The following is a 144,179-nucleotide window of genomic DNA, read 5'->3' as shown; positions in this document are numbered from 1 at the left end:
CAGGCTCTAAGTGGCACACTACAAAGGACACAAGTCTCACCATTTAGGCAGAGACCTTTCTGGCTTTCACAGTAGTGAATTAACTGGTGGTGGCTCTCTGACTCAGAGTTGAAATATTAGAAGTTTTGCCGGTTTCGTTGTCTAGGTGCTGGGATATGTAGTTGCCACATTACAGGCCAAATACTGCAGACTCTACAGTATATGATAAGAGTACACACATGAATCGAATGGTCGAAGGTTTCTGTCACTCGGCAAATGCGAATTATGAATGTAACATTTAAATTTATGAATGAAAAATTGCAAGTAAATAAAATCTGCAGGTACTATCTTAACGACTTTAAATGATGAGTATGATAGTAGAAGTACTTTCGAGAATGAGGCATATTTCTGCCAAACACTTATTGGTGTCGATGGTCCAGCTATTAAATAAAATATAAGTTAAATAACAGGGAAACAATAGATTCCTACATCACGTAATTAGTTATGAACAACAACATAGCTCACAAGATATTCACTTCGAAACACGTACTACGTCTTCATTGTAGAAACCATGAAAATCTCACAAGTTCACTAGTTGGCACTCCGAAGAATTTCTACCACTGACGATCACGCGCAAACCGCTCCGCTCTCCAAGTCCGTCCGCCGATTCCGCCTCCGTCGCGTCGTCGCCTCCAGCACTTCCCGCATCACGTAACGTGCTGTTCCGGACTCCTGCACTGCTCATAACTACCTTGTGTCCTCCCTGGAGACAATCGCTGTGTTACTGGAGTTACATTTAAACAACTTTCTTTTTGAGGTATCATGGATTCATATGGCTACCATTAATTAGTATACGAACTGTGAAATGTCTGACATTAAGGTTTCACAAAGTCCGCCATCTTTGGCACTCCCGGCATGTCTCCTTCATCAACATGGCGTCACCATGGAATTCCTAGCCACGTGCTCGATGGACCACGCATTGGGCTACTCCTCTCGTCTGGCTAACGTTCGGCACCATGTGTTTAGTGCCGCGCCCCGGCTGGCCGATCGGTCTGTGTGGCCACTGCTTCCTCCGAACTTAGAATATTTTCATGGTGCGACGACTCGCCCGTTACCTCACAACCTGCAGTTCTTTACTAGCGAAGCGCCAGTAAAAGAGTGTTCCCCTCTCTTTCTCTCAGCTTTCCTCGCCAGCTCGATAGCAAAGCACCTTTACATCTTACACTATTCCCATTTTAGCACAAGCCAACTACGAGCTGGAGCACCGCATTTGACGGTGGGAAACTGCTCCTTCCTCTACACACACAGATTTGACCAATTAGAGACATTAAAGTTAATTAGGAGAAAAGGAAAAAAAGATTGAGCTTTGCGGGCTATTTCCCATGCGTTTATGCCATGTCTTTTGCTAACGATAAAACCAGGATAGAACCACAGCCCTCCACATAAAGATTTTGACCTCCCCTGTTGTGTCCATTTCGAAGTTTCCAAAGAACGGCCATTAACTCGCTAAAAGCCTCATGCCTTCACAAATATCTTTTCGTAACGGAGTCTGGGCATTTGGGCCCCAGTGACCGGTCCCACGGACATTGGCAGAAGGCTCACAGTAGTCTCGTCGTCTTCCTGCCTAACAAGGGCCTATCCCCTGCTTTATTGCTGGACTACAATGCGCTACCTATTGCAAAATGGCTCTAAGCAGTATAGGACTTTACATCTGAGGTCGTCAGTCCCCTAGACTTAGAACTACTTAAACCTAACGACATCACACACATCCATGCCCGAAGCAGGATTCGAACCTGCAACTCTAGCAGCAGAGCGGTTCCAGACTGAAGTGTGAGAACCGCTCGGCCACAACGGCCGGTCTACCTATTGCAGCGGCGACTTCTCAGCGCTAGTCAGTCTATCTGGACGCAGCTGCCGACCGAATGGCACCAACCAACATGTCTGTACAAAGAGACTACGGAACTCGGCAGTCTGGAAATATTTTCACCCAGGTTCTGCAGAAAAAACGCGCTGGCTTTGGCCCTCAGTCACCGTACGCTTTTACTGCAGTCGTTTAAATTGGCACCCTATTCCTTTGAATGAAGGCAAAGTTTACCGCTATTCCTTCACTAGAGCACACATGCTAGAGCGTTAACTGCTGCCCAACATTTCATCATGATGTATGAGGTCAGATCGTAATAAAGATCATCTTCCCTAAGAACATTAAGCGGCATGACACCGAATAAGAAGTGAGAGGGCCCTGCAACCTCTCATACTCATAACACATCCTTTGTTCTACCACCGTCAAGAAAAGTGCCACAGCCGTACGACTCGGTGCCTGAAAAGGACGACGCATAAACATGCGTCTAGAAATTTCCACCTGTATATTAAATGTGGCTTTCTGCTACACAGCACTGGGCTATAAACGAAGGATTTAGTGTGTAACGGAACTGAAATGATGGTGGGCTGACAGTAATTTGGAGCCCGCGCGTCGGAAACGGGCGCGCTGGTGTGAGACTGCCAGGGAGTGCACCCTGATGCCATCTATTGGCGAAACTGGGAATTAGCGCTGTCTCGGACAATGCACAGAACTCTCGGAGTCAAATGTATTCTTTTTGATGGTAATTATAAGTTATTACTGTATGGTTTAATGTTATAAGGCGCTAGTAGTAAATTATTATGACTGGTATGAACTCCAGGGTAATAAATATAAATATTCTTAAATACTGAATGATTTCGGTGAAAAGGTGGTAGGGGAACGCCCCCACTCTTGGTGATACGAGCGTAGCTAGAGGTAGCTGGAGACACAGGGACTGAACAATGGAATGGCCTGGGGAGTGTTGACGTGAGCGGACGTGCATAACTGTGCTCACGCAAAAGTGACTGTGCAACCGCGAAGAGGCGAATACCGTCGCCGTTTGTGGAGTGGAACGCGACGAATGGTTGTCGAAGCCGTCTCTATGCCACTGGGGCTGATTGTGAGAGTTCCTGCGCCCAGATTTTATGGCGGACGCGCAGTAGCTTATACGAGTGCTACAGCTCGTAGTTCCAGCCGCCATTAAGGGCACGAGGCGTGAAGAGGAAGAGCTGCGTTAGCCACCTGCACCTCAACACCAGCACCGACACGTCTACCCAAGGCAAGACTGCTTGAAATTGTTAAGTCGAACTTTGTATACATGTAAAAGGAGAATACCAGTATTCTTTTGTGCAAGTGCAGAAGACTGAATATAGTAATGAGTAAAATTACGACGCATGTGGTTCATTGTAAAGTGTAGTAACCTGAAACATAGTGTAGTGAAATCAGACTGAGGCCACCATCGCCTCTTTCATTTACAATTCTTTTGGTTGTAGAATACTTTAGCGTTTAAGAATCTTGAAAAGAGCAATGGTCACACCAGAATGAGTCGCCTATTTATAGTTGCTTAAATTTTTCTGAATAACCTTTCAAGTAAAGTCACTTAACTAATTCTATAGCAATTGTCCAAGAGTAATATCCCAAAATCATTAAATAAGTTGAAGGGTAGAAGTTTGTTAACCTAAGTTGCTTAAATTGTCTTGGTGGTAATTACCAAGCCAACTCACAGAAATTGAGAGAGTATTTGCTTTGTAGAATCACCTAGAATGATCAGAAATAGTAATATTCAGAATTAAGTTTAAAATTCAACTGAAGCCGTTTCACTTTGAAACGAGCCAAAAAATTGATTTATTCTTTTGCTCCTTCAGAGCTGGCGACCGTAGTTATAAGTATTTTCAGGAGGATTCGACGGTAAGTCTGCTGCTCTCGTCGTGCTGATAGGATTATCTACTGCTGCTAGCAGTGGTGATTGGATACATAAGCTCACTACCAAGTTAAGTGGGTCAGGTAGGCAGTGTTACCGTGTGAACTGTAGGGCACTGTAGGCCGTGGATCGAACCCGTTCAATCATCACAGCTCTTTGGGAAATAGTCCGGTTAGGAGTGTACTAATCCAATAGGTAAATACTGGCGAGTAACGGTCAGGAATGTATACGCAAGTGAATTTAGCAAGGTCTATGTAGCACCTAGTTAAGGTGGTGTAATGGCGAGGGTAGGAGTGTAGTAAAAGTGAGCTGAGCTTGTGGCAGCTGTGCTGTCTTCAAAGATTAATAACGCCAGAATTCACTACTAACTCTTACCATTAGGGCTGAGCTATTTACGGTTAAAATACGTAGCAGTAAGCGCAAAGGCGTGACAGCTACAAGTCCGTATTGGCTTTATACATACGGAAGTAGGAAGCGGGTCATTCTGTCAGTGGAGGGGTTAAAACAACGGAGTCACTTGAGAACATACCCCATTTACTGATGGAAAGATTCGGCGGTTCGGTCGCAAGTGTCTCTGTAATAATTAATTAAATCTAATTGGCATAAATCAAATTTGAGAGTGAGTGCTATCACCTGGGTAGTGTATAGATTTTCAAGGTGGTTTACTTGTCTGTCACGCTGGCCGTGGTGGCCGAGCGGTTCTAGGCGCTTCAGTCCAGAACTGCGTGACTGCTACAGTCGCAGGTTTGAATCCTGCCTCGGGTATGCATACGCGTGATGTCCTTAGGTTAGTTAGGTTTAAGTAGTTCTAAGTTCTAGGGGACTGATGATCTCATATGTTAAGTCCTATAGTGCTCAGAGCCATTTGAACTATTTGTCTGTCACGAAAGACAGTACTGTGAAGCATGCAACAAAGTCGGTTCTCTTCTGCAGGATGTTTCAGAACAGCTGTGCTGTCTTCAAAGATTAATAACGCCAGAATTCACTACTAACTCTTACCATTAGGGCTGAGCTATTTACGGTTAAAATACGTAGCAGTAAGCGCAAAGGCGTGACAGCTACAAGTCCGTATTGGCTTTATACATACGGAAGTAGGAAGCGGGTCATTCTGTCAGTGGAGGGGTTAAAACAACGGAGTCACTTGAGAACATACCCCATTTACTGATGGAAAGATTCGGCGGTTCGGTCGCAAGTGTCTCTGTAATAATTAATTAAATCTAATTGGCATAAATCAAATTTGAGAGTGAGTGCTATCACCTGGGTAGTGTATAGATTTTCAAGGTGGTTTACTTGTCTGTCACGCTGGCCGTGGTGGCCGAGCGGTTCTAGGCGCTTCAGTCCAGAACTGCGTGACTGCTACAGTCGCAGGTTTGAATCCTGCCTCGGGTATGCATACGCGTGATGTCCTTAGGTTAGTTAGGTTTAAGTAGTTCTAAGTTCTAGGGGACTGATGATCTCATATGTTAAGTCCTATAGTGCTCAGAGCCATTTGAACTATTTGTCTGTCACGAAAGACAGTACTGTGAAGCATGCAACAAAGTCGGTTCTCTTCTGCAGGATGTTTCAGATAAGAATTTTTCTCTCTATATTTTACAGAATAATGAGTGAAAGGAATATTTATGTAGATAGGTAAATGTAAGAATCGCTGCTCTTTCTGTAGAGTTATGAAAATAGATTATTTGTAATCTTAATTAACGGAACTGCAGGTTCTTTGTGGAACATTGTATGCTGTATACACTAAACGAAACACTTTTTTGGCTTTATTCACAAAAATTTAATTTTGTACGACCTACGTTTTAGGTTGTAAGTCTTAAACCCTTACATCTACGTTTTTTGTTGTAAGGTACAGATGTTTTGAAGAAAAAGGTCTGTTTTGAGTTCTTTCATACAAACAATAAATTCTCCCACTAAACAATTTCTTTTCTTGCTGATAGCGTATTATTTTTTCCAGAGTCTCACATCTGATTAAAATTTATTAGTAAGTACGTCTGATATCTCAGTTTGTAAGTCCTGTTCGCAATAAATGGACAGAAAATCTTGGAACAAATCCCTGCCTCTCGTTTGTAACGTGATAGCCTTTCACGTTAGAGCTCCATGCACAGGGTGATCATAAAATCTCGACCTATTTCTACTAAATAATGGATGCATTTAAATAATACACATGTATGTTTATTGCAAATCTATGTACACATTTTCATCACACTTCAGCATGGCCTCTGCCCATTTGGAAGCATTGCTCCTATTGTCGAAGGGCAGACCTGAAAACATTTTTACGCACAACTTGTGAAATAGACGACGCTCCACCCCAGATTCGAGCTCTTTGAGTCTGGAGATCCATTATCTATGTTTTATAAAGCCTCGCCTTTTTCTACCCCCAGCACAGAAATCCGAGGGTGTCGAATCAGGCGAGCGCAATCGCCGCATCTTGTTGAGCGAATTTTCGATGTAGGTGCTCCTTTCATATAATAATTGAATGCTCCATTCACTTGGAACACAACTGTGTCCACAATGGCTTCTAGCTGAAACTGTGCTGAAGCTGTGGTTCCAGGAAATGCTCCAGCATATCACGGTATATCCTGTAATTGACTCTTCTGCAATAATGAAGGGTCTGTAAACAATAGTCGTTGTAAATCTTAGCCACACTTTCCGTGTGTCTCATTGCCATTCAGTGGTAGCATTTGGTGGCCCGTTACCTCATATGCAGCAGTTATGTTTCTTAGCTTTTGGGTGTATACGGAAGGTTGCTTCAGTATACAAAATGTGATCCATAAGGTGTTCATTATGCGCAGCTTCTATCAAATCGTAACACATAGCTGCTAGTTGCGTAATCTTTCTGGTCTAATTTGTGAAGCACCTCATTGCGTTGAGTTTGAAATTTTTAGTGTCGTTGATTTGGGTACGTTTAACTCATTGATGAAAACGACAAGTTGATGCGCTCTAACTTCTTGCTATTCTCCTCTATTTCGCTGAACAATCTCATATGGTACAAGACGTCTCCCGAACTCGTTGACAAGTAACCGAATGTTTGCCATTTTTTGCTGCTGGCTTGTAAAATTTTCGAGTGAACTTCTGTTGCACCTCCAGATAAGATAAACCACGCATCACCGGGATGGATTATAATTCGTATTATACAGACGCAGTCATTATTTCTTAGAAATGGGTCGAGACGTTTTGAGTAACCTGTGCTATGGACAGCGATCGTGAACTAAGCCCTTGGTGCGAAGATCAGAGTTATTTTCCTTAACAGAAGCTCATTGTGGAATTCTTTGATTAGTTTTACTTGCTAAATTTTATAGAGTGTTCAAAACGTTATCAGTAAGGACTTGGCTAGCGGAATAAACCAGAGGCTACGAATTATAGACGAAGAAGTGGGCACAAACCACTAGTAGCGAAGGTAGTGGTGCGGCCGTGGCTAGCCAATGAGGCCGAGCCACAGATGGTAGCGCCGAAGCCGGTACGTAGTTCCGAACTCCACTCGATGCTGCCATAGATTGAAGGATGCAGCACGTTTCAGGATGTAGGCGACAGTGGTACAGAAAGGAAGTTTCAGATTAGGTGTTCTTATCTCTAACTCACAAAATAATAAGCGAATGCAATATTTATTTAGATAGATAATTGTAAGGAAATTTACTCAATCTGTAAAGTTTGACACACAGTGTATTCAGTTATTTCCCAGAAAGTTACAGCGAGGAGTTACAGTTTTTTATTTAGAACATAATTTTTTCTATTATGTAGCTCATGTATATAAATTAACTGCACAAATAATAACTTAAATCAAATTTCTATCAATTTTTGTTAGAGAGCTAAGAACGGTCAGTGTTTTAAGGATGGATGCAACATGTTGCCCATCATTGAATGGCTAGCAGTAGTACAGGGTACCCTCCGCCACGCACCGTGCCGTGGCTTGTGCAGTATGTATGCAGATGTCTTGAGATGCATATTCAGGTAGCGCGACGTTCATTTAAGTCAATTGCCTAAACGAGTGACCATGTTCCTGAATTCACAATGTAATGCACCTTCTATACCACTTGCGATGAGAAGTAAAGTTTCTGGTGTGACGGAGCGCCTCACGGGCCCGCCCATGCCCCCACAGCCGTTGCCCACCCACCACTCACCTGTCATGAGGGCATCTAGCAAATCCTCGGGTAGCTGTTTAAATTTATCTTTTTTTTTCTTTTCGTACTTCTGTAACTGTGCCCATCTCGGCTATCACACTACGTTTCTGAGAGCAGAATTGCTAACAAAAGCATCAGAAATGAAAAACTACAGTCCGCCGATGCCTTGAGAGACAATTGTATTAATGAGGTCAGTTCATGTAGGAGATCACAAATCGAGCGGGATTTAAGCAGAAGCGACTTCATTCTTGAAGGGCTCTAAACAGGTATTATTTTCAGCTGCGTAGTGGGCTGCCTAGATACCATTCTTAAGGAGCAGACGTAGCGAACACCACAGGGCGACATCAGTACCGCAGGCACTACGCGCGACACTATGTGTGCCCATCCATCCCATCGAAACAGAGCTCCACCCTAAGAACTCACAACGATAAATTTGTTTCTCTCTTTTATTAGAACCTTCTTTAAAACCAGCGACCTAGCTGAGCGATTCTGTACCTTCCAACAAGTCACAGTTGCCGCCCATTCCATTTAAATTCAACATTTAAATTCCACCACCATGTACTCGCAGAACCACTCTCATATCTTACTCTTGCGTAGATACCGTAGTGTAATTCCACTCTCACTAAACAATGTGTAGCATATTCCATCGTACAGCATCCAAACCCCATCATGAGCCCAGCACCACCCTGTTGGGTTACGACAGTCCTCGTAAATGCTTGCCCTAATGTAACCCATACCGCTACAGTCAGCTCTTCTCACACCCAAATTACACTACTTTGTCTCATTCTCATTCCACACACTTATTTTATACAGAGCTGGCTAACCAACAGCAATACCAGTGTCAACATTGACAACTACATCAACAACATGAACATCGCGACGGTCACAAATGAAATCCTCGTCACTGCAATATGATTATGAGGTCATAACTAAGCAAGCCATATTTTATCATATTTTAATGTACTGACACTCGTTTTTTAATTAAAGTAAAGCTTATCCACCAAATAGTCTAGTGATATAAAAATAAAAAGCACACAATTTTTCACAAAACTTCGTTTTCAAGAGGATTTCGGAAAATGAGCACGGCCAAGAACCACGTGCATACACCCACACGTACGCACACCCACACACATATATACATGTGACTGACAGAAGGTTTATAAAAAGAAAAATAATGAGTTGATATGCAATTCAAAAATAACTAAAAATCGGGCAAATTCCATATTAGGTAACCCTAACCAATAGGCTAGTAGTCGAGTCGCCACGCGGGATTAGCCGAGCGGTCTATGACGCTCCAGTCGTGAACTGTGCGGCTGGTCCCGGCGGAGGTTCGAGTCCTCCCTCGGGCATGGGTGTGCGTGTTTATCCTTAGGATAATTTAGGTTAAGTAGTGTGTAAGCTTAGGGACTGATGACCTTAGCAGTTAAGTCCCATAAGATATCACACATATTTGAACTTTTTTTTTTTTGAGTAGTCGAGTCGACTGTCTTTCCTGAAAGAATACTGTAAACAGGGGCCGCGAGGAGTGGCCGCGCAGTTATAGGCGCCATGTCACGGAATGCCTGACCGCTCGCGCCGGAGGATCGAGTCCTCCCTCGGACAAGGGTGTGTGTGTTGTTCTTAGGATAGGTTATTTTAAGTAGTGCGTATGACCTCAGCATTTTGGTCCCTTAGGAATTCGCATACATTTGAACATTTGAACATTTTGTAAACAGGGTGTCGACAAAAATAGTGAAACACAACAAGAAATGCACGCTTGAACATAAATACAGATCTTAGCCAATCCTGCGGTTCGCACAGTTGCATTCGAGCACGAACGCCACCTTTGCCTTTCCTCAATACGTTGAAAGTGTCCGTCATTGTAACAACAATGTTCGGTGTAGCTGTGAGTGCATTATGTCGGAGCTAAGTGAATTCGAACGTAGGAAAATTGTTGGTGCTCGTATAGTGGGGGTGTCTGTAGCCGGCAAAATCGAAGTGTTTGGGGTTCCAAGATTTAAACCGCATACAGGGAAAACGGGAAAACGTCATTGCTAAATCACAATTCGGACAAAAGTATGTGCTGAATGATTCTGACAGACGATCATTGAAGAGGATATTGACATAAAATAAAGGGACAACAGCTGCGCAAATCACTGCAGAACTGAACGTTGCACGCGCAAAACCTGTCAACACCAAAACAACACGAAGGGAGCTTCATGAGCAGAGAACTGCAGGCCGAGCTACAATTCCAAAACCACCCGATAATGATACAAATTCCCGTAACAGGCAAACGTGGTGCCGAAGCTATAAAATTTGGACTATGCAGCAGTGAAGGAAAGTCATTTGGTCGAATGAGTTTTGTTTCACATTGTTTCCAGCTTCTGGCCGAGTTTACGTCTGGCGTATACAGTCCGAAGATGAGGATACAGATTGCTTGCTGTCAAGAGTGAAACATAACGGGGATACGGTGGTGATTTCTTCAGCGATATCGTGGTATTCGACGGACCCCATGGCTAATCTGTAACGCAGCATTACTCCCAATTATTATGTGACCATTTTTGCTGATTCGGTCCAATTTGTGGTACAATGTTTGTTCCCCAGTGGTGATGCTGTGTTCCGAGAAGACAGGGCCTCTGTTCACACAGCTCGCGTCGTCCAGGACAGGTTTTGTGAGCACGACGATGAAAAGTCGCTTCTCCACTGGCCACCACAGTTATCAGATCTCAGTATTATTCAGGCTTTGTGGTCTACTTTGGAGGGAAGTGTGTATAGCCTCTATCAGCCTCCACCATCGTTACCTGAACTTGTCATTATTTTGCAAGAAGAATCGTATAAGATTCCCTTTAAGAACGTACTGGACCTGTATTGAATGTCAATGGCGTTCTTACACTGTATTACGCATGCTAATGTGGTGTGTTTTATGTGCATCCGCATTTGTGGCCAATCATGTATCTTTAAATGCAGCCCTCTGCATTAGCAGCCAAGACACATTAATACAAAAGGTGCAGAACACCAGTTCCATTGCATGTTGAACAGGAAGCAGCGATATCCGTTATCTGTCTTTTGTTATTCAATTATGCGACAAATCAGATGGAAAAATTGTCAGTACCATTGTTACGGAAGTTTCATAAACCAGAGAAGACTTAAGTTCCGTGTATGACTACATAATATTGTAAGAATTTTAAATATTAATTGACTTTAAGCCATATTTCTCTCAGCACTCCTCGTTAGAAGGAGAAGTTAAAGGCGAAGCAAGGGAAGTTTTTTATTATTTTACCAGAGGTGGACTAAGCCCCTTGGAAGCCCGGAGCGCCGAAGCTAAAAGACAGCCCTGGCCTGCTTTGAGACCGATGTATATTTACATTTTTAAAAAAATGAACAACACAGATCTAATGACTGACAAAAAGATCGAATATTTAAAATGTATGTACTCTACACTGAAGTAATTGTAACTCACACAGCCTGAAAAAATACAACACCCACAAGGGCTGTGTTCAGTTGTCCCGGAGAATGTGCATACTGAGGGGTTGTACTGTCAGTGATCCATTTGCACATTGTCATCGGCGATGAGATGGCGCTCAGATGGTTAGTCTGTGCATCCTGTGCCCGTTCTTCGCAGGCAGTAACTGTGCTGAATCAGAGGTGAAGAGTTTTTGCAACATTCATTCATGGATGCAACCAGGCCGAATCGACGAGTACGTACTTCTGCTGAACGGTTGCAGCCATTTGAACCGGGTCGCTTTGTGGGCCAGCCAGAAGCTGAATGGGAGTACCGACACATTGTAGCACTCGTTAGGTACATGTATCGGCGGCGTGTTGCTGCTTTCAGCAGAGGTATGTGGAACACTCTCACAACTATAGAAAAGGTTCTGGACGTCCGCGTAGTATAGACACACGTCGGTATCGACGGATTGTGCGAGAAGTGGTGGCCGACCGAACGTCATAAACAGATGAAATCTGGGCATATGTTGAAGCTGGTGCATGACAAGGGATCATTGGTAACTACCCACTTGCTGCAGGATTAACACTGTTGTGCAGTGGCCCACGGCAGTGGACGGTCTTTAAAGTCCCTTCTTTCGCGTTTTTAATCGGCCTGGTGGCTACAGTTGCACTCAGTCCACTCGAGCGTATACTACCTACTGCTGCGGCGATTAACGTGCATTTGAAACCTTCATACTGCTCAAATCCGTCAAAGAAGCAACATTATCAACAGTCCAATGCAATGGACAACTGCACCACAAGGCTAACATCACGTGTACCTCTGGCCAGACTACCACTGACACCACGACACCGCCAAGTATGGCTACTCTGGTTGACTGTGGAATGGTGCTGTGTTGTCTTCAGTGATGACAGTAGGTTCTCTCTGTATGCAAGTGGTAGACGTACAAGTGTGTTGCTGTATGGCGTAGACCTGTTGAGCTGCCTATTCCAGAGCGCATTTGCTCACGACACCCAAGTCCCATTCTCGGCTTCATGATGTTGGAGGTCAAAACTTACAACTCTCGGTCATACTTGGCGTTCCTGCAAGCTAAAGCAACCAGTACCCGATAAATTGCCGAGGTAGTATTCCCCGTGCTCCTGCCAGCTGTAGGACAGAAAGATGATGTGCTTTTCAGTAGGACAACGCACATCCACATACGGGAACAGCTACGCAACGCGGTCTTCATGTTGTACAACTGTTGTTCTGGCCAGCACCATCACCAGTTCTCTCGCCCATTGAACACGTAGGGACATGATGAAGTGGGAACTTAATCGCTTTCCACAGCCTGCAAGAACCATTTCCGAATTGCAATAAAAGGCGCAAGATACTTGGGACAATATATCGCTGGATGCCATTTGGCATCTAGATGATGTTTTGCATGCAAGAATACATGCCTGCGTTTTCGCCATAGGGGTGTTCACTGTGCATTGATGCGACTGTCTGAGCACCCTTTAATGTAACATGTGTGTTTCATTTCGCCTGAATTTGTTATCATTTAGTCGTACAATGATGAGCTATATGTCACCTCACTTGCGCATAAAATCAACTTGTCCTTGACAGTCTAGCACTTTTTTCGGCAGTGTAAATACTTAAATATGTAGGTAAGGAACGTAGAATACGTATCAGCATTAAGCACAGTAGCCATCAAGAAGCGTGAAAATAATATTACAGAAGAGAAAAAGATAATTACCTTCTATTCTGTATGTCTGGAAACAGACTCTGTACAACAATCAGTTTCGTAGCCTTAGTACGAGGTAGTAGTTATTGATATTACACTCTAAGACAATAAAAAACCACGTACCATGAAGGAATTATCTGAATGGGATGGAATTCAGTAGTGTGGTGTATCCGATCAGACAAACAATTAATTACAGTTTCAGAGAAATTGGATGATTTATTAGAGAGAAAGAGATTCACAAATGAAGCAAGTCAGTAAATCGTTGGTCCATCTCTAGCCCTTATGCAAGCAGTTATTCGGCTTGGCATTGATTGCTTCTATCCAAATGACGTGTTATAGCGTCAATTTCCAGAACTGGTTGGTGGGCCCTATCTGTAATGCTCCAAACGCTCTCAATTGGACAAAGATCCTGCGAACTTGCTGGCCAAGGTACGGTTTGGCAAGCATGAAGAAAAAACAGTACCAACTCTCTTCCTGTGCGGGCGGGCATTATCTTGCTGGAACGTAAGCCCAGGATGGCTTGCCATGAAGGGCGACAGAACGGGGTCTAAAATATCATCGACGTCATGATATTTTGCTAGGATGCCGCAGATGACAAACAAAATGGTCCTGCTATGAAATGAAATGACACCAAAGACCATAACTCCTGGTTATCTTGCCATATGGCGGGCAACAGACAGGATTGTACCCACCGCAGGCCGGGCATCTCGAGACACGTTTTCGCTGGTCATTGGGACTCAGTTCGAAGCGAAACTCAGCAGTGAGGACAATCCTACTTCAGTGAGTGAGATTCCAGGCCGAAGTGCCCGACTCCACTGCAAACGGGCTTGTTGACGTACAGAGGCCAATGACAGTCGACGAATGAGCCCCCTTTCTGTAAGACACCTACTAATGGTCCTTGTGATTACTGAGGCACCAACTGCACGTCGGATCCATGATAATGATGAATCCGGGTCCTCTATGACAATTGCTCAGTCCTCAAATTATGCCGTCTCTACAGGTCGACCGCTTCCCTCTTGGCGCTATGTTCGGCCTTAGTTCACCCATTCCTAACAACATCGTCGAGTACTGGCATCGCACCTAATCAAATGTCGAGCGATTCGCCAATTACTCCAACTGTCTTTTCCGTGCTGCACTATACGTCCTCTCTCAAATGCTGATATCTGGGTATATTGTTCACGCACCTGTCTGCGTGGCATAGTTACTGTCCAGATTAGTACACAGAATGAAATTTGCTGAAAGTTTATGTCCTGGTATCGACATGTCCCCTGTTAACTGTTCTTGCCAGTGGCGCGGTGAAGTTGCGCTGTAGCGTCATACATTCATCTATAGGCAGCAAAGGTTTACAATTTTGCATTTTTCGTCGATAGCTATATGAATATCAGTTTGTAACCAACTTAAATAACTCGCTCGTGGTGCGTCCTTCTTTTTGTCTTGGAGTGGATTATAGAACATGTTTTCGTGCCTTTATTGTACTTAATAATGTCCCCGAAATCTACTTGATTTTGGAACTTTTCTTTCATTTGAATGAACAGGATGGGTTGTCTGTCTTGAGTGACTGTAGGGTGAAGATAATTTTTTATTAGTTTCAGTTTAAAGAAACTTCTCTTGCACGGTGTAACTGAGACACAAATGGCCAAGAAGTACTGCATTATACGTGAAGTATAGGGCAATGATTCAGTGAAGTCCCATTTAACTATAAACTGAAGAATTCCTTGGGCTATCCATCTAGCAACAACGACCACGCTTGTATCGGTTGCACTCAGGTACCTAAGATGCCTTTTTATTTCTTGCAGCAAATGCTCCTTATCAAACCCCTTCAAAATTTCTATCAGATTCCCCAGTACTACAGCCAGAGTACCATCAGAAGCTTCAAGCGTAAATTTTCTTTCAACAATCTGGAAAATTTTGTGATTTCTTCTATGTCCGTGTATCGTTATGACGCTCATTGGAGACATTCTTCTTGATTCGATAACGTAGCCTCATGAGCTGGTTCAGCCAGTACATCGAAGCATTTCTTTTGGTGCCAAAAGTAACAGCAATTTCTATACAACTGGGTCCACTACGCCGTAAATGTCATATAATGACGTTATATATTGTACTGTGAGTCTAAGAAACTGCTGTGTTCAATCATATTTTCATTACTTTTTCGGCATGATTTCCGTCTTCAGGTTATATGAGGAGATCTTGATATCCATATGATATCGCAAACGCAAAACTGTCTCTTCGTTACTAACCATACTTCAGTCTTGTTAGGAATTTGATAAAAAATTGTTTGGTTCTCATGGGGCCTCCAAAATCGAGGCCCTAGAGATGTGGAGTGCCCCCCCTCCCACCACCCCTTCAGGATCAGTGGCCGAGGGCAGGCCGCCCTCTCCCTCTTAGTTCATCACTGGGTTTTACTTCCTTTCTTTCAACGTTAGTCATACCATGTCATTATTCGAAGTTTTATTGGTTTCTGACGTCGTACCAGAGCAATTAATAAGTGCCTCTCTCGCAAGACGTCATTCTGTGTGAAAGCATAGCTACTTCCAAAGGTCACTGTGTTTGATCGCGTGGAGATAGCAGGAATTTCACGGCAGCCAAACGACGCAGTGACAGAGCAGAGAGCGGGAATAGCGGAAGCCACACATTTCACAGTATGAATCATTCTGCCGCCGTCTCGGCCCAAGCTACCACCGCCCCGGCGGTAATACACAGCTGCTGAAAAGCTCAGCTGTGAATCATCGAAGCTTTAGAACCACTGATGTCGTTATGTCACTGTACGTCACATTCCAAAGAATTCGCTGAGTGCCCGTCATTTCCCAGTTTTACTAGTAAATGATGCAAGACATCTTAACCACGCTTGTGAGCTGACGAGTTTGTTGTTGCAGTCGGTGTAACTAACTGTGTTACGATGCAATTATAAGACGACTGAAACTAATGTTACTTTATTCTGCTGGATAAAAGTGTCAGTAGGAAATGTTCATAGAACATGTCATTCAATATCCTGAACATATATCTACATCGGTACTCCGCAAGCCACCTGATGGTGTGTGGCGGAGGGTACCTTGAGTACCCCTATCGATTCTCCCTTTTAATCCAGTCTTGTATTGTTCGTGGAGAGAAGGATTGTCGGTATGCTTCTGTGTGGGCTCTAATCTCTCTGATATTATCCTCATGCTCTCTTCGCGAGATATACGTAGGACGGAGCAATATACTGCTTGACTCTTCGATGAAGGTATGTTCTCGAAACTTTAACAAAAGCCCGTACCGAGCTACTAAGCGTCTCTCCTGCAGAGTCTTCCACTGGAGTTTATCTATCATCTCCGTAACGCTTTCGCGATTACTAAATGATCCTGTAACGAAGCGTGCTGATCTCCGTTGGATCTTCTCTATCTTTTCTGTCAACACTATCTGGTACGGATCCCACACTGCTGAGCAGTATTCAAGCAGTGGGCGAACAAGCGTACTGTAACCTACTTCCTTTGTTTTCGGATTGCATTTCCTTAGGATTCTTCGAATGAATCTCAGTCTGGCATCTGCTTTACCGACGATGAACTTCATATGGTCATTCCATTTTAAATCACTCCTAATGCGTACTCCCGGATAATTTATGGAATTAACTGCTTCCAGTTGCTGACCTGCTATTTTGTAGCTAAATCATAAGGAATCTACCAGATATGAGTCTTCACATATAGACAATATATTTACTTCCGTTTATTTCAGTGGATTACATTCACATAATAAAATTTACGCGTTCAAAAGCAGTACTAAAAGTAACACAAGAATTTTGTAAGGTGAAAGACGCTCAACTAGAGATTTAAGGCATGATCTTGTGCGTAGCAGCCTTCATTTTTTGTGGAAACCTTCTGAAACTGAATGTTGTAGAGAACTGAACACGTTTTTGTTCAATACTTTAGGAAATGCTCGCATCATAAAGGTAATTTCCGTATATGAAATTCTGGGAATGCATGTTGCTGTTTCTTTGAAACAAATTCACGTTTTCAGTAACGTATTATAGTGTCTTATTTTGTTACTTATGGGAGAATTTGTGTTGTAGGTGTGTTTGGCAAATAGCGGTCCAAGTTTCGTCTATATTGCTTTATTTAGTTCTTTATCTAGACCACTGACTTCTTCGTCTAAGTATAAAAAATTATCAATTTTACATTTTTTATTGCTCGCAACTTAGGTCAGATTCTTATGCTGTTGTTGAATTTGGTTTTCTCACCAGATATTTGACTGTTGTGTAACTTTTTCTGGAGTTTACTCGTTCAAGTTCTGTAACAAAATTAGCTGAAAACGGCTTTTAATGTCGTCAGTAAAGTTCTAGTAATATTTTACCTCTCCCTTGAATACAGACAATAGTTGTCGTTCCAAGTCATAATGCTTTTCCTCTGGTTTTTCTACACTCTTATTAATTTCTACACAACATAGTTAACAAAAAGCCGACGATTTCAGTTTCTGACAGTTGTCCTTATACAGAATTTTCCATTGATCTCTCCTATGATTTCACTCCAGATTTTGCAACTGTGAGTGTCTCTTGATTAACTTCAATGCCCCATATCATGTTGACTTAACACATTTATTTCTGCTGAGTTTTTCAAAGATAAATGTTATCGCGCGGTTTTTATTTCACATAACTCTGTATTATGGTATTGATTATAAAGTCCAAATCTGTTATAGACAAGATCTTCCTTTTTCGGATCCTTATTAACTTTCTCCCTTTCGTTAATCTACTATGCGAATTATAATGTCTGTCGATCTTGAGAAGAACTGCTATTCTTTCGGCCAAGAACTATGCACTCAGACGAACAGCATTATTTATCACTGGTGGAGAGAGTTTTTTTGTTTGATACGTTAAATATACTGCATGATTAATTCTCCTAAAATAAATCTACATCACATGAATCCAAGCAATGAAATTGGGCTGTTTGTGCAGACCATGTGCTAACACGAGCTAAGTTTCTCTAAATAAAACTAGTAAATATACTAAATGAGATATTACACGTGTAGACCACTACCCGACCATTGTACTACATCCCACTCCAACGTCTTTAGATGCACTTGGGTATCAGGCTCAATGCTGATACAGCTGGACAGGTATATGGGAACAATGGACTTAAGATTGCCTTTGTGGTCACTACACTCAAAGTTTTCCGTGGTACCCTAAATCTAGGCGAATAATGAAACGATTCCTTCTGCAATGTAGTTACCCATCGCCTCTCTTCACGTCCCTGACTCAGATGTTGTTCTGTTTTGAACGGCCTCGATGTCACTGTATTACTAAACGCCATCCTTCGTTCCGGAAAATGTGTAGGAGGAAAGCAGCTCATCGCCCATGGACATCAGTTTTCAGTCAGTGTGTTGGCCATTGCAGTTATTGCACACAAGACTCTAGAGGTGCGCAGTGTGTGTACACATCTACTGAACTGGTTATAATACTTTGTACCTGGACATTATGAGTGGTATTTTATTTATGTTCTGGATGACACTTCAGCCTTTGGTTCTGATGTTCAGGTCTTGGCATCAGAATTGGATGATGACATTTTCGACAGGACATAACACTCCAAGATGGCGTTGGCAGGAAATTTAAAAATCCAAGATGGCGAAGGTGGGAGATTTACAAAAAAGGGGAACCACTGTCGGAGAATCTAGGAGATTTTTATAGCATTCATTGAAGTGAAACCCCAGCACTGTATTTTAAAAATTGACATTAAAATGAAACCACCAATTACTATGTAACTACCATGTTCAAAAGTATCCAATTAATTATCAAAAATATTCAAAATATTATAGTATTTCCAAACTCTCATTGTGTAAATTTCCACCATGTTCTGCATTATCCAAACTAAATTATTTGTATTAAAAGTTACATAAGAGCATTCTCTCTCTCTCTTTCTTTCTCTTTCCCCTCCCCCTCACTCCCTCTCTCCCTCCTCCCCTCCCTCTCTGTTTTCATACCATTGAATTCAATCTCACATAATATGATCACAAAGAATCAAAAAGTCACATACAGTATTTCCATATCTGCCTCATTAGTAAATATCATCTCTTTTTCTTTTTATACACTCACGAAAAAATACTTCAGTACTGTGTCAGGAAATTCGATCTCTCGCGCTTTAATATATTGTCACAAAAGAAGCTGAGTAGCACCGTGGTGTAGTGGTTATGATACTAAACTGTTGCAGGGAGGGTCGTGAGTAGAATAATGTCACGTAGAAGAAAGTGTAGTTAGATGAATGACGAGCATTAACTACGGTTAACGAAGGTTTATTCAGCACCTGCACGTACAAGAGCGCGGAGCGAACTGCCTCCGGCCATAACACATACAGTAAATATAAAACTACACAAAATTCCAGTATAATGATTCTTGCCATTTGTGGATACTTCTAGAATGTACTCGAACCGAATATAGAAATTAAAAGCGTGCTCTTCTGGTGAGTTTCGAACTCACGACCCTCCATGCAACAGCTTAGTACCATATCCACTATACCACGGTGTTACTGCCACAATATCATTGATGAATAGTGAATTAGCAATACCTTACTGAAAAGATTCCTACCTAAGCCTGTTTGTAACTAATTCATAACCCTACTTCTTCTTCTTCATATCACTCTAAGTAGATCTGAAACTTCTATATCAGTTTTAGTCTTTTAGAGTGGCAGCTAATACATATTTGGAGTGCACAAAAATTATATGCTGATTACAGGAATAAAATAAATTACAGATGTGACGGAAAAATATACAAAACAAACAAAAGATATTTCAGTTACAAATTTATTACATAAACGTTGTATTACTTCATTTGTTCATCACACAACGAAACGTAGTTATTCACCTTCAATACTTATTAAAAATCATGTATTGAAAACATTAGGTCGTTCCAATTCAAAAAACTGTGTGAAACATTTCCAGCAGCTAACCAGGTTTAACAGTTGTAGCTGACTTAATAAAATCAAACTGACACTGAGCTGAGTTTTGTGGGCAAACAGTATACAATATGAATGTTATTACTTTTACGTAACTATATATCAGTTTGTTGTACTGAGTTCGAAACAATCCATTATAATAAATACTTTCATATTTATCACACAATTCCAGTGTAACAGAGTCTCCATAACCTCTATTGTACTATATCTTGACCCACTATCTAATTTACAAACTTACTTCCTAAATGGCGTTTGGATCATAGGCTAAACTAACAACGCTGTTTGTGCCGCAACAGTCATTATTTAGAGATTGAACATTAATTTTCCTTACGGTTTTACCTCTTGCTACTTTATGAAGAGGAACTGTCATTTTATATACACAGTTAACACTACGCACCGAGCGGTCCAAGGCGCTGCAGTCATGGACTGTGCGGCTTGTCCCAGCGGAGGTTCGAGTCCTCCCTCGAGCATGGGTGTGTGTGTTTCTCCTTAGGATAATTTAGGTTAAGTAGTGTGTAAGCTTAGGGACTGATGACCTTAGCAGTTAAGTCCCATAAGATTTCACACACAGTACCACGCACATACGAAAAAAAAATGCTTTAGTTCATACAGGTATCTTTGAAAGCAACTGTTTGCATGCTATTCCCTCTGCCAGAAGTCGGGTGTATTCGGAAATACAACCGGCAACTTACTACGAACCTCCGTCGGTGGCTAAATAAATTCAGTTGTCAGTACTAACATCACAAATCAGAAAGTGGCGCATATCCACATGGAATACTGATTATTAACATAACTGTGGTGCTTACAGTACACACTAATCTAAATCCTGAATTAATCATTTAAGTGTTTATGGCTGGAAGACGTTGGCAGTTTAATTATAACAATGATGTAAATCTTGGATCATCGAGTTTCATATTCCAATAACATATATTTATTGGTCCATGAGTAACACATGAAAATTATATATTTAGACACTGAGTTAATAACACAAGTCAACGAACGAATTATTTTAAAAAACAGACTACTGTCGCCAGAAACGCATTTGTGGGTAATATTAGTTGAATAAATGCTTAATTACTGTTAGAGGCAGCAGTTTAATTCGACTGTTGTATCTTCAAAACATTCAAGTAAAAACAGAAATGGCTCTGAGCACTATGGGACTTAACTTCTGAGGTCATCAGTCCCCTAGAACTTCCAACTACTTAAACCTAACTAACCGAAGGACATCACACACACCCATGCCCGAGGCAGGATTTGAACCTGCAACCGTAGCGGTCGCGCGGTTCCAGACTGTAGCGCCTAGAACCGCTCGGCCACCCCTGCCGGCCAAAAACAGGAATGAGAACTCAGTACACAGCCTTTCTATGGACATAAGAAGAAGGAAGTCACCATATCAGCATGAGTCTGACAGAAATTATTAGTCATTTTAAAGGCGATGGTGATGGTTAGTTATAGTATATCCCTGCATTTAACATGACAGAAAAAGAAATAAGTATGCAGTCCGCTGTGTGAAGCGCATATTACGGAAAGAGATAAACGATAGCTAAAACAGTCGAAAATCCTGTCATCGATCGACTGCGTTACTCTGCGGGCTTATGACGGCTGCAATTATTCTGCGTCATGTCGCCGCGCTTTGTGTTGGTGCAAGCGCTAGTACTGACTGGCATGGAGCAGGCACTTGTAGCTGCATAGTCCCAAAACAACGCTCTCTACATATTCTGAGATTTCTTGTGAATTTAGGTATTTTCCAGACTGTTCTTCCTACGGAAAACGGAAGTGCAAATTTTCTCAGGTGCTGCTGTGGTAATATATCAGAATCTGGAAGGCTGTCCAGTAACACCACAAAACGGTAGTTTCAGCAAGTGGTGGCCCGAACTCTCTGTGGTAGTTTAGTAATTCATAGGCTTTGCCTCTCCATTTCCTAAGGTTTCCATCCCTTATTGTCTGAACTGGACGCTCGGTCCACCTGCCCAGTGGAAAGCTTTCGTCCTGCTCGAGTGCCGGATTAAGCTGGCATGGCCCACGCGTGTTTACTCCTTCCGTTGCAGTGAACTCTCTTTCTGAGCTGCCTTTAGCGTTCTTGGCCCATGGGAGAGGCTTGTTCTTCTTCGAAGTAGGAAGGTTCCCGGGAACCGAATGCAACAAGGTTAAGAGGGGCGGTGAACCCTCTTTCTGAGTCGCTTTTAGCGTTCTTGGTCCGTGGGTAAGGCTTCGTCTTCTTCGAAGTGGGAAGGTTCCCGTGAACCGAAAGCAACAAAACGCAGAAGGGCTTTTATGAGGTTAATTTCTGAAACACTCTTCCGGAAGGTTCTTTAGAAACGCTTCTTCGGTATGCTGTCAGTGTTATTCATGCGTTACTGTTTTGTCTCTTGGATAGGTATGGTGCTGTGATCTGGAAAAATGGGACTTCGGAGTAAACTTTGCCCATTGCTCCCTGCGAAATTAGGTTATTTAGCCGCAGTTAGAACACTACCTCCCGTAAAGGTCCCTGACTCTTCATTAATGTTTGGTGTCTCAACAGTCTCTGGTGCCGACGCATCTAAAAATCGTCCTCAGATTTATGATCCTGGCGTACTTTGACGCGAGAAATCTCCTTCAAATACCACAAATTGTGCGGTCGATGTTATTTACAACGCGGTCACACGTACATGGAAATCAAAACCTCCTTACTAAACACATGTTAAAACCGCCGCCTCTTTTCTGTACTGCGCTCTTACCTCAGTTGTTTATTTACCCCCTTGAACAGCTTTTCATCAGAGTGCGATCACTAAACCTTTCATATGCTTCGCTGAAATGCAGTGCCACCATTATTCGTGCTGTTTTCATCTATGTGGGCGTATGCCTGAGCACACTCCCGCCAAAACACTGTACTCCGCGTACTTGACTCTAATTGAAAATGTGCGCATCAAATCGCCAATAACCCTCTTTCCCTCAATATTCATCAAACATTCATAACTTTATTTTGAAGCGTCGCGTTGATTACATGCCGAACATAAACTTGATGTAATCACCCCACAGTTGTTTCTTAAAAGAAGACGTCAAGAAGATACCTAAAATTCATAATTACACTCAAAAGAGATGTATCACCACAATCCACCATCAACATTGTGATCAAAACAAAGACTTGATCAGCACAGACAAAGTTAAAACTTCTAAAAATCCAAACATAAAAAACATTATTTAATAGAACCTCAACATAGTTCCCGCCACCCAACGTTTGCACATCTGTTTGTGATTTTATATATGACACTGACGGGTATCGTGAGTTCGTGGCTCTTCGGACCTGTGATTTAGGGCCCTGATTCCATTTTTTGCGAACCCTACTTATCCTGGTTGCAACTACGTGGCATCTCGTCTCTGCAGTCGAAATTGTTCCTATGGCCATTACTGTTACTCCAATTATTCTGGTTCGGCTGGTTAATGTACGAAGACGGAGTCTGTCGTGTTCTCTCTCATTATAGTTTCGTTGTGGTCTCGTTGGAGGTTGATCGTTGCTGTAATGAGCTGCGCTGTTCCCACTCTCATTAATATTCTCCAATCCTAGCAGTAGTGATCTAAAGTCGTCCTCAGTTTTCCCACGGCGACCTACCGAACATACACTATGTGATCAAAAGTATCCGGACACCTGGCTTAAAATGACTAACAAATTCGTGGCGCCCTCCATCGGTAACGATGGAATTCAGTATGGTGTTGGCCCACCCTTAGCCTTGATGACAGCTTCCACTCTCGCAGGCATACGTTCAGTTAGGTGCTGGAAGATTTCTTGGGGAATGGCAGCGCATTCTTCACGGAGTGCTGCACTGAAGAGAGGTATCGATCGATGTCGATCGATGAGGCGGCACGAATTCGTCGTTCTAAAACATCCCAAAGGTGTTCTGTAGGATTCAGGTCAGGACTCCGTGCTGGCCAGTCCATTACAGGGATGTTATTTTCGTGTAGCCACTCCGCCACAGGCCATGGATTATGAACAGGTGCTCGATCGTGTTGAAAGATGCAATCGCCATCCCCTAATTGCTCTTCAACAGTGGGAAGCAAGAAGAAGCTTAAAACATCAGTATAGACCCGTTCTGGTAAGTTGCCACGCAAAATAACAAAGGATGCAAGCTCTCTCCATGAGAATCACGACCATACCGTAACATCACAGACTCCGAATTTTACTGTTGGTACTACTCACAGTGGCAGATAACGTTCCCCGTGTATTCGCCATAGTCACAACCTACATCGGATGGCCACTTTGTGTACCGTGATCCTTCACTCCACACAACGTTTTTCCACTGTCCAATCATCCAATGTTTATGCCCTGTACACGAAGCGAGGCATCGTTTAGCATTTACCGGCGTGATGTGTGGCTTACGAGCAGCCGCTCGACCATGATATCCAAGTTTTTTTACCTCCCGCCCAACTGTCATACTACTTACAGGGGATCCTGATGCAGTTTGGAATTCCTGTGTGATGGTCTGGACAGACTATTACTTATAACGATCCTCTTCAACTGTTGGCGCTCTCTGTCAGTCAACAGACTGTACGCTTTTGAGTTGTACGTGCCCCATCACGTTTCCAATTGACTATCACACCGGAAACAGTGGACCTATGGATGTTGAGGAGTGTGGAAATCTCGCGTACAGACGTATGACACAAGTGAAACACAATCAAAAATGGTTCAAATGGCTCTAAGCACGATGGGACTTAACATCTGAGGTCATCAGCCCCCAATACTTTAAAAAAAAAATTTCTTTATTCAAATTATTTCATACATTGTAACCCACCACCTAATACATTAGTGGGTCTTAGATCTACATTACATTTTATTGATATTAGCAGCATTATTAACTTCTATTTCTAGTGTTAGTGAACTTACTTGCTACAGGAAATGAGGAGTTAGCTTCTTATTGGGTAAGATCTAGTTCTACTCTTAGCTAACTAATCTATGGGCTACTTCCTGCAGCGTTATAGGCGTGCCAGTTGTTAAATATAAACCTACTGTGTGGCCGTGCCCACTGAGCTAACCCCAGTGAGCATGCCCCTGGCACTGGGCTGGCCTTAAAGAAAATCGCTGCAGGTTCTGTTAGGGGTCTTCTATCTCCAATCTACTAAGTGGTTAAATTAATACTAGGTCATAATCGGTGCGCAGTTGTCAAATTCGGGTGTTGGCGCTCTCTCCCCCTTGTTCCAGGGCGTGGCGGATTCCTACCGTCACGGCGATTGGCCAGTCCACGCCCTGGCGGAATGGGATGGGTCGCCTTCAGTTATGTCATGTCTAGTGGTTCATATATTTTCCCTGAGGTATTCTTGCAGGACCTTTGCTGACACCTCGCTGGCTAGGCGGTTTAATATGGTGAATGTGGTAGAGTCCCTGATTAACTGGTACGTGTTGTTGTGAGGCAGCTGGTTTCTTAAGTCACCGGCTACGTCATCAAAGACAGAGCACTCATAGATCACGTGATCCGGAGTGCCCCATTCTGCTCCGCAGTCACACGAGGGGGTAGCCCTTTTCCCGAATCGGCATAGATATGCCGGATACGGCCCCTGTGAGGAAGTGCACCAGTCCCTTGCTTGGTTGAAAATGCGAGAGTTGGAGGCGTTCTTTGATGTTTGGGAGCAGCTGGTAAGTCCTTCGGTCTGTTATCTCTGCGTCCCAGAGTTCTTGCCATAGCTCTTCTCCTCTCCTCTTAATTGCAAACTTGTCCCCCACCCGCACTCCCAAGATGCTCTCGGTCTTTTCTACCTCTCCCCTTTTCACCCAGTACCGGGCTGCCTGTTCCCGGATTTTGATGTCCAGGAACACACCTCCATAAGTGTTAGTAGTGCCCCTCCTGGAGATGTTCTGTACGCTCCGATGGAGCGCAGAAGCATGTTACGTTGCACCCTCCTCACAGACATAGTGGACACGACCCTCGTGAGCCTGTGTGCCCACACTCCGGATCCGTAACCTACGATGGAAACGAGAATGGTGTTGTGGTACAATTTTATGAGTTCTGGTGGAAGATGAAATCTGCTGTGTCCTATCATGATCAAATTGTTTAGAGCTTCTAGTGATCATTGTGTAACTGTTTCGATGTGTTTGGTGAAGTTCCACCTTTCATCAATTGTTACCCCTAGGTACCGGGCCTCGCGACGCCGAATCACCGGTGAGCCCTCGATTCTTACCGTTGGATTCCTGGCCAATTGGCCTTTCAATAACAGGTATGTTGACTTGCTAGGCGCAATAGTCATTCTCGTGTTTCGGCACCACTGTGTAAGAATTGCTAGTGTCCTATTGATCCTAGGTTCGAGGTCTTCGCGACTTCGGCCGCCAACCAGCAGAAGGAGGTCGTCAGCGTAAGCTATCGCCTCTAGCACATCCACACTATTTTCCAAGCACTCCAGGAGAGGCTCCATATTTATATCCCAAAAGAGTGGCCCCAGGACAGAGCCCTGTGGACACCCCTTCGTGATTTTCTTGCCAATTCGCTCGCTAGGGGACGATAGCCAGACCTCTCTTTCCATACAATAGCTCCTAAGACAGCCGTATAGCGGACCTTGACACTCCTTCTCCCGCAAGTAGGAGAAGAGCGAAGGCCACCACAGGTTATCAAAGGCGCCACTGATGTCCACCATGATGCCAACTATGTACTTGTGCGGAGACGACCACAGACCTCGGATGCGAGGGCAATTGCGTCACATGCAGATCGCCCCTGCCGAAAACCGAATTGTCTGTCGCTCATCCCGACATTGGCCTGTTTCCAGATTTTGGGGAATGTTCTGAGGCGCAGGGCCTCGTTGTAAATTCTTGCTAAAGGTGTCACCAGTTGAGGAGCGAGGTATTGCACCACCTCCGCGATGATGCCGTCTGGTCCTGGGGCCTTTCCTTTCTTTAGTAATTTTATGTGGGCTGCCACTTCCTCTTCTGAGAAAGGGTACACCATGGTGTTATTCTCGTACTCTGCCTGTATAGCTTGCCTAATTAGGCATTGTTCTTCTGTGTCCTCTTCCTCTTTATCATCAGGGAGGAGGGAGTGGAGGAGGACCTCAGCAGTTTCCTGCCAAGATCCAGTCATCCGGTTCCCATCCCTGATAGTGGAGAGCGCCATTGGCGACCTGATTTTCTCTCTTACTATTTTGTATGGAGTGCCCCAGGGATCCATAGCCAATTGGCTGTGCACATATTTCTTCCAGCATTCCAGCCTGACAGTTCGCAGTTCCTTCTGTAACTGCTCTTTAGCTTCCCTGTATGTTCGTAGCCATCTTTGTTTTTCTTCCCAGACGACACTTCGCTGGTAATACCTCCTCGCCCTCCTGACAGACTGACGCATCTGCCCCAGTTCCGCAGACCATGGTGATGGAGAAGCCACAACGGCTCTCCTCCTGGTTGGTACAGCAGCCTTGGCTGCCCTGGTAAGAGCGCCCACCAGATCTTCGGCGTGTTTGTCGATATTTTCGTCATCATCTGACCATGTCGGAGGGTCAAACTCTCTTTCAAGGCGCTCCCAATTGGTCTTGTTATAGTATAATTGTACTTCCCACCCTATGTCCCAGTGACACTCCCGATCTGAAATTGTAAATGTGATCAAGTTGTGATCGCTGGTTGTTTCTCCATCAGTAACTATCCAGTTTTGTATATTGGCAGCGATGTTGGTGGTCATCATCGTGATGTCGATATTAGTTCCATCTCCTCCCCCTCCTGTCTAGGTGGGGGGGTTTCCTGGTCTATTGGCAATGAGGAGTTGTAGAGACATGATAGTCTCTTCCAGCTTGCCTCCTCTTTCATCTCGAGTGCCACTGTGCCACAGGGGGGATTTGGCGTTCACATCCGCCACCACAACTGCCTTTCTACCCCTCAGCACCGTTGCCACCTGCGTGAGTTGGTCAAGGTAAACGTCAATGTCTGTACCGTATTGAAAGTACATGTTTATTAAGTATATTACGCCAATTGGTGACTGAAGTTCGATGACATTGCAGTGATCCTCCGAGAGACGTGAGAGCACCGTTACCCGCAGTGCCTTGTTGGTTATTATGATGGTGGCTTTCGGGTCGTCTCCGAAGCTTACCACTTGCCAGCTCATGGCAGCAAAGGCTACATTCCCCGCAAGAGAGTATGGCTCCTGCAAACAGAGCACATCAAGGCTCCTCTCCTCCACCACTCTTCGAAGCTCCTGCATGACCAGCCTACTATTATGTACGTTTAGCTGCCCTATCTGTATATCTGTAATTATGGGAAATATGTGTGTACATATGATGCTGGGAAGGTTTTCGTCCAGTCGTAGGCTATTCTCCCATTGGATAGGACAGACTGATTATATATTTCATCTAAGTTGTAGGTTTCGTTTCTTCTCTCAAACACCTTCTTTACTAGATCACGCAGGGCGCCAAAGTCGGTGGGGAGATTCATAATCTTTAGTTGTACCCTGTCAACAGCCTCCATGACCGAGAAGGTGACCTTACGACCGTACCTATGTCCTACTCGCACTAGATGTCGCAGTGCAGTGGTCAAGACAGCCGGCTCCTCCAGGCGGGATAATTGTAAAGAATGTTCGAGATTAGGGTATATTCTGATCGGATCAACCGCTGTTCTCACAGCTGTTGGTTGTCTCGAGTCAGTACTAGTGTTATTTGTTGTATGTGTATTTGAACTTGTAATTGTGTTGACCTGCACCGGCAATTCCAGTACAGGACTCCCTTGAACGAATGCTGGTCGGCCCACCGCTACAGGACGCCTGTCTTGAGTTGCCTGATTTCCTGGCGTTCGTGATCCCCAGCAGTACGGAGAGGGAGCTGCCGCTTGTTCTTGTGGGTCCGTTTGGACACACGCATCCTTCATTCTCTTCCTGCCATCACTTCCTTCTGCGAGTGTTGCAAGAAACTGTTTGAACTGGGCTGCTCTTGCCGCGTCCCTTCTCCTCTTGCATGGGGATTTTCTTTTAGGCATCCTGGGTGCCGTAGTTAACTCAGCCAGAGTCGGTTCTTGATATTAGCCTCTGCTCCAGCATCCTGTACGTTGGGCAGTTGCGACCAGAGGCATTACACGTCTTTTTTCCTCTTCTCATGCAGGGGACGCATATTGCAGATTTTGTGCAGTTTTTTCTAATGTGACTTTCTTCTCCACACTTGGAGCAAGCCGACTTCCTTTCACAATATTTATGCACATGGTCAAGATCGCCGCAATTATGGCAGCGAGGTACCACCAAAAAGTCCCGCACGTTGATGGCGTGAAAGTCAATGTAGATCCTACCCATTGAGGTTAGTCTCTTCCACATCTGGCCAGAGACTTCCGCTACATGATGTACAACGTCTTTGTCTCTTGGCCCCGTTTTAAATTTAAGTTAGAATTCATTTTTAAAGTCATCAGTACTTATATCATCAAAATTCTGATTTCGGATTGTTTCCTGGAGTTCATCATTGTCAAATGTGACTCGTATGTCATACATAATAACAAGAGGATTTCTCTTTCTTGGGGGTTCACATTTTACTGCTTTACACAGTTTGTGATTGTTAAGTATTTTGTTCCGGTCATCTTCCGTTGCCACATCGACTATTACTACATTCTTTGCAGCTTTCACTTTATTTATTTTGATTTTGTCTTTTGCAGGATTAATAGTTGTTGTAAAAATTTCCTGTACTTTCTTAGTGTCTTGACCGGGCAGTGGCCTCAAAAAGACAGCAGTGTCCGGTCTTTGTGACACTTTTACAATGGTATCTCTTGTAGTCTGGCTCTTAGGTGCCGTTTGAGCGACTACATTAGCCCATGATTTTGTTGGCTGCTTGCGCAACCTTTCATTTTCCTTCTGCAGTTCTTCAACTCGCCCCTCGAGCTTCGCATGCACGATAGCCCAGGAGGCGAGTTCATTTTTTAAGGTCAAGATCGCAGCCTGGCTTATCTTTCCATTTTTTACATTGGCTTCCAGGTATTGTGTAATCCTGGCGTGCTTCTCACTAATGCTTTCCTCGATCTGCCCTGTGCCCTCTGACGGGGAGGGAACAGTAAGCAAAGAAGACCTCGAAGGCGCGCACGAGTCGCTTGTCTCTGTCTCTGCCATATTGTTGACAAGTGGAAAAAGGATTGGGAGCCCGTCTCTTGCCCTGGACCGGCTCCTCTGGCATGGGGGGGGAGGGGGGACTGTTGCAGCTCGCCCACCGGCCTCGCCCTAAGGCCAAGGGCACTCTTCGAACTGCGGGGTTCAGCGCGCCGTTGCCAGCGCACTGGTCCCCTCCGGTGGCTCCGTTATCGTCGATTTCACCCGCCGCTTCTCGGCAAGTGCACCCCGCACTCCGGAGAGGCGGATGCACCTCTCGCCCTTCGCCGCTTACTAGCCCGAGCTTCCACCTGCCGGCCAAGGACCCAGTCCTACTCAGGTGGTGGGTCGGTCACCCAGTCGTTCAGCGGTCTGGACCCATCTAACCTAGCCCAGGCGATGTCACCACCTCCTGGGTTTGGAAGAACACGCCCCCGTTACCCAGGGGCGCGGCGAAGCACCCTTGCCGAGTTGCGCCGCGATCCCACGCCGACAAACGAGGTCTCCGGCATGCAGAGCACCTGATGGTCTGTACCCTGCGAACAGAATGGGACTGATGTTCGGTCCCTCGACACAGCTCCCCCTGTGCCACGCACCCTTCGCTTTCGCATCGGGTTGGGTCGCAGCTCTCCCTTTTGTCGCAAGGCAGAATGCCGAGCTTAACATCTGGCACCACGGGAAGGCGGAAAGAGCCACTTGGGAAGGAGAGGCTATAAGAGACGCTTCACTTCCCCTGTGAGGACTGCCGCGGCAAACCCGACTGGGAAGCGATACGCCCCAGTGCGAGCCTCCGTGCCTTACGGCGCTCCGGCAACGGGCGGGCCCGTGCCGAAATGCGCCGTCAAGCGACTGACCTACTTAGAACTACTTAAACCTAACTAACCTAAGGACATTACACACATCCATGTCCGAGGCAGGATTCGAACCTGCGACCGTAGCGGTCGCGCGGTTCCAGACTGAAGCGCCTAGAACCGCGCGGCCACACCCGCCAGCTAGCTGATACAACTACAGCATTTGACGTAGCACATGCGAATCAAGTCCGTCACTGCAAGCTTCTGATCTAGGAACTGTTTTTTATTTCACCATTATCTAGAAAGGCTGGACGGGATTCCACATTCCCGATTTAGCAAAGCTCTTTCCTAAAATCATCTCTTCAGTCACAGGAGCCTGCGCTCCGTTTGACCAGTAGGCCGCTAGGGATTTGTATCTGAATTATCTGTAGGAACCACAGGTTTGCACTGCTGTCTTTATTGTGGACTGCCCCGTAGATAAAATCTAGCCCATACTGCACAGGCGACGTGGAAGACACGGAATAATCCAACTGTTCTACCTAAACTCTCGGGCAAAGATTTCTATTATGTTCACGGTAAAGTAGAGTTTTCCGCAGTTAAGTGATGGTCATATACTCGTTTTTCTGTTGACTTCTAAGTCTCATTGGAAGTCCAGCGCGGCACAAAGTATTCTCCACTCAGACCTTAGCGGAACACCACTACTGCCCTTCAGAAACTGATCAGGGCTATTGCTGCCAAGTGTGGATGGTAAACGATTAGCTATCGCGCTGGCGTCTCCTTGCGCGTCTTACGCCTGTGATATTTTTACGCGTAAGCTACTCAATTCCCGAGACAACGTGTGTTCGCTCTGATTTCATACTTTATTTCACTTTTCCTGAGTCTCTTTGAATCTGATGAGTTCCTGTATCTCCTCCGAGGCAGCTGCCAGCGCAGATGAGGCCTTATTCTAACTAATGTCCACATTAGACACTGCTTTTGCAAGTCGATTTTTTATTTCTGTAGGAATTCCCACCATTACTTCCTGTATCTATTTTACACGCGAGTCGTGGCTAAGCAACGGCGCCAAATCTTGTTTATTTGTTTCCAAAACATCTCGTTATTTTATTTGAGTGCCTGAATCTCATTCGTATTCTGCTCAACTACTGTTACGAGTGCCGCTACTGTGGCCCTGTATTTCTGCTCTATTTTCTTCGACAGTTTCTCCCGGTATATCTTAAACGCCTTTTCTCTCAGTTCCTTCTCTCTCTCTCTCTTTCTCTTCTTACAGCTGCATCCTTGAGTTATCGGAGCATACGCATTGTGTTCTCTAATCCTTATGTTGTATCTGCCGCGGGAGTGAGTATCCTCGCTGGCTGATGCAATTGAGCTGTCGCACTGTGTGCGGTCTGTTCCACCTTATCAATCATTTCCTGCTGACTGACGTCTACCGTGGCTAATTGCTCTGCTCCAGTACCCAGTAGGGACTCTTTTATGGACTCATTCTCTTCCTCCTGAAACTGTTCATTTCCAGCACGCATTCCGTTTTCCTCAACGGCCCGTTCTGCCTCTGCTTTCACCAACGCTACCGTTTCCTTTTTTTCCCCTCTATCTAGCTTGGCCCCTAGTTCTCATTACCAGACGTTATACCTTCCTAACCATAAGACGACCCATGTACTGAATACACCCATGCCCCGTTTACTAGCAACCCCGAAAATCGCGTAAACAAAAATTAATTTACATGTGGATAGGAACCACAGGTTGCAAAGAAATGCAAAATCCGCAAAGCACGCACTATAGTTAATCAGCTGTGTGCTTCAGTTCATTATTCCATGGATAAGAGATCCTGCCTGCCGATCAAAAGAAAACAAATTCGCATCCCATACCTTGATGGAAAAGGACTGGCAAGGTTGCCAAGTATGCCAGAGGAGCCGTATTCGGAAATACTAGTGGCAATTTGCTACGAACCTCCGTGGATAAGTAAATTAATCCAGTTGCCAGTACTATCGTCGCAGATCAGTAAGTGGCAGCATATCCGTTTGGAACAGTAAGAGTGATTATAACTGCAGCGCTTCCAGGAAATTTTATTTAAATCCTGAATTCATCAGTGGGCCTCAGTTAAGTTTTTATCGTTGGATAGCGTTGGCAATTTAATTATAAAGGTGAGGTAAATCTTGAATAATAGAGTTTGATCTTCCAATAATATACATTTATTCATCCATGAATAACACACAACAGTTACATTTTTTAGATATTGACTTAATAACACAAATCAAGGACGGAATTCTGTAGAAAAGTAGACTAGTGTCTCCACCAGCGCATTTGTGGAATATACTGGCTCAATTAATGACTACGTCTCAACGAACATAGGGAGCCGGCCGTGGTGGCCAAGCGGTTAAAGGCACTACAGTCTGGAACCGTGCGACCGCTACGGTCACAGGTTCGAGTCCTGTCTCGGGCATGGATGTGTGTGATGTCCTTAGGTTAGTTAGGTTTAAGTAGTTCTAAGTTCTAGGGGACTGATGATCTTAGAAGTTAAGTCTCATAGTGCTCAGAGCCATTTTTTTGAACATAGGGAGAAGGAAGTCACCATATCAGCATGAACTCAGAGAAATTATTAATAATTTTAAAGGCGATACATGAGTAGTGGTTAGTTACAGTTTTCCCCTGAATTTAATACGACAAGAAAAGAAAAGAAATGCAATCAGCTGCATGAAGCGCATGTTACGGTAAGAGGCTGGCGGTTGGTGGGAGACAGCAGGTTCGATGCCATTCCTTCCTTGGTGGGACAGTTAGACCAATTCGGTGATTGACCGAATGAAGTGTGCCAAGCGGAGATACCGTGGTCTGAAGTGAACTGAGGGGTTTTGCTGGAGGAAGACTCAGGGAGATGGATGGAGAGTCCGCGCTGGACGCTACTAGCGGGACCGCAGCGACTTCGATAATCAGATTTGGACTTTGCCTTATGCCAAGTCTTCAGAGTTTGATTTATAAGTTCTCGAGGCCTAGATATGTTTCTAGCAATTGTGTCTAGGATTGTGGGTACACCCCGCAGCTGCAACAGCGTGCTTAACGTCAGTCAGTATCAGCGCTTGCAGCAACACAACGTACTGCGACATCGCGCAGTTTCATTGCAGACATCGTAAACCAGCATAACAATCCAATCGATCGATTACAGGAATTTCAGCTGATCGACGAGAGAGGTGAATGGCACAATGTATGCAAATCACTATATAAATTGGAATAATGTGAGAAGACAGCCTGACACAGCCCAACGTTTCACAACTGTACCATGGTAAATCATGTACCCAGCGCTGCTGATGAAGAAGTCAAATTCTCCTGTCAATAATAGCTGAAGTTCTTTAAACAAACCAGCACTGCTGCTCCAAATTTCGCAGTGATTCATCTGTTGGGTATGTTCCGCAGGTTGCACTTCCGCTGTCATCCAGATGCTTCAAATACTGTAACATAAAAGAAGAGGAATCGCTGTTTTCTTGAATTATACAAATTTGATAACTGATAAGCAAAACTCAAATTTTGTTAGTAGTACTAGTAGCGAGCATTAGACTTCCATTTCTGTATTTCTATGATGCAACACACAGGACAGCAGCAACCGCAATGAGTACCGTAGAACCATCTGGAATGGACCTGGAGGTCTAGATTCCATCACTATGTGCACTTTCTAAATTCGCGTGTTACGCCTACTTAATTAATTACTAGCCCCCGTTGCTGACTTCTAGCTGACTGATAAGATCTTCCATTTGACCTCGCAAGGCAGCGTGGAACATACGTGTCCCTGATGATTTATAATTCTTTATCACCAACAGCAAAAAAGCAAGAAAAGTACTATGTCTTACATTGATCTGTTCAGCCCTTTTAAGCTGTACTGGAATACAAAACAATCGTATTTATATAATATAATTTTCAGTTCAACAAAATATTACAACTTAAATATGTTTTACATGCTACTGAAACTTGTCACAAGCTGAAATAGTATTCCAGTATAGAGACCACCAGGCATCTCACAAGCCACAACACCTGAACTGGCTACGGCATGATTTTGTTCTTGCGCGAAATCCATTGTTATCTTGCCGAGATTTTTATACCTTAATTGTTCGTCTTCTCTTTAATGTAGCAGGTAATAGACATGTCTTCTAAATATCAAGACTTTGCTAAAGCACCTAAAGATATAAAGTGAAATGGGTTATTGATAAGCAATACTGAAGAGAAGTATGGAATTCCATGAACTACCTTGTCAGACCATGTAATGGGAAGTCCTGTAGGAAAGCATGGAAAAGAAATTGTTTCATGTAGAGGAAGAAACAATTATTGCAGATTATCTGGTTGCTGTTTCAGAGTGGGGCTTTTCATTTTCGAAATTTAACGTTCGGTTATAAGCAAAACATTATCCTGACAACAACGGACGAAATGAAAAGGTGTTCAAAAACAATATCCCCGGAGTGCGTGAGTGGACGGTTTCATTCGTTGACATGCCATGCTGTCAATGAGAAATTCAAGAAATATCCCTGCTATGAGAGCAAAGGTACCGTAGTTTTAAATAGTTAGTGGTACTATTGATTTTATGTAGTTTTCTGTTTTACAAAAAGCACTCCGTCTTCAGGCCACGAGTGGCCTACCGGGACCATCCGACCGCCGTGTCATCCTCGGTGGAGGATGCGGATAGGAGGGGCGTGGGTTCAGCACACCGCTCTCCCGGTCGTAAGATGGTATTCTTGACCGAAGCCGCTACTATTCGGTCGAGTAGCTCCTGAATTGGCATCACGAGGCTGAGTGCACCCCGAAAAATGGCAGCAGCGCAAGGCGGCCTCTATAGCCACCAATCCAAGTGCCGTCCACGCCCGACAGCGCTTAACTTCGGTGATCTTGATGTGTCGACAGAAGTGCCGACACAGTGTGATTTGAGGGGACCGCAATGCACGCTATAAACACACGAAGGATGGCGTGAGGTCTGAAACAGGATACGTAATGAATGCTATAAAGAAAAGTACGTAGCTTTTGGAATACTTAACTTTAATCCATCCTTGTTGTATTCATCGTTTTTGATGAGACATGCTTTATACGATAAGTATCAATTGCTATGTAAGGCTAATGGCGCCTTGCTAGGTCGTAGCCATGGACTTAGCTGAAGGCTATTCTATCTGCTCGGCAAAGGAGCGAGGCTTCGTCAGTGTAGTCGCTAGCAAAGTCGTCCATACAACTGGGGCGAGTTCTAGTCCGTCTCTCGAGACCTGCCGTGTGCTGGCGCTCGGTCTGCGATCACTGACAGTGGCGACACGCGGGTCCGACATGTACTAATGGACCGCGGCCGATTTAAAGCTACCACCTAGCAAGTGTGGTGTCTGGCGGTGACACCACATTCCTCCCCCGCAATTCGGCGGACGGTCGTGTTATAAGGCATCCGCCCGCCGTCGGGAGGACCCCATGTTGACGTATGCGACGAGGTGGGGAGCCTAACAACAGGCGAGGCTGTGCCACCCGCACCCGGCCATTCGGTCCGAGGGGAGCTAGGAAACGCCTGAAAACCTAGTCCAGGGTGCACGTCAACATGCGGTGTATGCGCCTGTAGAGAGACAGGAGGGGCCGAAGGGTCGACCTCCAATGCGTCGGGGTACCCGACGCGCAAAGACGCCATGTGGTCCGGAGCGGGCAAGAGTTCCATGGCGGAGGACGGCTGGTCACGGGAAGCGATCGGCGGCGCGTGACCCAGGGAGGCGCCCGGCGGCTGCAGCGAAGCGTCTACTGCGGGCGTCGCCGGCGGGAGAACAGGCGGCGGCGGCGGCGCGTCGCCATGGGGCAAAATGGAAGGCAGCGGCGGTAACACCTGGGGATGAGGCGAGCCAGTAGATGGGTCCCCAAGGCGCTGACCGGACGGCACCGTCGCTGAAAGCTGAAAGGGAGCGGCAGAACCCGTGCGACGACAGAGGCGCAGATGATTGAGATGCCGACGCACCTCACCAGAGGCCCCCAAAAGCAAATACATCGCGCGGCCGAGGCAGCGAAGAATGCGCCCTGCGAGCCAACGCCGTGAACCGCGAAAGTTGCGATAGAATACAACGTCGCCTGGAGCAAAAGCAGGAGTCTGCCGCTGCACAGGAACCTGATGCGGCGCATGCAGCAAAGACATCAAGGTTCGATGAGGACAACCGTGGAGCAACTCAGCCGGCGAGCGACCATCTCGGGGCTGAGAGCGATACGAAGACAAAAAGAGCAACAACGCGTCCTCCTGAGAATGCCACTCTTTTAACTTCAACATCTGTGACTTGAAAGTCCGGACCAATCGTTCAGCGGCACTGTTCGACTAAGGCGAAAACGGCGCGGATGTCAGATGTTGAATACCGTTGGCCTTGCAGAATGACTGAAATTCTGCAGACATGAATTGTGGGCCATTGTCGGAAACAATAGTCTGCGGAAGACCTTCAATACAAAAGATAGCAGACAACGCTTGGATGGTGGCAGATGACGTTGTGGAAGACATCCGGACAACAAAAGGAAAATTACTGAAGGCATCTACCACAACCAACCATCTAGCATTCCAGAATGGACCAGCAAAATCGATGTGCAAGCGTTGCCAAGGAGAAGTGGCTTTTGGCCATGCAAAGAATTTCCGCAGCGGTGCGGATTGTTGTTCGGCACACGCCCTGCAAGAAGAGCACATATTCGTAATCGCAGCATCGATTCCGAACCAAGTACAGTGCTGACGAGAAAGTTGTTTCATTCGCACTATACCCCAATGTCCTTGGTGAAGAAGCCGTAAGACAGAGGACTGTAACGAACGTGGGACCACGACTGTGGACTGATCATTATCAGAACGCAACAACAAAACACCACGTCGAACAAAAAGTCTCTCCTTGTGAGCAAAAAATCAGCGAACCAACGGATCCTCGATCCGAGACTTTGACAAGGGCCATTGCGTAGCAACAAAACGCGAAACCGTAGCAAGGACAGGGTCAGCAGCTGTGGCTGTAGCTACACGACGAAAATCAATCGGAAACGATTCGACCACGTCATCGGTTTCCGCATCAATGAACATGCAAGCAAGTTCGGAAGAATCGAATGCTCTATCCTCAGCAACAGGCAAACGGGACAACGCATCGGCGTTTCCGTGCTGAGCAGTGGACCGATACAAGATATTGTAGCGGTACAGCGAGAGGAAAATAGACCAGCGAATGAATTTCTGCGCTGTACGTGGAGGTACAGGCTTGTTCGGATGAAAAAGTGATGTCAAAGGTTTGTGGTCTGTGATGATGGCAAAGTGACGACCATACAAGAAATCATGAAACTTAGTAACACCAAATACGAGAGCCAAAGCTTCTTTCTCTATTTGTGAATTATTTCTTTGCGCAGATGAGAGCAATTTGGACGCAAAGGCAATAGGGCGATCATGCGATCCAACTTTGTCCGCAAGCACAGCACCGATCCCGAAATCCGATGCATCTACCATCAACAAAAGGGGTTTCTGGGGATCGAAAGGCGTAAGGCAAGTATTTGAAAGCAACGCCGATTTCAACAGGCGAAAAGCGCGTTCGCATTCCGTCGTCCAGACGAACGGAACACCTTTACAGCGTAAGCGATGAAGCGGAGTCGAAATGGAAGAGGCATGGGGAACAAAGTTATGATAATAGTTAAGTTTTCCCAGCACACTCTGTAGCTGCTTCAAATTCTGCGGCGAAGGCAAGTCTTGTATGGCACGGAGGTGCTCTGGACTCGGATGTATGCCTTGGGCATTAATTACATATATGGTAAGTCACGAGCAAAAAACACACATTTGTCCCTCTGCAAGCGAAGACCATTTTGCCGCAATACCTGAAATAATGTCCGGAGGTTTGCTAAATGTTCTTCTGCTGTCTTTCCGGAGATCACAATATCGTCCAGATAGTTCGCAGCAGTAGGGACCGATGCACAAACAGTTTGTAAATATTGCTGAAACAATGCAGGGGCCGATGCACACCCGAATGGCAGTCTTTTGAATCGGTACAAACCAAGAGGCGTGTTAACCACCAAGACGCGCTGGGATTCCTCGTCCACTGGTATTTGCAAGTACGCATCAGCTAGGTCCTACTTAGAAAAATATGTACCCGGGCACAGTTTGTCAAAAAGATCTTCCGGGCGGGTAAAGGAAAAGTGGCAAGCACTAGTTGTGGATTCACTGTGGCCTTGAAGTCCACACAAAGTCGTAGTTTTCCGGAAGGTTTTGGCAAAATCACTAAGGGTGATGCCCAGAGAGAAGCTTGCACACGTTCAATCACACCTTGTGATTCTAAATCGTGTAATGTTCTTGCGACCTCCTCACGCACTGCGTGGGGAACAGTGCGTGCTCTGAAAAATTTCGGTTGCGCGTTTACTGTCAGTTCCAAATGTGCTTTATAGTTCTTAGCGCAACCAAGGCCCGGTGCAAAAATATCTGCAAATTCTTCACATAGACGAGAAACACTGGCGGAAGGCACAGTCTGGTTCACTGATAGGACCTGATTGACTATTGACAAGTTAAACAACTGAAATAAATCTAAACCAAACAAGTGCACTGCAGAAGAAGAACGAAGGACATAAAATGACACAAGTTTTGTTTGTCCCTTGTATGTTGCAAGAAGGCTGCACTGTCCTAACACAGGGATAGTCTGACCGGAATAGCTAGTTAATTGAACATTTGTGGCACGCAAAGGAGGTTTGCCCAGCTGTTTGTACGTGTCATGATTGATCAATGAAACTGCAGCGCCGGTATCGAGCTGGAATGGTATCACGTGGCCATGAATGTCCAAATCTACAAAAAGTTTATTGTCCTGCTGACGACAAGAGCGACTGTCTCGTGCAATAGGAACTGATACTGGTACAGAAGAACTCGCGACTTGACGGGATTTCCGGCGACGTCGACGCACACTAGTTGTGGGACGAACACAGGCACTGTTAGAGAAAGTGGCACTGGACGGAGTGGAATTAACTACATGAATGTCCATGGGCGAAGGTTCACGAGCCTGAGTATCCTGGGTTCGATTCTGGCGCGAAGCAAAGGGCCTGGAATCGTTGTGAGTGTTCGATCTGAGCTTTTTCTGGCAAACACTTTGAACATGTCCTTTCTTATTACAGTAAAAACAAATAGCTTGGCGTGACGGGCAGTTGTCACGCGAAAGTCTAGTTGCACACCGCGGGCATGATTTCACTGCATTTGTATGCTTGCGCGGCACACGTGGAGAGCTAGGCGGCAGCTGCGCGGACGAGCGCGAGGGCTGTTTATCGTTCCGTGCAGTGCGCCCGGCGGGCCGGTTAATGTGACACATGGCTGGCGAAGTTTCAAATGATTCCTGTGCAAAGTCAAGTGTGTCTTGTCTATCTAATATGTCTATCACTTGTTGAAGGGAGGGATTAACTAGTTTCAAAATCTGTTCCCGTATACGAACATCAGAAACGTTCTGTGCAATTGCATCACGTACCATTGTATCTGAATAAGGGAGTCCACATTCACACTCAAAAGCACAATCCCTTGTAAGGCCTTGCAATGTTGCAACCCACTCCCTATTAGTCTGACTGGCCATACGTTTCGTACAAAAGAAAGTATACCTCTTTGCAACTACATTGACTGTTTCTTTGAAATAGGCATCTAACGCCAACAAAACTTCTTCATAGGACAGAGTTGCTACGTCGCGTCGGGGAAATAATTTCACTATCACATGGTACGTGTGCATGCCGACACAAGACAATAAGTGAGGCTGCCGCTCGTTACCTTGAATTCTGTAGGCGGCGAGATGAAATCCAAATTGGCGTGACCACTCCGTCCAGCTTTCCATAGCTGGGTTAAATGGCCGGAACGGGGGTGCAACAGCATGTTGCGCCTGCGGTAGCGGTGAAGCGGCGGCCGCCGTATCGTTTTGCATTGCACGTTGACCCTGGACGAGCTATCCAAGGGCATCCAATAACGCCTGCGTCTGCTGATTCTGCAAGCGATAAAATTCGGACAGTACATCTGGAGAAGCTATGACACAAGTAAATGTAAGCAAGTAGAAAGAACAAGACCCTTTTTTTGACTCGTCGCCATATTATGTGTCGACAGAAGTGCCGACACAGTGTGATTTGAGGGGACCGCAATGCACGCTATAAACACACGAAGGATGGCGTGAGGTCTGAAATAGGATACGTAATGAATGCTATAAAGAAAAGTACGTAGCTTTTGGAATACTTAACTTTAATCCATCCTTGTTGTATACATCGTTCTTGATGAGACATGCTTTATACGATAAGTATCAATTGCTATGTAAGGCCAATGGCGCCTTGCTAGGTCGTAGCCATGGACTTAGCTGAAGGCTATTCTAACTATCTGCTCTGCAAAGGAGCGAGGCTTCGTCAGTGTAGTCGCTAGCAAAGTCGTCCGTACAACTGGGGCGAGTGCTAATCTGTCTCTCGAGACCTGCCGTGTGCTGGCACTCGGTCTGCGATCACTGACAGTGGCGACACGCGGGTCCGACATGTACTAATGGACCGCGGCCGATTTAAAGCTACCACCTAGCAAGTGTGGTGTCTGGCGGTGACACCACAGATCTCACGGGAACTGGTGTATTCACTGCGGCAAGGCCATTGCCACATTCTGTTTTATAATGGAATTTTTATTTTCTCAGTTCGATATTGTTACTTTCTGCTATCCCTCTTTCAGATAGATATTGATACAGTTAAGGACTATTTTGTAATTCTTGAAATGACTCTACAAGGTATCAGCCCTTCTGACATCCAAAATTACGATGAAGACAATTTAGCTAATGAACCTGGTCGAAAGGAGTGTATTTACAAACGCGGAACCAAGTATCACGAGCTAATAATGAACTCTTCTAAATCTGCCACCACTGTAATGTTTGGTGGTACAGCCAACAGCAGACTGCTGCCTGGAATATCGATGTAAATCTGAGCGTATGTGGGATATTTGGATACAGGAGAGCTCCCGGAAACCAGGCATAACAGGTCGAAGTCAAGGTTGTTCAGTGAAATCACGTTCAAAGAATGGTTCCAGGCTATTGTAATACCTTGGGCCAGAAAACAAGAAGGAATGAAGGCAGTGCTGGGTGACAATCTGTCACACCATTTTTCATCAGAGGTGCTAAAAATGTGTAAGGAGCACTAAATTAAATTCATTTATTGCCCTCTGAATGCCACGCGTGTGTTACAACCTCAAGACAAGGCATTTTACATACCGCTTAAAATGGCAAGGATATCAGATCTGATAAAATATCGCCACAAAACAGAGAGAGGACTGATTTCAGTTCCAAGGAAAATTTTCTCTGCTCTTCGTAATGAGCTGATGGAGGTAATCAATCCTAATGCAGCTTCCAACCTAAAGTCTGGATTCCAGGCCTGGGAAAGTCTTCATTTGAGTCACATACAGTCTTCAGTAAACCACCGTTATCACAATCTGGTGCTGCAGAGTCTCCGAAATCTCAGTCCACATTGGCAGTCGTGGGAGAAACACTCATAAAAGTACCCCAGGGCATGAAATAAGAAAAATCACGAGCTGCAAAGAGGAAAACAGAATTAGAAACTGAGTCATATAAAATTGTTGTCAGTACCAGTGCTTAAGGCAGATCATCTCATACAAATGAAAATATCTCTCATTCTGTGTCAGCTGAGAAACGAAGAAAAAGAGAAGACACGATAATGAACACGAAAAGAAAACAGTTAGCGTCTCACGACTCATGTGACAGAGATGAAGACACAACCAATTTCATTAAAGTTTCGTCGAGTGAATGGGTTGAAGAGGAAGAAAACAACGATGACAATGTCAATGTCAATGACCCTAACCGAGGGGATTGACTTTTAGTGAAGTTTACAATTAAAATACCACTAGATTGTATGTTAGTTCCAATGAGGAAATAGTTCCTGGAGAAGGCTTAAAGTACGTCTCATCAGAAAAAAAATCTAAGTGCTTCTGTTTCCAAGGAGAAACGGGGAGTTCTAAAATTTGCTGTAAATATCCAGAGCTATGACATTAATTAGGCACTTACAAAGATGTGAAACATATTTACTACATTTGTCAGAGTCATTGTATTAGTTAGTTCATTAATAGTTGTGATAATGTTGAGTGTAGGTTGACGTAAGTTTGTTTCTGGGAATTAATTAAATATTTTCCATTAAAATGATGGGCATGAACCTGTATAATAGAAGTAATTGACAAAATCTGTTAAAGTCCACAATTTTCGATCCTAAAATTCGTTTTAAAAATTAAAATATAAATAAATAACAAAATAATGCATTAGGACATCTGATATGAAACTGAATGGGTGCGAAGGTTCATTTGGGTATACACTCAGTATGGTGGTCTATTTATCAACAAGTATTGGGTATTAGAGTCGACTGGCGCTTAAAATGTGTTTTCCTCAGAGACCGTGGACGTTAATAGCAGAAAAATAACAGGAAACGACTCCTTACTTGATAGTCCTCTCAGTGAAAATGCGAATCGCTTTGTCTGTGAAGTAGTGACAAAATACGATAAAAAGCAGGTTGGCGGTAACTTCTTCTAATATTTACCACGTTTTTATACCTGTTTTCCTGCTGAGACTGTAATTGTTGACGTGTTCCGAAGAATTGCGAATTACGGCGAGAAGTAGAAAGTTGTTACCTTAACCTCGTGGGATCTTGTTAACTCCACGACCATTTGGTCTATAACGGAACTAGCCACAAATACTTTTGAAATGCTTTATGTCGATACCATAACAGGTTTTGGGCTGATTTGCTTATCTTCGGACGATTAACATTTCCTGTCACGTTGATATTTTGGCCAGCAGCCTGTCGTCTGCTCCTGCACTTCAAAAGGACATTTGAATATTTAGAGCCGCTTTGTATGTTGTTTCATTACTGAAATATACTAATGTGCCTCCAGTTATTTAGATATAAAGTGAAACAGTTGTATAAAATTACATATTTTTTAGAGTATGGCCATTTATTTTGTTGTGGTCCTTACAGTTTTCCAGGACGATGTATATGCTGATTTATTGCAAACATCACCCATTTTCCTTATCAAATCACTGTGGCACACTTCATAGCATTCTTAACGTCAGTTTGAGCTTCTAACATACGCTTAAACCCCACTTTTGGTTCACAACACAGAGAGTATTCATTAAGCAAATATGTGAAGATATGATTCATCCCTGTTGATGTAAACTAAGCAAAGAACGTTATGGGATGTGCAGCATGACAGTAACAGAAAAATGCTTCAAATGGCTCTAAGCACTATGTGACTTAACATTCGAGGTCATCAGTCCCCTAGACATAGAACTACTTAAACCTAACCAACCCAAAGACATCACACACATCCATGCTCGAGGCAGGATTCGAACCTGCGACCTTAGCAGCAGCGCGGTTCCGGACTGAAGCGCCTAGAACTGCTCGGCCACAGAGACCGGCGAAAAAAATTCTTTTGTTTTAAGAATGAACTAATTAACAAAGAACTACAGCACAAGTGGTTTTCAGCAAGTTTTATTTTTGTCTGGCGTGAGGCCGGTCGCTTAACGCGCCTTCGGCGCGGGCCCGCCCGTTGCAGGCGCGCCGTAAGGCACGGAGGCTCGCACTGGGCCGCATCGCTTCCAGTCGGGCGTGCCGCGGCAGTCCTCACAGGGGGAGCGATACGTCTCTTATAGCCTCTCCTTCCCAAGTGGCTCTTTCCGCCTTCCCGTGGTGCCAGATGATAAGCTCGGTTTCTTCTTTGCGACAAAAGGGAGAGCTGCGACCCAACCCGATGCGAAAGCGAAGGGTGCGTGGCACAGGGGGAGCTGTGTCGAGGGACCGAACACCAGTCCCTTTCTGTTCGCAGGGCACAGACCAGCAGGTGCTCTGCATGCCGGCGACCTCGTTTGTCAGCGTGCGATCGCGGCGCGAGTCGGCAAGGGTGCTTCGCCGCGCCCTTGGGTAACCGGGGCGTGTTCTTCCCAACCCAGGAGGTGGTGACATCGCCTGGGCCTGGTTAGATGGGTCCAGATCGCCGAACGTCTGGGGGACCGGCCCGCCACCTGAGTAGGAGTGGGTCCTTGGCCGAGTGGTGGAAACTCGGGCAAGTAGGCGGCGAAGGGCGAGAGGTGCATCCGCCTCTCCAGAGTGTGGGGTGCAGTTGCCAAGGAGCGTCCAGCACCGAGGGGGACCAGTGCACTGGCGACTGTGCGCTGAACCCAGCAGTTCGGAAGTGCCCTTGACCTAGGGGCGAGGTCGGTGGACGAGCTGCAGAGGTCACCCCCCCCCCCCCCCCCCCCATGCCAGAGGAGCCGGTCTTGGGTAAGAGACGGGCTCCCACCTCCTTTTTATCACTCGTGCAAAATGGCGACAACAGAGACGAGTGATACTAGTGCGCTTTCGAGAACTTCTCTTGCGCCTGATCCCTCTCCACAGGACGACGTGGGACAGGCAGAGGAGGATTATTCAGTGATGAAGAGACACGCAAAAATTACGCTGCTCCTGGAGCAAAGTATAAAAAATGGGAAAATAAGCCAGGCAGCAATCTCGCAAATAAAAAATGAATTGGCTGCATGGGCAATTGCCCACGCAAAATTGGAAGGACGTGCAGAGGAGCTGGAGAAAGAGAATACCCGACTGAGACAACAGCAACAACAACCGAGCAAGACCTGGGCGGCGGTGGCTGCACAAGCCCCCACCAGACACAACAACACGAAAGAGACAATAGACAGGGTGACTAAGAAACAAGAGATGGCAGTCTTTCTTAGGACCTTGCCTGGACAAGACATGAGTGTCAAAAGGATCCAGGAACTTTTAACCACCACAATTGACCCTGTGAAAGAAATTGAACGCAGTTGTAAGGTGCGAACCGCCAAAAAAGAGGAAACCCCTTGGTCATACTGTACGATGTTCCTACAGTAATGATAAAAGAGGAACTATGTGAGGCAATCAGGAAGCAAAACTTTGAGGGCATTAACGAAAATGATTTCCAAAACAGCTTCAAATTGAGATTTAAGACGGGTCCTCGGGACCGTGTTGTCGTACATCATGTTGCCGAGGTATCCGCAACAATGTGGAGACAAATAACAACAATGGGCAGACTATACGTGGGATTCCACGCAATAAACACTAGAGACTACATTGTGGTACCTCGTTGTCACAACTGTGGCGACCTGGACCACATTCTGAGGCACTGCACCAGGGTGTCGGCCTGCTCCAAATGCGGTGATAGCGGTCACACCCGAAAACATTGCAAGGCCACAGGCGTCTGCATCCCTTGCAAGAGTCGTGGCAAAAAGTCTTGTGGAGCCACAGGACGGAACTGCCCTACCTACAGGATGCTTGAACAAAGATTAATATCGCGAGTTGATTATGGCTGAAAACGGCATACCAAGCAGGATGCCAAAGCGTAAACCCCCGAGCAAAAGGAGGAGGGATGCTATGAGAGCAAGTAGATTCAGGAATTTCCTGAAGTCGCTCACCAGCGTCGACGTACCAACAGTCGGCAAATCAATACAAACAGAGTCCCCCACTAGGGACATTGGCATTCAAACTGAGCTCCCCTCAGGGGTCAGAGCACCCTCCTCCCAATGCCGGGACACGCTGCCGACTAAAAATCCAAAATGGCAAGAGCATCCTGTGGTAGAGACAGATAAAGCTGCAAAACCTGTCCAAGAAAACACGATAACAAGCTCCACCGCCAACTCCATCACAAAAGACAGCCTGGTGGTCGGGTTGCCACCCATGGACCCGGTGAGGGTGTACCCAAATCTCGAGTACACCATGCAATTAGCTAGGCTGGAGCAGCCGACTACCCTGACCACTGCCTTAAGACATGTGGTCCGAGTAGGACATGAGTGCGGACGGAGGGTAACCTTCTCGGTGATGGAGGCTGTGGACAGAATACAATTAAAGTCATTGAACCTCCCCACTGACTTTGGAGCACTGGGCGACCTACTCAAAAAAGTGTTTGAAAGGCGAGGAGAAAAATTTGACCTAGATGAAATCTACCATCAATCAGTGATGGCAAACGGACGACTAGCATATGACTGGAACAAAACCTGGCCACATGACCACATACACACTTACTTTCCATGACGACCAAAATAAAAATAGGACAACTCAATACTCATAACAGTCGACTAGTAATGCAGGAGCTCCGTAAGGAAGTGGTGGAAAAGAGACTGGACGTATTCTGTTTACAGGAGCCGTACTCTCTAGCTGGAAAAGTTGCGTTCACTGCCGCAACATGGCAAACCGTTAGCAGTGGGGACACCCCCAAAGCAGCCATCCTGGTGACAAACACTGCTCTGTGTGCAACACCTCTGTCACAGTACTCCAATAGTCACTGCAACGTCGTGGAGATACAATCTCATGCTGGAACTGTAATCATCATTAACATGTACTTCCAGTATGGAGACAGAATTGAACAGCACATAGACCATCTAGTGAGTGTGGCCACGGCGTTGCGGCGACGCAAAATCATTAAAACTGCTGACATAAACGCCAAATCCCCCCTATGGTACAGTGGCACAAGGGATGAAAATGGTGCTAAAGCAGAGGAAATGATTATGGCTCTTCAACTAGTGGTGGAAAACAGACCAGGCAATCCCCCCACCTACGTGGCCGGAGGGGGCAGGGTACCAACATTGACGTGACGTCGGCAACGCCAAACGCAGTAAATACGCTCCAAGAATGGAGAGTGGTAGACAATGCCACCACTAGTGATCACAATCTAATTACCTTCATTGTAGGAGATAGAGAGTGCCGCTGGGCCATGGGGTGGGAGGTGCAAAGAAATTTTAGGAAAACAGACTGGGAACGCCTAGCCAAAGAGTGCGACATTCCTTCATTACCAGAAGGGGACGCACGACATGACTTTAACGTGGACAACAGAGCCGAGGGGCTGGTACGCGCAATAACAAGGGCGATTAAGGCGGCCGTACCAACCAGGAGGAGGGCCATGGTGGCCACACCGTCACCATTGTCAGCCGAGCTACAAGATCTGCGTCAGCCTGTCAGGAGACTGAGAAAGCACTACCAGCGCAGTGTCGTCTGGTGGGAAAAGCAAAGATGGCTGCAGTTATACTGGGAGGCAAAAGATAACTTTCAAAAAGAGCTACAGAAGACCAGAATAAAAAGTTGGGAAAATTTTTGTAACCAACCAGCTGGCCCTTGACCCCTGGGGTGTGCCATATAGATTGGTGAGGGAGAAGATCCGCTCCCCAACGATGATATCAACGCTCAGGCACGGGGACGGGATGACGGAATCCTGGCAGGAAACTGCTGAGGTCCTCCTCCAGTCCCTGTTGCCTGACGATGACAGGAATGACGACACCAAAGAGCAGCGTCAGTTAAGGAATGAAGACCATGCTAGGTATGTAAAAGACGAAGCGGTCCTCCCGTTTTCTGAGGAGGAGGTTGCTGCTCTCATCAAGTCCCTAGAGAAAGGAAAAGCCCCCGGGCCAGACGGCATTGTGGCGGAGGTGGTGCAGTTCTTAGCCCCACAGCTAGTTGCGCCACTCACACAACTCTTTAACGAATGCCTCAGGCCGGGCAAATTTCAAAAAATATGGAAAACTGCAAATGTGGCAATCATTAAGAAAGGCCCTGAGAAAGACCCTGCTGAGGTCAAATCCTACAGGCCCATCTGCCTGCTGGATGGCTTTGGCAAACTTCTCGAAAAGTTATTAGCTGACAGACTGACTGCTCACCGCATGCTGCAGGGAATGAGAGCAGGCAATTCGGTTTCAGGCCGGGGCGATCGGCATCTGATGCAATCGCGCTGGCGGCCAAGGTCTGCGGCTCATCCCCGTGTAAGTATGTTGTTGGCATCATGGTGGATATCAGTGGCGCCTTTGACAACCTGTGGTGGCCTTCGCTCTTCTCCTGCCTTCGGGAGAGGAAGTGCCCAGGGCTACTATATGGCTGTTTGAGGAGCTATTGTGAAGATCGGGAGGTACGGCTATCATCCCCTAGCGGGAAAGTCCGGAAAACTATCGCCAAGGGTTGCCCCCAGGGCTCCGTGTGGGGTCCCCTTTTCTGGGACATTCACATGGAGCCTCCTATGGACAGCCTGCAAAAGAGCGAAGGGATGCTAGAGGTGATAGCCTACCCTGATGGCCTCCTCCTGCTGGTCGGCGGCCGAATTCGCGAGGACATAGAACCGAAAATAGAGAGAGCAATTGACAAACTACAACTATGGTGCCACAACACCAAGATGACTGTCTCACCAACCAAGTCGACTTACCTACTACTCAAAGGACAGTTCATGAGAAACCCGACCGTGAGAATTGACGGTACGCCGGTTCTTCGGAGACATGAAACGCGCTACTTGGGAATCATCATCGATGAAAGGTGGAACTTTGCAAGGCACATTGAAACCGTAACCCAGAAACCACTACAACTACTAAATAACCTGATTTCCATAGGACATAAGAGATTCCACCTTCCACCTCATATAATTAAGCTCTATCATAATAGTATACTGACATCAGTAGTGGGTTACGGCTCGGGAGTCTGGGCTCACAGGCTCACGAGGGTGGTGCCTGCCGTGACGGTGAGAAGAGTACAAAGGAACATGATACTAAGGTCCGTGGGAGCATATAGAACATCTCCGGGAGGTGCCCTGTTAATTATAATGGGGCTCTGTCCCCTGGACATAAAGATAAGGGAACAGGCTGCATGGTACTGGGCCAAAAAAGATAATATCACCAAAGTAGAGGAAATTATGGGGGCACCAGTCAGGGACAAGGGGAGATACGGGGAAGGGGTGAAGATCTATGGCAGGAGATATGGGACTCAGATGAAACTGGTAGAAGAACCTTTCAGCTCCTACCAGATGTTAAGGAAAGATTGAAAATGAAATACTTCGAGCCGACTCGAAGATTGTTCCACTTTCTACATCTACATCTACATCCATACTCCACAAGCCACCTGACGGTGTGTGGCGGAGGGTACCCTGAGTACCTCTATCGGTTCTCCCTTCTATTCCAGTCTCGTATTGTTCGTGGAAAGAAGGATTGTATGTATGCTTCTGTGTGGGCTCTAATCTCTCTGATTTTATCTCATGGCCTCTTCGCGAGATATACGCAGGACGGAGCAATATACTGCTGGACTCCTCGGTGAAGGTATGTTCTCGAAACTTTAACAAAAGCCCGTACCGAGCTACTAAGCGTCTCTCCTGCAGAGTCTTCCACTGGAGTTTATCTATCATCTCCGTGACGCTTTCGCGATTACTAAATGATCCTGTAACGAAGCGCGCTTCTCTCTGTTGGATCTTCTCTATCTCTTCTATCAACCCTATCTGGTATGGATCCCACACCGCTGAGTAGTATTCAAGCAGTGGGCGAACAAGCGTACTGTAACCGACTTCCTTTGTTTTCGGATTGCATTTCCTTAGGATTCTTCCAATGAATCTCAGTCTGGCATCTGCTTTACCAACGATCAACTTTATATGGTCATTTCATTTTAAATCACTCCTAATGCGTACTCCCAGATAATTTATGGTATTAACTGCTTCCAGTTGCTGACCTGCTATTTTATAGCTAAATGATAAGGGATCTATCTTTCTATGTATTCGCAACACATTACACTTGTCTACATTGAGATTCAATTGCCATTCCCTGCACCATGCGTCAATTCGCTGCAGATCCTCCTGCATTTCAGTACAATTTTCCATTGTTACAACCTCTCGATACACCACAGCATCATCTGCAAAAAGCCTCAGTGAACTTCTGATGTCATCCACCAGGTCATTTATGTATATTGTGTACAGCAACGGTCCCATGACACTCGCCTGTGGCACACCTGAAATCACTCTTAGTTCGGAGAACTTCTCTCCATTGATAATGACATGCTGCGTTCTGTTATCTAGGAACTCCTCAATCCAATCACACAATTGGTCTGATAGTCCATATGCTCTTACTTTGTTCATTAAACGACTGTGGGGAACTGTATCGAACGCTTTGCGGAAGTAAAGAAACACGGAATCTACCTGTGAACCCGTGTCTATGGCCCTCTGAGTCTCGTGGACGAATAGCACGAGCTGGGTTTCATACGACCGTCTTTTTCGAAACCCATGCTGATTCCTACAGAGTAGGTTTCTAGTCTCCAGGAAAGTCATTATACTCGAACATAATACGTGTTCCAAAATTCTCATTGGTCACGGCCACTATCCGACTTATCTATGTCGGTTTGGGAAAAGGGCGACGCCTGCGTGCGACTGTGGCGCACCGGAGGGTACTCGTGACCATGTGGTTTACGAGTGCCCCCTTTTCGATGATGTAGCCGAAACACTGAGACGACAGCTACCAAGTACAAACATCTATGACCTTCTAAGACAAGAGGAGACCTTTCAGAAACTGAACACGCTAGCCAACGAGGTATCACAAAAGGTATTAAAAACCTTTTTGAGAGACCTTCATAACTAGATAAATAAAAATCACCGATTGTGACCACTGCCCCAATCCCGTACCGCCTGCTCGTGGATAGGTCGACTTAACAGTTGGAATCCGCCACGTGCGGGACCAGGGGGACTGGGGTGATCCTAAACTGAGACAACGCACCGATTATGACGTAGAATAGGAAGTAGATTTAGTCAATTAGAATAGGATAGTAAGTAAGGAACCTGCAGCGATAAATAACTTTTGCCTGCTCTGTGCCAGGGGCATGCTCATAGGGATTAGCTCTATGAGCAAGGCATCCAAGTAGGTTTATATTATTAACACTGGCACAACTGTAACGCTGCAGGCAGTTAATACTAACCTTTCGTAGAAGCTAGAAATAATGCTAACACTAGTAAAATTAGAAGTAGTCTGCCTAGTAATAAATATAGTACTGTCTGTAGTCAAGTAGAATGTAGAAGCTGCAAATATAAAACTAGAAACATAGGACCCACTAATCATTAAGGTGGTGGGTCATTTTGTATGATTATCATGTTATGAAATAAAGATTTTTTCTTAAAGTTTTATTTTTCCAACAACTAGCAGTGGAAATTTTAAGGTAATATTAAAAAGCCATCAGTTTTTCTACCATAAATTAAACACATATGCACACACATTGATATATACTGAACTTTTGAAGATCATTACTGTTCATACGTTAGTTGAAATCAATGAAAAATTATAAAGGTGAAGGGTGAGACGAGAGCAACACGTTCGTTCAGCATTAGAGGGTGGCTTAACATTGATATCACAAACAAATGATTTCAGAAATAAATAAATAGCGGCAAGGTACATTGTATTATTGGAACATACCAGGTCAAGTCTGCATATTGGGACTCTGTTTGAGAGCATTGTTTAAGTTGCACGCACAGCGAGTGCTGGCAGAATTGTTGCCACCAGCTGGCTGGCGGTTGAGCGGTGGCCGGGCGACGCTGGCAGTGCTCGCCTCCGCTGCGGCCAGGGCGACTCGTCCGTGGGTTTCTCACGGGCTGGTCGTGACGTCAGCATGCGGTAGCCGTCAAAACTTTCAAATTACATTTTACTTATTTGCGCATATGCAGCGCGAACTGTGTTGAACACAGGGCCGCACGAGGTGTCACATGAAATATAAATGAATTATAAATTCAATGATTTACAGATATGATCTGGAAGCGACATGTGGAAGGAGATACGGAGACAAATATATATATAAGCAAAACTAATGCACTAAGTAATTTATGATTTTTAAAGTATTTACCTCACCAAATAGATCGAGCACTCAGTTTGCAGGTCTGAGTAAGACACACCGAAGAATCTACTTACACCATCATTAACTTTAATTACTAAGCTGTGAGACACATTTTAATTGGAAAATTAAATGGAATCAACCTGTCTTGCGAATGAAAACAGATACACTGACTACATGGCATTATCTGTTGGCAGCGGGTAATATTCACCAAACGCATCATTAAGATTTAATATTTTATTCGCCATTCTCATTGTTTTATGCTAAATTTGCATTGTTTTGCCCAAAATTTAAACCTCATTAATAATACACGAACCCTAATGACAGCAAAGAGGAGACAGAATTCTAAAAAAAAAAATATTGTGGTATTCGTATTTGTATCATAAATTGTAAAGGTACCACGAGAATGAACAATTCTCACCATTGCAAGTACAAATTGTAAATATTTAAACTTCGATTGGAGTGGAAAATTACAGCACCCGCAAATTATTAAACTCATATGTTTATAGTGTGCAGTGGTGATGCACTGCTAATTGCACAAACATAATTTTGATCAAAGTTTTGTATAAAAAGTTGTATCAAAGGACTGGTGATCACAAGAAATCCTTATGTGGTGTCAGTGGGCGAACTTTTCTCGGATAGAGGTGCGGGGAGTTGGACAAGGGCGACATTCCTGTGGAGGGAATGAACGAGCTTTTATAAGTTCGATGTCCAAGTTCCTCTGGGTGTTTGTCAACAGTCAGGCAGTTGATCGGTCTTTCGTTCGTGATTCAGTATAAATATACACTAATCAGCCAGAACATTACGACTACCTACGTAATAGCCGGTATGCCCATCAACTGTCATCGGGAAACATGCTTGCTATGAAGGGGTGTACGTGGTCTGCAACCAATGTACGATACTCCTTGGCCGTCATGGTGCCTTGCACGAGCTCCACTGGACCAATGTATGCTCACGTTAATATTCCTGAGAGCACCACGGAGGCGCCGCGTGCTTGTCTCCGTCTCTCAGTACAGGTGTCAAGGAGCTAGTCCTCTGGAAGACTTCGGATTCGCGCCCTCCCATCGGCATGATGAAGGAGGAATGGGAAATCATCAACAATGCAACGCTCTATCACTGCTCCAATGCCTTGTGCCGATGGTCACGTACCCATTTCAGTCGTAGTCGCCGAAGTGGTGTTAACATTGGCACAAGCTTGGGTCATCCACTGCGGAGGCCCATCGTTAGGAGTGTTCGGTGCACCGTGTGCTCAGACACACTCGTACTCCGCCCAGCATTAAAGTCTGATGTTAGTTCCGCAACAGTTCGCCGCCTGTCCTGTTCTACCAGACTGCCCAGCCAACGACATCCGACATATGTGACGAGGAGTGGTCGCCCATCCCTACGACGACTGGACGTGGTTTCACCTTTATCTCGCTACGTGTTGAAGACACTCGCTACAGCATTCCTCGAACACCCGACATGTAGTGCAGTTTCCGAAATGCTCGGGCCGAGCTTCTAGGTCATCAAAATCTGCCCTTGCTCAAACTCATATAGAGGGTGATCATAGTTAAAGTTAAACTTTCAAACAGTTGCAGAAATAACACCCCTGGTCAGAATGACGTCAAATTGCAACGGAATATTATCGGAAAGTGGGAAAATGTATGGCAGAAGAAAATAAATAGTTACAAAATGCAGCAATAGATGGCGCTGTAAGCATCATAATTTAATAGTGGTCAACTAGAAATGACAAATGAATAAAACAAGAGTGTCTAAGTTGTACGTTTGACGTTAAACAAACAGTTCTTACTCACTGTGCATGTGTGTACAGGTGTGATATTGTTAGTTACGTAAGCGCATCCACCATGGCAAGGTCATATTACATCGGGTGGGATAAAACGGTTTTTAATTGGCCTGAGGCCAAAAACCGCAAAAGAAGCATAAATCACATCGGTTTTTAATTGTCCTGAGGCCAAGAACCGAATAAAAAGGATCATTAAAAATCAAATCGGTTTATTAATTTCCGTGTGACTGGCGCAAAACATGTTCACTATGCTGTCCAGCGTTTTCTACAAGCTCAAACCGAGAAACAGCATGACCACAACTGATCGAAGTTTTTCCGGGGTCACGTTGTGAATGTGTTGCGCAATGCGTGCCTTCAATGCAGCTAAGTTTGCAACGGAACGCTGAACACAATATTTTCCACACAGCCCCACAGCCAAAAGTCACACGATTTAAGATCAGGTGATCGGGACGGTCAAGCTGAAGGGAAATGGTGGCTAATAATTATAGCATTTCCGAAATGACGCTTGAGCAACTGCTTAACTGGATTTTCAATATGCGGAGGTGAGCCATCTTGCATAAAACTGATCCCATCCACACATCCACGATGTTGCAGAGCTAGAATGACGTTGCTGCGCAGAAGACACCCATAGCGCTTACCAGTGACGGTATAGGTAACAGGACCGTAAACACCTGTCTCTTCGATAAAATATGGTCCTATGGTATATGATGTTGGAAACCTGCACCACACAGTCACCTTTTCAGAACGAAGTGGTGCTGATTGATTTGCGTGTGTTTTTCTCGTTCCCCATATTCGACAATTCTGTGCATTAACATATCCTGTCAGATGGAAGTGGGATTCGTCTGTCCACGAAATCATCCACGATCAATCATTGTCCACTTCCATGCGAGCAAGAAATTCTAAAGCAAAGGTCTCTCTCTTGCTTGCAGGTCAACAGGAAGCAACTCGTGCACACAAGAAATTTTGAATGGATAGCAAAGAAGGATGTTTCGTAGGATTTTACGCACCGTGCTCACGGGTATGTTCAGTGTTCGGGCAATTCTCCGTGCACTACAGGTTTTCACACCACCACTCGTCTCCTTTGCATTGCTGTGGTCACTGCTTCCACTGACGTCGAATCAATTCGTTTCCTCCCTCTACCAGGCTGCACACAAAAAGAACCCGTCTTTTCGAGTTTCCGAATCATTTTCTCCAGACGTACGGCAGTCATCGGACCAACGCCTTTTTCAAACCTTCCAGTGCCCACAATTTCTGCAGAGCGATGTGTGCAGAGTCATTATTCTTATAATACAGCTTTACAAACACCGCGCGATCCTGCATTGACACAGCCACTGCGAAAGTCGCAGACGCCGAAGGAGAAAAAGCCGCGTACCTTGCGTGTTTATAGCAACTTCAGTGAGTCGTGCGCATGACAGGTGTTTTCATTTACGTATTCTGACACACACAGCGCCATCTATTGATCAATTTTCACACTATTTTTTTTCTGACATACGTTTTTCCCTTCTCCGATAATATTCCGTTGCAATTTGACGTCATTCTGACCAGTGGTGTTATTTCTAAAGCGTTTTGAAAGTTTAATCATAATCACCCAACAGATCGTGCGCCTTCCCCATTCTAAACACAGACTCCACGCTCACTAACACTAGCTGTACCGTGCGTCTGTCTAGCAGTCATTCCTAGCCAGGTGATCCTGCTATCCCCTGGACGTGTTTATATTGATAGTACGTCGGTGATCATAATGTTCTTGCTGTTCAGTGTAATTGGTAAGAACTGTACGAGCGGTGGTCCAGCAGTTATGTGTTTGAAATGTTTCGCATTCCGTGGTACTCAGAAATATTCCGGTACTGTTGGCTCTGATTAATTTGGCACAGTGTTCGACTTAGTCTCAAATAGGTAGTGGGACTTGGAAATATTCTGGCACAGTTTGGACTGTGGTTATTTGGCACTGTGTGTCACTGACAGGGTTGTGGGGACTTCAGTTAAATTTCTTAACTGATAGGCATAGGACTGTGAGTGTCTGTGTCGTTTAGCCATTTGGTGTGGGCATGTCACTGAATTTACGACATTGAATACGATCTGGTGCTTTCCAGCCAATTTCTTGTTTTATCTAATTTATGATGTGATGTTATCCACCATTAGAGGCTCGAGTCATTTTATTAATTTAACATAATAACTTGTGTCATAAGGTTAGTGGATAATTAATTAGACACTAAACTGTATGTCAGAACTTAGACCATTTTTAGTTGGATATGTGATTTATAACAGCACCTACATTCAGCCTAGCAGATCTTGGAGTTCCGACTAGTCGACAGTAAATATTTTACAGCTCTATTCAAGTTTAGAGCGTCGCAATTTAGGAAGAAGAAGCCTGCCTGTCGACTAACGTAGAGAGAGAGAGAGAGAGAGAGAGAGAGAGGGAGGGAGAGAGCAACCGTTTTTGCTAATCTGTTATTAAATTTAAAAGAATTACGTCGCTCCATAAGGGAACAATTGACAAGAATGAGGGAAGGAAATACAGTTGAAGATGAATGGGTAGCTCTGAGGGATGAAGTAGTGAAGGCAGCAGAGGATCAAGTAGGTAAGCCCGCATCTCGTGGTCGTGCGGTAGCGTTCTCGCTTTCCACGCCCGGGTTCCCGGGTTCGATTCCCAGGCGGGGTCAGGGATTTTCTCTGCCTCGTGATGGCTGGGTGTTGTGTGCTGTCCTTAGGTTAGTTAGGTTTAAGTAGTTCTAAGTTCTATGGGACTTATGACCACAGCAGTTGAGTCCCATAGTGCTCAGAGCCATTTGAACCAAGTAGGTAAAAAGGCGAGGGCTAGTAGAAATCCTTGGGTAACAGAAGAAATATTGAATTTAATTCATGAAAGTAGAAAATATAAAAATGCAGTAAATGAAGCAGGAAAAAGGAATACAAACGTCTCAAAAACGAGATCGACAGGAAGTGCAAAATGACTAAGCAGGGCTGGCTAGAGGACAAATGTAAGGATGTAGAGGCGCATATCACTAGGGGTAAAATAGATACTGCCTACAGGAAAATTAGAGATCTTTGGAGAAAAGAGAAGCACTTGTATGAACATCAAGAGCTCAGATGGAAACCCAGTTCTAAGCAAAGAAGGGAAAGCAGAAAGGTAGAAGGAGTATATAGAGGGTTTATACAAGGGCGATGTACTTGAGGACAATATTATGGAAATGGAAGAGAATGTAGATGAAGATGAAATGGGAGATACGATACTGTGTGAAGAGTTTGACATAGCACTGGAAGGCCTGAGTCGAAACAAGGTCCCAGGAGTAGACAACATTCCATTAGAACTACTGACGGCCTTGGGAGAGTCAGTCCTGACAAAACTCTACCAACTGGTGAGTAAGATGTATGAGACAGGCGAAATACCCTCAGACTTCAAGAAGAATATAATAATTCCAATCCCAAAGAAAGCAGGTGTTGACAAATGTGAAAATTACAGAACTATCAGTTCAGTAAGTCACAGCTGCAAAATACTAACCCGAATTCTTTACAGACGAATGAAAAAACTGGTAGAAGCCGACCTCAGGGAAGATCAGTTTGGATTCCGTAGAAATATTGGAACACGTGACCCTACGACTTATCTTAGAAGAAAGATTAAGGAAAGGCAAACCTACGTTTCTAGAATTTGTAGTCTTAGAGAAAGCTTTTGACAATGTTGACTGGAATACTCTCTTTCAAATTCTAAAGGTGGCAGGGATAAAATGCAGGGAGCTAAAGGCTATTTACAATTTGTACAGAAATTAGGTGGCAGAGTCGAGGCGCATGAAAGGGGAGCAGTGGTTGGGAAGGGAGCGAGACAAGGTTGTAGCCTCTCCCCGATGTTATTCAATCTGTATATTGAGCAAGCAGTAAAAGAAACAACAGAAAAATACGGAGTAGGTATTAAAATCCATGGGGATGAAATAAAAATTTTGAGGTTCGCCGATGACATTGTAATTATATCAGACACAGCAAAGGACTTGGAAGAACAGTTGAACGGAATGGACAGTGTCTTGAAAGGAGGATATAAGATGAACATCAACAAAAGCAAAACGAGGAGTTTTGCTATTTGGGGAGCAAAATAACTGATGATGGTCGTAGTAGAGAGGATATAATATGTAGACTGGCAATGGTAAGGAAAGCATTTCTGAAGAAGAGAAATTTGTTAACATCGAGTATAGATATAAGTGTCAGGAAGTCGTTTCTGAAAGTATTTGTATGGAGTGTAGCCATGTATGGAAATGAAACATGGACTATAAATAGTTTGGACAAGAAGAGAATAGAAGCTTTCGAAATGTGGTGCTACAGAAGAATGCTGAACATTAGATGGGTAGATCACATAACTAATGAGGAGGTATTGAATAGAATTGGGAAGAAGAGGAGTTTGTGGCACAACTTGACAAGAAGCTGGGACCGATTGGTAGGACATCTTCTGAGGCATCAAGGGATCACAAATTTAGCATTGGAGGGCAGCGTGGAGGGTAAAAATCGTAGAGGGAGACCAAGAGATGAATACACTAAGCAAATTCAGACGGATGTACGTTGCAGTAAGTACTGAGAGATGAAGAAGCTTACACAGGATAGAGTAGCATATAGAGCTGCATCGAACCAGTCTCAGGGCTGAAGACCACAACAATAACAACAACGTCGCTCCATGCTTTAGTAAGTGTTAAAATTAAACGACCTGTTATTAGCCTACCATGTGCTGATTCAGGTGTCTGTCGTTAAGATGTTATCTACTGCAGGAGCTTTTCGATTGCACTGGGTATGTTGTAATACAAATCTCTGGCTGCTGGGGGTCAACGTTGTGTTTATTAGGCAGAAATTGTCTGTTATCTAACAAACAAACAGGTATTACCCCATCACCTACAAACAATTTCTCTAGAATTCCGTTGGGTTGTTCACACAAATTAGACACAACGTAGACCCCCAACAGTCAGAAATCTTTGCGAGAATATCCTCACTGCAATAGGAAAACACCCGCACTAATTACCATCCTAAAGACTGGTATAGCAGAAAACTATCAGACACGAAAATCGACTCTTTGAGAGTAGGCTAATACCAAATCTTTTAACTTCCAACCCTACCTAAAACGTGCTAAAATGTAACTTCCGATGATTTACTTTTGAAATAACCTGTTTAAGATGTCAGTATAAAGCTACGTAAATCTAAACAAACGATGAGCAAATAAGTTGTCTTCGTTCCACCCTTTACCTTTTTAATTTTTGTATTGTCCTCAAATATCTTATGAATTTTAAGGACCGCCATAAGTTCTGTATATTTAAATGTGTGTACGTACAGGACGTGGACAATACGGAAAAACCATAAACACAACACATTAAAATACCTAATACGGTGTCTGAAATCTGTTGGCATTCAAAACAGCTTCCAGGCGTCTATGGAATGGATAAATACAGGTCCTGTTTGGTTTTCAAGGAAGTCGTATATCATTCTTCCTGAAAATTGGTGGCAAGATAATGATAGGGGTGGACAGGGATCACACATCCTTCTCTCCAAAGCAGTCCACTAGGGTTACCTGATATGGAGATCTGGTGACTTTGGTGAATAGGAGAGACGCGGTACTTCATCCTCGAGCTTTGTGAACAGGGGGCCTGCCGTCTTGGAAGACCGTAACACCACCGGGGAACAAACATTCGAAACATGGGATGGAACTGATCAACCAAATTGGTCACACAACCCTTGGCAGTAATGGGACCTTACATAGATACCATGGAGTCCGTTCAACACCATGATATGGTTGCATGTCTGATCACCGAAACACCGCCATGTTTAAGTTTTGAGACGTAAACTCGGCGAGAAGTTGGAAATAGTGTGAATCAAGTCTCATCCTACCAAATTACTTTCTTCCACTGCTCCACAGTCCAAGAATTAGGGTTTCGGAACCACGTCTTCCTGTTGTGGGTATTTGCAACACTGATTTGTGGTTTTGGAATTCAAGCTCCCCTGCAGTCCCTTGCTTCTGGTGGCCTTTCGTGTTATTTTGGTGCTGACAGAGGCTGCTAGTGGGAGATACAGCTCTGGAGTGACTTTTGCAGATGCTGTCCTCTTATTTTTCGTTACAATTATTTTCAACGACCGTCTGTCTCGATGATTCAACACTCAGTTCCCGTAGCGTTGTCAGCGGATGAAGTGTTTCTGCTTTCCCTGTATGCCGTATAAATTTTCGATTACTTTCTGATTCACTGAGCTCCAATATAATACACTCTCAAACCCACAGAACACATTTGTGGCCACGACTGACACTTGCAACGTTTTGAGGACTGCGCAGGTGCCGTTAGTGGTCAGTTACAGCAACGTAACACGCAGGCTTCGCTAGTATCTGCATTTATGTCCAAGAATCCATTTCTCGAGGTGTTTCTATATCATTGTCGACCCCTTGTATATGTCTAATTTATAGTAGGGAATTTTGATAGCTTTATAATATATCCTTAAAATTACACAGGCAGTTGTTGAAAAAAAAAGTCCTGCTGAGAATTAAGTTGTTCTGTAGTCTTTTAATAATAAGTTCACACATAGAGTACAAACATTTTTCTGTGCTGACATGCTGTACATCTCATACATCTTCTTGGTTTAGTTTACATTTTTGCCGAATATAAAATGAATGATGTCTTTAAATTTTCTTTAATGGATGCTCTCTGCATTGTAAATTAAAAGTGATATTCAAGCGTATTTGTGACGTTCAAATGACATTAACAGTGTTTTGAAGTATACCAAAATGAATTATTTATGTTACGTGTTGTGTTTGTAATACAATATTCTCGTGCATTACAAGACAAGGAGACATGCTGGTGACCGAAACGTGAATGTAATAGGCAATATTAGCCATCTGAAGATGGGCATGGTAGCCCGGAACCGGTTATGGTAGTGAAAGAAAGCATATTAGAGGTAGTTGTTTCTGGTTACGTTACTCGTCAACAGAGCTCAAACTTTTTCCAACAAGTAAAAATGAAAAGTTATCAACTAAATACTTTGGAAATTTCCAAGCATGTCATATTTCGCCGACTCGACAAAAAACGTGCACTCTCACTGACTAGCGAGGACTCGGCATGCGTGTCATACGTCGCTCACTTGAATCAGATGCATTCGCGACAAGCGTGAGTTGCGTAAGAAATGTCCCGAATATGGTCTGCAGCAACATTCAGAACTATTTGGTCAAGCATGAGTCATATCATTAAACTCCGTCCACAAAACATGTAGTATGATTGTTGATCATGACAAATAATGTGTCGTTATTAAAACGTCCAATGGCAACAATCTTAACTGTTAACGAATATGTTCCACTGCCAAAACGATTGCAGTGTCTCGAATCGATGTAATTGCAGTTCGTCAGGCATCAGTCACTCGCATACCATAAAATGTACATTTCTACACAGTTGTTGCTGATTTTATCTGAGGTACTGCTCGCAAGCTTCTCTGTAGGCAAATGTCTTTTCGGCACTACGGGTCACCTGGGTTGTGCTTTATCTAGAGTTGCGCCTTACCAAAACCACGTTTCGGTAGTTTTGGTACAGTATATAAGTGACATAGTAAATGGAAGGATTACCGGTAGTGTTGGTAGCTTTGGTAGGGGGAAAGACCCATAAATGAATGTGTGAGAGAGAAAAATAAATGAATGTGTGAGAGAGAAAATGGAAATATATAAGTAATAAAAATTAGTTGATCACTTACCTTTTATGTAACCAAATCAATTACTAATGATGCAAATACTGTTTACATACACAAACATTAAAGAACGCATATAATTATTGTGCTTATCTTGTATTCAAGAGAACATTCTTCATCATGATCAAAGGCAAGAGTTTGCTGTTGTTATTGGTAAGTGCGAAAGTTGTTTATGAATAACCAAAACGCGTTTTACATAATCTCGACGAACTATTGAAGCGATATTTGATATGCTTTCCTTTCGCGCATATTTTTTATTTTCCTTTTTTGAGAAGACTGGGTTTTCCAGCGCCAGACGATAAATCTGTATATTATTTTTAATTTTTACTCCAACATCCCTCAGCTGCAAGTGGCAAACCAACAATTTTCGAATAGAACGAGAACCAAACACTGACAGTATCAATTTTTCTATAAAAACGGTTTATTTTTAAGTAACCGAACGGAAGATAACTACGTAGAAAAAAAATGCTCCATAAGTTACGAGGGCCTTTATACACTGACGGATAAAAATGGTATCACCAAAGAATAATTTATGCGGAGTAATGAAACTTGGGGAATTCATTTGTCTGGGTAACATATTTAACTGATTAAAATCGCAAGATCACAAGGTAACGTAAGAGCGAAAATGCAAATGAGAGATGTTCGTGCATTAATAACCCGTGCAACCGACAGAATGTTCAGTGAAAGCATAAAACGTGCATGAGTTGTGATGAACAGGCGCTAAATGTCAGTTTGTGGGGTGGAGTTCCATTGTTGTTGCACTTGGTCGGACAATACAGGGACGGTTAAAGCTGGTTTTAGATGACGCTGTAATTGTCATGCGATTATGTCCCAAATGTATTCTATTGGAGATGGATCTGGTGATCGAGCAGGTCAAAGCAAACTGTAGACATTCTGTAGAGAATGTTGGGTTTCAACAGGGGTATATTGGCGAGAATTATCCTGTTGGAAAACACCCTTTGGAATGGTCTTCATGTATGGCAGCACAACAGGTCGAATCACCAGACCGACGTACAAATGTGCAATCGGGGTTTGTGCCATAATCACGAGAGGCCTTCCCCTGCTATACGAAATTGCATCCCAGACCATTACTCCTGGTGGAGGTCCAGTGAGTCTAGCACACAAACATACTGGTTGAAGCTCCTAACCGGCATCCTTATGAACAACACACTGCCATAACTGACACCGAGGCAGAATCAGATTTCACCACAAAACACCACAGACATCCACATTGCCCTCCAATGAGCTTACGTTTGAAACCACCAAATTTACAAATGGCGGTGATTTAGAATGAAGGCTACAGAGCATTTGGCTTGGAGCTTTTCTTGAAGTAACTGAAACCTAGCAGGTCGTTGTGTCGCTGTAAAGCCAACTGCTGCTCAAATTGCTGCTGCAGATGCAGTGCGATGAGACAAAGCCATACACTGAACCAAATGTTATTCCCTATTAGTAGTTCCAAGTGGCCGTCTGGAGCCAGGTCTTTTTGCGACCACACATTCCTTTGATCAGCGCTGCCAGCAGTGACGTACAGTGGCTACATTCCTGCCAATATTCTCTGCAATATCGCATAGAACTCCTCACAGCGTATTACACGACTTTGTTCAACCTCAGTGAGGTGTTGATAATGGCATCTGTGACGCCTTAAAGGCATTCTTGACTAACATCAACTCATCACGTCCAGTCTGAAAGGTATCTAACGCTCACCACCGTTAAAACGCGTATTTAAAGCAAACCAGATTTACATCCTCATAGTGGCGCTACTAGCACCACTCTCAAGCGAATGGTGCGAAATTTGAATAGACATCATTCTAACCACTTTCTTTAATGTCACACAACTCTTTCTTGTCGTTGTGATTTCTTACTTTTAGGGGAAACTAGCAAGAGACTGATCACATACGCTAACAAAGCAATAGTAATGAAGTAACGCCTGGTAAGTAATCAACATGCCTAACTTGTAGGTAATACGGTTGCGATCGTAACAGTGCAAGCTACTAGGAAACGTACCGTAGTCTACGTTAACCTTTGATAGACTACAGTAAGCTACGGTAGTTCGCAGCCCTGGCTTTATCACTCGCCTGTCGGTCCTGTTTGTAGCACTTTGGCGTAAGTGGCGGCTCTTCGCCAAGCATTGACAGACATCCCCCAAAATAGTTGTTTGTAGGACCATGGTCGCTTGAGCGCTCTTGATTTTGCGAAACGCATATCTGGTGCTTGTGTCTGCAAATAAGCAAAGAAATAAGGAAAATAGGTAACATTTCTCTGATGTTCTGCAACTATTATCTAGCTGAAAAGGTGAGAATCTCCGTGAGGGTTTTCGTGGACAAATCTGCTATTTATAGGAACCGAAACTCCAGAAAACTTAGCAAAATGCAGGAAGTACTGAGGATCAGTAGTAATTGGCGCAGGAACTGGCAGTTGACCATGAACGTAAATAAATTTAGCTTACTGGACACAAATCTTGGAGTATATACATTGCCTTATACACACACATATTGTATTGCCACCAAAGTAAAACTGCTGTGAGTAAACCTATTAGCCAAAGATAATCCTGTAGGGTTCTAATAGATCCGTCTATAATAGTGTATATTATTATCACGAACAATATAGTATACATGGAAAGCATGAAAACTCCACTAGTCATCCTTCCTATATCTAGATTTTTGAGTAGTATTCAATACTGTGAACATGAAACAAATAGTATTTGATATAAATTGTACATTCGATGTCAGTAGCAATCTATGCAGCTACACTAGAATAGTCGCTACATAAATTTGCTGCAACATACCTAACACTCGCGTGAGGAGAACTGAATGCAGTATCTTCATCCAACACGAATGGCTTAGAAATTTTATAGTCAGTCCAAACGACACCGCCGCTATTTAATCAGTTCTATAATTATTTTAAGGGAGAGTGTTGTACCTAGAGGAGAGTGTACCCAGGAACAAATGATATTAGCGTGTCAGTGTTTCAGTGTTAGTGGGCAATTTTAGAAACTCGCTAGGAAATGCACACTAGAGACGGCCTTACGCAGTTTCCGGCGTTTTCTACAGATTTTGTTGTTGTAATGCAAGAGGTTGCGTTTTGCTTAACGTTTTTAAATACGCAAGTTCTACCTGGTGTATTATACGTTAAAGCTCTTTCGGAAATGGTATTAATTTTTCAGTTATAGAAGTTTATGGTGAGTAGAATTCCATATACACTGATGGGAACAAATTGCAACACCAAAAAATAATTAATGCAGAGTAACGAATTACAAATGTGAAATGTCTCCAGAACGTTGAATGCAAGGATGCAAACGTGCATGCAGTGTGTTGTACAGGTGCTGGATGTCAGTTTGTGGGATGGCGTTCCTTGCTTGTTGAACTTGGTCAGTCAATACAGGGACGGTTAATGCTGGTTGTGGATGATGCTGGAGTTGTTGTCCGATGATGCCCCATGTGTGCTCGGTTGGAGAGAGATCTGGTGATCTATCAGGCCAAGGCAAGATGCCGACACTCTGCAGAGCATGTTGGCTTACGACATTGGTATGTGGGCGAGAGTTATCCTATTGGAAAACATGCCCTGGAATGCTGTTCATGAATGAGAGCACAACAGGTCGCATCACTAGACTGACGCGCAATTTTGCTGTCAGGGGTCTGGGATAATAACGAGGGTTGTCCTGGTGTCATAATAAATCGCACCTCAGTTGTAGGTGCTGACGCAAACAGGCTGGTTGCAGGCCGTCGGTAGGCCTCCTTCTAACCAACACACAGTCATCACTGGCACCGTGGCAGGACCAGCTTTCATCAGAAAAACCTCCACCCTGCCCACCAATGAACTCTCGCCTAACACCACTGACATCGCAAATGGCGGTGGTTTGGGGTCAGTTGAATGCTCGCTACAGGGCGTCTCGCTCCGAGCTGTCCTTGAAGTAACCGATATATTTGTAACTGTTCGTTGTGTCACTGTGGAGTGACTCCTGCTCAAATTGCTGCTGCAGATGTAGTACGAAGCGATAAAGCCATACGCCTGACACGATGGTCTTCCCTCTCCATACTGCCTCGTAGTCGTCCGGAGTTTAGTCTTCTTGTGGCCGTACAGTACCGTGACCGACGCTGCCAGTGCACAGTAGCTACATTCCTGCCAAGGTCTTCTGTAGGACCGCAGAAGGAGCATACAGCTTCTCGTAGCCCTATTACATGACCTCGTTCAAACGCACTAAGGTGTGAATAATGGCGTCTTTGTTGCCTTAAAGGCATCATTTACTAACATCAACTCACCACGTCCAGTCTCGAAGGTAACTAGCGCTCACGACTGTTACAGCATGTATTTAAAGCATCCCTGTTTTGCATCCTCATAATGGGCCAGCTAGAACCACTCTTACGCGACTTGAATAGACATAATCTTTCAGAGGTAGAAATATACTTACCAACTTTCATTTAAGTCGCACAACTCCCTCTTGGTGTCGTGATTTCTTTCCTTCCGTATATTTCTAAAAGTAAATGTATAATGTGTGGATGTTTAACCCATATTTCACTGATCGTGCAATATTTTGTGTCTTGAAACGGAACAACGTCTTCTACAATGGAACATATGATATTTTCAAATCAATTTAGTTTCTTTAATGTCTCAACAATTTCTTCTGCCTTGAAAGTGGAGAACTGTGCTAGTTTCCAGTAGCATCTATTTAGGAACGAATTAGCTTGGGATTTTTTATAGTATTTTTATTCAATTTTGTTAACCTACTGAAATTACTTATGTGTACCTGTTAATATTGTAACAGATAAGCTATTCAGTTCAGTGTTGACAAGGTTTCATCGACTGTAACGCTTTAAAATATCTGTTCGTAAGTACATGAAGACTGGAATATTTTTTTCACATTTAGAAATACCTCAGTTGTCCAAAGTTTTGGTAATTTCAGAAATAATCTGCAGCACACAAGAAGTGATTGTTAGTATTTAAATTGGAGTAAGAAAATATATGCTACGTATTGCACATAAATCGGAAGGTCAACCACATTAGTTAATTCACACAAATATTATACTGTCACCTAACTAAAAGTGCGCAACCCACGTTTTGGCAATGTTGTTTCGGTACACCGCAGAAGTTTCGATGGGAAGCTTTCACACATCCTCCATACAGTCAAGATATCTCCTGAAGCGATTTTCGTACTTGGGAGCCCCGAAGAAAGATATTTTTGGCCATAGATTTGCTTCAGACAAAGAGGTGCATGCCTGGGTACGGTCATGGTTAAGAAGGCAACTGCAAACATTTTTCGGTTAAGACAATGACCATTTTGTCTCACAATGGGGTAATGTATTAACAGTTATTACGACTTCTTTTCATTTAATAAGCAGCTGACTCTTGCTTTTGCATCTGTTTCGGTTTCACTTGACGGTCAGTTCCACACAGTCTAGTGACATTAATGTGATCATCGCCTATGTTCGAAATCAACGACAGGTGATAATGGAGGGCATATAAAGTGTGTTAGGAGGAAGCGGAAAACACTGCAGTCGTTCTCGTAAAGCGGAAACGAAGGATTTATCTGACGTCCATGATCATTGGCTTTAGGGTCAACAGTGCAAGCATTTCCTAAGTGGGTGAATTTGTAAACCATTCGGGTGTCGCCGCGGTTTAAGAATACTGTCCACAGAAATATGGCGCTGTTCAAAATCGGCGCCGAAGCAACTATGGTGCACTACGGGCCATAAATGGCAGTGGTGAACCACAGATGGTGAGTTGTGTGCGGGCGAATAGAGGTGCAGCTGGTGAGCAATTGACCGCCCAGGCAAATCTAGTGGCTTCCAGCAGTGTCTCCAAAATAGCCGTTCAGCAAACGTTGCTGCCTATGGACATCCGCAGGAGGCGTTTGGTTCATCTACCCATGCTGCCTGCTGTTCATTGCCGACGCAGGCCGGAATTTGCACGCCAATACCGCAACTGGATGTCAACTGAGCGACAGGTGGTGGCCTCTAGAGATGAATCCCGTCTTATGCTCCATCGGACAGATGGCCGTTAGATTGTACGGCGTGAAAAGTCTGAAGGCAAACTCCAAGCAACGATCGTCGGAAGGTTTCAAGCCCAACGACCGAACTTTATGGTCTGGGAACGTTTTCGCGCCATTGCCTAGGTGATTCCGTCATTCTGGAAGGCACAACGGATAAACACAATTACGCAACAATCCTTGGTGACCGTGTCCATCCTTACATGCAGTTTGTTTTTCGTCGGCACGTTGGCATCTACCAGCAGGACTATCTGGCGTGTCATACAGCTCGCTGCGTACTTGCGTGGTTCGAAGAGCACCAGGATGAGATAGCCGTACTCGCCTGCCCACCATACTCCCCGAATTTAAACCTAATCAAGAATCTGTGGGACCACATCGATCGTGCCTTTCGTGCCATGGATCCTTAACCAAGAAACCTAGCGCAGCTGGCCCCACGGGACTGGAGTCGGTATGGCTCCACATCCCTGTCAGTATTTTCCAGAACCTTACTGACTATGTTCCTGCAAGTCCCGCAGCGGTCCACGCTGCAAAAAGTGGCTATTCAGGCTTTTCAAAGGTGCTCACATAATGTGCCTGGGCAGTATGTATCCATATAAGCTCTCGGAAAGTACGGTACCAGAACTGGAGACCGAAACTTGATTGGTAACTGCAACAGCAAAATTGCAGTCCACAATAAAATTTAACACTAATGCAGAAGGTCTAATTCATAAACATCTATTTTTTCTCCAAATCTTGCTATACCTCTATTTTTAGCATTTCAAATGAAGTTGGTACAGAGTTTGCCCAGGTGGTGTATTGGCTACTGCGAAGAGAAGGCGTGTTTAAAATACCTTATGCAACACACTTTAAAGATATAGGAAGAAAGTCTCACAGTAACTGCTGTTTTCGTGGAATGTGCACCACTGTTCCTCCACCTATCAGTTTCTACAGTGAAATTCAAACAATTTTTGCCCCACAACTACGCTACTCCATAAGTGGAGGCATTAGTCGAAAATAGCATATGTTGTTGTTGTTATCGACTTCAGTCTGAAGACTGCTTCAATGCAGTTCTCCACACGAATGTGACAGGTGCCTACATCCATTCGAACTTTCTTAGCGCGTTCATCGCTTTATCTTCATGTATAATATTCAGTTGCCACTATTACCTAACTAGCAATTTATTGATACCTATTGTATTGTATTGTATGTTAACCGGGGACCTAGAAACGACAGAGAGGCTCCGTCCCCGGCGCAGCCGCATTGGTCCACAACCCTACGACGAATACCGGAGTCCAGTTCACCCCTCCGCCGCCCCACACCGATGCACTCTTTCGGGGTTATTTGCGGTTCGGCCTCCGGTGGACCCCGCCAAGGGAACGTCTCACACCTGACGAGTGTAACCCCTACGTTTGCGTGGTAGAATAATGGTGGTATACGCGTATTTGGAGAACTTGTTTGCGCAGCAGTCGCCGACATAGTGTAACTGAGGCAGAATAAGGCGAACCAGCCCGCATTCATCCAGGCATATGGAAAACCGCCTAAATACTATCCACAGACTGGATGGCTCACCAGACCTCGACACAAGTCCGCCAGGCGGATTCGTGCCGGGGACCAGGCGCTCCTTCCCACCGGGAGAGCAGTGCGTTAGACCGCTCGGCTAACTGGGCGGGCTTATTGATACCTGAGAATGTGTCCTAACAACGGATTCCATCTTTTTGTCAAGTTTTGCCATAAATATCTACCCTTCTACTCTCCCATTTCGATTTAGTAGCTCCTCATTTTCCTGTAACATGGCAATGTATCGAGCAATTTTTACAATTTATTTGATGATCAGTTATATTTATCTCCTCTGAAACAATTACACTAACGTTCTCCGTAATTAACTGTTTCGGAATTTTGCTATGTGTCTGACACAGATAAAACCTGCCCACACCAGAATTGCAGTCCATAGAAAAGAATCCCTTTATGGGTGTTGTGTGATGTACTTAGGTTAGTTAGGTTTGAGTAGTTCTAAGTTGTAGGGGACTGATGACCATAGATGTTAAGTCCAATAGTGCTCAGAGCCATTTGAACCATTTGAATCCCTTTATGTGATTTTCCTCATCACAAACAGTAACATCAGATATAAAAATCGGAAATGGTAACACTTCGTCAGTTGATAATACATCGTCCTTACTTAAAAATTTGAGTACCATTCAAGCTTTCAAATAACTGGCCTAGACATTTATAGTCACGTTGTTGATGCAATTTTGGTCACACACACACAAACACACACACACACACACACACACACACACACGCAGACATGTATATCAAATTTTGCATCACCCCGGTTCCCAGAACTCCTGAAGATAGACGTTGCCTGTGGATATTGTATCACAGACACAGTCCCTTTCACTGTTCAGAGATGTCACAAAACCCGCCCAAATCTGTAAAACCATACATGAGCAGCGCCTATTTGAAGAAGTGGGAACGACAACCGATCAGTTCCAGTCTTTCCACCAGGAAGGAGGTACACAGATCTTGTTGTCTGTAGTTCAACCATGCCTAGACGTTCAATACCTCGGTTCGCTCACGTCCGAATTGTTACTTTGTGCCAGAAAGAGCTCTCAACAAGGGAAGTGTCTAGGCGTCTCTGAGTGAACCAAAGCGATGTTGTTCGGACATGGAGGAGATACAAAGAGACAAGAACTGTCGATGACATGCTTCGCTCAGACCGCCAAAGGGCTACTACTGCAGTGGACGACCGCTACCTACTGATTATGGCTTGGAGGAACCCTGACAGCAACGCCACCATGTAGAATGATGTTTTTCGTGCAGCCACAGGTCGTCGTACTACGACTCAAACTGCTCGCAGTAGGCTGCACGGTGCGCAGCTTCACTCCCGTCGTCCATTGCGAGGTCCATCTTTGCAACCACGATACTACGCAGCGTGGTACAGATGGGTCCAACAATTTGCCGAACGGACCGCTCAGGAATGGCATCACGTTCTCTTCACCAATGAGTGTCGCATATGCCTTCAACCGGACTGTTGTCGGAGAGGTGTTTGGAGGCATGTCGGTCAAGCTGGACGCCTTACACACACTGTCCAGCGAGTGCAGCTAGGTGGAGGTTCTCTGCTGTTTTGGGGTGGCGTTATGTGGGGCTGATGTACGCCTCTGGTGGTCATGGAAGGCGCCGTAACGGCTCTACGATACGTAAATGCCATCCTCAGATCGACGGTGCCACCATCACGCCCCCATCGTGCACGTTTCATGAATGACCTCCCTCATGATAACGACATCGCTCGACTAGAGTGGCTACCATATTCTCCATACAGGAACCTTATCGAAAATACCTGGGATAGATTGAAAAGGCCTGTTTATGGACGACGTGACCCACCAACCACTCTGTGTGTTCTACGCCGTCGCCGTTGCGGAATGGAACAATATGAACCAACAGTTCCTTGATGAACTTGTGGATAGTATGCCACGACGAATACAGGCATGCATCAATGCAAGAGTACGTGCTACTGGGTATTAGAGGTAGCGGTGTGTATAGCAATCTGGACCACCACCTCTGAAGGTCTCGCTGTATGGTGGTACAATGTGCAATGTGTAGTTTTCAAGAGCAATAAAAAGCGCGGTATGATGTTTATGTAGATCCCTATTCCAGTTTTCTGTACAGGTACCGAAACTCTCGGAACCGAGGTGATGCAAAACCGTTTTTTGATGTGTGGGTTGGGTTGTTTTGGGGGAGGACACCAGACAGCAAGGTCATCAGTCTCCGCGGATTAGGGAAGGACGGGGAAGGAAGTTAGCCATGCGCTTTTAAAGGAACCATCCCGGCATTTGCCTGGACCGATTTAGGGAAATCACGGAAAATCTAAATCAGAACGGCCAGACGCGGGATTGAACCGTCGTCCTCCCGAATACGAGTCCAATGAGTTGATGCGCGTATAGAGAAATTGGTACACCTGCCTAATATCCTGTAGGGCTCCCATGAGCACGCAGAAGTGCAACAGCACGACGTGGCATGGACTCGACTAATGTCCGAAGTAGCCCGTCCGGTTAGCCGTGCGATCTAACGCCCTGCTTTCTGGGCGGGAAGGCGTGCCTGTCCCCGGCACAAATCCGCCCGGCGGATTAGTGTCGACGTCCGTTGTTCTGGCCAGTCTATGGATGGTTTTAAGGCGTTTTTCCATCTGCCTCGGCGAATGCGGGCTGGTTCCCGTTATTCCGCTTCAGTTACACTATGTTGGAGATTGCTGCGCAAATACTTTCTCCACGTACGGGTACACCATAATTACTCTACCACGCAAACATTGGGGTTACACTCGTCTAGTGTGAGACGTTCACGGCGAGTTCCACTGAGGGCCGAACCGCACAATAACCCTGGGTTCGGTGTGGGGCGGTGGAGGGGTGAGTGGACTGCTGTTGTAAGCCTCTTGTGGGGTTGTGTACCACTGAGCCTACGGCGGAGACGAAGCCTCTCCGTCGTTTCTAGGACCCAAGTTCAATACACAATACACACAATAGATCTACATCTACATCCACACTCTGCAAGCCACCTAACGGTGTTTTGCGGAGTTTACCTTGAGTACCTCTACCGGTGCTCAACGTTCGAAGTATCGCGGGAGGGCCGGGGGGGGGGGGGGGAGGGGGGGGGGGAGATTCACACCATGAATCCTGCAGAGCTTTCCATAAATCCGGAAGAGTACGGGGCTGGAGCTCTCTTCCGAACAGCAAGTTGCAAGGCATCCCAGATATGCTAAATAGTGTTCATGTCTGCGGAGTTTGAAGGCTAGTGGAAATGTTTAAAATCAATCAGAAGAGTGTTCCTGGAGCCACTCTGTAGCAATTCTGGATGCTTGGGGTATTCCACTGTCCTGCTGCAATTGCCAATCGGAGTGCACAACGGACATGGATGGATGCAGTTGATCACATAGGATGCTTACGTACGTGTCACCTGTCAGAGTCGTATCTGGACGTATCGTAGTCCCATATCACTCCAACTGCAGACGCCCCACGTCATTACAGAGCCTCCACCAACTTGAACAATCCTCTGCTGACATGCAGGGTCCACGGATTCGTAAGGTTCTCCCCTCACCCGTACACGTCCATCCGCTCAATACAATTTGAAATAACTCTTCCGATCTGACAACTACGCCAAGCACTTGTTGTCTTACATATGCGTTTCTAACCGCAGTGCCGTATTCTGGCTGCTTACATATCTTTGTATATCAGTACGCACGCCTATATCAGTATCTTTGGCTTTTCAGTGTAGATTGTAAAATAAACGCACGTACTGTGGATTAAAAAGTCGCAGAAGTGACTAGAATCGGCGGCGAGTCACTAGAAGGACCAGGTACAGTGTACTTTCTTTGCTCATTCCTGTAAATGATGTGAACGATCACTACGAAGATCACCACAAACGGATTAACACTATATTCACTACGTTGCGTATTGCTTCGGCGCACAGATCTGTTAAGTATTTAGGGTTGGCAGAGTATGTAATTATTCGGCAGCGGCACGAAATCAGCCAATCACAGAAGGGCCAATTAAAAGCAGAAAATGAGGTTCTATCTTAGAAGAAGACCACACTGCAATCGGATGTTTGTAATTTTTTAGATTTATGATAATTGAAGTTCAGGACACAAATATCGTTTTCCAAAGCAGTTCGATGCAGTTCTCAGGCATCCTCGAGAACGTCGACTCTAAAGATTTCTGATCGGCTTTAACCCTTCGGTGCACCATTTTCAATGCAGTGGACAGCTTTTAATAGTAGTCGCCTCTTTGGTGTTTTCAGTTAGTCATGAGACTCTAAATGTATGCAGGACACAGCACCAGTAGGGAGTGCCCGCTGCAGTGGACTGCCAGCATTTGCAGACTCAGGACTGATTGAAAACGCCAAAGAAGCGACCACTCACAGCTGTCCAGTGCGTGGACAAGCCGATCCACAGAATTATTACTCTAAAGGAAAACCGATTGTTTAGTAAGTAGTACCGTTCTTTGGTAGCGTACTTGCTTGCCACGTACTAGGCTTGGGTTCCATTCCTGGTGGATGCAAACTTTTAAACGAAGGTGCATGTTCTACGAGCGTTTCTATGAAGCGTAAAATACAGGAAAATTAAAAAAAATGCAATAGCGCTTGAGATTGGTAATGACTGGACAAGTCTTACACAGACCATTATTTTTTCGTTCAGTTATAATACCTACCCCATTTTAAACACAAAATTCATCAGATATATGATAATTAATATATAAATATCAATGTGTTATTTTTATGAATGATGAACTTCTTCCTATTTTTAATTATATATTGCACATAAAAATCCGGTTTTCATTCCAAATATAAATCTACAATGATTGATCTCATAAAAAATATTCTTAATGAAACTTGTTTACATTAAAAACCATTAAAAATTAAATTTCTTTTTCATCTTTAAGTATCTTACGCGTCACATAATTGCTTGTAGAACATGCAGCCTTGTTTAAAAATTTAGTAAGGCTGGGAATTGAGCCCACCTCACCCATGTAGGAGGCCAAGATTCTGCCACACATATATACATAGGGCTTCAAGAAGACTGTCTTGTTTTCGTGTGCTAAAGACATTTGGAACTTAAAAGTCGATTTTCTCAAGAATTTTTGACAGTTGCAGGGAACTGCTTTGGACGACTGTTATTTGAAATCTCAGCTTCACATAAATAGGAAATCATGTCCAGAAAAGTGCCTGTTTCCCGACACACACAAAATAGCTCAATACACGTTATTCTCTGACTCCTGCTGCTTGTCGTCTGGACCGACTTACAAGAAGGGCTCGATTTGACGACCACCGACGTCAGCATATATACAGTACACCTGTACCATGTTCTAGTACAGAAAATCACAAATCACTGGTCCTCGAGCATCCACCACAGACCCAAAATATGTCAGTAGATCGACCTTGGGTGCCAGAGGGGCCTCGTAAACGAAGGATTTCGTGTGAACTCACAGATATAAGGCCAACCACAATAATATTTCACCAGGAAGTGAGGGCGCTTCGGTCAGCTAATAGTAAGTGTCCATCGTGGTGTTTAATGACTACACACTGAAACACTTGATAATATACACTGATCAGTCAAAACATTATGACCACCGACCTACTATCGACACAAACCTGACAAGGCGATAGCAGCGTCACCTGGAGAGAAATGACTGCCACTAACACATCTGCACGGTGCATGCATATAGTGTCAGTAAGAGTGCTGTCCGTGTGTAGACCTATATGAGTCTGAGCAAGAGCAGATTCTGATGGCCCAGAGGCTCGGCATGAGCATTTCGGAAACTGCACTACTTGTCAGGTGTTGGAGGAGTGCTGCAGTGAGTGTCTTAAACACGTAGCGAAACCAAGGTGAAACCACGCCCAGAGGTCGTGGGGATGAGCAACCATCCCTCGTTACAGATTTCGGACGTCGTAGGCCGGGCAGACTCGTAAAACAGAACAGGCGGCGACCTGTGGCGGAAATAACGTCAGACTTTAATGCTGGGCAGTGTTCAAGTGTATCTGAACACACCGTTCACAGAACACTCTTAACAATGGGGCTCCGCAGGCGACGGCCTATGCATGTGCCAATGACACCACCACCGAGTCGGCAACTACGACTGAAATGGTTCAAAAAATGGCTCTGAGCACTATGGGCCTTAACATCTGAGGTCATCAGTCCCCTAGAACTTAGAACTACTTAAACCTAACTAACCTAAAGACATCACACACACCCATGCCCGAGGCAGGATTCGAACCTGCGACCGTAGCAGTCGCGCGGTTCCGGACTGAAGCGCCTAGAACCGCTCGGCCACCGCGGCCAGCCGACAGAAATGGGCTCGTGACCAGAGGCATTGGACGTTGGCGCAGTGACAGAGCGTTGCTTGGTTTGATGAATCCCGACACCTTCTTCATCATGTCGATAGGAAGGCACGTACCCCTCGTCTTCCAGGGGAACAGCTCCTTGAGACCTGTACTGCGGAACGGAGACAAGCTGGCGGCGGCTCCATTGTGTTCTGGGGAACATTCACGTGGGCGTCCATGGGTCCAGTGGAGGTCGAGCAAGACTCCATGACGTCCAAGGAGTATCGTGACTGTTTGCAGACTACGTCCACCTCTTCGTGACAATCGTGTTTCCCAAAGGCAGTGTTATTTTTCAACAGGATAATACGCCATGTCACAAGACCAGGAGTGTGAGTGAGTGGTTCGAGGAACACAGTGGTGAGTTCCCACTGATGTGCTCTTATTCACGCACTTTATCCCTTTGTTCCATACCGCTTCAGCAACGTAAGCATAAATTTCTATTACAAGTATTTTATGATGTAAGTGGTTTCCAAATTTTCAAGTAATGAGGATGTAATACCACCTGGTAAGACGCCATCGTTTTCGATTTTTATTTTTTGTGGCATTGCCTGTAATAAACGAAGTCCTATATGGGTATACTTCTCCATGGGTTACCATTACAGTCTAGACGGCTTTTGTCTATGTGAGATATACAGCAAAATTCCAAACCACTTAATTACATACAGTGCTAAACAAATCATTTCCAACAAGCTAAACATAATTTGAGGCATGTTTTCAGTGATCGTGTTAACCCTTACATGACTTTCAATGAATTTCTCTACAGATGTAACCAATTGTGGAGTGAGAACGCATACAATTTTCATGTTACGAGCACAGATGATGATAAAAGTAATGGTTTTTATCCCGTTAATTTCGATAACTTTATTTGTACTTTACAAAGTAATAGCAGAGGAGAAACTGAAGTTTTGATCTGTATGTTGTGGATACTTCATGAAAATATGATTGTAAAGCACAGCTTCTACATGTTGTAAACACAGAAAAGATATAAACAGTGAATGTAAACTAAGTGTAGTAGATACATAAAAGATGTAAACTGAGAGTGTAAGGCACATGTTGAAAATGTATTACGAAACTGGAACTGAAAACTGTCTCTTGTGTAGGCATTATGAATACGTGACTGTAGCCTGATGGTTGTACCTGGTGCTGCCTAGGTAACTATTTATTCCAATTCTATAAGTCCATCTCCTCCTTGCCTATCAGTCCATCTCCACCTTTCTCATACCTGTGTCGATCTCCTCCGTCCTCCTCCCTCTCTCTCCATCTCTTCCTCCTACCTTCTTTCCCCATGTTATCAACCCGACCCCAATAGGCAGCTGCTAGTTCTAATCCCCACTATATTTATTTCCAGACAGTACGTAATATGTGTACCGAGTTGAAATCGAGTCAGGGGATTATAAGGAGATTTTTACTCACGGCTTTGCCCACATACGCACATGTCAAATCATTTCACATACATTTAACATACTTTACACATATTTGTACCCGTATTTCTCCTGTACGTATAGCCAACTTCACCCTACACTTTCGTTTACCCACAGCTTAATGTTTATGGCCTCATATCTCCTGAAATATGTGTCGTGCAGTGATATTATTTTGTAGACACATCCAGTGGTGTAAGCGGACACGGTCTGCAAAACGTGTTGCAAATACACTTAGCAGCACAGAAGTAGTAACTTAAAGGTCATGCTCGAAGCGACCGTTTTTCACATATGTCAGTGTTTACGTCATATCTCCTGAACTTTACAGGTGCATTCTGCGGCATATTTGGACACTGTCTGGAAAGTGTGTTCCGAATAGAGTTATTAGTAAAGCAGTAATAAATTAAATTCTCATGCCTGATGCGTCGGTTTTACTGCATGAACCGCGAAAATGTAGTAAACCCTAAATTCTTTTGCATTCATTGTTTTGTCTCTCTAGGGGTGAGCGGCAGGGAGGGGGGGGGTGAGCGATAAAAAGTCTCGTAATTTTGATAAAATTACGTGTAAAGTTTGTTGCAGTTCACTAAGTGCTATCATTCTAAAAACTGTATGAATATGGTCCGACTATTTGTGTGTCGTCAGTTAGGCTACTTTTCCCACCCTTTTGAAGGGTAGATGGTTCTTACCCACATAGCCGTCCTTTCTATTTACGAAGATATATAGAACACACATACATACATTCGTATAAACACTTCTAAAATATGTATGGTTATGGATAACGATAAAATATTCTATAATATACCGAACTACGTGTCTCACTTCTCAGTATTTTTCTAGTGATCTATACTTTGCACGACCTGCTTGAACTTCCGTAACAGATGGAATGTTCCATCCCCTTAAATTATAGTCCAAAGTATGTCAAGTACTCGCCTCCAGACTAAGGACTATGGTGCATGGAGACAGACACATGCAGCGAGTACTCAACGTGTGTGTGTATGTGTGTGTGTTTGTGTGTGTGTGTGTGTGTGTGTGTGTGTGTGTGTGTTTGTGTGTGAGAGAGAGAAAGAGAGAGAGAGAGAAGGGCGGGGGGGTCAGATTGCTGTGAAGCCAGACAAGTCCATACTTCACAAAGTTACTCTCGGTGACCACGCCTATCACTGTTAGCTCTCAACAACCACGTCAGATATTACTGGCCGCCTCTGAATTTGATGTCAATTTATACAATTTAGCCGAAGCTTAAATACTTTGATAAATAATACAGACATACAAATGCAGTAAGTCACACCCTATACATACCTTTCGTAAATAATCTAATATTTTTGAACATGGTGTTAAACTGAGATCGTTTTAATTTCTTTGAACATGGCACTAGTTTACTCAAAATTCTGTAGATTTGGATACTTTTTAACGTGGTGACTTCATGATGATTGGTTGTTTTGTCTTAAGGAATGGCCTGTAATTGGCTATTTAGTTTCTTCTTTTGTAATATATTAACTAGACTGTGACTGGGAGAGCAAAATACGTGTGTGTGTGTGTGTGTGTTTATGTAATTTCTGATAAAAAACAGAAGTTTTGAACATGGTGTCAATTTGCACAGTTCAGGTGAAGCTTGTGTAATTTTGGAAATACTATAGTTTTGTAAATATATTTGACAGAGAACTGGATACTTTTGAGCATAGCGCCACAATAGGCCTACTGATTTGGTTGTTTCGCTTTAATGACTCCTGACAAAACACTTCTCTGCGATTGGCTGTTTCATTTTAATGAATGGTAAAAAAATTAAATATCCCGCCAACACCATCTTGCTTTTTTCAGACTTTGCCGCCACTGCTCTCCTACATCTTGTAACTTCCCCTTCATCATCATCCTGGAATTTTCAATTTCCTGCCATCTTGGATTATGTCGTCATGTCAAAAATCCCCGCACTGTTTCCTGACCGAGCGAGGTGGCGTAGTGGTTAGCACACTGGACTCACATTCGGGAGGTCGACGGTTCAATCTCGCGTCTGGTCATCCTGATTAAGGTTTTCCATGATTTCTGTAAATCGTTTCAAGCAAATGCCGGGATGGTTTCTTTGAAAGGGCACGACGGACTTCCTTCCCCATTCTTCACTAATCCGATGACACCGATAACCTCGTAGTTTGGTCTCCTCCCCCAAACAACCCCTCACTGTGTCCTGAAGCCACAACTTCTACATCCAAACTCAGAAATGAGGTGTGCGCCAAAACATTCGTAGTAATGGCACCTTTACACTGAGAAAATATCTTCAATTTTCATATGCCCAACAGTTAAGCTATTTGGCTTCAGGTTTGGTGAGATGGAGACCTAATTATCATTAATGATTATCATCGAAATGAAACCACTCAAGAATATCAGCAAAAAAAGTGGTTGTTTAGATTCAGAGTACATCCTGGGATATTATATGGTATGTATTGAGTCTTCCTCTGTAGCAGCGAAAGTATCACTACAGCTACTGAAATATTCAAGACTACAACCTGCCTAAGAACAAAATACGGTCGGTAAACTTGTAAACCCATAGCCAAACTGTTGACTGTTTCTCAGAAATTTGTCTTTAGATGGTTTGGAAGAAATACCATCAAATATATTACGACGTTTCATTAACACAAAGAAAGCGGCACATATCATCTTCATACTTACATTACGGAAGTAATGTAATTATTTTAGTTAGGTGGGGACCCAGATATGATCGGGTCTCGTTACGACAGTGGACAACGTTAAACGACTAGCGCTCCACAGTTCTTAGAATAGGCGCTCAGCATTACAACGAAATCCCGAAATCCATGAATTACACTGTCGTTCTCCTCGTGCGATGCACTGCTTACAGTCAAGTTCCTGGAAGAGGACGGCACGGAGATAACTTTGTTCAGCACAACCTGTGCACCATCCAACTAATCACCCGACATGATTCAGCGAAAAGGGTCGTAGAGTAAGCTCGTCCGGCTGTTGTGATATCTTCATTTTTGGTTGGTGTTCATTTAACTGTGTTCATCTGGGACATAACCGTCAAAATTCTGAGTGCAGAATTGCAAATAAAACCACCAGAAATGAATAGTTCCCACCTCCCAATGGGTACAGAGAGTAAAGTATTGCCACCATTCGATCGGAATGTATACAGGAACGAATTCTAGATTACTGTGTTCACTCAGATATTGTCCTAAAATGCGTGGCAGGCTGCCGGCGTGTCATATACAAGGAGCGGACAACACAACGCGGTTTTAGCAACTCCAGCACCACGGGCTGCACTGCATGTATCTATCCCCCCAACGTTCCCGGGTTCGATTCCCGGCGGGGTCAGGGATTTTCTCTGCCTCGTGATGACTGGGTGTTATATGATGTCCTTAGGTTAGCTAGGTTTAAGTAGTTCTAAGTTCTAGGGGACTTAATGACCATAGATGTTGAGTCCCATAGTGGTCAGAGCCATTTTATCCCCCCAAAGATAGATAATACTGCCCCAGAAACTCCCAAAACTGAATATACAGTCTTCTCTTATTTGAACAGTCTTTTGAAAAAGCGATTCACTTGAGTAATGGCCGCCCATTCTGTAGTCCGCTTAAATTTCACCGCCTTAAACTCTCAAAATGGCTCTCATTACATATTTCCTTGTAGATCGCCTAGTGTATTTCAACTGCTGCTAACTATCGAGAAAACTGCTCTGTCCTACAACAGCCAACTCCCGCCATAAGCATAGTGCTATCCTATCGCATTACGACAATCCTCGCAATCCTCGCCTAACAGTTGCCTTCTGCAGTCCATGCCTCAAAAATGAGTTCTCTTCTCATATTCTGCTTGTATGAGAAATCATTAGTCTCGTGCCTAAGTTCGTATCGTTTTTGTTTTTCAAGATGGTATTCCGGTTGCTATGGGTTTATTTATCGATTGTCATTTCTTTGTTTGTAGTTCATTGTTGTTATCTGAATTTACGTATTGTCATTTTCTCATTTCGCGACAATGAGTAGAGCTGTGGAGTGAAAAGTAGAGAAATGGGAACATTTACGTCATATCTACATCTATACTCCGCAAGCCACCCAACGGCGTGTGGCGGAGGGCACTTTACGTGCCACTGTCATTACCTCCCTTTCCTGTTCCAGTCGCGTATGGTTCGCGGGAAGAACGACTGCCGGAAAGCCTCTGTGCGCGCTCGAATCTCTCTAATTTTACATTCATGATCTCCTCGGGAGGTATAAGTAGGGGGATGCAATATATTCGATACCTCATCCAGAAACACACCCTCTCGAAACCTGGACAGCAAGCTACACCGCGATGCAGAGCGCCATTCTTGCAGAGTCTGCCACTTGAGCTTGCTAAACATCTCCGTAACGCTATCACGCTTACCAAATAATCCTGTGACGAAACGCGCTGCTCTTCTTTGGATCTTCTCTATCTCCTCCGTCAACCCGACCTCGTGCGGACCCCACACTGATGAGCAATACTTGTTCGACTTATGCTTAACAAGTGTTTTGTAAGCCACCTCCTTTGTTGATAGACTACATATTCTAAGGACTCTCCCAATGAATCTCAACCTGGTACCCACCTTACAAACCATTAATTTTATATGATCATTCCACTTCAAATCGTTCCGCACGCATACTCCCAGATATTTTACAGAATTAACTGCTACCAGTGTTTGTTCCGCTATCATGTAATCATACAACAAAGGATAGATCTTTGTATGTATTCGCAATACATTACATTTGTCTATGTTAAGGGTCAGTTGCCACTCCATGCACCAAGTGCCTATCCGCTGCAGATCTTCCTGCATTTCGCGGCAGTTTTCTAATGCTGCAACTTCTCTGTATATTACAGCATCATCCGCGAAAAGCCGCATGGAATTTCCGACACTAGGTCATTTATATATATTGTGAAAAGCAATGGTCCCATAACACTCCCCTGTGGCAAGCCAGAGGTTACCTTAACGTCTGTAGACGTCTCTCCATTGAGAATAACATGCTGTGTTCTGTTTGCTAAAAATTCTTCAGTCCAGCCACACAGCTGGTCTGATATGCCGTAGGCTCTTGCTTTGTTTATCAGGCTACAGTGCGGAACTGTATCGAACGCCTTCCGGAAGTCAAGGAAAATAGCATCTACCTGGGAGCCTGTATCTAATATTTTCTGGGTCTCATGAACAAATAAAGCGAGTTGGGTCTCACACGATCGCTGTTTCCGGAATCCATGTTGATTCCTACAGAGTCGATTCTGGGTTTTCAGAAACGACATGATACGAGAGCAAAAAACATGTTCTAAAATTCTACAACAGATCGACGTCAGAGATATAGGTCTATGGTTTTGCGCATCTGCTCGACGAATCTTCTGGAAGACTGGGACTACCTGTGCTCTTTTCCAATCATTGGGAACCTTCCGTTCCTCTAGAGACTTGCGGTACACAGCTGTTAGAAGGGGGGCAAGCTATTTCGCGTACTCTGTGTAGAATCGAATGGGTATCCCGTCAGGTCCAGTGGACTTTCCTCTGTTGAGTGAATCCAGTTGCTTTTCTATTCCTTGAACACTTATTTCGATGTCAGCCATTTTTTCGCTTGTGCGAAGATTTAGAGAAGGAACTGCAGTGCGGTCTTCCTCTGTGAAACAACGTTGGAAAAAGGTGTTTAGTATTTCAGCTTTACGCGTGTCATCCTCTGTTTCAATGCCATCATCATCCCGGAGGGTCTGGATATGCTGTTTCGAGCCACTTACTGATTTAACGTAAGACCAGATCTTCCTAGGATTTTCTGTCAAGTCGGTACATAGAATTTTAGTTTCGAATTCACTGAACGCTTCACGGATAGCCTTCCTTACGCTAACTTTGACACCGTTTAGCTTCTGTTTGTCTGAGAGGTTTTGGCTGCGTTTAAACTTGCAGTGAAGATCTCTTTGCTTTCGCAGTAGTTTCCTAACTTTGTTGTTGAACCACGGTGGGTTTTCCCGTCCCTCACAGTTTTACTCGGCACGTGTCTGTCTAAAACGCATTTTACGATTGCCTTGAACTTTTTCCATAAACACTCTACATTGTCAGTGTCGGAACAGAAATTTTCGTTTTGATCTGTTAGGTAGTCTGAAATCTGTCTTCTATTACTCTTGCTAAACAGATCAATCTTCCTCCCTTTTTTATATTCCTATTTACTTCCATATTCATGGATGCTGCAACGGCGTTATGATCACTGATTCCCTGTGAAATGTATTCCAGATTTTCTCTTAGTTGTTCTGCCACTAATGCTGCTGAGTCGGGAGGTCGGTAAAAGGACCCAATTATTAACCTAGATCAGTTGTTGAGTGTAACCTCCACCCACAATGATTCACAGGAACTATCCACTTCTATTTTACTACAGGATAAACTACTACTAACAGCGACGAACACGCCACCACCGGCTGCATGCAGTCTATTCTTTCTAAACACCGTCTGTGCCTGTGTAAAAATTTCGGCAGAATTTATCTCTGGCCTAAGCCAGCTTTCCGTACCTATAACGATTTCAGCTTCGGTGCTTTCTATCAGCGCTTGAAGTTCCGGTACTTTACCGATGCAGCTTAGACAGTTTACAATTACAATACCGATTGCAGCTTGGTCCCCGCATGTCCTGACTTTGCCCCGCACCCTTTGAGGCTGTTGCCCTTTCTGTACTTGCCCGACTCCATCTAACCTAAAACACCGCCCAATCCACGCCACACAACCCCTGATACCTGTGTAGCCGCCTGCTGCGTGTAGTGGACACCTGACCTATCCAGCAGAACCCGAACCCCCACCACCCTATCGCACAAGTCGAGGAATCTGCAGCCCACACGGTCGCAGAACCGTCTCAGCCTCTGATTCAGACCCTCCACTTGGCTCTGTACCAAAGGTCTGCAGTCAGTCCTGTCGACGATGCTGAAGATGGTGAGCTCTGCTTTCATCCAGCTAACGAGACTGGCAGTCTTCACCAAATCAGATAGCCGCCGGAAGCCAGAGTGGATTTTCTCCGATCCATAGCGACACACATCATTGGTGCCGACATGAGTGACCACCTGCAGATGGGTGCACCCTGTAGCCTTCATGGCATCTGGAAGGACCCTTTCCACATCAGGAATGACTCCCCCCAGTATGCACACAGTGTGCACATTGGTTTTCTTCCCCTCTCTTGCTGCCATATCCCTAAGAAGCCCCATTACGCACGTGACGTTGGAGCTCCCATCTACCAGTAAGCCCACCCTCTGCGACCGCCCGGATCTTGCTGACTGAGGGGCAACCTCTGGAACAGGACAAGCAGCCATGTCCGGCCTAAGATCATTATCAGCCGGAGACAGAGCCTGAAACCAGTTCGTCAGACAAACTGGATAGGCATTCTGTTCAGCCCTCCGGAATGTCTTTCGCCCCCTGCCACACCTCGAGACGACCTCCCAGTCTACCACGGGTGAGGGGTTAGCCTCAATGTGAGCAGTATCCCGGGCAGCCACAGCCGTAGTCCGATCGGGGGATGTGTGGGACGAGCTGGCCATCTCCGACAAATCCCCATCCGGACCCCCACAGTGATGCCCATTGGCAACAGCCTCAAGCTGCGTGACCGAAGCCAACACTGCCTGAAGCTGGGAGCGAAGGGATACCAACTCACCCCGCATCCGAACACAGCAGTCACAGTCCTTATCCATGCTAAAAACTGTTGTGCAAAGAACGTCTGAACTAATCTACAGAGCACAAGCAATTCGACACCAAATTTAAACGGTTATTAAAAGACAAGGTTGCCTAGTAAATGCAGTAATACTGCTACTTGCGCACTGCTGACACTCTGCTCGGCAGCAGAAGAAGACTACGCGATTTTACACTATTCAGGTACTAAAGCGCGATGCTACAACTCTTAAATACTATAATACGCCCGAAATTTATGAATTAAACAACGCAGGTACCCAAAAACACGCAAAGAAAGTAAGAATTAAACTATGTAACAAATAAGTAAGCTAGGAGTATACGAGTTGCTGCTGGCAGCTGCTTATTCAACGGCGGCAAAGAGCACATTGGCTGTGACCACCTGACACTGTTTGAGTTCAGTAGAGGGGTAACAGCAGCGGTGGCACCCAGAAACATTTGCGCCATGTACAGGGACAATACCAATGGACAGAGCATGGCAAGAAAACTGTTTTCTCGTTTTTCAGAGGCTCGTTTTGACATTAGTGACTCTCCATGTTCAGGAAGACCTTCGTTGTTTGATGAACGGCGCTTAAATGCATTAATCACCGATGATCGACGTCAGTGTACTCGGGAACTGGCAGATGTGATCAACTGTGATCTTTCACAGTCTTGCGACGTTTGCATGCAATGGGTAAGGTTCAAAAATTGTGTGCTCTAATCCAAAATCACAAAAATCAGCGGGTGGTCGTATGTGCATCTCTGCTTGCTCGTCATCATTTGGCTCCTGAATACCACCGACCTTCCTATCCTCTATTGTTACTGGTGACCAGAAGTGGTTAACATATGAAAAAGAAAGGCCCAAAATACCTGCGCACATCCACAAAAGACAATGTTATACATCTGGTGGAACAGCGACGGTGTGGTTGAAACGTCCCCTTTGAACAATTTATACAAGACTGTGCTTTACCTGACACACTATATTTTGTTAGCGCAACGCAATCTGACTTTCAAAATTCCCTACAAAAGAATGGCCCTGACTAACAGTAAACTATACCTTTCACAAATCACTTACCTCACAAAAATCTTCGCTGCTCAAGCTATTGCAATACAGCGAGCGCCACTACTGCCAGCTAAATAAAAGATTCAAATTATGGAAGGCACTAACTACTGATAGGGATAGTTAGCAAATGAAAGATATTAATAGAGAACAAACAATGTATTTACCTTGATATCATCATATATAAATATAGCAGTTCATGACAAATTTCAAAACTCCGCCATCTCTCTCCCCACATCCACCACTGCTGGCGGCTCACCTCCAACTGTGCAACGCTACGCGCTGTTCACAGCCAGCTGCCTAACACTACAATGGCGAGTATTACAACAATGCAAAGCAGACACAGACTGCCCACAGCACAGCCAGTGATTTTCATACAGAGGTGGCGTTACCAATAAAAAAACCTAAACAGCCTACTTACATGGTGTATTACGAATTGCATCCCCGGGAAGTAACTATCACTGCTAAAATTTATTTTCAACAACTGACACGCCATGCCGGCCGGAGTGGCCGAGCGGTTCTAGGCGCTACAGTCCGGAACCGCGAGGCCTCTACGGTCGCAATTTCTAATCCTGCCTCGGGCATGGATGTGTGTGATGTCCTTAGGTTAGTTAGGTTTAAGTAGTTCTCAGTTCTAAGGGGCTGATGATCTCAGCAGTTAAGTCCCATAGTGCTCAGAGCCATTTGAACCATTTTGACACGTCATGCAGACGCAATACAGAAACAACGACCAAGAAGACTGCGTGAAGTGATGCTACTCCAAGATAATGCTCGCTCGCAATTTGCTAGACTGACAACTGGAACTTATTCCGTACCCACCTTCTTCACCTGACCTTGCGCCCTCAGATTTTAACCTTCCCTGCTCTCTGTTGAACAGCCTTCGAAAAACTCCCTTTCCGGATGAAAATGCGCTCCGATCTCGGCTGCACGACTTCTTCGTCTCAAAGCCACGTGATTCCTACAGTTGCAGAATCGAAAAATTATTCTTTATAAATAGTGAAGGAGAATATATCATTGATGACTAATATGTCTGTTATGTGTATCTGTTGTGTTAATGTCATGAAAAAACGCTACGAACTTATGCATCAACTCAATAGTTACTTGCAAAGATCAGTGAGGTTGATAGGACGAACGTGGCAGGAAGTCTCACGGCAGCCAAATGACAGAGTGACGTAGCAGGCAGTGGAACAGCGGAAGCTACGCAGTTCACAGAATGAAGTCATTCAGCCGTGTTAGCCCAAGCTACCCCGGCGAAGATATGCAGCAGCGGAACAGCTCGTTTCTGAATCACCGACTTTGAGAAGTCCCTGACGTTTCCGCACGTGACATTCCAATGAGTTCCTGTCCACATAAACTCGTAAATGACGAAAGAGGTGAGGAGCTACGTTCCTAAGCAAGCTAGTCAGCATACGAGTTGCATGTTGCGTTCACTGTAACTGCCCATATGAACTGCGGTATTTGGTATGGCACTTAAAAGCTTAATTTCTCACTTAAGCCAATGAATAAGTTTTACCCTACATAAAAAAAAACAAACAAACAAACGCAGAAAATATGACCGGAAATGTGAATTTTACTCTCATTTTACTGAGGAGATAAATGACGCAGCTATGAAATAATTGAAGCTTATGTTATTTATTCTACTACATTGCATCGCAGTAACAGAAAGAACTGGTCATGGAATATGTCATTTATATCCTAGACTTATAAAAAGAGTAATCCCAGAATAATGAAATTTTGAATTACCTAATGCGAAAATGATAGTATCTACTAGAGGAAATTAATAATAATATCTAATGCTCAGCTTAAGGTATTTTCATTCTTGCAAAGCTTAACAATATCCAAAGAAATGGGAAAATATCGGTCAGTGCCTCTCAGCAGGAATTATACTGCTACTTTCGTGTAATGATTTTGGAAAACCATACTGAAGTCCAAATCAGAATGGGGTGAACAGGAAACATTTTCTTCGTTCTTTTGAAATGAACAGTATTTTATCTTATTTTTATTCAGTTTCGTGAAATAGAAAGAACGCAGCATCATCAAACTGACATTAGTATTCATAAAAGTATACAATATTTTTCACCTTTCTTCATTTCACTGAATTAGTCACCTCAAAAAATTTGTGGGACCTTAAGAGTTACTGAAGAGAATAGAGGGGTTTTGTGTGGAGAACGGAATTCAAGCTGATATCGAAAGCTTGAGATTGCATCCTGCTGTTCCTTTGACATAAATCCTTGTTTTGAGTCACAAATCTCACAAGTGACTAGATGCGCTTGGATGACAGTTCTGCTTGTTGGATAAAGACCTGTGAATGTAACAACTTCCCTGTGCACCGTCAATGCACTGAAAGCAAAACTATTCTATCCACACAACTGCCACGCATTTGGCAAAAGGAACTCTAGCATTCTAGAAACAGTTACATATCTTTGAATTGACATCCATTGTGGTTCTGCAGAAGAATGCTGAAGATTAAGTAGGTATGTCACGTAACTAATGAGGAAGTACTGAATAGAATTTGAGATCAAAGAAATTTATTGCACAACCTGACTCGAAAAGTGATCGGTTGGTAGGACGCATTCTGAGGCACCAAGGGATCACCAGTTTAGTACTGGAGGAAAGTGTGCGGGCTAAAAATCGTAGAGGGAGACCAAGGGATCATACAGCAAGGATATTCGTGGGATAGAGGTTGCCATAATTACTCGGAGAAGAAGAGGCTTGCTCAGGATAGAGTAGCTTGGAGAGCTGCATCAAACCAATCTTCGGACTGAAGACCACAACAGCAACAACTACTATTGATATCCACTCACAATAGCAGCCGCTGGTGGTGGTGTTAAGCAAGCTGGACTGTTACAACATGGAAACAGATCATCTTCAGGAATTAAACCTTTTTTTAGACTAGCAATGACAGTATACACGCTCGGAAGCGTTGTTCTGCATCAAACTGCCGCCAGTACTAGTGTTGTAGAGCAGGTGAATAAATACGAGTACGCCCTGCAGCTGCTAGGGGAACATTTGAAGTGACTGAGGGGCCTGACCGTTGTATCACAAAAAAATCTCGCTTCACCTATACCTTTTACGATGCCAAGAAACTCCAAAAATTACGTGGTTTCCCCAAAGTAAAGAAATGCTTCGAAGTGAACGTAATTTAAGGAATGAAACCAAAACAAAACCATTGTCCTCAATTGCACCACAGTCTGTGTGTCTGAGACTCAGTTGATCTGTATGTCCGATATGTGTCTGACAGTCTGTGTCCCGCATCAACACGTGTGTGTGTGTGTGTGTGTGTGTGTGTGTGTGTGTGTGTGTGTGTGGTAAGGAGGGTAGGGGGTCATTGGACAAAAGGGGATTTATGCACTCCCTTGAAATCTGACAGGTATAAACTTCTTTATTCATCAGAAAATTCTCATGCATTTCTAGCAGTGAGTTCCTGCGATTTTGTTATGTCCACAGAAGCAGCAAAAACTGTGGCTTTAGCAACCTCTGTGTTGTTGTGACCTGGCGGTCTTTGCGTTACCTTCAGGTGCCGCGAGCGGTTAACGCCGGTGTGCTATAAGGTTCACTCTGAAAATAGAGGCGGATGAGTGTCATATGGTAGGCACATCTGTAGTGGACTCGGCCCTTAATGGAACTGCCAGAGAAACTGAATCCCAAGGGACCAGCACTTGTAGATGTTGCGGCTTCCGTCGGTTCTCTTTTAAAAGAACGAACATGGCCACAGGGTTGGTAGAACTTAAAATGGCTGCTTTACTTCCGGTGTCCAGTCGACAGGTACATTTAACCTTACCTACTAATCTTCTACTTTCTTGCCTGTAGCCAGAAGCGGAATTCATCACTTCTAGCAGGGTTTCGGATTATTAATTAAATCGTTGTAGAAGGCAGCATGGGAATTCTGTAGATCAGAAGTCGCATCTCATACGATATAGAACATATTTATATAAGCACACACACGGAATAACAAGGTAGTTTGTTACTATCAAAATTTAGGATACTGCACACATAGGAATGACACATGCCTGACGCAGGAAAGTCTTGTTACAGGACAGTACAAAGGCCATAACTGTGCAATATAAACGAGCGATCTGTTTACTCGTGCAGTCCTTGAGGAGGAGGACGAGATTAGTGTTTAATGTCCCGTCGACAACGAGGTCATTAGAGATGGAGTATAAGCTCGGATTCGGGTAGGATGGGTAAGGAAATCGGCCTTGCCCTTTCGAAGGAACCTTTCCGGTATTTACCTGAAGCGATTTAGGGAAACCGTGGGAAACCTAAATCAGGATGGTGGGACACGGTTTTGAACCGTCGTCCTCCCAAATGCGAGACAAGTGTGCCAACCACCGAACCACCTCGCTCGGAGTCCAGCACGTGACTAAGTGCACTGAGAGATAAATCGTAATTATTATTATTCACCAGAAAGAATAAACTCAAGCGACAGGGGCAGTACAAAGCATTATCACGCTATTATAGTAAGCTTTGTTGCGCCTACCAATATACTGTAAATCTAAACCGTTGCATTTCTGATGGTTCACGATCATAATGATTGTGGTTGCTTTAGCTTTAAAGCGAAAGAGCACTAACCAGAGGTGTAAGGTCAACGGCTGCTACTGAGAACAGTAAGCAAGCACATAGATATACAAATGGCGGCAACTTCCGCGCTACTGAACTCCACGGATCTACTCCAACTAACAATTGCAAGCAAGTGAGGACGATAGGGCCTCTCCCGTCAACTTTGTTGCCGAGAGCATCGCAGCCCAGTAAGCGTCCACCGGCAGAAAGAGGAGCCCGTAGCCAACGTTAACAGAGTGACAGTTAAGCATTGTTCCGGCCCGAAAGGCCTGGTCTCACGTTTCCGAGGTTGGGACCCGTAGAGTCACGACAATCCTGCAGAAATAGGAGGACAGACAGGTGTCCATCCGTCACGAAGAAAGCGTGGTCTGGAATTCGATATAACGGCTCCTACAGCCTTTGTGGCTGTTCGCCAGATTCCGAATTAATAGGAATTTTTAAATTAAGGCTCTGAAAATTACTTCGCCCCCACAAGAATACAGTCCTATGAAGCTATGGTGATATCTGACTGCCCGGAAATGTTAGGATGATTTGGTTTAACTGACGTTTAATTTTACCGACTTCGTCAACAGTAATCGCATCGATATTTATGATACATCTAGTGATCCGTAAATTTCCGTGTAGTTTGAATCTGCCGTCAAAAAATTTAAATGTATTTTGTTATAAAAATCATTCTTTGTAAGAAGGCTCTTAAGGGTTGCAAAAAAAAAAAAATGGTTCAAATGGCTCTGAGCACTATGGGACTTAACAGCTGTGGTCATCAGTCCCATAGAACTTAGAACTACTTAAACCTAACTAACCTAAGGACATCACACACATCCATGCCCGAGGCAGGATTCGAACCTGCGACCGTAGCAGTCGCGCGGTTCCGGACTGCGCGCCTAGAACCGCGAAACCACCGCGGCCGGCTTAAGGGTTGCAGTCTTTCCTACTGCGCACATTAAGATAGGCTAGAGAAAGGTCTCTATTGTACACACTGAAGTTCATAGTTGTATATTTTCTGTTCTTGATCAGCTGTGCAATAATTACGTAGGTGGTGCAGAGCAACTGCATGAAAGATTCAAGTCCTACCTAGGCGAAATATTAAAATTTGACGTCCTACATCACTAGACGAAGCTGAAATGTTCGGCGTCCGTTTTATTGACGCCGATTGAACTTTCTGTTCAAAAAACCATTGGGACTTGGTATGTTACGATCTCTGTTTCCCAAGTTCCCATATGCTGGGGACTGTTGTCCAATCCCGCGTAATAGATTTCCGAGAGCATCACGGCACCGTCCGAAGTGTGCTTGTCTCCCTTCGTGTGTAGCCACGAGGGACGGATCCTCGCCATTTTTGGTACAAATAGTAGTAATGATTGTCGCCTGCACGGTGTTTGCTGAGAAGGAGCTGAGTGCTACTACTTCACTCTTGCTGGTGTGGTACCACTTGCTCGTAGGCTTTCCTAAGCACTCCCAACTATAGGAGACACGCTTAGCTACGAATTCAAACGAGGACTAGTTAACAACCACGTTCTTACAATAGAACTGATACAAATTTGTTACTGGAAACCCAGACGAGATCATCAGAAAGCCATCGGATAAGGTAACCGCTACATACGATGGCGCCGGACGGGCGACTGAAAAAGTCACTTCTAGCGAGGAAACGATACGCTTTGGATCCCATTCAAGTTACATTGGCGTTTAGACTGTATGTGCATTGCGTCAGATAGCGCTTCTGGTTTCACCTCTCGGGATTTCCGACGTTGGCAATGGCTACTGTTGTCCTAGACCATAACAGTTTATTCATAATAGTCTACGGATGAATAAAGCTGCTACTAATGCTACCACTGGATGTGTTTGGCTATCACGCTGTTCACCGGGCATCATGCTTTATCGTTGGCGCGGCAGCCGTTTCGGTGTTGTCCTGAGGTCGAGGTCGTTACCACCTCTCCTCTCTCATTTACCCGTACAGATTTTATCGAACATCAGAAAAACATCGGTCTAACATCTTGGCCCTCGGATTCCGGAGATAATTCTCAGCACAACGTAAACATGACAACCATGCCTAACCAGCAATCGTCTGCATGTCACGCAGGGACACCCACTCTCCTCGATAACCGACGGAATCACAACAGTTGTTTACTATTTGTCTGTGGGCAAACAATATCCGTGACCGCATGTTGAGTTTACAAGGCAGAGTTATTGTAACAGGCTACAAAGATTATAGCCATGCAGTACTGTATGTATGTACATTTATACTTCTGTGGGCCCAGGTGCATGATTACAAATGAGAGGAGAAAACGTAAGTTTTCAAAGGTCTAAAAGGTGTCCTTTGTAGGAAGTGGGACCTTCTCAAACTCTGTGGCGTGGGAATACGGTGCAACGTACAGCCACAGAGTTTGTAACCCTGCTGTATAGTGGGCACAGCTGCACAACAGGGAGCCAAACGACGAGCCGAGTACAGCCTTGCTTTCTAACATTCAATTCTACATGACCATTTGTGGGTGGTTTTTGGGGTCCCCCTCATACTTCAGCCTAGAAACACAAGAAACGTATCTTGTTCAACTGTAATTTTAGTAATCATCATTAAATAAAGAGAGATACGAAAATAATGAAATAAATCCAGTATCATAATCATATGTAGATATCTGATAGCTAACGACGTATTATAGGTGGCAACCAAGGCCAATAACCGTTATTTATTCATGGTGTTTTCATGTTACTTTACTACAAGAGGTATAAATGTGTTGTGTTTTTCGGGTTATTTTTACTGCTATCGAAAGGAATTCCTAAATAACTCTGATATTTTTGCATTGCAGGCTTCTAATTTTCAGATTTTTTCTGAATAAAAATGCTTTTATTAGTCAACTCACTGGATATCCTGGATTTATTCGTATGAAGAATGGGATTTCAAATCGAAAAACCAAGAAGATCTTGGCAAACTCTTTGCAAGACGAATGACACGGCAGTTGATCCCTGGGGTGTAGAGTGGAATTAAATCACCACCCAGCACCATTGCGTCTATGCTCCCCACTAAAAGAGGTAAGACCGCTTCAGCGAAAAAGGCAGAGCGTTCCCATCGCTCCCCCGAGCATCAAGGTGAGTATATGCTAATAAGAGTGTGAGAGCCATACCCCTAGCTTCCGGAAGATATTGGACGTCGTCGACGGGTAACCCTTCAGGGATGAGGATCACCACACCGCTACCGGTATCCGACACGTAAAAAACGAAGGGGATACACCCAGATGTGGTTAAGAAAACCATCGATACGCACTTCTTCGCGAAGGCCGAACCTTGAATGACCAGCCGAAACATATTCGACGTGGCCATCAGGGTGTTTGAATGTTAGTCCCTGGGTGAAACGTCGTGTAACATCAGCGCTAACTTCTTCGGTCGGCAGTTTGGTGTACACGATGCTACTCGTGAAGGAGAAGTGAATTCCTACATCTCAAGGTACGAGATGAACTTCGTCACTTACGAACTGTACCACTTCACGATCTCGAGGTCGTGCATGTTTCGCACGAAATGTGATCTGTATAGTACCACGGCGGTTAGATAATGCCATTGCAGATCAGAACTTGGATTAATATAGGGGTGTAGCACCACGCGCTAACGAGTGGAGTGAAACAGGCCGGCGGAGCGCTTCCCATAAGGCCGAGTACGTCCGTCTATTGTCATGGCTACGAGACGACGGTCAACTGAGCTACTGCGGAACGACTCACTACACTTCCTCGAAGATTTACTGCCGCCATTAACTCTTGGTTCAAATGGTTCAAATGGCTCTTAGCACTATGGGACTTAACATCTATGGTCATCAGTCCCCTAGAACTTAGAACTACTTAAACCTAACTAACCTAAGGACTTCACACAACACTCAGTCATCACGAGGCAGAGAAAACATTAACTCCTCTCCCACCTTCCAAGCTCCACAGAAGTTCTCCTGCAGAACTTGGGGTACTAACACCCCTCGAAGAAAGGACATTGCGGAGTTTCTTACGTTACATTTATGTACGTTCCGGATCAACTGCCATCCCTGGACCATTCATCAATCCTCTGCAGAACCTCCTGCAAGTCGCTACAGTCTTATGGCGTTGCTACGTTCTTATAGACAACTGCATCGTCTGCGAACAGTCTTAAGTATCTTCCGACGTTTTCAGCTAGATCCTTAATATACGAGTATACCAAACTCCAATCATATTAATGTGGAGAAAGAAAATTGTTGAATCTTTCCCTCCTTTGATAAACTAGTAGGGAAGCCCATGCGCTTAATGCAGCGTAGAAACGTATTCGTTTGTCGAATACACAGTAACACCGAGACAGCGCGGTGAACAAAGGGAAGCATGTGTTCTTCAAATGGAATTCTCGCTTCAGTTTGCTAGAGGAACAATGGTAACCTGTATAGCGCAAGTATTATCAACGAAAGAAGCCAGCATGTTGGTTGTGGGGTCTTTGTGTGAGGAGGTTTGTGGTTCATCCCTCCAGTACAAGTAACAACATCCTATGACATAAAAATTAGGTAATAACTAATCAGTTGTTACCAATACTAGAGATCAAGTGGGGTTAGAATTGTTTTTCACTCACATGAATCATGCCACAGAATCAAAATGGCGCCCAGGTCTCCGATCAATTGAAATATTACCTGCCACACTAAGAACAGATTTTTTACAAAGGGTTCGTCTGCATAGTAACGAACGTGTCACTCTCTTATGTTTAGTGCTTTTGTCTTTCTGGGGATAATGGACTTGTGATTGTATTCAGTAACTACACTGAAGTGTGTGAAACATATACAAAATTGATGTTTAAGAAAATGTAAAACAATTTGGCCTTTCTAACGCGTCAGTTTGTCTGAACTGCTATATTCAGAGCTTATACAGTCACCTACTTCATATGGGCTGTTATAAACTGTTGCGTCGTTCATTCGTTCACCGTACCATCTGAGAGTCAGCATTATCTTTTATGAGGTGGTTAGGAAGATGGTTCCCAATTTTGAAAATCAGAATGATTTCTTCACGTTTCCATTGTTATGAAATCTTTCTCTGATAAATTACTCACCCTCTTTGAATCCTGAGGTGAGATCTTTTCCTATCCTTAGCTTTTCAACGTTTTTAATCAATCCACCAAGGTATCATGATACCCCCCAGGACTCTTCCCGTTGTGCTCAAGTAAAGCACCAGTGGCTGGAATGCTGACTACTGTGTAAGGATCTCACATAATTCAATTTTCATTGAGATAATTCAATCTCATTTTATCTATGACAATAACAGAAGCTGAAGAAATGAAATAAAGTTCGTGCATCTCTCAGGACTTGAACCTAGATCTCCACGCTCACAACAGCAGCACAGTAAAAAAATGGTTCAAATGGCTCTTAACATCTGAGGTAATGAGTCCCCTAGAACTTAGAACTACTTAAACCTAAATAACCTAAGGACATCACACACATCCATGCCCGAGGCAGGATTCGACCCTGAACCGCTCGGCCACAACGGCCGGCAGCACAGTAAAAATGCTGCACAGACTATCCTAGACGAATGCCTTCCCTAACATAAACGTCAATTCACGTCTTCAGCTTATTTTCCCCTTCTTAGATCGTCAATAACAAGGGGAAAATAAGCTGAAGACATTGTAAATAAAGATGAGACTCGACCATCTCAAGGAAAATTTAGTTATATTAGATCACCTACATCGAGGTACAGGCAAAATTTCACCATTACGTCCAAAACTGGGGTGCTATTCCACTACCGAAGAGCCTCGTCAATAACGATGATCTAAGAGCTAGAAACTATGCTGGAGATGTGGACTGAAGTTTCTATTGCGAATGATTTAGGACTCGGGTTGCCGAGATCGGTGTTATGTCTAGCACATCTACATGATATACCGAGAAACTTGTGTTGAAGTCTTGTCTGTGACAAAAATTTTAATTCTTTTCTTCAGCTTCAATAATTACTGTGGAATGAGTTGCGATGTTGGTTGGGTTTACGCAATTTTTCATATCATTCGATTGTCGTAAACATGTCCCCAAGTCAACGTTTTGCTTTTGTGGTAGAGATTCCTTTTTGTTCTTTTTAACTGTAATGTGTACCAGTGATTTGGTATCTTCTCTGTTTGCACCTTTGGATAGTTTAGCATGCAAAATCAATGCTGTTTATACTTTACGTTCTTCTGCAAATCATTCGACTTCCTTTCGAGAAACCTGAACATTTTTCATGAAAGCTTTGCGTTATCAATTCGCTTGGCTCGATTATACTTGACTTTTGGGCACTAGTGTACTACTTTTTCCATTATTGCCAAGCAATGCACTTTCTTTCAAAAAAGGCAGGTTAATGATTAATTGTTTAAGAACTGTAGGTAGGTAGGATCTTCCACATTCCTAAATTCATAATTAGGAGTAAGAGTTTTGCGTTTTAAGAAAATAGATCTTAGTTAAACACTATTTAAATTGGTTATAGTTTGCTTTAACAGCATGATATTGCATAGGTGGAAGTGCGTACCCCACACTCCCCCATCAACCATGTACTTTGCCGTTGGTGGAGTGGCTTGTGTGCCTATGTGACATAGACAGCAATACCGCAAGTGGAACCACAACGGATGGATATCTGTTTCGATGTGAGACAGACAGGTGGTTTCTGAAAAGGGGCAGCAACACTTTTCAGTAACTGCAGCAGCAACAGTCTGGATGACTGGGTGAACTTGCCTTCCATTATGTTGGTGCATAAATTCGTCGCTTTTCTGTTTTGCATGTTGTTGTTCCGGTTGCTATGGATTTATGTATCGGTTGTCAATTTTTATTTGTTGTTCACTACCGTTATTTGATCTTACATCTTGTCACTTTGTCGTTTGGAAATAGTGAGTGGAGCCATGGAAGCTAGAAAATGGAGTGCCAAGTGGAGACATTGAAACATTTTCGATATTCTTCTGTCCGAATTCACTAGAGGAGTGAGAGAAGCGGAGGCCGTGTATGGGGATCACACCATTGGACAGAGTATGGCAAGAAAATGGTTTCCTCGTCTTAAGGAGGATCTTTTTGACATTATTAACCGTCCAAGTTCAGGAAGACCTTCGTCGTTTGATAAAGAGCGTTTAAACACATTAATCCACAATGATCCACGTCACTGTACTCGAGAACTGGCAAATGTGAAGAATTGTAATGTGTGCGCGTGAATTCTTAAGGGACCTAACTGCTGAGGGCATCGGTCTATAGACTCACACACTACAGAAACTAACATACGCTAAGGACATGCCCGAGGGAGGACTCGAACTTCCGATGAGAGGGGCCTCGCGATTCATGACATGGCGCCTCTAACCACGCAGCCACTCCGCGCGCCGAAGAACTGTAATCATTCCACCATATTGCGCCATTTGCGTACAATGGAGAAGGTTCGAATATTGTTTGTGTGATTACAGCATGCTCTAAACTAAAATAAAAAATCAGAGGGTGGCCATATGTGCCTCTCAGCTTGCTCGTCGTCATTTGGCTAGAGAACAACGCCTACCAATCCTGGACTCTACCGTCACTGGTGATGGGGAATGGTGTCTTTGTACTAACATAAGGAAAAGAAAGGAATAGTTCAGCCCAAACAAAGCAGCAACTCCCTGTGAAAAGAACCCCGCACATCCACAAAAGACGACGTTAAGCCTCTGGTGGACGTACTACGAATTGTTTCCCCTAGATGTAACCATCAGTACTGACAGCATTGTCAGCAGTCATATAGACGCAATCCAAGAACAACGAACAGAATCACTGCGTGAAGTGATGCTACTCGATGAAAAGGCCCGCCCTTAATCTGCTAGACTGATAAAAAACGCTATGCAAGAATTGCGTTGGGAAGTCATTCTACACTCGCCTTATTTACTTGATCCTGCGCCCTCAGATTTTCACATTTTCCTCTCTCCATCTAACAGCTTTGAGGGAATTTACTTTCTAGATGAAAGTGCGTTCCGAACATGGCACGACGAGTTCTTTGTGTCAAAACCACGTCATTTCTACAGTCGCAGAATCGAAGTCACCCCATCGTTGGCAGACTGTTGTGAAGGAGAATATGTTATTGATGACTAAATTCGCTGCTGTGTGTACGTCTTGTGTTTATTAAACTAAGAGAAAACGTCTAGAACTTATGCACAAAACCTAATAGAAACATTGGATTTCGAAGGAGATATCGAATTTAATTGGTGAAAAGAGAAAATTAGAAAAATCAGTAAATGAGGCACGCGGAAGGGAACACAAAGATATAAGAAATGAATGAGATGCTGAAGGACTAAGCAAGAAAGGCTAGAGGACAAATATAAGGAATTAGAAGTGTATTTCCTGCGGAAAATACAGATACTGCCTACAAGAAAATTAGAGAACCCTTTCTAGAAAAGAGAAGCAGCTTTATGAATATCAAGAGCTCAGACAGAAAACCAGTACTAAGTAAAGGCAATATTATAGAAAGGCATAGAGTACGTAGACGATGCAGAGAGATATGATACTGCGAGAAGAATTTCACGCAGCACTGGTAGACCTAAGTAGAAACAAGGCCACTGGAGCAAACAACATTCCGTTAGAGCTACTGACAGCCCAGGGAGACCCAGCCATGAGAAAACCACGCGCAGGACATATGAGACAGATGAAATACCCTCAGACTTCAAGAAAAAACTAATAATTCCAATTCCAAAGAAAGTAGTTGCTGAAAGGTGTGAATATTACCAAACTATCAGTGTAATAAACCATCATTGAAAAGTACTAACATTTCATTTATTGCATATTTAAGACCTGCTGCTTGATATTTTAAAAATCAGGCCGTACATTATACAGTTTCACATGTAAAAGCACATTGTTTCACATTACAAGCAAAGTTTGTTTTCAATAATAAACAAAGGCAATAACAATGAGTTACAAAGAAAATAAATTAATTGTAAGTAACAGAGTATTAACATAATAAATGTTAGTAATTTCAAGGGAAACGATAGAAAGATAGTTCTAATACGAAATAAATGGTACAAGCTGACCTTGGGGAAGATCAGTTGGGTTCCGGAGAAATGTAAGAACACGCGAGGCAATACTGACCCTATGACTTCTCTTAGAACATAGGTTTAGGAAAGGCAAACCTACGTTTACAACATTTATAGGTTAAGAACAATGTTCTGACAATGTTGACTGGAATATTCTCATTGTAATCATGAAGGTAGCAGGTGTACAGAACAGGAAGCCAAAGACTGTTTACAACTTTTCCAGATGTCAGAGTCGAGGAGCATGACAGGAGAGCAGTGGTTGAGAAGGGAGTGACACACGGTTGTAGCCTGCCCCCGACGTTATTCAGTCAGTACATTGAGCAAGCTGTAAAGGAAACCAAAGATATTTGGGAGAAGAAACAAAAATTTTGAGGTTTGCCGATGGCACAGTAGTTCTGACAGAGACAGCTGAGGACTTGGAAGAGCAGCTGAACGGAATGGACATTGTCTTGGAAAAAGGATACTAGACGAACATCAACAAAAGTAAAACCAGGATATTTGGGGGTAGTCGAGTTCAATCAGTTCGTTCTAATGGAATTAGATTAGGAAATTAGACAGACAGATTTGGGGGCAATGGAAAGAAGCGTTTATTAGGAAGAGAAATGTGTTATAATCGAATAAAGATTTAAGTGTTAGGAAGTATTTTCTGACGGTATTTGCCTGGAGTGTAACCATGTATGAAAGTAAAAGAAACCAGATAAACTGTTTGGACAAGAAGAGAATGGGGGCTTTTGAAAGGTATTGATAGAGACGAATGCTGATGATTAGATGGGTCGATCCAGTAGTCATTGAGGAGATACTGAACTGAACTGGGGAGACAAAGAATCTGTGGCAGAACTTGGTTAAAAGAATGGTTGAGTTGTTAGGACACGACACATTCCAAGACAACAAGGGATCACCAATTTAGTACTGGAGGGAAGTGTGGAGGTTAAACATCGTAGAGGGAGACCAAGAGATGAATACAGTGAGCAGATTGAGAAGGATGTAGATTGCAGTAGTTATTCAGATATGAAGAAACTTACACAGGATAGAGCAGCTTGGAGAGCTGAATCAAACCAGTCTTCTAACTGAAGACAACAACTACAGCGACAACAACAACAACAACAACAACAACAAGAACAACTGACTATGATCACCGCATTCTCATCCGAAAACCCACTATAATTTCAAGAAATGTGTATATACTAGGGTGGAAATCAGCTCACTTTTACTGGGAGACATTAATAACGAAACTACATGGCTCCCACTTGAAACAATTTTATGGCTAAAAGAATAATTGTATTAGTATTGTTACGTCCCTATTTCTCCATAACCTCAACAGAATAAGTTTTCCACTAATTCCATTCGTCCAGTTAGAACCACTGCATATAATAATACTCGGACAGAAGAGACACATAATTAGACGATTTCAGAATCATATTTGATAGTGTGCTGTGTTCTTTAGAATAACAATACTATGTCATTTTCCTTTTTTTCTTACTTCTGGAGGGTTATTCACCAATATAAAGGACAAAAAAGTGGAATAATCACTACGGATTAAAAGTCATTGTTTTTCGTAAGTAATTATTTCATCAAGGAGGAATAACTGTGAATTTCCCTTTATGAACTTTTGGTTTCTGTGTGCATTTAGTCTCATCAGATGAAAAGGAAAAACACAAATTATACATCTGTATTGTTGAGTATATTAGTTTGCTGATAGTGGTACGGTATGTAATAGACACATTTCATTTATCACAGAAAATTAACTTACAGCGTTGGGTAAAATTTCCCAAAAAAAAGGTGCAATTTTATCGCGTTTAACATTTAGCATTAAAGATTTGGAATTAAAAAAAGTAATGAGTATGAAAGATTATTTAAATCAATCGTTGTTTGCCTTTAATGGCTACAAATTTGTTTTCAAGTGATTGCATATGAGTACATGTGTGTCCACTTGCAGCAGTGTTATTTCTTTGTCATACAGACAGGCTGCAAATGGTCCAGTATAAAATAATTATCCTGTTGCACATATCATGTAGTCTTAAAACGAGTATTACAGTGCATTTACATAGAATCAGTCATTTTATACCCAAGATAATTTTTCGTTTTGCAATTTGATCAGTATATTTCATTCTTTTTTACTGACGACCATTGACGTTTGAAGCTGGCCAACAACTTAACTGACTTTTGAAGTAAAGATTATTATGGGACTGGGTGTGGAAACTACAAAGCGTGCGTAAGTTTTGCATTTGGGGCCCTGCCTGAGCTTCCCCCACTCTGTAGCTTCCCCCACTGCAGCTGTCTCCCAACACTGCCTGTGTGTCCCCACTCCGCGGCTCCTCCAAGAGGCCACGAAGAGCGCAGTTGACACTTAGTTCGAGTCAGATCTCCGTGCATAGTGCGACTTGTGTGAGCTATTCGAAGTACGTCTCAGTGCTTTGCGCGAGGTCCGGGCGGTTTCATAGTATCAGTTGGATCACTCTATAGTGCATTATGTCGTCACAGGCTGCCAATGAATTAGGACAGAACGCGGTTATGTGCTACTTCCCTTGGCTTCCGTACTACCTTAGGTACCACATTGGGTTTGATATTCTTGTTAATACTCCTGATGCACAAGGGGATCCTTCTGTGGCGGGTCAATCTCCGCGCTTGATCCATGTTCAGTTGCACTTTCCAGATGGGTTTCTCTGTAATCCTGCTAACTTCGATGAACTGCCACATCCCCTTTTCTTTCTAGGTGGTGAGCAAGACGTCTACCCTCCACACCCCCATTTCAATCCGCCAGTGTACCCAGATTACTTACATGCAACTTCACCCTTAAACCACCTTGTACAGATGTACTTCCACAGAGTTATGATGTGCCAAGGACAGCTTGATACTCGTGTGGTTGTACGTGTCGTAAATGGTCAGCCTGGGGAATTTATGGCAATTGATGACACACTATACGGTGCCATTCCTCAGTGTAAGGAGTGCGGTGAGTTTCATAGAGAGCCAGAACACGTTCACAACAGACGACCACAATGTGGTCGAAAACGCAAGCGTTCAAAGCAGTCGCACAAACAGCCAGGACGTTCACATCAGCATCACTCAAAGTCTGGAATCACAGGTCAACGAGACACACCATATCCACCTAGACCCACATGCAGTGAAAGTGTCGCTACAGACCCCAGTGAGTATAACGTAATGCTTATGAACTTCTTCATTAACAATTAAAGCGTAACACAACCTATTAACCATGATTGTCTTTGTAATGTTCTCTGTAAACGTGCTGCTGTATTCACGAATTGCACTAAAGGACTATCAAATCAGAAAATCTCGTTGCCACTATCTAGTGAAAACAGGTGAATACACTGCTGCCAACAAGATTTGAAGTAATTGTGTTATGTAATCACTATGAACCTTCGTTAATCACTAACAAAATTCGTACTTCATTAGAATGTGATATGGTATATAAGCCAGATGTAGAATTCTGTGTGTGGAACATGTATGATGATTTGTTGACTGTGATGCATACTGAACAACTGCACACTTACAATTAGAAAATACTAAAGCAAATTAAGAATTCTAAAATACATATGTGTTATGTACATTGAGCGTTATTCTGTACAGACTGCAGCACGTACTACAATCTGACTTGGTCATTTTAGTTTCAAGTCGTTCCTTTTCAGCACTCTGTATTTAATACTGCTTCGTTATTTTATACACATCCTGTGGTATTACCGCCAGACACCACACTTGCTAGGTGGTAGCCTTTAATTCGGCCGCGGTCCGCTAGTATACGTCGGACCCGCGTGTCGCCACCATCAGTGATTGTAGACCGAGCGCCGCCACACGGCAGGTCTAGTTTAGAGAGACTCCCTACCACTCGCCCCAGTTGGACAGCCGACTTTGCTAGCGATGGTTCACTGTCTGCATACGCTCTCATTTGCCGAGACGACAGTTTAGCATAGCCTTCAGCTACGTCATTTGCTACGACCTAGCAATGCGCCATATTCATTTACTATTCTGAACAGATAATATTGTGAATCATGTACCGTCAAGAGCGACGTTCATCATTAATGGATTAAAGTTAAGTATCAAACTAATTACGTCCGCTTTCTGAATTCTAATTCCTTGTCATGTCCCAGACCTCACGTCAGTAGAGTCCTTCCCTCCTCACGCCAGCCTGCGTGAGCTAAAACGCGTGCATTTCGGCCCACGCTAGTAACAAGGTGTTGGCTCTTCTGCCAACACAACACATCCAGCTCTAGTTTTGTGTTCTATGCAGAAATTACAATAATGTGAACTTATGTTCATAGTTACTGAGGGGAAAGTAACAAAATTTATTTATGATATGTGTTTGCTTTTCTACTAGATACAATAACAAATCTCTTACGAAGCCATTTATGGGTATGAGTTCTCTTAAGGATAATTTGACAACATATAACAAATTACATTGTGTCACTCAGTAAACGGTATCTAATTTAAAACTATACTGCTAGTTGTAGACTTGCACTGATTGTCTGTTATAGCCACATAAAATTTTTTTTTCAGGCTAATGAAAATATCTAAATTTCGAGTATGGAAATCTTAATTAAATTGTGCAAAGTCGTGACTATCAAGCTTCTAAGTTCAGTTGTATTTTGGAAACTCAAAATTCTCAAGTGAATCACGAATAATTTGCACAAAATATGAATTATTTCACGTGATTGAAATTGTTTCAGGAATCACAGTTGTGCATTAAGTTATCTTGTTTAAGTTTTTACCACAGCCCAGAATAAAACATAACAGGAAATTCCAGCGATTTAGCAGTCTTGCAGAGCATACAGCAGCCAAGAAATATTCGTTTACTTGTAATTTCTTTTTTTAAGAATAACTTTCACTAGCTGTGCTGTATTAAACTAGTTATCAGTGACTTACCTGTAGCAAATAAGTTGTTAGATTTCTGTTAAATCTTCTACCTTTTTTTTCAGGAAACCATCTGCAAAATCAAGATGAACCTACACTGATTCATCAGATGGCAGGTGAAGATCCACATGGGTTACCCGAAAAGATGGAATGATTACAACACAAAAAGGAGAATGTCAGATCAGTTTCCACACAAGCTACTGCTGCCACCATCATAAAGAAAATGGATCGTTTTGATGAGGATGGTCAGAATAATGGTGAAAATTTTGTTCAGGGTGACGAATACATATTTTTTGATGGGTGGGTAATATACATGGATTAAAAGCTAAGTAAAATGTCCATGTTCAACAGTGAACATATAATAGGGAATAGCTATGTCTACGGAATACATCACTGTTGGATGAATAAGCTTAATATGAAAACTTGTACTGAAGCTGTGACAGAAGTCATACTATTTTTGTTGTGGAATTACTAAAGTTAGAAGGGACAAATACAGCAAAGTATAACTGGAAATAGAAGTAGATATTTTGGATGAATTACACTCTTGTAATCAGGTTATTAACCTTTGGATGTGGTAAGTAATATCTCACCTATAGAGCTGTGTTGTTTGTGCACTACAGTTCGATATGATTTCACGAATTCTAAATTTAATGGTTGTTACGAGTGACTGGCAGAACTTTTGTGAGAATTAAGTGAAAAACATTTTTTATACAGTGTGAAGAATGGAAGCTTACCTTTACCAGATATGATATCATACTTGATTGTTTATCATAGCCTTTTATAGCATAATGCAGTGTATTGAAACATTTCTTGTAAGATAAATTTTTGGGGATGTGTTTTTCTCTAGATATAGTACATGCATATTACTACAACTTGTAAAATGTATGACTAATTTAATTTTTCTATGAAGGAGTTCTGATTGATCAGTTTTCTATGAATCTTCCAAAAATTATAATATCTTACACCTGTAATTCTACAAGAGTGCTAAAAATATGTAAAAAGTACAGTTTTATACTCATTACATAAATACACCAGTTATCCTTAATATAGTTGTCAAAATATTTATGTAATTGACAATTTTGCCTTTTGATATATTTCTTTTTAATGAGTATTTTATGCTGATGTAATATTATGTCTGTATGTTTCTCATTTATTAAAGAATCAATACGTTGAACAAAATCCCTTTCATGTGATTTTTTTCCATTTGGAATTTAGGCTACAAGTAAGCAGTGACATATCTAAATACAAGCTGAAGAACTTCTACAGCATATGATGACGGCTAACATAGAGCAAATTAATATGAATTCTAAGATAATAGGTCCCTATAATTAACACAGTTTAGTAGTGTGAGATGAGATAACATATCTTAATGAGAGTATTTTGCTCATCATCAATGTTTGTGCTAAAATGCTGCCATGAAAATGGTGTCAGGATTTTCTGAAGCATTGAATGAAGTGACACACAGAATGTTTCTTGCATAACCAAAACAGAGATAAAAATGTACATTGACAACTAACAATGTTACTGTGTCAGAAACAACAGCTGCTATTTCTAGAAATTTTTGCAAGTATGACTCCAGATCTGCTGTACATACTTAACATATTTATATATAGAATAAATATGTCTTTTTTTAGTGATGTAATCGTAATAAAGAATACTTGTAAATGCCGTTTTGCTTATATTGTGGCGCTTAGAAGATTCAGGACAAAAATTTCGACAAAATCTTTCGCTGAATGACATAGTATTCAACAAATTAACTATTATCGAAGTTAGTAAATTAACGGCAAAAAATTCGTTATGTGACTACAGCAAATTTGTAAGAGAAAAATTACAGTTATTGTCCTTTAGGAATTTTCATGAATCTGATGATGAAAATAAATGGATATAATATATATTTCTCAAATACACTATTGTTGTGGCAGCAAGGAAGCTGATAATCGTGTCAGTATTGAAGTGGTACTAAAATTTTAGAGCAATTATTAGCTTCTTAAATGTTTTAATGATCTTTATTCTTGTATGTCTCTCTCACAGTTTTCACATCAAGAATTTTGTAATGAGTATCTGGGTGTAAAACTGGCTTAAGTCAAAATATTGTCATGAACAGGGGCAGTCACTATCCTGCTTGAAAGTTGGTAATGTCACTGAGAACAAAACAAAAATTTTATTTCTAGAATATAATACATACTGTTCGCAAAATCAATGCCTCTCGTAAAATATAGTCTCACTCACTGAAAGCAGCACACATTACAGCAGTTCTAATTCATTAGCAGCGCTTTTAATCAGTACAAGATCAATAAACCCATGAATGCTCTAAAACAGATTATGTTCACACATTACTTATCTAACATTTTGATCACTAAAAACCATCCTTGCTCAGTGTATTCCTATATATTTTATAAGACTAAATGCTCTCTGACAAAGATTCTGAAACACCACCCACCTCACATGGTAAATAGATAATATAAAACATGAAGTAATTGACAAGTAAATAAAAAGAGGATGCTATATCACTTAAAGAGAAACAATGAGGACACTGTAGTTGTTTTGTCAACAATGATAAAACATTTTTTGAAGTTATTTTCAGTTCATTATGAAAGTTAAGAAATTCTGATTTACAGTTTAAATTTATGTACAAAATACTTCAAATCGTTCATTAAATAGGCGACCAAATAAAAGTCAGTCATCTGCATTTATACATCAATATTCATAAATCTGCAGTCACGACACAGTCGCAACAAAATGTCACGTAGAAGACAGGCAGCCATGTTAAAAACAAAACTACACAAAGTTAGGACTGGTCACTATTTAAAAATTCATGCTTCAAATTAACGTGAGTTTGTTGCTCCTAATATAACGCACTTCCAACATACCCATCTTCAGAAATCTTTCAAAAAATATCGAAGCTCTATGGAAATTACAAAAGAGAATCACTAATATAATAGTTACAACATTGCCACCGTATTTCGTCCTATTGACCATGGATATAATGAAAGCTAAATAAGAAAATAATATAAAATTACACTGAAAATAAGAAAACGAATGAAATGAGCCATACTGGCTGACCTCAGCTTGTAACAAAACCTAGCAGTTGAAAAGAACACAAAAGGTACAGTGAGTGTCTTTACAAAAATTGTAAGAACATAGAAGGAGAATAAAGAAAATAAATATTTTGTAATACAATTCGATGAAAAATGAGGGTAGAGTTTGTTACTGCTAGTATAAAAAGTGACAGGAGAAAATAAGAATAAGATCTAATATCCATGCAAACTATCTCTTCTCGAGATACAAAAAGGTAGATAAAGTTAACACTTTTGAAAACGATAATGACATTCAATGTCTGAGTAAAATGAATTTTGTGTTTAGATACGTACTATTCGTTGAAGTATCAACATTGTGTTTGTAGCAGGAAATGGTGGGGCTTGTGTGATGGGAAGGGAGATGTTGGGTAATATGAGAAATCAAGGTGGTGTCACAGTACAAGTGTTAAATCACCTTATTTTTGGCAACTTTCTTAGGGAAATTAAAGGTCCTGCGTCTATGACAAATCTTGAAAAATATCAAAAACTAGATTACAATTAGAGTGTAGAGTGGATTTGCTCATACAAAATATTACGTGGCCTGCTATTAATTTTTTTTTTTGTATATTTCAATCTCTTCCAAAATATACAAATCTCACTATTTGTGCTCTATACTAAGACAGGCAAAGGTTTTTCAGTTGCCTACAAAATATGTTTATTACTGACAAGATGGTATCCTAGGGCTGTGGAATTTTTATTGGAAATTTTTTTTGAAAATCACGAAGCGTTTTTTATTGGTGATAGCTAATATAATCATGAGTGCTGACTCTCTTGTCACCCAAGGGCCTACAAACGTGCGTTCTTCTGTGCAATGTTAAACAGATTAGCAAAGTGAGACCTCGACCAAGCATGCATTGAGAAAGAACAGACAGTCATACAGATCAGTTTGCAAGATGTTTAATGCGTTAAAGTTCGGGGTCTACCTCTTATTGAAACCGGTTTAACGAACGTAACACAAGGGCATTTAGCAAAGCTAATACACAGTTACGCTTCCAGACACATAGAAAGGTCAGACCAGTGCTGCACAATTAGGCAGGTGAAAACCTAATTGGATTTTTAAAACAGGTGCCTGCAATAAAATCATGTGACTCTTGTGAAAAAGAATTTGATCAATCGAACAGATCGTGATATTCAAGCAAGATTTAACGAAGACTACAATAAAACAACACACCCTTAAGATGCTATTTTGTCGAGACCAGACATACCTTGGAGGCAATTGAAGAGTTTTTAACTGTCTTCCATTCAGAGCCGAATGGTTTACATTTGGATGTACTGGGAGAGATAGAAGTCGGCAAAAAATTTAATGACAACCTACGTAACATTCTGAATGAGCAAATCAACTCTAATCGGAAGAGCGTTTCTGACGTTTTTCAAGACACAAGTCTTTTAGTTTCCAAGTGCCATTTTCTAAATAATGTAATTTGGCACTTGTGCTGTGAAGCCTCCTTGGTCAACTGCGTTCTTTATACAGTCACATCTCAAATTACTTTGTACACAGAGTTCCAGTCTGAACATATCTATTTCCTTTTCACAAAAACAAAAAAAGATATGCAGATGTTAACTAGTATTTCCTACCCATCACCTTCTTACATTAAAATACTGGAATGTTTCTATGGAAAGGAAGGAATTGTCAAGGAGAAATTTTCTCAGGTTATTACCAAATTTTACTTTGCTCTCTGTGAGCTGTATTAGTGATCAAAATTTGTTGTTGCAGCACTGATTATAAGTTTTCGTACTGAAGACAACCTTAAGACGGAGTAATGAATGTAATTTTTCCTTCTGGTATTGTAATTACTTATCTCATTGTTCCCTTTAACGGTAGTGGATTATTTATAACCAATTTCATGAAGGAATTAATATACTGTGAAGCAGTAGTCGGAACGCCCAGCTCCTTAAACACAGGACACACATTATCATCACGACACGTTTTTGCGAAATGAAGATTTTCTTTCTTAAATATGAATTATGCCAGAATATTATTCCATAATACACTATTGAATGAAAATACGGTAAATATGTAAACTTTCCGGTTTCTCTCCCCACAAGAATTTTAATGATTCTAAGCTCAAATGTGGCTGAAATGAGTTGCTTTAGGAGTTCCAAAATGAGTTTTCTCCAATTTAAATTCTGATCAATATGGACCCCTAATTATGTTGAAGTTTCCACCGTACTTATTATTTCTTCTTCGTGTAGTACCTCTAGACATGCAAAACTGAATATGTTGTGTCTTTTTAAAACTGAGGGTGAGACCATTCTCAAGAAACCGGTCAATGACACTTTTAAGAACTTTGATTACAATTTCTTCTGTTTCTGTGTGTATGCTTACATTGATTATAATAATAGACAAAAAGAACTAATTCTGCTTGTTGTATACTAGATGGACAATCGTTTACTTACGTGAAGAAGAATAGACGACTTAAGGCTGAACCTTGAGAAACCCCATACGTGATTTCTTCCCAGTCATAACTCTGGCCCCCGATTATATTGCTTGAATGACTAAGAATAGATCTCTGCATTCTTTGGTTAGATGCAACATTATCCATTGATTGACTATATCATCAATCTCATAAAATGTTAATGTTTCTAGGAAAATACAGTGACTCACACTGTTAAATGTCATAGAGAAGTCGCAGAAATTACATACCAGTGCTATTTTATTATTTAATGCTTGTAAAATCTGGTGAGCGGACGTGTAAATGGCATTCTCAGTAGAGCAACACTTCTGGAACCCAAACTGTGATTTGCTAAGGATACTATTGTGGCTAAGGTGAGATATTATTCTAGAATACATCCCCATCTAAAATATAATTGGAGAATGATGTCAGCAGTGAAAGAGGTCGGTAATTATTGACATTTCTCTTGTTACCTTCCTTAAAGAGGGGTTTAACAACGCCATATTTCAGTCTCTCAGAGAAAATGCCTTGAGTTAATGAGACATTACATTTCTCAGGGAAAACTGGGCTTCTTATATGGACACAAATTTGTGGTACTCTTTCAAAATTATGCATTGTGGTGTTGGAAGTCAGATGTGAAAGCTGGAGAGACCTGTAGTGACTGAATAAGAGTCCGTAACCGTTCTTTCCACCAACCAGTCGTCTTCTAAAGTTGTGTCTCCAGCGCAGAAGACAGCTCGTCGGTTGCGGGATTATCTTCGGTGGAGTCTGCTATGCTGCCATCTCGAACTCTAGCGTGTGTTTGTGCTTTTTTTGTGGGATGCCATTTGCCCAGGTTAGTCTCTGTATCTATAGAGGTCAAGATCTGTAGTACTGACAATGATGGTAGGCGACACCTTTTATTAATGTATCCTGTTTGTTTATATTTTAAAATATCACTTCTTACACTGTCTTCCACAACACTCGACATAGCTTTCGTATTATTACGGTAACTTTTCTGACAACTTCCGATATAGAGTACGACTTCTGTCCGGAACACCCTAAACAGAGTGAGTGTGCAGCCGAAGTACTTCATCTCACAGGCGTGCCAAAGCGACCAGAATGTGTCCGAAACATTTCTGTTGTAATATCATTAATCTTATGTTTCTCAAAACCAGTGAAATTTAATAAATGAAAACGACAGACTCGTAGGGTAACCATGAGAGATTGTCATACTGAAAACTCGATTAAATACAGTGAAAAATATATAAATAATTAATAAGAGAATTTAGGCATTTTAGCGCCTAACTCCCAAATGTGCCGACCAATCTGAAGCAAGTTCAGTACAATTGGGGGACCCTCCCATGCGAATGGTATATACTGTACCATCTGCTGCTTGTACCTCAATCCACTTTTGTACAATATGCTACTTCACGAGTATGAAGGTGCATGAAGGTGAGTTTCTAGCAAGATAAAATACTGGCGGCCACAGCAAGAAACATCACACATCTCCTTCCTTCTTTCATTTCCAAAATCGACCTCTTCTCGAAGACAACTAACAATTTTGGAAATGAGAAAATTTTGCCCTAAATTTAGAAAAATTATAACCGTTTCCAATCTCTCAGTAACTCCCCAACTCTCTCATTCATGGAAATTCCTTAAAAAAACTAGGATATTGCTGTTCCTAAAAGATCACCCCAATTAACCTAAACCATATTCTTACTAATACTAAACATTATACTTTCTCATCTCAATTCTTTCAAAAAACCTTAACTAAGGACACATTATATCATGAACTACTTATTACTACAAAATATCATTTATTATTTGCAGCACATAGCTATCTTTTAAATTTTCTGTAGTCTTGTTATTCAACAGTAAACATCGGCACCTGGGCCATTAAATCTCCTCATAAACACTCACTACACATATTAATGATTATATATGATAGGAACTCAACAATATATGTCGTCGGCACAATGCCGTCCATTTTCACACGTCACACATTTCTCATCTGGTATCAGCGCACTGTCGTCCACTTTTATCTAATAACACATTTTTTACTTATACCAGCACTAGGCCATCCATATATATTGTTTACTATTACATAATTCATAAATTCCCTAAATTATATAAGCATGTAAGTGTCATTGCATAAAAGTCATACATAGAAGTTACATAGTTTTACAAATATAGCCAACGTTGCATTCAACATAATACAATAATATTTACAATGCCTTTATTACTGCTACTGTGACTACAGGACTTTCATTTAAAATGTCTCCTCGTATGGCTAACGTTTTTGTTTCCTAACCTTGACTCATCAGTCAGTGCACCCTCGCCCCATCTGTTAATATTCTGTCATTACGGATCAGGCATGACTCATTCCAGTCAGCACTTACTTTCATTCAAGTTAATGACGGTGCTCGACGCACCGCTATCTTACGTCTACTTACTGAAAATGCAAATGATACGAGAATAGCTCTCATTTTATACTTCAGGTTTAATTTTTAATTCATTTGGTAACTTAACTGGGCATTCAAATAAGATTCATAGATCTTTTGAGAGAACTGAAAATACCCTATATCGTGATGATAGAGAAAAATAGCGAAGCTTGTAGCTTATTATGGATTTTACTGCTCAAACATGTAAACATTATGAATATAACAAACATTTCTCATGTGCTTTATCCATTTGTATCTCAGTACTTTTTATTGTCTGTATCCTGCGTGAGAATCATGTTTCGTGTTCATTAGCTGTGTGGGTAACATTTCTGCATCGTGATACAATTAATAATTATGCTTCGGCGGAAATACCTAGCCTACTAATACCTAAATGTGTGGCCGATTCTCACATGCCATATTACCTTTCTATTCCTTACCATCATATATGAGGTGTCGACTTCTGTGGTCGATCCAAAACTCTTTCATTATCATTTATATACGAGTGGTCGACTTCTCAGGTCGATCCAGAACTCTTTCATCATCATTTTAACTGTGGCTGGACTCATCCCAGCCTAAATATATATCTATTGCAGCGGAAAACTCATCATTGCTTGTAATCACTCTCAGATCACCTACCAATTGTTGCTAATAAAGTTTAATCTAATCGTCTCAGGACCACTGCGTACTGTTTGTTCTAATTGTATCTACTTACGTGGTTCGGCGCTGTCTTCTTCCTCCGAGTCAGCTGCAAGCTAGCTAAATTACGGAATATATAAGAATGTTTTCTCTGTATATATGCGTATGTAATTCCTTTGCATTTCGTAACATGTACCAAAAGTTTCTGTATGTAGGGTGTTATGCTGCTTGCTTGGATGATGATTTTAGATGTTACAGCCTAGGTTCTGTATTTGTTTTACATACTTCATCCTGCATGTTATCTTTTGTGATACATAAGTATAGTCTGTGTTCGGTTGCTTAAATATTTAATTAGTATGTCTTTTGTTTCAGTCGATCCGTTTTTATCTCTATTTATTTTTTACTTTATTTTATTTAATCAATTAATTAATTTATTTATTTATTTTGAATAGTGAATAAGGATAGATGGCAGATTTTAGTTCAGAATGATGAAGAGTGAAGAACTAACAATGTGAAAAGAAATGAAGTAAACTGTTAGTTAACTCGGATGCGTAGTAGGCGTCAGCTACCTAGCAATACAAACCATGCTACTGTCCGCTGAGGTTTCTCGACATGCTATTCCTGTATGAGTTATGGTGGACGTAGCGGACTGCACACCTCCTATTCTTATGCCAGCCTTCCAGCACTTGTCTGTTGCCTGAAAGCGCGTCCAGCCAATCTAGTACACACAAGAGGCTGTTAACCTCACTCTTGCTGAGGTGAATTAACTTCTCTTCAATAGACGCTGAAACTTAGGAACTGTTATTATTACTAAGTCATATTCACGTAAAGATTCAGTTAAATATTGATCCTTTTCCCAGTGGTGCTGGAAGAACTCCTTATGACGATCGCAGCCACTGTTTTCAAAGCTCCTGGCTTCAAATATGTCTGTTTTTGTAATGTATTGTGTACTTGTGGACAAGCATTGGTCAAAGAATGCCTTAACGAATTCTTGTTGTGTATTACGTGGCTTTTGGCTGCCGTTCCCCATGATATTGCATCCCCTTCAAAACGATTGGCTAAAAATTTGATTTTCTGCTGTTCTGACACGTTGTCGGCTATGATTCCCTCAAACTGACGAATGAAATCAACAGGATGTATACTATCTTTGCTAGAAAATTTATGAAATTTGTAAGCATCAGCATTGCTGACTACATCATTAATATGAACAACACCCTTACGTTTTTCCCGTTTAGTCCCCATTTCGAGTTTCTGTTTTAAATTCTAATGGCTCTAAGGACTATGGTACATAACATCTGAGGTCATCAGTCCTCTAGAACTTAGAACTACTTAAACTTAACTAACCTAAGGCCATTCGACACATCAATGCCCGAGGCAGGATTCGAACCTGCGACCGTAGCGGTCGCGCGGTTCCAGACTGAAGCGCCTAGAACCGGTCAGCAACAACGGCCGGCTGTTTCTGTTTTAACGCAATTTCCACATCATACATGTTTTTCTCATCTCACTTAGTAGAGAAATGTTTTCTACCTCTTGTTCTATTTCTCTCAAACAACCCTACATCGTATTTGTATTACCACTACAAACAGATTCTACTCATTATACTTTACGGCTAAGAACTACATTGTCATCCTTTAAGTCTACCTCGTTTGTCTTTCATCGGTATCTTTGCCACTTTTGTTTATTTTTCGCTGATCATTACTTAATTTAATGACTTCATCCCTAACTGACAATACAAAACTACCTTGAGCTTGCATGAGATCATTTATTTTCGCTACTTCGTCATCAATCTTATGATTAACCTCTCGCTTAGACTTATCAAATTTTTTACCACATTCTTTAATCTCATACTCAATTCTTTTTTCTCAAGCCCCTGTTCTAGTTTCATGAGAATCAACCTTGGTCTCTAAATGTTCAAGCTTATGATTAATTTTTGCTATCTCCTCATTTGTTGTTTTCAATTTATCAACAAGTAATTTTTCGCTTTCTTTAATTCATTTGATTTCTTTATTATTTCTTTTTGCTCAGATACTAACTCTATTACCATTTCAACCACACTTTAATTTTTACCTTGTGTAGGCAATGTATCAGCTGATGGTGTTCCATGGCTTAACCCACTACTTGTTGATTCATTAGCAGTGATGATGTCAGAGTCATCACCTCTGACATTACCAATCACCTTATTTACCATATTATTAACATTCATGTAATCTACATCAGAATCCACCCCTTCAATTTCACTATTGCTACTACGTGAAATTGTGTTTTCTTGGAAAACGTCAGTTTCTACATCAGATGATATTGGTAAATAGTTATCATCCATTTCATTCTGTACACTTTCCTCTTTATTTATATTACTAATTTCATCTGGAAGTTTGGAAGGTAGGAGACGAGGTACTGGCAGAGGTAAAGCTGTGAGTACCGGGCGTGAGTCGTGCTTCGGTGGCTCAGTAGGTAGAGCACTTGCCCGCGAAAGGCAAAGGTCCCGAGTTCGAGTCTCGGTCGGGCACACAGTTTTAATCTGCCAGGAAGTTTCATATCAGCGCACACTCCGCTGCAGAGTGAAAATCTCATTCTGGAAACATCCCCCAGGCTGTGGCTAAGCCATGTCTCCGCAATATCCTTTCTTTCAGGAGTGCTAGTTCTGCAAGGTCGCAGGAGAGCTTCTGTAAAGTTTGGAAGGTAGGAGACGAGGTACTGGCAGAAGTAAAGCTGTGAGTACCGGGCGTGAGTCGTGCTTCGGTAGCTCAGTAGGTAGAGCACTTGCCCGCGAAAGGCAACGGTCCCGAGTTCGAGTCTCGGTCGGGCACACAGTTTTAATCTGCCAGGAAGTTTCATATCAGCGCACACTCCGCTGCAGAGTGAAAATCTCATTCTGGAAACATCCCCCAGGCTGTGGCTAAGCCATTTCTCCGCAATATCCTTTCTTTCAGGAGTGCTAGTTCTGCAAGGTTCGCAGGAGAGCTTCTGTAAAGTTTGGAAGGTAGGAGACGAGGTACTGTCAGAAGTAAAGCTGTGAGTACCGGGCGTGAGTCGTGCTTCGGTAGCTCAGTAGGTAGAGCACTTGCCCGCGAAAGGCAAAGGTCCCAAGTTCGAGTCTCGGTCGGGCACACAGTTTTAATCTGCCAGGAAGTTTCATATCAGCGCACACTCCGCTGCAGAGTGAAAATCTCATTCTGGAAACATCCCCCAGGCTGTGGCTAAGCCATGTCTCCGCAATATCCTTTCTTTCAGGAGTGCTAGTTCTGCAAGGTTCGCAGGAGAGCTTCTGTAAAGTTTGGAAGGTAGGAGACGAGGTACTGGCAGAAGTAAAGCTGTGAGTACCGGGCGTGAGTCGTGCTTCGGTAGCTCAGTAGGTAGAGCACTTGCCCGCGAAAGGCAAAGGTCCCAAGTTCGAGTCTCGGTCGGGCACACAGTTTTAATCTGCCAGGAAGTTTCATATCAGCGCACACTCCGCTGCAGAGTGAAAATCTCATTCTGGAAACATCCCCCAGGCTGTGGCAAAGCCATGTCTCCGCAATATCCTTTCTTTCAGGAGTGCTAGTTCTGCAAGGTTCGCAGGAGAGCTTCTGTAAAGTTTGGAAGGTAGGAGACGACGTACTGGCAGAAGTAAAGCTGTGAGTACCGGGCGTGAGTCGTGCTTCGGTAGCTCAGTAGGTAGAGCACTTGCCCGCGAAAGGCAAAGGTCCCGAGTTCGAGTCTCGGTCGGGCACACAGTTTTAATCTGCCAGGAAGTTTCATATCAGCGCAAACTCCGCTGCAGAGTGAAAATCTCATTCTGGAAACATCCCCCAGGCTGTGGCTAAGCCATGTCTCCGCAATATCCTTTCTTTCAGTAGTGCTAGTTCTGCAAGGTTCGCAGGAGTGTTTCTGTAAAGTTTGGATGGTAGGAGACGAGGTACTGGCAGAAGTAAAGCTGTGAGTACCGGGCGTGAGTCGTGCGTCGGTAGCTCAGTAGGTAGAGCACTTGCCCGCGAAAGGCAAAGGTCCCGAGTTCGAGTCTCGGTCGGGCACACAGTTTTAATCTGCCAGGAAGTTTCATATCAGCGCACACTCCGCTGCAGAGTGAAAATCTCATTCTGGAAACATCCCCCAGGCTGTGGCTAAGCCATGTCTCCGCAATATCCTTTCTTTCAGGAGTGCTAGTTCTGCAAGGTTCGCAGGAGAGCTTCTGTAAAGTTTGGAAGGTAGGAGACGAGGTACTGGCAGAAGTAAAGCTGTGAGTACCGGGCGTGAGTCGTGCTTCGGTAGCTCAGTAGGTAGAGCACTTGCCCGCGAAAGGCAAAGGTCCCGAGTTCGAGTCTCGGTCGGGCACACAGTTTTAATCTGCCAGGAAGTTTCATATCAGCGCACACTCCGCTGCAGAGTGAAAATCTCATTCTGGAAACATCCCCCAGGCTGTGGCTAAGCCATGTCTCCGCAATATCCTTTCTTTCAGGAGTGCCAGTTCTGCAAGGTTCGCAGGAGAGCTTCTGTAAAGTTTGGAAGGTAGGAGACGAGGTACTGGCAGAAGTAAAGCTGTGAGTACCGGGCGTGAGTCGTGCTTCGGTAGCTCAGTAGGTAGAGCACTTGCCCGCGAAAGGCAAAGGTCCCGAGTTCGAGTCTCGGTCGGGCACACAGTTTTAATCTGCCAGGAAGTTTCATATCAGCGCACACTCCGCTGCAGAGTGAAAATCTCATTCTGGAAACATCCCCCAGGCTGTGGCTAAGCCATGTCTCCGCAATATCCTTTCTTTCAGGAGTGCTAGTTCTGCAAGGTTCGCAGGGGAGCATCTGTAAAGTTTGGAAGGTAGGAGACGAGGTACTGTCAGAAGTAAAGCTGTGAGTACCGGGCGTGAGTCGTGCTTCGGTAGCTCAGTAGGTAGAACACTTGCCCGCGAAAGGCAAAGGTCCCGAGTTCGAGTCTCGGTCGGGCACACAGTTTTAATCTGCCAGGAAGTTTCATATCAGCGCACACTCCGCTGCAGAGTGAAAATCTCATTCTGGAAACATCCCCCAGGCTGTGGCTAAGCCATGTCTCCGCAATATCCTTTCTTTCAGGAGTGCTAGTTCTGCGAGGTTCGCAGGAGAGCTTCTGTAAAGTTTGGAAGGTAGGAGACGAGGTACTGGCAGAAGTAAAGCTGTGAGTACCGGGCGTGAGTCGTGCTTCGGTAGCTCAGTAGGTAGAGCACTTGCCCGCGAAAGGCAAAGGTCCCGAGTTCGAGTCTCGGTCGGGCACACAGTTTTAATCTGCCAGGAAGTTTCAATTTTAATGTTCATAATCCACTTGCGTGAACACCATCATCTTCCGGCGGTACTTTGTCCAGTTTAAAATACTGACAGTAGTAACAGGAGTCAGCTGGGAAGAAGAAGTCTGACAGTGTTTATTAATACCTTTTGTAATAACAATATGGTTATTATTACGAAAATCTGTTAGTTGGCATATTCTCGTCACAGCACTCCAGTGCTACATGTGGGCAGCAGCTAACATTATACTGCTTCCATGCAGGACTTACAGAACAACGGCATGTGCACATTATCGACACGCTGACCTATTGTGATGATCAATAACGATATGACATTGTCTGTACAGAGTATATATCTAATAAATTTATATTTACGTTTTGTCGTTTATGTTACAAATCCTGATCTGGTGCTGGACGAGGACACGGATGTGTTCTGAGATGCATTACTACCTCAGTAGCGCCATCCATTGTCCACAAGATGTCTTCAAAACCTATGGGACCTATTCCTATTCGACTACTCAGTGGCACAGCCGCAGCAACAATCGTCTGCAGCCTAGAGAGCCATTAATCCAATACTGACAGAACTGCTCGACCAGGAATCGCAGGTGTCCCACGACCTGCTATTGCCTGGGCTACACCAGCACTCTTCTGCATCAAGACATAATAGTTTACTTGGACTGCCAAGCAATCATGAGAAGTATAGGGTTACAATGAGTGGCTATTGCAGTAATTTTCAGTTGTAAATTGATGATATATATACATACGTAAGTAAGTATAGCCAATAAAAGACCCCTTTGTTTTCAAAAACAAACGTATACACACACAATTATATCATGCATATGTATAAGTTCTGCCCCAAATATGCCGTGTACGACTACACCATACCTGCGTCATACAAACACCGCATGTATGTCATACATGTGTTGTACATACGCTGTAGTGAGATACGTATCCACTATCAAATGATGACATCATATCATAGTCTGTAAAAATGTTAGACGAGCGGTGTCAAATCTGGAGTGTTAGCTGTGTTAGCCCATCTTGAAGTCACCTTTCGTGAGAATTATTATAGTGATAGACAGGTCAGACGTGCGATGCACTATCGAATAACCGTGCACCGGGTGAGTGATGATAATACCGAGGTGACACCAAAGTCTGCGGTCTCTTTTCCTTACGCAGGAAGCATTTCGAACATTATTGGTCGTATTTTACGTAAACATGACTGAGCATTTAATAACATAATTAAAACTTTCCTAGTAATGATACTGAAAAACCACCAATTTGCATACAATTTCGTTACCGAACATGTAGGGAGCCAACTTCTTTTAAACTTTGACACAACAAGATATAAAATTATAAGGGCTCGCTAACAGCGAGGCAGAACTAGCATTTTCAAAGGATGGCAAGTAGATTAAAACAATCAAAGTAAAGATACAGTCATTCACCTTTTATAATAACTAACAATTTTAAAGTCACGTAATTTTAAAAACCCACCAATGAAAGGCAAAATTAACCTTTTTAAAGTGGCCAAAAACAATCAGAGTAAAATAAAACGATTTAACATCTTACAATAACTAAAAACTTTAATACCATGTCCTGCCACCAAAATGTCCTGGGATAGAAATAATTAACCGACCGGGTGTAAGGGCGGCCACAATTGTCTCCCGAAGGATGTTCAGGCTAGAAGCGGACTAACAGACCCACAACACCTCACATTCAGCAGTCACATCGGCCTCACGCGAGGCCAGGGCAGGAGGAGGAATCAAATCAGGAACCATAATCCCTGCCCAAAAATACACTTCCTCACAGGCAGTACTAATAAGAAGCCAAAAGATCACTGTCTATAATTACACCGGCGACAGGGACAGGAAATCCGAACGCAGGAGGCCACAAGGCAGAAAAGACGCTGGTTGCACAAACCAAACCTCTTCAGTTAACATCTAAACCTTTAACCAACTTAACTAGCAGTTTATCAGAGAAACAGCGGGTGAACTCCGATGCAAAGGTTCCTCATACCCGACCGTGTACAATTCGCCAGCGTACAAAACAGGGCACAGTCACGGAGCCACGCGCTCCGTCACCGGAGCCCTCGCCTTCTCTGCACCCACGGCGGCGAAATACCACTCCTCAGGTTAGGCGAGTTACTAGTCCTTCATTCCCGCCTCCAGACGGAGAATTTAAAGACATCCGTTCCCGCTCTCACCACGTAGTGACTCGGAACCACAGCCGTGGCCCTCGCGTGCTCACAGGAAGAGCTTACAGCCCTATCCCGTCAACTTGTCCCACTCGTCTCGCACCGCCAGGATAGACCCCGCGGATTCACGGAACAACAGCCAACTCTCTACACCGCCACGCCACGCAGCGGTCTCATCGTTCGACATTCTCTAATTCCCGATTTTAAAAACCGACCGACCGACTCGTCACCGCTAGGCCACCAACCGGCCATCCCCCCAAAGATCTTATTCGCTTACACAAGGATAACAGGAAGCAACGACTCGAAGATCGATAAGACCAGACACGCCGCCAGGGGGGAATCTCAACAGAATCGTACGAAGCATAACGATAAATATGAAAGAATCAATTAACGATGGAATGGAAGGACTCAGAACAATCTTTACAGCGCGATATATGTTGAGAGCCGTCACACGGCTCAATGATGGGAAGCGTGTTTTTCGACCACCATCTAAGATCAGGGTCCTTTTATATTCCGTAAAGAATGATCTTGGTTTGCGTAAGGCAGGCGTTTATCGTACTTCATGCAGTTGTGGCATGCCATATGTTGGTCTGAATATCAGGACTGTTGAGGACAGGTGTACTGAGCACAATCGGCATACACGCATGTAAAAGCCGCGCAAATCCGCCATTGCAGAATATTATCTTGTCACCGGTCATCCTATGGAATATAACAACACGGAGATTATGACATGCACTTCTAGCTATTGGAATAGTTAAATTAGCAAATAACCTTACGAACAGAGATTGTGGTTTTTGTTTAAATTTTGCACGGATTCCTGCTCTCTCAGCTTTCAAAAAAAATGGAAGTCAGAGTTTATGTTGCCTCACCCATAGATCATTAATTTCACTATCGATAACTTCTGACGTCGGTTATCTTTGGTTTGTCATGGAGCCAGAGTTTACAGTATGGGTGCGTGTATAATCTTTACAGAGTTTCTTTGAAAACCGAGATTTTCAATTCGCTTGCACAGCGCTTACTTGCTGCTGTTTTACCTTGAAAGTGGAAGGATACGCTCCTGTAGAAATATCGGCGACTGTCGACGAAGTGGCTGGGCTGCCTTTCTGTAACTTAATTGAGTATTCAGATTTGCTTTACTATGAAACTGTGGATTATTATTGAATTTCTAAGAGTTGCAAATAGCCATATTTCAGACTGTTTTAAATTCCACAATTTCTGGTGCATCTACTAGACTCAGGCGTTGCGAGCAACCGCCGTACAAAATTCCTACTTTGGGATTTACCCATTTGCGGCTACACGCTGACAGCCTTTGTACTTGGAGAGGCTTGCATCTGCTACGCAGCCGAATAGAACACGTCGAACCTTGCAGCCATCTGTTAGCGCTCAGCCTGAACAAACAAATTGACCTTGTTTCCTACCAGTAGACAACCGAATAATTCGCCAACATATATGCAATGTTACATTACACACTAATTAATAATAGCACTTTTCAGCTTCAACCAATAAAACAAAACATTTTATTGTGAATATGTAAACTGACTAAATACTGAGTGGCACTGAACGATTTAGGAAGGAAAGCAACTTAATTTCTTCTGTAGCTGGCTGAGACTTTGTTATGGGAGTGGTAAACAATGGTTCTAGACGATCTCCCCATGTTGAAACCAAACCGTGCACGGGATGATTCCTGTGAAAGAGCACAGCCGACTTTCTTCCCTAATCCGATGGTACCGATAACCTCGCTGTTTGGTCTCCTCCCCCGAATCAACCAACCAACCAACCAAAGCGAGTGGATGGAACACAAATTATATTCCTAGAAGTTGGTTCAAATGGCTCTGAGCTCTATGGGACTTAACATCTGGGATCATCAGTCCCCTAGAACTTAAAACTACTTAAACCTGACTAACCTAAGGACATCACACACATCCATGCCCGAGGCAGGATTCGAACCTGAGACCGTAGCGGTCGTGCGGTTCCAGACTGTAGCGCCTAGAACCTCTCGGCACTCCGGCCGGCTTCCTGGAAGTAATCCAATATTTTGCTCTATGAATATCGTCAGTATTTAGGTTAAATATCTGATAGAGTGATGTAGCTAAAATGGTTAATGGTAGACAAACGAAATCGTTTGATTTCCTCCCACAAAGTATATGGCCTACCTAAACTAGTCCAAGTACTTGGAGGCTATTCTAAAGGTAGAGTACTGCATTCTAAATAGGTCCTGTGAACATTAACCTGCCTCTTATTATTGGTCATCACCTCCTGATTAGCTGAAAATATTGTGGGTTGCGTAAATACAATTTAAGGTGAATGACAGATATCGAGGCCAGCAACCCCACTTTTGAAACTTCCATGGAATAACTTGACAGTCATTAAGAACCCCGAAAGTGTTAAAGCAACGTTTTAGATTATGTGGTAATGGAACAGATTATACATTGCAGATATTAGCTGATTTGCACCCTAAGTGACGAACAACCACATAAGGTGACTCAGCTGCCCCTATCGATGTAGTTGCATGCAACAAGCGGGTAAAAGTCGGCCTTCGAACACCACGCGCGAGAGTTTTATAATCTTGCGCCCTCTAAGCGCAAACTATTAGTACTAAATTAAAAAAATCAGTAGATATTTTAACGTAGTTACATTTTGTACTGGGATACGTGTTTGGTGGAGGCCACAGTTTTAGAGCAATCCAAGAGAAACGAAGAAAAGTGAGCTCCAAACGCACCCAAACCATAACATTCATCCCTCACCAGTAAGAGTTTGTGGTATGTTATTCGTGACACTCCCTTCTACCACTGCACAAAAATTTGCGTGTGAAACAACTATTCCAGATACTAGAACTTCTGAGGTCTTTACTGAGTGAGGTAACATGCCACCACTATATCGGCTATTTCGTTAACATTATTAATTTAAATGTGACCGTGAGAGTAATGAAAGAAAGACTTTTGTAAACGTTACGCTAAAACTAATTTACAATCACAGAAGATTCGTACGCAGAATACCTGACAAATACTACGAAGTAATATCTATTTCATGCTGTTGAAATTCACATTGTTTGGTAAAATATACACAAGCCCCAGTTTTATAATTTTGAAGTGCTTGAGCAAACCGGAGGCCTAATAAGAACAGTCAATAAAAACAAAAAAATGGTCGTTTGTGGGAAATAATTCGTGCAGTCGCAAACTTTTGTGTAATAGTAAGATGCAGTGTCACAAACAACACACTACAGATTCTGACTGGTGGGGGATGAGTGTGAGATTCTGTAGGCCAGTTTTCTACATTTTTCTTGAATCGCTCGAAGACTTCGGCCGCCAGCCAAAACGTATCCCAGTACAAAATTTAGCTATATTAAATTTCCTACTAAAAGGTTCTGTTCATTTCTTTGTGTGACTAACAGCTTGCAGGTAGGGAGCGAGAGAATCTGAAAAATCGCGCGTAGTCTCTGAAGACCAGGAATAAAATTGCAGGCTCCATAAAACGACATCGTAAGGGGCAGCTGTATCACCCTGTACACACATCAAAAAAGTTTTGAATCATCTCGGTTCCTAGAGTTCCGGAATCTGTAAAGAAAATTGGAATAGAGATCAACATAAACATCATACCGCTCTTTTTATTGCTCTTGAAAACTACACTTTGCACGTTGTACCACCATACAGCGAGACCTTCACAGGTAATGGTCCAGATTGCTGTACACACCGGTACCTCTAATACTCAGTAGCACGTCCTCTTGCGTTGATGCATGCCCGTATTCGTCGTTGCATACTATCCACAAGGTCATTAAGGCACTGCTGGTCCATTGTTCCACTCCTCAACAGTGATTCAGCGTAGAGCCCTCAGAGTGGTTGGTGGGTCACGTCGTCCATAAACATCCCTTTTCAATCTATCCCAGGCATGTTCCATAGGGTTCATGCTGGAGAACATGCTGGTCACTCTAGTCGAGCGATTTCGTTATCCTGAAGGAAGTCAGTCACAAGATGTGCACGATGGGGGCGCGAATTTTCGACAGTTCCTGTCTCTCTGTATCTCCTCCATGTCCTAACAACATCTCTTTGGTTCACTCCGAGACGCCTGGACCCTTCCCTTATTGAGAGCCCATAGAGAGCACACAGTAACAATGCGGACGCGATCGAACCGCGGAATTGACTGTCTAGACATGGTTGAACTACAGACAACAAAAGCCGTGTACCTCCTTCCTTGTGGACGTGGTTGTTTACATCTTTGGGCGGGTTTAGTAACATTTCTGAACAGTGAAAGGGACTGTGTCTGTGATACAATATCCCTAGTCAACGTCTATCTTCAGGAGTTCTGGGAAACGAGGTGATGCAAAACATTTTTTGATGTGTGTATAATACACACCTCGCGGTCAAGTGACTAGCGTAAATGCAGTCCCGGTGCGATAATGTGCGCAGTCTCATTACATGAGGTAATTACGTCATTACTAGAAAAATTTATCAGCGCACCCGGATAAAGTCCCAAAACTTGAGTAGTGCCAAAATACTTCAGACAGGACATAACTCACTCGCCTTGATCCACGAGGCGAGGATAAAAACGTTACCACCAACATACTACAATAACTTCTGTAGCAACATGATTACATTACGTTAAGTTCCAGATTCCTACCACTGAACCGGAAACATACAACGCTACAGGTCTCCACTTAAATCCCAGCTATAATATTTGTAGGTTATCACAAATGTGAACGGAGAAAACTGACAATATGTGTTCAAAGCAAGAAAGATATAAGTGTGACAGGAAATGTCACATCAGATCTCATGGGAATAAGATCGAAGTGTCACAGGAAATCAATCACATCAGATCTCATGGGATCAATCTATTTTTTTATTGGCTTTTGGGACGTTCTCATTCAGCTATCTCAATACTGGAAAGTCGGTTATAACGATACAAACGCGAGGACTACGGAACACCCAATCCCCGAGTGGGAAAAATCCCCGACCCGGACAGTGATCAACCCAGGGCCCCTGCTGTTAACTGTGTTGACCGATCAGCTGCTGAGGCGGGTAAAACAATATAGCTCACTCTTCTTTTACAGTGCTTCTCAGCTCTAGTTATTTTCGCGATGTGCTGCCTTCAAGGAACACGAGCTTGGTATACATACCCACTTTTCACGTCTCTACTTAGAACTACAGAATCGACGACTAGCTATCACCACTGGCAGCTATTGCCATAATGTATGGTACATCTCCACTTACTCACACGATGACTCATGAAGTCGGAAAGTGATAGCGAATATCCGCGCCCAATCACAATGACAGACCTTAGTTCTTCCAGGCCTTCCGTACAGAGAGAGGGAGAGAGAGAGAGAGAGAGAGAGAGAGAAAGAGAGAGAGAGAGAGAGAGAGAGAGAAAGGAGAGAGGGAGGGAGCCAGCATGCAACAGAGAGAAGAGTAGAACTGCAAAACATAAGATTGCCAAGTAAGAAAATTAGATCTTATAGAACTGTATGTCACAGTTCCTTTTATCTTAGAGGAGAAGGTAATAACACAAAAATGTTTTCACAACGAAGAATTGGTAGTGACACAGGGTATTTAAAGGAAACTGTTTCATAGATATTGCTAGGAATGTTAGAGGAGGAATGTAAAAAGTATTGAGGTATAGGGAAACCGTAAGATAAAAAACTATACTTTCACCGTGAACGGCTTGATTTGTTTATTAATTTTGGGAGGATGAAGTGCCAGGGAAGTGAGACAAGAGATAAGAGGTGGGAATGGACTTTAATGATGAATAAATCTTAGGAGAAATGTTACAATTGTTTTTGGGAAGATGAAAGAGGTAGCAATAGACAGCAAAAGAGAGGTGAATTATAGATTACGAAAAATAGCCTTAAGAAGCTAGTCTTAATTTATTACTTTTCAAGTATGCAGGCACAGAGCAAATAAAACAGAAATGTAATATTTAAAAAAATATATTTCAAAAATATTGCTTCAATTGAAAATGTAACTTACAGGAAACTATCTCATATTCTACTATCTCGAGCTCGATACTGTAGCCAAGTGATCTTCCATTGGGTCTTACTGAAATATAATGTTAGGTTTGGGCTAGAATACTCTCCCTATATAAATAACCAGTAGCATGCGTATATATAGTTAAGTGGCACGTTGTAAGGTGTTATACTAAGGTTATAGACTAGTGATATGTATATGTATGCGTGGAGGTGCTGTGTAAGGAGGATCGACTCTGGAACCTTATGATCACTTTGCTACGTCATCTCGACGAGTTCGTCACACTTACAAGAGAGTGATGGTGGCGAAATATTATACGCATTTCACTCTTCTCTCTCTCTCTCTCTCTCTCTCTCTCTATCTATCTATCTATTTGGTGATATGCACAAACTGACAGAAGGAAAGTGTGTATACAGCAGCGACGTATTACTTCCCCCAAATATACTTCCAGCTAACTTACAGGGTTCGGATACTTGCCTTGTAGCCGATTGACCCGAGGCTTGGAAACATATTGACTTACGGTGACGTACTGGCAACTATGGTTGGCATCGGCTCCACCTTTCCAAAGGTTTCTGCTGCTCTACGTAAAGCCATTTTGTTCGTAAACCAAGGTTAAGGTGTGCTCTTTAGAGCCCATGCCTGTTCGACACTTTTTCTTTTTTTGTCTCATATTACCTCCTCTCAAAATATGGAAAACAAAGAGCTTGAAGTACCTGTTGCGTATATGCTATTAATTATGATACTTCCTGTATACACAGATGTGCATCTCATTCCTTAACGACATTACCTAGTGACGATATACCATAAAGGCTGCGTACATGTAACATTTATCGAAATTTTTTGTAAAACATCCTCTAAAGTGCTCTAGTGGGTAGATTCTGATCGGTTGCACACTGCATGTCTTCTGGTGCGTGCTCTGACAAGACGAAAAACTAATGGCATCATCTCAGTTGTGTCCTATCAGAAGGTCGAGGCAGACGTTTAAGCGGCAGAACAACACCGAACGCTGCGGTTGGGACTGGCGCGGCAATAAGCGACTGCGATAGTGACTGCGCAGGCTGGTACCAGTTGAGTGTGGACGGTTGTGTGTAGGTCTCCACCAACTTGAATTTACTTTAAAGGAAGTGGTTGTGTATCCTATTCCCATCTTACACTGTAGGGGTAGTTGTTTTCTTCTCAGTGTAGATTTGGGATTTTTTCTCTATAGTTTACTTAAGACAGTACTAGGACAGTCTTATAGGGGCGTCAAACACATAATATATGCTTGGAACGTATACTGTATTGCAGTGTGTTATTTTTTGACGTGGGATTGGCATGTATTTGTTACAGCGGTTTTGGCAGAATATGCAATGTAATGTTTAGCACCAGTTTCTACATCCATATTCGTCACGGATAATTAAAGAATGCAAGGGAGTTTCCCAGTACAAAACATAGCTTACAGACGAAGAAACGTGCTTGAGCGGTTCCTCCACACTAACTTTAACAAGTCGATAGACACGGAAAACAATTTTGTGGATGCGTTTGCTCATATAAATAGTTTGTCTCGTACTTAGGACTGATATTTGTGGAGTCATTACAGAAAAATACCCAATACTTTGCTGCTAATTGTGCTAATTAAGGCTAGAAGTTTGAATGTGAGCATTTTGCACCATTAAGAATAGTAATAATGGCTAACATTTTTAAGTAAGGTCGCCGCCATTCCACACAATTCTCCCAGGAAGTATGGGCTAGTATTTTCTGTCTTGTTGTAGAATTTGAAATGAGGATGTGGCGACGATCTGAGGTTAGGAGAGCGATGGCATTGGCACTGGTTTATACATGGTATCCGAGACAGATCTCATATTAATGTCCATCTGCAATTTCATATTTCATCGGATCGACTAACTGGAGACATAATACGTTCGCAATCACCGATTCGGTATAAATGCTTCCGTGCGTTTCTCATTACAGGCTGAGACTTGCAAATATAATTAGTTCACAGTTTCCGACCTGCTTTGCCTAATCATCGTGTGTGTCGTATTATGCCAAACAAATACAGTACTCTAACATGCAAACGGCACCTACTCATTCTGGCTTTGGCGATTGCTAACGCATAGTATAGATCACAGCATTTGGATACTTCATGTAAATGCGTACAGAAGGATAAGCGGAAACAGTGATAACAAGACGTGTTTCCTCATAGCAATGATTTGTTTGTCATAGTTAGACATGGCATTTGTGTAAATAAATCAGCCACAATTATAGCAGTTACAGGATTTACGAAATATTCTGCTGCAAATTGTTTTAATTATGATACGAAATTTGAGTAATATTGGCAAGTACTTTTATGTGGAATAGCCACCAGACACACACAATTCGTGCGGAGGCCTAACATTTTTGTAGAATTTAACATGAGTTTGCTGTATTAAACACAAACTGTAATGTCAAAGTATTTTACTTTAATATTTGCCCTTATTTTTGCAGAATATGTCATGATGTCATTATTTTATAGTGTCAAAGTCTCTCTTCCCGTTAATTCGGGTAATATTTACAACCAGTTTCTAACTCTCTTCTTCTCATTACATTGTACAGACCTCGAATGTCAACACTCGCGATAAAAAAAATTAAAATAAAAAAAATGATTTGTTAAAACACTAATGACGAAGCAAGCTGGGCTAATTTTAATTCCCCTCTTGTTTTGACAACTGACTTTTTTCGTTTTGACTTAATTAACATTAACATAGCGAGTAGAATCTGTATTTTCGTAAAAGAGAAAGGTTGGCCATCAGTTTTAAAGAATATAAGAACGGATCAAATTTTGTGCCTAGTTTTCTATATGTAATTGATTTTATAACTTATTTTGACCATTCCTAGTTAGTATCATTTGTTATAGGGTGAAATCAGTGATTGTTTCATAACTTGAATTCTATTGTTGACTTATTAACAAGCATTCATTCTGTAATAATTGTAAACATCTGGAAGACGAAGTGCTAGTCATCTTAAAGTATCTATTTAGCTCTATTCAAAAATATGTTAGCAAAACTAGCCCTTCATTAGTTCCAAAGTAATTAACAGTTTTGTCAAAAGCATTGTTTAAGTAACTATATTTGTTACTTTCAAACAACTTAAACAAATAATTCTGCCTAATCCCTTGCAGTTGAAACAACTGCTGACAAGAAATGTTACGATGAATTCAGTTAATTTAATGAGTTCAGTTTTAATTCTAATTTCTGCAAATTAAACTTCGAAGAATGTGTAGTTTCAGCACAGATTATTTTTGATGATATATAAGGGCCCGATTTTTGGTCACGAGACAGTCAGTCCACAGCCGAGTTTCAGACGAGTAATCTGTGCTGGTTAGAACAACAACAATGCTTCACATTAACTTTGGAATAAGTGTTAAACAATTAGGTCGTGTGTAAAAACAGTGACGGTGTCTGCTCCATACTTGATTATTCTTTAAGAAAAATGAACTTTGTGGTTAGTTTATACTGCTCGTAGATGTTCAACAGGAAAGTATTGTAGCAGTATGTGGATTTTCGCCTAAAAACTTATCATGAGGCTTATCAAAAGTTAAAAAATAGTGCACTGGCCATATAAATGTGTAATATTTGGGGTTGTTAACAGTGAAAATTAAAGTACTATGAAACACAACTGTGCATCTGTGGGCTACGTAATTTGCAGTAGTCAGTGTCGGAATCCACAACTTATTTTTTCAGACAGCGTAGCACACAGCACGTCGACACCGAGGACAACAAACGAAGAATATTAAAAGCAGGTGGAACCGCCACATACTCACACCCTTTCCCTCTCTCTACAGAGTACCGATAAAAAACATCGACCAAATGGCACGAGAGCAGTAGGACCCTGCACCAATTGGCCAAGAACAGCAGCGTAAGGTTGATGAATGATTCAAATTATTCGGATAATTTTGAGCACAGGCTACATTGTGATTAACTCATTTTCTATAACTGTGGAGTTAAGATTTGCATTTAACGTGAGGCAGCTAATAATTTACAATGTGCAGTTACATCTGCATTGCACGAAGTCTTTGTACAAAACAGGGCGCGTTTGCAATTTGGGTAGATGCATATCACCATAAAGTGTCGTAAGGCGGTGTGCGATCTATGTGTAATGTCGGTACGACATGTGTACGACGTCGATAGACGTGTGGGCCACCTCGGTATGCGACGGATATCAGCATACAGCGTCCAACAGTTGAACAGTTACATTAACTTTTTTGGCATATCCTGAAATGTTTTTTTACTATTAGTTTGCCAAATTAATTGTGGTCCTCTCACTGCCGAGCACAGACTTGGAATGGATAGCAAATTGCCCAAAAGCGGTGGGGACGCAACAGATATTGGCAAAGAGCGTGATGATGTGAGCAGTGGAGCACCGCAGTGATTGGCCAAAAGAACAGCAGCAACCAGCACCGGAGGTGCGATTCGCAGAACGCTGACATCACGGGGGAGAGAATGGGTAGGCCACCGAACTTTATGTAACAAGTACAATTCCCTCAGCACCAGACGTACAGTTCCTAGAACGTTGACATCGTAATTTGCTGACGTGTATGTCTACATCTACATGGCTACTCTTCAAGTCACATTGAAGTGTCTGGCAGAGGGTTCATCGAACCACCTTACACTAATTCTCTCCTATTCCACTTTCGAACAGCGCACGGAAGGAAAGAACACCTGTATCTTTCCGTGCGAGCTCTGGCTTCCCTTATTTTATTGTAATGATAGTTCCTCCACATCTACGCCAGCGCCAACAAAATATTTTCTCAACCGGAGATGAAAGCCCGTGATTGAAGTTTCGTGAGAAATTTCCGCCGTAACGAAAAGCACCTTTGTTTTAATGATTTCCACCCCAAATCCTCTAACATCTCTGTGACATGCTCCCCCATTCCTCGATATACCTAACGTGCTGCCCTTCTGAGAACTTCCTCAATGTATTCCGTGAATCATATTAGATAAGGAAAGCGCACCGTGCAGCAGTACTCCACAATAGGACGGACGAGCGTAGTGTAGGCAGTCTCTTTAATAGATCCGTTGCATCTTATAAGTGTTCCGGCCATAAAACAGTCTTAGGTTCGCCTTCCCTACGACTTTTCTGTGTATTCTCACTAATTTAAGTTGTTCGTAAGTGTAATTCATAGGTATTTAGTCCAATGTACGGCCTTTAAATTTGACTGATTTATCGTGTAACCGAAGTTTAACGGATTTCTTTTAGCACTCGTTGGTGACCACACACTTTTCATTATTTAGGGTTAGCTGCCCATTTTCGCACTACAGACATCTCATCTAAATGGTGTTGCAATTGGTTTTGATCTTCTGATGATTTCACCAGACGATAAATGACAGCATCATCTACAAGCAATCTGAGACGGGTGCTCTACCTTGGGGAGCGCCAGAAATCACTTGTGTTTTTCTCGATGGCTTTCTGTCTGTTACTAAGAATCTAAACTGACAGGAAATCACTAATCTAATCGCATAACTGAGACAATATTCCGTAAGAGCGCAATTTACATCAGATCAATTCCTAGAACGCCGATGACCTATAAGTCGGGGTCAAGGGTGGCTCATCTCTCCTTCGTCTCCTATTTCTGTACATACAGGAAAATGTAACAGTCATACAAAACGCACTTTACTGGTCGTACACGCTAGAATTTAGGAAAAACTCGAGGCGGAAAATACAATGGATCTATCTTCTTGAACTTTCCAGTCACTCGTAGTCGTCTCGGTTGCTGTGAACATAGAATGATGCATACCAAGAAACCTTCTCACATACTACCCTGCTAGAGTACTGTCGTTGCCCTCTCCAAGCATCGTGTCAGTCATTTCGTTCCTTGTGTAATGGTACCTGTCAGAATGGTGTCAAGAATTATGCTTCTCTAACGTACAACGCAGCTACCAAATTATAATGTGGATAAAGAACCATGAAAAGAAGCTGTTCAAGTGCAGCTACGGTATTAGGTGCAGCCATTGACTCCAACATTTACTGATGGCCATTAGGCTGTATAACTAATCAAGCTACCAATCACGTTCTGATGGCACACTGACACTACCGCTATCTAACTTTGATTGTACTCAGCACCTAAACCATTCATTTATGGATTGCGCTTCAGGTAATATTCGAATAGTGTGTTTGTGTGTGTGTGTTTTATACACCCCGTATATGTTACATTCGGAATGATATTGCTTAATATTCTATCATGGTGTTCGGACGACTTGTAACTGGCATATTTTTGTTTATTCAACTTTTGTTTCAAAATATGAGCCGCGAATCACTTTTCAGGTGCCATGACCTTTTTACAACTGAACCAATCTGCGTCCATCATTTCTTGATCCTTCCATTTTCCTCGTCTCTGTACTACACACATCAACAATGAATATGCATGGCGTGTCAAACAAATAAACATGAAATTTACATATTCATTAGGTGATGGGTTATTACGACTCATAACGAATCTATTCTTGATATTTTTGTTTCCTAACAGTCCTCTGACTTCAGTGTGAAATATTTTCGTAATTGGCACAAATGTGTTCTAAATTCAAACATTTTCATTAATTCCAAGTGTAATTGGGCTCAAATTTCACGAACGGCGCATGGGTGCTACATGCAGGATGGGCACTGGCACATTTTGCTGCCGATGTACGACTAAATCTAATGTACCAATATGCAACCAGATGGAGAAATCGAATAGGGCCTATACCTTCACCTCAAGGATTGCATCACCTCACTCTTAGGATTTTTTTATGTTGTATAAACTCAACACTACTGGTGAAGAGGTTAACGAACTGGAGCATCGAATTTAAGCCTTAGCAAGATTTACAAAATGATTTAGGGATGTCTGACAGAATTCGTGAACCACTGTAGAAACGAGTGCAATATTGTATCTCAATGCAAGAACGACACGTGGAAAATCTCCTTTAACAGGTACAAATGAATAGTAAATTTAACATGTAAAGCCGGCCGGTGTGGCCGTGCGGTTCTAGGCGTTTCAGTCCCATAGTACTCAGAGCCATTTGAACCATTTAGCATTTAAAGTACTGAAGAGGTATTGTATTTCTTGTTAGGGTAGTTCCTGAGCGAAATTCGAGCCTACTTATATGGAAACTTAAATGAAAAGTTTACATTTTAAATACATTCGCACTTCGTAGCGCAGTATTACATACTGAAGTCATTAGCCAGTAACCACACATTCGCATTTGTCTCGTAAACTCTTCATGCGTGGACCCATGTCTACAGGATCGTTTTTCCATCTCTTGTCTTATACTTTACCCATGTCAGTTTTCGTCATTAACTGTGATATTCCCTCTGTCCCTGTCCCGACCTAGCCCACCAGTCGAGGCATCTCGCAGTGGTTCAGATGTATCAAGAATCTTTATCGGCCATTGATCATACGAGATGAGAAAGGCTTCGTCTTCGGTACATATCATAACAAAAATATCTGACACTATATACAGATGCGACGTTATGAGTATGTGGGAGAAGTTATCGACCACCCAAAGTTGGTACGATGTAAGACGAATTTATTGTACGGCTGCACGCTAAGAGCCCAGTGCTAAGGGGCTCCACAGCAGGTACAAGTGAGCCCAGACACAAAGACGAGCAGAGTAGCAGGAAAGGAGAAAATCATGAGGCTGGGAATTTGGACGGTGATGCTAGCATGGCCTTTGTGTAAGAGGGCAGAAGAATCACCAAGAAATGGCGGAGTGTCCAACAAGTTGAGAGATGGCTTCTACAGCTCTTGAAGAATGTATAATAACTCATAGTCAAGCATTAAAGGAAACCTGAACACATCTGTGATCTCAAAAAAATGAGGCCCATCCAATGTCACAAGAATATTTTATTGTCTTTAAAACTACAGAAGTTAATATTTCACAGCAAATAAACATTTTCTCAATGAACCTCTAAATTAACAGCATTTAATTGCTTCATGCGATTTCAACAAATAATATCTCAGATGATAGCACTGCCCGTTAGCTATCATTCTAGAATGCTACTCATCTGTATCTATTTTATTTATCACCGTACGACGTCTTTCACGTCTTTTTTATTACACAAATGTTTGTCAGAATATCATATTCTCCACAATTACATATGCAAATGAATACAGCATGAATACCATACATATTGTCATCCTTGTGTACTTATTTAAAGAACACTTTTATATTTTGCCAGTTACAACAGACAATACAAAACCATGGTAATTTAGGAAGTGGTCAATCCCATGTGTTAGTTGACATAAATTTTGTAAAAGAATGCCTAAAATAACTTCTGACAAGCACGTCTAAATAACTGTTTACACAATATTAAATGACAATATATCGTTTTTCGTGAGCACAATTGCTCAAGAATACTGACTTATTTATTTATGGAGAAACCTTTACTCAAGTTTATTGTTGCTGAGCTAAGAGTAACAGAAAGTTTGACGTTTCTTTATGTAAATATTCTTGTAATTTATTAGTTTAGGTGGAGAAGTGGTCAAGATCGATCAAATTATGTCTATAGAGCTTAAGAAGACTGTATTCTCGGTGGGGATGGTCTTTAGTCAATGGAAAGGCAGACAGTTACGAACACTACAGAAGTCAAATAGAGACTGGGACTTTTACGAGAGAAGAGCTCAAGGCAGCGATTCTGGACACTTTTACACTGGAAGGAGGCACACCTGCCTGTGGTAACGAATGGTATTCGATCATGGAGGTGTTCGATTCTGGATGGTGAATGGCTGCTTCTGTACTTTAACTTCTGAAGGGACTGCATATTTCAATAGGTCTCAATGTGCTCCAGAGTAGGGACTCTAACTTAGACTGTTTATATTGCAGAACTGAGGACAGACAGAGTATGAGTTAAACTTCTTTGTATCGAATGTGATAATCTATAAACCACCACGTTGAACTCTAAACTGTTTGAGCTGATGAATATTTCATATTTTGTGATTATGAAATGGACTTAGCTTTCGAGGACCTTTGATTACAATTTAGTTTGGGCATCTTGCAACCACACTCATAACGCTTTCAATGTAAATTGACTCCATTCGATAAGGGTCTGTCTGTATTTTAGCTGGATATCATAAGGCCACTTCCTGTTTATTTCAGGTATCCTTTCTTGAATCACTTCTGTTAGAATAGAACCCTTATTATTAAATTATTCACTTAACTTTTACTCTTTATTTATGTGTATTTCATTGACTCACAATTCTGGTCAATGCATACACTATTTGACTGCATGATCACAGCTGCAAGTTATTATTTGCATTGAATTAGCTGCAGAGTATGAAAGCAGCTGTGCACAGCGAGCTGTTATATTTAAACAGAGCTGTGCATAACCCAACTACCTAAAATACGAGTAACCACAGGCAAGACGCAACTGGTTTGTTCATATGGGATGCTATTAGCAGAGCTGCAGCCATTAGGTACCATCGCACGGCGAACAGATGGAGTTACTGTACAAGCAATTTGTAAATACCATAAATATTGAGATAGTGAATATACTGTTCAATACATACTACAGTTATTAAATTGATGAACACAGTTAGCATACAAACTTACTAATTACGAAATATATCGAATACAGAGATTTAATACAATTAATATGCATTCCTTACAGTTTTATAGACTTGTATTCTGTGGCTCTGGGCAGTCATAAAAAAAGCTGTTGTTTTCTCTGGATTGCTGAATATTTATTTGATGAGAACGAGTGGAGCGTGATTTGAATGACTCCAGTGTAGTTTCAAAGCTGAGATGTTCTAATGTGAGTGAAGCAGGATTGTGTCATCAGTTTAGCTTATGGTAGCATCATTTATGTAATGATGAAGAAGACGGGTTCAAAAATTGATTGTTAACTAATTGAAACTCTCAGCTGCCGACGGTTGTTGTTGATACACCTCGATGGGGACAGCGAAAATGTGTGCCCCGGCCGGGACTCGAACCCGGGGCACACATTTTCAGCTGTGCCCATCGAGGTATATCAACATCACCTGTCGGCAGCTGAGGGTTTCAGGTAATTATCATTTATTCCAGAGAAGCTGCACGGTCATCAATGGTATCTGTTCTTTCGAGTACAGTTACTATCTTCATATATAGTTAAAGGCTACCCGGCCATTGACCTTCGTCTGTGCGAATGCGCACACGTTGCCCGAACTCTTACGGGAATCGTCACCTTAGTGGGCGTGAGTAATGAGTGGATGGGCAAATATCTATTAGGTACATTACGTATGTAGATTGTGGACATTTGGGAGTGTGAGTCACACAGGGAGCGATCAAGGGATAAGTCCCTGCAGTCGCGCTATTCATATGTGTCCTCTGTGGCTCAAATGGAAAGAGCGTCTGCCATGTAAGCAGGACATCCCGGGTTCGAAAAAAAAGTCCCGGTCGGCGCACACGTTTTCAGCTGTCCCCATCGAGGTATATCAACAACACCTGTCGGCAGCTGAGGGTTTCAATTAGTTATCATTTATTCTGGAGAAGCTGCATGGTCATCAATGGTATCTGTTCTTTCGAGAACGGTTACTATCTTCATATCAAAAACGGAACCCTATGGTATACTGGTATTAATTACTGCTAGAGAGGAGAGGTTTTTACATGTCACAAAAGGTCTTCTGTTGTGAAGATACGAATCTATTACTGCTAATGCTTCATTACATACACTGCAAATTTGTAATCCTGCTGTCAGGATGTCAAACAGAATATTTCGCTAGGATCACATAATTCAAGTTCCAAAATACTCCAGTTTATGAGGGCTGTTATACTTGTGCAATAATTTTGCAAAGCATTCGCTGCCACATCACTGCCCTGTCGGTAGCCTAACTATTACTCAAAGGTTGCTAGTCTCAAAACAGTTACTTAACATGGTACACATAAGTGAATCTAATATCTTAGAAAATATTGGTACAATTGATATTGGTCGATAAATTTGAGATAGATGGTAATTATCTTTTTAAACACTGGTCTACCTTTGGAGATTTTGAGACAGTCGGGAAACACATCAGACTGTATACATTTATTAAATATGAAAGCCAGTGGTTTATAGATAGTCTATGGCTTTCTTTTAAAACTAGCTGACTACCCAGCGTTGTCCAGATAAGTATTTATGTCAGTCTTCTACTAGTCCCTCTCCTCCTCCCCCTCCTTCAGCCATGACCTCCTCTTCCTTTCTTTGTCCATCTCCTTCTCTTTCCTTTCTCTTTCCATCTCCTTCTCTCCCTTCTGTTCATCTATCCCTCTATCTTTCTCTTTCCATCTCCTTTTCTCCCGTCTTACTGTCCAACTCCTTTTCTTTCCTTTCTCTGTCCCTCTGCTCCTCCTCCCTCTGCCTGTGTGCTCCTTTCCCCTCTGGCCCTGTCTCCTCCACCCCCACAATACACCTGGGTTCCTCCTCCACCTCCTACTCCTCCTTCTCCCCTATTCTGCCTATCTCATCCTCTTTCCTTTGTGTGCAACTCCTTGTCTGTCCTTTCTCTTTCCATTTCGTTCTCTTTACTCGCTCTGTACATCTGCTCCTCTCCACTCTGTCCTCCATGAGATCATTTCCCCTCAGTCTATCTCCTCATCCTCCTCTCTGTCTAGTTCCTCCTCACCCCACTTCGCCCATTTCCTCCTCTTCTCTTTGTCTGTCCATTTCCTCCTTCCCTTCTCTCTGGCCACCTCCTCCTCTCCCTACAGATAACCATCTCCTCCTTTCCCCTCTCTCTTTATGCCCTCCTACTATTTCTATCGCCATGTTATCATTTCCACCCATATAGGAGACTGCTTCTTCTTAAATCTACAGTACTACTTTCCACATAGTAAGTAAAAAGTGGATCAATTTGGCTGAATTCGATCCAGAAGTTTAGGAGGAACTTTCTACACGTGAATTTCTCCACGGTCGCATGTGTCATATATATACAGTTGGTAGTACAGATATAATAAATTAAAACGTAATGCTTCATGCACCAGTTTTACTGTATGAACAGTGAAAATGTAGTAAGCGACAATCTTCTTTTATTTCATGATTTCTTGACGGTTATTCGAACGTCAAGGTCTTCACTGCTTTTCACACTCACCTCCATTACCCTGCTAGGTAGGTGGTTCTTTCCCAGACAGCGATTATTTTGCGACAGTAAGTGATTAGTGTAGCACGTTCGGTTGAAATCGATCCAGTGGTTTAGGTGGAAATGTGGGACATACATATATACGTACACCCATTTTTATGAAATGTATAATAAAATTTTTATAATTTGTATATGTAAATGAAGAGCCAGCAACTGTCCATGCTCTTAGTGTTTCATAATTTAGAGTGTGTTCTCTTAATTATAGTGGGAGTGATTCTTTACCAGTTAAAGACGTGATATGCTGGTGGATGGGCTACAAACAAATCAGTTGCAGATGTCTCTGTTGCTTCCATTTCCTTAACTGAACTAAGAAAGTGGTCATTCAGTTGAACTGGACTGGACTGGGTCCCATGTGTACAATTCTAAGGATTCTCTTGGGCTATAATTTGCCATGCTGTCTTGCATTTGTTGGCTGCACATTCTATTTCCTTTTTAGAGGCAGCTTTTTTTCCTATGTATTAACTTAAGTATGTGAATTATTTTACATTTTTGGTATGCCTCATAAAACGTGTCCCGGTCTCGCATTTGCTTACTGGTATTTTTATATTCAATATGTAGTAAAAATCATGTTTTTCTTACCTGGGTCAGTTTTGCTGTGTACCAACTAAACTTTTTTTTTATACATTCTGGACACGTTAGTTTTTATTAATGGTGAGCCGGAACATCGTAATTATATATATTTTTTAAAATTTCCAAACTCAGTGTCAATAGAAGCTTTATCTGATGAACCCTTATAGACAAAGATCCAGTTAGCGTCTTTTGAAACACTAATAAGTGATATAATGTACTCTTCCTTTTGTCTTCTTACACACGTTTCATCGTGCATACTATAGTAGTTCGGTAGTTCACTAAAGAGATTGAGAAGCAATGAGCCATTTTATGCAAAGCATCCATTTGCAATACTAATTGTGTAAATTTAACTGGGAATATTTACAATGATATTATCTATGCTACAATTATTGTTTGCAACAGTACAGAATAAGTAACCTTCATAGATTAAGAAAATTTCTTAAGACCTCTTTATCCATGTTTACCATTCCTACGTTGAAAGCACAACATATGACAATCTTTATTTTATGCTTTAACATTTTTCTAATTAACAATTGAAATATTTCAAAAACTGTATCAAGTCCCCATTTGGAGACCTGTATAGGCTTCCAAGTATTAGCTTTCACTCTTATGAAGCTTAATTCTGCGTCTAGCACTGTACAATATGATGCTGCAGCAATTTCTGTAAATTTGAAATCATCTCTGACAAATATCCCACTCCCACGATTTCGCTTTGTTTTCTACGCATTGTTTGCAGCGACATTTTCTTGAGGAACAAAAATATCCATCCGATTTTCCATTAGCCAACGCTCACATCCATATCCTAACACAGTAATTATTAATTTGTTGTAATGTGAGCACTTTATCCCTCATTCCGTTCTTCTGAATACCATTTGTCTCTGTATCAAAGTATATTTTCTATCACCAGGAGATTGCCAGATTGGTTATCGACATTAGATAGCACCACGTACCTGTTTCTAAGGCGTAGGCGGGTAGTTGTACACCCAGTTCCCTCATTCGCCTCCCGTTCAGAGTCATGCGATACAACCACCGTCTGCCAGTCACTTCCAGTGAAGACTATCCGGACAAATGTTGCACAGTGGAAGACGCATTTTTTGCTACTGGTCCTCCGACATTAGCCACGGTCACTGCAGCTGCAGTCAGTGGATGGTGAGGAGTAGGTGTGTTTTGTCTTTTGCTTTGTTTTTTTCCCTTTTTTTCGTCGAGGAAACTAAGTGGAGAGAGTGGAGCATGGTTTTCAGATCAGAAAAATGAATTTTGTCTGACAGGACCGTTTAATAATCATTGTTCATAGATTTTATGCTTATAGTCATTTCTACTGAATAGCTGAAAGATATTTAGGTTAAGTAAGTATCTATTAATTTCCGAGACTAAGAATTTACGATTACAGAATAGAAGACTGGATGGAGTTTAAAGGAGGGTTGGTTGTGTCATATATATATTCAGTAGTACTGGACTAGTTTAGTGCATTTCTTGTGTTGTAGGAATTATAGCTGGTCATTCGTTATTGTCAGTCCAGGTCACCCTTCTCCACGTTTCGAGCGTTCAGTTACGATATTCTAGCCTCCACGCTATTTTTCGTGCTCTGTGACGTGCAGTGACCAGAGGTACACCAAGTGCCTTCTGTATTAAATAACGAAAAAGTAGTTCTCAGTTTTATGGCTGCTCAAACATTGTGTCGCGCACTGAAGTGATATGTTGCAGTATGTCCTATCCATCAGCTCCTACAAATCGTGGCCTTCACAGCGATGGATTTTCTCGAACCTAGACACTCACGATCGCCCATTGACACAGCGGCATACTGAATATCCAGTGTCTTTGCGGGTTAGTGTATCCCATGCGTCAGAAACCTACGCTCTGTCTGCGATAAATAATAAATCATCATGACCCCGATTACTACAAAATATGACTAGTAATTCAATAATTTAGTTGACATAGTATATTAAAGATCAAACAAATCAAAAAATAGAATTAGAAAATTATTTGATTTGCTATAGTGATAGAGAGCCGGTGTGGCCGAGGGGTTCTATGATCTTCAGTCTGGAACCGCGCGACCGTTACCGTCGTATATTCGAGTCCTGCCTCGGGCATGGATGTGTGTGATGTCTTAGGTTAGTTAGGTTTAAGTAGTTCTAAGTTCTAGGGGACTGATGAACTCAGCTGTTACGTCCAATAGTGCTCAGAGCCATTTGAACCAATTTTTGAGCTGTAATGGTCTAGTGGGTAGTTGTGCTTTGTGCACCGAGTGGGAAGGTTGCTGGTTTACCGCCTCACGGCAGCGCAACGCGCACCTAGATAGCTTTCCCTCAGTGCAGTGTGTGGTTTATGTCTTCGTGTGTGTCACATCGTTGTTTGCACCGTAACAATAGTTGTGTGTGTCCGCTCGTAATGTCGGCCATGGGTTCCAACCGTGTTTCGAGAAAAGGTACAGTACGCTTCAATTTCGACATATTCATGCGCTCTGTGCACTACGGATCTTCGGAGATTCACGATAGGCTCGTTGATACCACTCGCGTAACATCTGATCAGGTTTATACTGCCTATTTTTATTCCGATGACTGTTTTTTCATTAAGTTTTTGGATCCAGTACAAGTAGATAGGTTGTCTAGCGTCATGATTCTCAACTTCACTTTAAGCATCGTGATGGTTCCATGAGTATGGTGCTTCTTGTTAACTCAGAACTGGATTATGCAAATGTCAGAGCGTTTAATCTCCAGTCGGAGGTTGAAGACAGTTTTAGGTCTTGCTCCGGTTTGGTAATATTATAGGAAGCGGACACGGTTGTTCTCAAAATCGGTTCCAATCTTCCGTCCAGTGGAGATGGTAATCAAACATAACATTTCATCCCAACTACAGGTCTGTGGTTACTGCATTCATGTAACTTTTAGTGATAAAGTGGGACATGCTTTCTCTGCAACGAAATTGACCACGTTACATCAAATTGCCCGCGGCACATATTTGTACAGCAATCTTCATTTGAACAGCGTGGAAAATTGACGTTAGCTGATCTCGTTTCTACTGCTTACGAGGTTGATGCCACGTGTTCCCCGGGTGTAATGGAACAATAGAGGCACGAGCAGCTTACTGCTCCCCAATTTCCGCCATTACCCACACAGCACGGTCCTGAAATAGTTGTTGCCAAGCCGGCAGTGTCTGCAGTTCAGTATAACTTACGTTCTCAGAATGTTGAGGAATCGGATTCGTTCACTCCTCACCCACCCCTTCCTGAAGTAAGTTCGTCAACTGATGTATCTCGTAGTGCCGAGTACTGCATTCGTGATGGGGTCAGTGAAGCGAAAACAGCTGCTGAGGTGTGTTTGTCTCGCAGCTGAGGTAACTCCTCCGGAACTACCTAAGAGCTGCACATTCGTTTAGCATTCTGGTTTTCCAACGACTCAATAGCAGCAACTGGAGGCACCCCTAAATTTACCTGTTCTCTGGTCATCCATTCAAGTACTGTCGAAACCACTTATTGTTGTTTCTCCCTTGGGGGTGGTTGCTGGTCAGGAAGTCCTACCTGTCGAGCCAAATGTGTTGCCCGACCCCTTTCTTGTGCGTCGATCTGAACTGCAAGGATCTCATGCTTTGCAGTGGGCTTCGGAGGCTCCTTGTTCTCAACTACTTTAGTTAATGCTAAAGCACCACCTACATCCCCAAATGCAGAAGCTGTATTGCCTTGAAATCGCTGCAAACAATGCGTCCAACCTGAGTGCGAGGTGGCTCGTGAAAAGAAAGACAGATTGCAGAGATGGGTGTGCAAGCCCCCCCCCCCCCCCCCCCCCGAGCACCACGGCACCCTCGGACTTGTCAATGACTCTGACACACAATAGCGGCGTAATTAAGTTGGTCAGCAGATCGAATTTTTGGTTTCTTGTTGTTAAAGTACGCAAGCTTACACATCTACATCTACATCTACATTTATATTCCGCAAGCCAGCCAACGGTGTGTGGTGGAGGGCACTTTACGTGCCACTGTCATTACCTCCCTTTCCTGTTCCAGTCGCGTATGGTTCGCGGGAAGAACGACTGCCGGAAAGCCTCTGTGCGCGCTCGAATCTCTCTAATTTTACATTCATGATCTCCTCGGGAGGTATAAGTAGGGGGATGCAATATATTCGATAACTCATCCAGAAACGCACCTTCTCGAAACCTGGACAGCAAGCTACACCGCGATGCAGAGCGCCATTCTTGCAGAGTCTGCCACTTGAGCTTGCTAAACATCTCCGTAACGCTATCACGCTTACCAAATAACCCTGTGACGAAACGCGTCGCTCTTCTTTGGATCTTCTCTATCTCCTCCGTCAACCCGACCTCGTACGGATCCCACACTGATGAGCAATACTTGTTCGACTTATGTTTAACAAGTGTTTTGTAAGCCACCTCCTTTGTTGATGGACTACATATTCTGAGGACTCTCCCAATGAATCTCAAGCTGGTATCCGCCTTACCAACAATTAATTTTATATGATCATTCCACTTCAAATCGTTCCGCACACATACTCCCAGATATTTTACAGAATTAACTGCTACCAGTGTTTGTTCCGCTATCATGTAATCATACAACAAAGGATCCTTCCTTCTATGTATTCGCAATACATTACATTTGTCTATGTTAAGGGTCAGTTGCCACTCCCTGCACCAAGTGCCTATCCGCTGCAGATCTTCCTGCATTTCGCTGCAATTTTCTAATGCTGCAACTTCTCTGTATACTACAGCATCATCCGCGAAAAGCCGCATGGACCTTCCGACCTATCTACTAGGTCATTTATATATATGGTGAAAAGCAATGGTCCCATAACACTCCCCTGTGGCACGCCGGAGATTACTTTAACGTCTGTAGACGTCTCTCCATTGATAACAACATGCTGTGTTCTGTTTGCTAAAAACTCTTCAATCCAGCCACACAGCTGGTCTGATATGCCGTAGGCTCTTACTTTGTTTATCAAGCGACAGTGCGGAACTGTATCGAACGCCTTCCGGAGGTCAAGGAAAAGAGCATCTACCTGGGAGCCTGTATCTAATATTTTCTGGGTCTCATGAACAAATAAAGCGAGTTGGGTTTCACACGATCGCTGTTTCCGGAATCCATGTTGATTGCTATAGAGTAGATTCTGGGTTTCCAAAAAGGACATGATACTCGAGCCAAAAACATGTTCTAAAATTCTACAACAGATCGACGTCAGAGATATAGGTCTATAGCTTTGCGCATCTGCTCGACGACCCTTCTTGAAGACTGGGACTACCTATGCTCTTTTCCAGTCATTTGGAACCTTCCGTTCCTCTAGAGACTTGCGGTACACGGCTGTTAGAAGGGGGGCAAGTTCTTTCGCGTACTCTGTTAATCTGGCGAAATCGGAACTACAGCTCAAGTCATTGCAGCAGTTTCTCCGAATTCTTTGCGGTTGTCGTATTCCTAGAAGTTCAGTTTAATCTTTCTCTCGCTGGTTTTTTGCACCATGTTTAATGTGACTCCAGAATATTACAAGGGAACTGCCTTGTTTTTAGTAGACGGTAGGCATTCCCATTGAGGAATTGAAGCTCTTCGTAATTGTAGAGGAATGGGATATACTCTTCACCTGGCCTTAGATTGTCCTTTAT

This window comes from Schistocerca serialis, chromosome 3, assembly GCF_023864345.2.
Source record: "Schistocerca serialis cubense isolate TAMUIC-IGC-003099 chromosome 3, iqSchSeri2.2, whole genome shotgun sequence".
Classification (NCBI taxonomy): domain Eukaryota; kingdom Metazoa; phylum Arthropoda; class Insecta; order Orthoptera; family Acrididae; genus Schistocerca; species Schistocerca serialis.
This window is presented reverse-complemented; position numbering follows the sequence as displayed.